Here is a 144,179-nt window from a genome sequence, read left to right on the forward strand (position 1 = left end):
CACTGCTCTAGACCGTCTAAGTTCTATTTACAACTCAATTTGGTTTGAAGCCAGTTAATAAATTTAGATTCAGATTTATAGTCCCATGAAATGATCCGAGGTAGGATGAGAGTTGTCATAAAATATTTTGCAGTTGCCAGTTTCTGAGTGGGACTCTGAAAAGAAGACAGCACATTTACCGCTGGATATTCAGCTGATGGCTCAGAAGATCTCTGTGGGCTACATTTTATACTCAATAGGCTGGCCAAATAAGAAGAAATTCGCAACTCTTGCAACACAGCAACACCTACTGCCCAAACTTGAGAAGCATATGTATCTAGTGAAGGCAGATTAGGGTCAGAAATGGTCCCTTCATTAAAGACAACCACTGGAAAAGCTGAACTAACCAGAAGGTAGGTTAACAATAGAAAGTATCTTGAATAGTTGTTAGCAAAGGCTCGTGACACCTACTAATGATTGGTTCTCAATGAGCTGGAAACCAATTAAAGTGAACAAGAGGAGACTTTTGCAGGTCCTCTCATGTCCAGTATTGTCTAGGAGTAGCCTAATGGTTAGAGCAGTGGGCTGAGAACCATTGGAACCAGGTTTGATTCCTTCTGTGGCTCCTTGTGACCCTGAGCAAATCACTTAATCCTCCACTGCCCCGTGTACAAAAGTTTAGATTGTGAGCTCACTAGGGACAGAGAAAGTACCTGGAGACAGACTGTGTCTGAGTTCATGAAAGCTTGGAGCAAGAATTTGGGGTCTCTTAGGGAGAGGAGATAGTGGATGCTGTAGATGGGCCATTTAGCCTGTATCTGCCTTCATGCTTCTGTATATATGTAAACCACTTTGGCTGTACCACAGAAAAGCATGCATCTTATATACTTAAGTCAAGACCCCCATATTTTCCCCCAAAAAGGAGGAAAAAATGGTTGAATCAAATACATCAGGTAGCTTAATATTCAAATGCCCTGCCCTGGCAGGATCTGCACCCAGCACCCCCTCCCTCCCATCAGGCTCTGCATCCAGCCCCCACCCTGCCAGGCTCTGCTCCCAGCCCCCTTCCCTGTCTCCCTGCCCAGTACCTCCTCTGCCACTGGAATTCCTGATGGCTCAGCGAGCTTTCCGTGCTCTTGCCCTGCTGCTAACTCGGTCAGTTGTTCACTGCTGCGAGTTCTGACTTCAGCTGCTGAGCAGTACCAAGCAGGAGCACGCTTTGGCACCCCCGCTGCTGCTCGGCACTAAGTGGCTTTCTGAATGGCTCCTGTGAATTCTCGCAAGAATTCACGGGAGTCATTCAGGAAACTGCTCAGCAGTGGCGGTACCAAAGCATGTTTCTGCTCAGTACCGTTCAGAGGCTGAAGCCCCCCTAGACCACCAGGGATTCAAGTGGCAGAGGAGGTACTATAGACAGGGCAAGGAGGGGGGACAGGGTGCAGAGCCTGGAGGCCCGGCAGAGGCCTGCAATAAGTTTGAGGGGGATGTGGACGCTGGCCTGAATATAAACCAGGACCCCCATTTTTGGTCCAATTTTTTGGCCCCAAAATCCAGGTTTATATTCAAGTAGATACACTTCTCCCTCCGTATTCGCTGTGATAAGTGATTAACAGAACAGCAAATACAGAAAAACCACAAATAACTTTTTCATATGTTATTCACTGTTTTCTATTAAGAACCATCGTGAATATGGTGAAACCGCAAATAACATGGTGGGAGACCTAGCCTGTTCCTGAAGGGGAGGCAAAGCACGGTGAAAGAAAGTGCTGGGAATCGGCGATTTTCTTTGTAAATGCTTGGAATCGGTGATTTCTCTGTGCAAGCTGACGTAATTTGGGGGGGGGGGGGAGGAGCCAGCAAGCTAAAAACCGTGAGTAATCGAAACCGCAAATGCTGAAACCGCAAATACGGAAGGAGAAGTGTACAGTATATTAAATACATGTCCTTTTACCCTTAGGAGAAAAACCTAAGATTCTTGAAGAAAACTGACTTCTTTTTGTTCTCACATGACAGCTTTATGCAACTATGTCCAGCTTAGGGAACTTCACCCAGGTGCTGGTAGAAACCTTTAAAAACATCTTCATTGACTACATGAATAAATGGCGAAGCAACATGACGAGAGAAAACGATGAGCTGCAAGGAAGGATGAACAGCGAGAACTTTGATTATGTAATCCTATACTTGATGGTGATGATTGGAATATTTTCTTTCATTATCGTGGCTATTCTAGTCAGTACGGTGAAATCCAAAAGGCAGGAGCACTCGGAGGACCCTTACCACAAGTATATTGTCAACGACTGGGCTGAAAAAGAGAATCAAATTCTGAACATGGAGGACATAAAATCTACGATCTATCAAAATACTTCAGCAAAAAACTTCAGAGGGTCTGCTTCACCTTAAGCTTTCTTATAGCCCATTAAAACACAAATCACAAAGAAATACACAAATCACAAAGAAATACAAAGTACCATAATATATTTATCATGCCTGTTTTATTAAACATCTTTATCATACACTCATGCAGTGGACCTTGTCTGTCTATTTTTCAATTAGTCTGTTGAGTTACTGATGTTGCTAAATATAAGTTACTGAGTGGGTTCAAGACAGCAGGACTAGAAGAGGCTTGGTTCCCGTTTTAGAAATGCAACCTAAAAGAAACAGAAGAAATATATATATATATATTTTTAAAAAGAACAATTTGGCATTATTGTCTGGGTTGTGGATTTTCTCTACCAAATGCAGGAGCTTCTTGCTAAGTGCACAGTTTTTCTATACTGAAGCAGGTAGAAGTGCTGGGCCTGTAGAGTGGCTGAGCTGCAAAGGCAGCATTCTTGGCTCCTGGGGGGAGGGGGAGTCTCAGCCATTGTTCAACAGTGGCACCTACTGGCAAAAGAAGGGGTGGCATGTATACTGGATTCTAGGAGGCGGCTAAATCTGTGGCCCTTGGCTGCAGACAACCATTGAAAAGACTTAGGGGGAGAGTCTTACTAAATATTAGCGCACGCTAAACGCTAATGCGTCCATAGAATATAATGGGCGTGCTAATATTTAGTGCACGCTATATCGCCTAGCACACTTTAGTAAAAGAGGGGGTTATTAGGAGAAAAGCCCTAATAAGGACTTATGGCACTGTACCCCAACAGAGGTCAACTTTAATAAAGCTGGAAGTTTGAAGGAACAGAATGAAACTGCTAGGCAAAAATCTCTTCCCCCACCCCCTTGCCATAAAAAAAAGAGGAAGTATGCTCCTTCAGTGCATGCAAATCTTTCTTATGAATATTCATTGTGGATATCCTGAAAGCCTGACTGGCTGGGGGCTCCCCCAGGACAGATTTGGGGACCACTGTCCTAGAGAGAAAATCTCCATCTTAGCTCTTAGCACAGCAAGCAAGATCACACAAGCTGTCTTCTCCCACTCCACCCCTTTCTAGTGGCTCAATATTCATTCAGGAGTTTTTGATTTGAAACAATTAATCCAGACAGACTCCCTCTGACACCCTCTTGTTTCAATTATTAAACAGCTGAAAAGTAAGAGATTGGGTCTCTTCTTTGTTTGCTAGACTGGCTTAATTAATTGCTAAATACACCACTGGAAAAACACAGTATGAGAACAGTAAAGATGTTATCAGTGACCCTGTTTTTCCCACATGTGATCCCCACATTTCAGTTTTTCCGATTTATGAAAATGCCGCCCTGCAATTTGCCTCTGCATAATGGCTAACAACCACCCACAGGCCACCCATGATTAATGAAACAAAAACTTGGGCAAACAATAGGCACTTCCTTGAACATTTGCTTATATGTAAGTCTATTTTGAGAGTATTAATTTGTATAATAGCACTGTATTGTTGAACTGTATCTCCCTAAACACATTTTCCCATGAGTTGCCAAAATTATAATTTATTTTTTTCCTATACCAATCAGTTGATGACATCTTTCTCAATGGAAAGAATGCCTTAAAGGCCTGAAATATGGAGCAGACTTGGTGAACGGAGCTGGTAGCATGTGAACTTATGGAAAAAAAATACACTTTCTGAGTGAATTCCACACTGCATATTTTTCTCCTTAAAGAAAGCAAAACCTATTGTGTTAAATTTTGAAGAGCCAGCCTCAGCATGTACTTCAAAATGATATGGCAATCACACCTGTCTGCCGGACCCTCCCCCTCACTGTTAAATGATCAGGAATTATCTTACAAAATTGTTCATATTACTTGCTAGATAAGGAAGGGGACCATAACGTGACCATTTATTTTTTTCATCAAAACGGGACAGGACACCCCCCCCAGGATATCTCAATTCCAATTTCTACATTTTTTCTAAAACCTGCCTTACTGTTTTCTAAACGAAAAAGGGATTCGACTTGTGTGATGCAATTGTATCAACCACGTAGATCCCCAAGATCAGAAGCAGTGATGCGTCTGTAGATGGGATACAAGAAGTGAAATATGTCAGTACAAGGTCAAGGGCCATTTCAATAGCAGGGATACGAATGTGGAATAACCTGCTTGGACAATTGATTACTGATGTACAGAAATTTTAAAGCTCAAAAAACATCTCTTTTCACAGAATTTTTTAGTTAAGACTGATTGAGCATTGAAAGTTGATGGGATGAAGTGTAATTGGGAGGCGTAATTAGTAGGAAGTCTTAAAGACAGGTATGTTTTGTTTTTTTTGTATATTTTACTTTTGTTATATGATACAGCATGCCAGACTTTAAGAATAAATGGGATACCCATGTGGGATCCCTACGAGGGTCAAGATAAGGAAATTGGGTCATTAGGGCATAGACAGGGGGTGGGTAAGCAGAGTGGGCAGACTTGATGGGCTGTAGCCCTTTTCTGCCGTCATCTTCTATGTTTCTATGTTTACTGTAATCTATATGTATATTGTAGCCCGCTTAGGTTTATGCGGCATATAAGTTTTTAAATTAAATAATACATTTTTTGAACAAGCAGTTGAAAACTGGGTTTGTTCCACAAAACAAAGCCAAGGTTTTGTTTCAGTCTAGGAAGGTGCTTTGTAACTCAGGAATAGTGAAGCAGTGACGTTCTGCAGCCATGTATGACTTTCACCTTTCCACTATCAGCACTCTTTTGGTTGTTTTCAAAGTAGCAAATGTCAAAGCGTATTAGAGAGGGGTGGAAGATTAACTCATATTTCTTTACCTTATCTACAGCGAGGAATACAAATATGAAATACCAGCTAGTTGTTTCCTAGTATATTATGTCATAACCTTGAACTCAAAAGAATAATTGTTTACATAATTTCTCAGATACAGTGTGGTCTCTTCAGAAGAAACAAAAACAATGTGGAGAAATTATGTTCCTGAGATGAACTTTATTAATATTAAAATAATATTAAAACTTGGCAAGCCACATAAAAACCTCTAGGACACAGTCCGCTGAAAAGCTTTTGGACCCTGGACCCAATACAGCTTTTACGGATCAGTTTATTTCCGACATATCTTTACCATAGGACTTCATAGGGACCCCTGAAGACATTCTGTCGAAACATGGACCGTGTTGGGTCCAGGGTCCAAAGCTTTTCAGCGGACTGTGTACTAGAGGTTTTTATGAGTTTTAATATTAATAAAGTCCATCTCAGGCACACCATTTCTTGTTTCTTCTTGAATTTGTCTGTGGAGATCATTGGGTCAATTCTCTTGTTTTCGTGTGGTCTCTTAAAGTAGTGGTGGTGAATTTTTCAACTGACCTGTTCTGTTTCCACTTTTGTGTTTCTTCCCAGATTGTCTTTCGTTTTGACCTAGATTGCATTAATTCCACTTTCACACCTTGGGGGCCATGTGTGGAGGGGCTCCGAACATGCACAGCACTCTATCAGGGACAGGATCCCAACATGCTATACTCACTACTCCTCCAAGAAAACGACACGTACAAACACTGTTGGTTGATCAAACTTGCCTCCAGAATACTGCACTCCCTCTGGAATTTCAGGCTTTATTATTACTATTATTTTCTTGGTGAGGAGGGAGCAAGGACTACAGGCTACATCTCAAATGAGGACCACCAGGGCCAGGTAGGGCATCCAGGAAGTCTAATCCTTGCGCTCAATTGAGTCAGCAAAGCGAAACCAGGAGCTACTTCTCGCAGGCCACGCTACAAAAGAGGAGAAAGCCCATCCACCCGACTGTGGACAGAGAAAATACTGGCTTAACCAGTGAACATACCATCCTATATATGACAGAGCTCAGCTTGGTGCTATCTCTGACTGCTTCTGGATGGACACAACTCACTCTTCTCTGGATTCATCTGCTGCTGACAAGAAAGAGAGAGACAGGAAATACAGAAATTCTCTGGATTAAGAACGGGTTACGTTTTTAAAGCTGTTCTTAAGTCAGATGTGTATGTAACTCAGAACTCAAAGATTTTAAGGTTCTTGCTGCTTACCTCTGCTCCCAGCTGACAAAAGGGCCAAGTGTCCTTACCAGTGTTCCCTCTAATGTACCTCAATACAAAAATATTCACAGAGTCCAGTAAAGAATTCACCCAATCAAGATGAATTATTAATGAGGTCCGGAAGGGGTATCAGACGGCCCAACAAACAGTGATGTTTGAAGGGAATAACTCTTCATTTGCCCCACGGTACCTCCTCCTCCGTATTAATTTTACTTTTATCAATAGTTACTGTCACTTTTAGTCATTTCTGGTGCTTAAGTCTTTTTATTTCATACAATTATTCATTAATCTTAATTCTGAATACTTAGCTTTCAGCCTTGAAAAACATTCCCCTGAACGCCAACGCGTTTCGAATTCTTTGTCAAGGCGACATGGGGAAAGCTGAAAATCCAAGAAACAGCATAATTAGCACTATAGACTTAGCAGTATACATATTTAACTGCGGAAAAGCTAAACCCTCCCACTACTTAAACATTACAGCTTACCTATTGTTGTGAACATACATTACATACCGCCGCACAACTTATCAAAGGACAAGCCGCAGCGTTCTGACTCTGGAATATTAAATACCCCCCCTGAATGACGACATATCCGGGGGGAGGGGAAAAAAACCTCATCTATTCTGACCAACAGAAAGAATATAAAAACCAGCATTAGATTAAAGGTCCGCTTGCGCTAACCAATCGAATGACTCATTAAGCCCCTTAGGCGACATAGTATCTAATATGAACATCCACCGGAGTTCGCAACGATTAAGCCTCCGGGCAGTGTTCCCTCCCTCCCACCCTACTATAATGCGGTCTAAAACTCGCCACTTCAGATCTTTTAAAGTATGACCACAGCTTATCCAATGGCGGACAAGCGGGGACGACTCGTTATGAGTGTGAACTCTAGATTTATGCTCCGTGAGACGGACCCGTATGGGGCGAGAAGTTCTGCCCACATACAGCTTTGGACAGGGGCATTGAATTACGTAAATAACGTTATCAGAATTGCATGTGGTATTATACTTAATCTTGAATATTTCCCCAGTGCTAGGATGGGTCCAAACTTCCCCAGGTATAGTAAAACTACACCATTGACATTGGCCACACGGAAGGTGACTCCCACTTTGGAACCGAACTCTCTCCTGGAATTTATTATGATTTAAATATTCACCCAGATTTCTTCTTCTCCTATAAGAACAAATAGGATGATTGTCCAAAGTGGGAATCGCCAACCTAGGGATATGCCAGTGTTTTGTTGTTGTTTTTTATGTTTAAATCATTTTTTTATTAAACATCACAAAGGTAATAATGCGTAAAACAGATCACATTTTCATAACATAACACAAGTCCAATCCCCACCCTCCCAACCAACCACCCTCCCACCCTCCCCCCCCACCCTGGCAGCAGCGGTAACAAAGGTCAAAATAAATTAAAGTAATATAGGAGTAGATCAATTAAGTTTTCCAAATTTGGTTTTGAACATAAGGAGTAAAAGTCAAACTAAAAAGGTACCAACATTGATAAAATAATCGTCCAGCTTTGGTTGTCATGTCCACAACTTCCCGTCGTTCCAACAGCATTTGGTGTAGCATTAATGCTCTCCATTGAGGGATGGTTGGAGGTTGTGGCGAAAGCCACTGTAACAAGATGCATTTCCGTCCCAGCAACACAGTTTTTCGGAGGAAGGCTGCACAGCCTGGTTTAGGCGGGTGAAATCGAATCTGCATAGTGAAGAGGAAACTGGGGTGCAGTCTCCAAGAGCAATTCCAAAGTCGTGCCATCAAGGACACCAATTGTATCCAAAAAGAAGATACCAGGGGGCAAGACCAGAACATGTGCCCGAACGATGCCATAGGACAAGCACACTTCCTGCAACAGTGTCCCGTACTGATCCCCATCACATGTGCCCTCTTCGGTGTGTAAAATGCTCGCAATAGGAACTTATAGTTTCGTTCCCTCTCCACCGAGGACATGGTAGTGGCCCTTCCCAAGCACATGCCTTTACGGATCGTGCCAGCTGAGATAAGCAGTTGGAGATCTATTGACCACCTCTGAGCCAGGGTGGAAAAGTCCAAATCACCAGCACGATCCTGCAGCCACCTGTGATAGAATCGTAGCGGTATGGACTCCTGAGCTATAAGGGAAATCACCTCCTGCAATCTGTCTTGAACATCCTCCTGTAGCCTCGTTGGGGTCAAGGTCTGTAGGTAATGTTTAAGTTGCTGGTATGCGAACCAATCTGTGGGCAATAGACGAAACTTCATTTGCAGGTCATTGAAAGAGGTTGGAGAACCAGTAGATTGCACGGTCTGTGACACATATTGAAGGCCCGCACGGGACCAACGTCGGAACACTGTGGATTCCAAGCCAGGTAAGAAGTCCCCATTGCCAATTATAGGAAGGCAAGGTGTATTGCGTGGAGAGATCTGCAACATCTTGCACAACAACTTCCATGCTTTGCGCATTGCTAGTAATAGTGGGTGAGACTGCAACTGAGGTAAGTCTGGCAACTGGGGAACATGTAGTAAATAGCTGAAATGGTAGGGCTGAAAAGGAAAACATTCAATCACTGGTAATGAAAAATCAGTAGTATTACAAAACCAATCATGAATGTGACGTAATTGACATGCAAGGTTAAACCTAGATATACATAATAATCCGAACCCCCCTTGAGTGATTGGAAGCATTAACTTGGCCAAAGAAATCCTCGCTCGTTTACCCTGCCACAGATACTTGGATAAATGGGACCTATGGAGTGATATATGTTGTGTAGTTAACATAATAGGGAGCATTTGTAATATATATATCCACTGGGGCAATATCATCATGTTATAGAGTGCTATACGGCCAGATAGAGATATAGGGAATTTCCGCCAGCCACTCAACAGACTTGAGGTTCGATGGAGCAGGGGCAGGATATTAGCTGTATAAAGTCTATTTAAATTTAGGGGGATAATCACTTCTAAATATGTCAAAGAAGATGGGGCCCACTGCAAAGGAAACTCACCCAGCCAAGTCTGTCGCACCTCTAATAATGTAGGAAGCGCCATTGACTTCTGCCTGTTTAAAACCAGACCTGAGTAAATGTGGAACTCATCCAGTATTTCCAATGCTCGCGGTAATGATCTATGAGGATTGCCTAATGCCAGCAAGAGATCATCTGCAAAGGCTAGCACCCTTAATTGTGATGCGCCCTCTGGTAAACCCATAAGCACATCATCTCTTTGTAAGGTGCGTAACAGGGGATCTAAATATAACAGGAAAAGTAAGGGAGATAGCGGGCAGCCCTGTCTGGTCCCCCTACCAATGGAAAAGGAGGGAGATCTCACTCCATTTACCAACACCGAAGCCATAGGTCCAGTGTATAATGCTTGCACCGATATCAAGAAACTGGCGGGAATCCCCACATATTGTAAAACCTGAAACAGGTAATGCCAATTAACCTTATCAAAGGCCTTCGCCGCGTCCAGCCCAACAAGCAATCCAGGGCATTGCTCTTGTTGCGCGCGAGAGAAAGCTAAAAGGATCCGCCTAACATTAATTGTTGATTGTCTGTTCCGAACAAAACCCACCTGCTCAGGTACAATGATAGAAGGCAAAATGAGTGCTAACCTATCGGCCAAAATTCTAGCAAATATTTTAACGTCAACATTCAATAAAGATATCGGTCGATATGATTCTATATCTTCTGGAGGCTTAGATGGTTTCGGGATTAATGTAATCAGGGCGCTGTTACAATGACGGGGGAAAACCCCTCGTTCCTGAATAGTCAAATAGTAATCCAAAAGAGAATCTCCTATAGAAAGGGACAAGATCTTATAAAACTCTGGTGAGTAACCATCTGGCCCCGGTGCAGTGCAAGGCCTCAATTTTTGTATTGCCTGCGTCACCTCTTGTACATGCAACGGCCTATCTAATATGGATATCTGAGTTGCCGTCAGGCAAGGTAATCCGGCATCTTCCAGGTAGTCACATACATCTGGACCCGTGTAAGGACCTGGTGATGCATAAAAGGCCTCAAAATATTTCTGAAAGCCAGCCGAGATATCCACCGACGATGTTAGAAACCTCCCTGAGCTCTCCTGTATCATAGGTATGTATCTAGATCCCTTCCAACTTTTAGTTATAGATGCTAGTAATTTCCCTGCTTTATTACCATATTTGTGCAAATGGAATTTACGGTAAAATAATAGTTTCTTAGTACGTTCGTGAATAAGGGAGTTTAGCGCCACCAACACAGCCCTATATGCCTCGCTATTAGCCTCCGATGGATCTCGCAATAGGTCCTGTTTCAACAATACTAACTGCCGTTCAAGTTGTACTATGCGATGTGCTATTCGACGGGTTCTAGTAGCGACATAAGCAATAATATCTCCACGCAATACTGCTTTGGCTGTGTCCCAAAACAGGGCTGGTTGGTCAACATGCTGGGCATTGTGTGTGGAATAGGCCTCCCACTTTTCAATTAAGAATTTCTGAAAATGGGTATCTTTATGTAAGTAGGAGGGAAATCTCCATCCAGATCCTAGACCTGTCTGACCACCTAGTGCTACATCAATCCAAATCATGTTGTGGTCCGATATTTCGAGGGGGCCTATCGTGGCCTCAGAGACCCGAGCAAACAATGTTTCCGAGATTAAAGCGTAATTGAGCCTAGAGAAGGAGCCATGTGCTCTAGACTGGTGGGTATAATCTCGTTTGGTAGGATGAAGCAGTCTCCAGGGATCCACCAATCCCAAAGCTCTACACAGATAAGGAATACCCCTAGTCTGCTTCACCGTTGTCACACCCGTCGACCCAGAGCGGTCCATATTGGGGTTCTGTACTTGATTCAGGTCGCCCACCAAGATTAGTGGGCAATCAGAATCTTGTATACAAATATTCACCAAATTCTGAAAAAATGAATGTTGATAACCATTGGGACCATATCCCACCAATAGTCTAAAAATCCCACCAGGTCCCACCACTCTCACCAAAAGGTACCGGCTCTGAGGATCGCGCCGCAGGACCTGTACTTTACCCAGGAAGCCTTTTCGAATCAATATGGCCACCCCTGCCCTCTTCCCCGGTGAGGATGCGTAATACAGTTCTCCAACCCAACCTCTCTGAAGTTTCTGATGTTCAAGATCAGTAAGCCTAGTCTCTTGTAAGCAAGCTATGTCTGCAGAATGATGTTTCAATTGTGATAGTATTTTTGTGCGCTTTACAGGGGATGTAATACCCGATACATTCCAGGAGAGTATACGTATCTTTCGGTCACCCATTAGAATCCTCACCCCCCATATGTGCGCAAGTAAACCACCCAAGAGTAAGTGTCCCAGGGCGCCCAGCCTCACCCCAAGACATCACATTTACAGTCCAATCAAACCATCCACTCCGCTGCACAGAAATCAACCTAAAACAATAAGCAAAATAGAACATAAAGTAGCAATACCACACCGCTGCTGCCCCCAAAAGTTCCCCTTCCCCTTTATATCCCCCAACAAACCCAAAGACCCCCATCCCGTGGGGGGATGTAGGTCACGAAAGATATCTCCCCCAGGGCCATCCCGACCATCAAATATAGTATTCTCTAAAGAGTCAATAGGCCACCCTTCCCTTGAATGACTGCAACAGCTAATGTATCATATAGTCAACATTCCCCTTTAAGAGTAGCTCAAATCAATCAGTCAATCCGCTCCGGTACCGGGGCTCGCTAGGTGTTTTATGTACTCATCTGCGGCCTCCGGGGTCTGAAAAGATTTCCAGACTCCATTGCTTTGAATCCGCAGTATGGCCGGGTAGTTGAATTGAAAGCGTTGTTTCAGCTCAGATAGTCGAGCACAAAGAGGGTAATAAGGCCTCCTCCACTCCTGCAGCGCTATGGAGAAATCCTGGCTCATGCGAATCGCGTGTCCATCATATTTCAAACTCTCCTTCTTGGCTCGATATTGTTGTAGTAGAGCCACCTTATGTCTAAAGTTCAGGAGCTTCAATATTACCACCCTAGGGCGCGTGTCTAGTCCAGGCCTGGGGCCCAAGCGCTGTGCCCGTTCCAAACGCAAAGGCCCCATGGAAGGTGGAAAGGTAAATTCATCCTGCAGCCATTTTTCCAAGATTTCCAACAAGAGACGTTCAGCAATAGTCTCAGGGACCCCCATCAACTGCAAATTAGAGCGTCTCGAACGATTCTCTAGATCCTCTAGCTTGTCAGACTGGGCTCGCAGTTGCCCCTGTAATGTCTCGACCTCTGTGGCACGCGTTGTAGAGGTATCCTCCAGGTCAGACACTCGTTGTTCTAATGCTGCGGTATGAGTTGCTGCCGCAGCAAGGAGTGTTTCTATATTAGAAATCTGGGCAGTCAAAGTTTCCATTTGGGGTCCCAGTACCTGTGCCAACGCTGTTTTTATATCGCTGAGCGCAGTCTCTGTGAGATGGGAGACCGCCGCCGCGGGGCTCGTCGCCATTTTGGATTCGGTCGGCCGCACTCGTTCGCGTTCCTTCCGAGCTGTTTTCGCCTGCATGGAATCGTGTGATCTCGTCAGGTATCTGTCCATGCAGGTGGGGTTCTCCGAGTGCGCTGCGATCGCGGAGGCCGGTAGAAATTGTCTCGATCTGATCGGTTATTGCAGGGCAGCCCCGGAGCAAACGAGGAGACGTCCTCACTCGTGCATGATACCACGTGACTCTCTATGCCAGTGTTTTTTAACGATTTGGGAGACCCGATGGGCAAGGGTGGAAAACTCCTGCACAAAGGCCACCGTATCCAGAGGATTTTCATCTTTGCTGGCATCATGTAACAGCCACTCTCTATGCGCATGCTTTGCTCTTTTATATGCATCTTGAACAGTAGCATAGGGATATCCACGTTGATAAAATCTCATTTTCATAGTTCTTGCTTGCACACGAAAATCATCTATAGAGTAACAAATTCTTCTCAGTCTCAAGAATTGACTAATAGGCAAGCTTTTCTTTAAGTTCTCAGGATGAAAACTATGAAAACGTAAGAGGCTGTTACGGTCTGTTTCTTTTCTATATAATGAAGTATAAAGATGGGTAGCCCCCTTCTTAACTAGAATGTCCAGATACGGAATCTCTTGATGTTTTATGGTAGCTGTAAATTTGATATTGTTATCCAGGACATTCAACGCTTCAATAAACTGAATCAAATCTTCTTCCGTTGAAGTCCAGATGCAAAAAATATCATCAAGGAACCTCCTCCAAATTTTCACATTTTTGTAACCCGGCATTTGATAAATCTGACCCTCCTCCAAATCAGCCATAAATAAGGCCGCCAAGGAGGGAGCCAGCGAGGCCCCCATAGCTATTCCGTGCTTCTGCAAATAAAACTCATTATGGAACCAAAAATAGCTTTGGGTTAAAACCAAAGTGGCCATTTCCATAAGAATATCCACAGATAAATGAGGCCGTATAGTTTGTTCCATACATATACGTTTTATTAGAGCTAAAGCCCTATCCACAGGTATCATAGTGTATAGAGCTGTCACGTCCAATGTGACTAGTATCCAATGGGGTTCACAGGCTTCCATGTCAGCGATGATTCTGAGCATGTGAGTAGTGTCCTTTATAAACGATCTAATAGAGGAGACTTTCTGCTTCAAAAAGATATCCAGAAATTTGGACAAAGGTTCCAATAGAGAGTTCCGCATGGACACTATAGGGCGCCCAGGGGGGTTAGACAGATTTTTATGTATTTTCGGAAGAAAGTATATAATAGGCATCACGTGAAAACTTGGATTGAGGAAGGCTGCTTCTCTAGACGTGATCATTTTCAACTTGTATGCTTTAGAGACCAAAACTGAAATTCAGTCGCAGGATCTTCTGGTAGATGTTGGTAAAAAGTCAAATCATCCAACTGCCGATGAGCCTCTCTTAGGTACTGCTCCTTGGACCATACCACAATGGCTCCTCCTTTATCAGCTCGGGAAATCATTAATGACATGTCATCTCGCAGTCCCTGTAAAGCACACCATTCAGTATATGACATATTGAACTGAGGTTGAATGTGGGCCATTTGTTTTTCCACTTGTTCAACCTCAGTCAAGACAAGGTCCCGAAAAGTAATCAGGTTGGGATGCAGAGGAGACGCAGGACACCAACTAGACTTATTAGATATCAACGTCCCATCATTCGTAGTTTGATGATCTTGGAAGAACATTTTCAAATGTAACTTGCGTAGAAGACTATATATAGAAAGTCGGGTATTGAACGCTTCATATTTAGCAGTTGGAACAAAACCCAGTCCCAAATTTAATACTTGCTCCTGTATCAAACTGAGCTCTGTCGTAGTCAAATTAACTACGGCTGATTGGTCCGATGTTGGGACCTCGTCTGGGGACCCTGGGCGTATCCCTGCTGACCCTGAAATCCCACTCTTCTCAACCCGCGACCTTTTTGTCTTCCTCGGGGGCCTCGTTGTTGAAAACCCCCCTGGCCACGTTGCCCCCTAATCACAGAGGAACATCCACCACTGCTGGTGGAGCTGGAATCAGTGGACAGCCGGTCTTCCTCAAAGGGTTGCTTCTGAATAACATTCCCCCTGAATAGCCATAGATATACTTGATTGGCAGCATAGTCTCTCTCATCCCTCCTGTATTTTTTGATTTTAGATTGTTTGATTGATTCCCTATAGTTGTCAATTTTACTGTTCTGATCACTCTGTAAAGTGATGAAATCTGATTCATTGGCACATAACTGGTGAATTAACGCTTTAGATTCCTCAATCGTTTTTTTCAGTTCAGACTCCAACAGAGTAATTTGCTCGATAATTAATAGCTACACTTCAAGTCAAAGCTACACTTATTAAGGATAGCTCACCATTTTTCTTGGAACTGAGGTTCATTAGAAAACAACGTGGGGCCTTTTTGTATTCTTAGCCCTCTTGGAATCATGGAAGTTGACACATATTGTGCCAAGGTGTTAGCGTGCAATTCTGCTCTCACCAGTTTCTTCTGCTGAATCTCCAATTCTAGCCATGAAGATGAGCTAGTGGTAGATATCCCTCCCTCAATCAGTATAGGCCTATTCAACAATTCAGTTCTTTTTTCTTCCGAAAATGAAAATACTACTGGATTGACTTGCATTTGAGCCATCTTACTACCATATATTCTCAATAATTGTTTGAAGATATCTCAATACAAAAATATTCACAGAGTCCAGTAAAGAATTCACCCAATCAAGATGAATTATTAATGAGGTCCAGAAGGGGTATCAGACGGCCCAACAAACACCGGATTAAGCCTCGTTGCGAACTCCGGTGGATGTTCATATTAGATACTATGTCGCCTAAGGGGCTTAATGAGTCATCCGATTGGTTAGCGCAAGCGGACCTTTAATCTAATGCTGGTTTTTGTATTCTTTCTGTTGGTCAGAATAGATGAGGTTTTTATCCCCTCCCCCCGGATATGTCGTCATTCAGGGGGGGTATTTAATATTCCAGAGTCAGAACGCTGCGGCTTGTCCTTTGATAAGTTGTGCGGCGGTATGTAATGTATGTTCACAACAATAGGTAAGCTGTAATGTTTAAGTAGTGGGAGGGTTTAGCTTTTCCGCAGTTAAATATGTATACTGCTAAGTCTATAGTGCTAATTATGCTGTTTCATGGATTTTCAGCTTTCCCCATGTCGCCTTGACAAAGAATTCGAAACGCGTTGGCGTTCAGGGGAATGTTTTTCAAGGCTGAAAGCTAAGTATTCAGAATTAAGATTAATGAATAATTGTATGAAATAAGAAGACTTAAGCACCAGAAATGACTAAAAGTGACAGTAACTATTGATAAAAGTAAAAAAAGTAAAATTAATACGGAGGAGGAGGTACCGTGGGGCAAATGAAGAGTTATTCCCTTCAAACATCACTGTTTGTTGGGCTGTCTGATACCCCTTCCGGACCTCATTAATAATTCATCTTGATTGGGTGAATTCTTTACTGGACTCTGTGAATATTTTTGTATTGAGATATCTTCAAACAATTATTGAGAATATATGGTAGTAAGATCCCTCTAATGTACAGCATGCACAACCACTCAATGTTCTTTTTTCATCGTAATCTCTTTTGGCCCCTTTTACCGCTTTATGGCACTTGCGTTGATACTGTTTGTGCTTTTTCCAGTTTTCATCTATTTTTGACCTTTTCCATTCCTTAAACAAAGTCTTCTTGTCTCCGATTGCTTCCTTCACTGCTACAGTGAGCCATGCCGGTTCTTTTTTCTCTTGGCTCCCTTGTTGATATGCAGTATATATAGATTTTGCACCTCGGTGACTGTGTCCTTAAAAAGGGATCATGCCTACTCTAGTGTTTTTACAGTACTTATCGTCTTCTTGATCTTTTTCCCCACCATGAGTCTCATCCCTTCGTAATTTCCTTTTTGGAAGTTCAGTGCTGTGGCTGTCGTTCTGGATCGATGTTTCGCCTGTGCATCTATGTCGAAGCCATATTACTGGTTCCCAGCATCCCCTCTACTTCTACATCTTGTGCCTGTCCTCGTAGTCCAATTAAAATTAAGTCCAGAATTGCATTTCCTCTCATGTTTTCCTTGACAAGTTGTTCCAGGAAGCAATCGCCTACAGCATCCAGGAACTTGGTCTCTCTACCGCAGCTGGAGGTGCCTAGATTTCAGTTTATTCCCCATTCAGTTGAAATCACCCATGATAACTGTGTTGCCTCCCTTGCAGTTGCGTTTGATCTCATCTATCATTTCTCCATCCATTTCTTCGGGCTGCCCCAGGGGTCGATAGTAGATGCCGATCTTCCATTTCCAATCCATTGGCTCCCAGAATTTTGACCCATAGAGACTCTAACTTATTCATACTTCCAGGCATGTCCTCTCCAGTAGATTCGATTCCCTCTGACATATAGGGCAACGCCCCCACCTTTGTGACCCATTCTGTCTCTGCGGTATAGTTTGTATCCAGTTCTTATGTGGCCAGACATCATTCCTGAATCTTCTGCAAAAGTGTAGGAGTCTTTGCCACTGAAAATACTGTTCAGTGAATCAAATGAAGCCGTGACTGCGTTCTTAAGTATGAGTCGTACTTAAGTTGGGTGTCTGTAAATTGGGGGACTGCCTGTAGAGGGGGAGATAGCGTTACCAGATTTCCTCTTAAAAAAAAAAAAAAGAGGATCCAACCCTATTCTGCCATCAGCCCCACCCCATTCCATCCCCAGCCCCACTTGTTCAGCCTCCCCCCAACATGAACCTTGTCTCCTTCTCTGAGCTCGAGCCGTATCTAGAGGGCCTCTGTGCATGTCAAAGAAATGACGTCATGCACATGCAAGCTTGGGGCCTTCCAAAACCTGTACAGACTACCAGGTAAATCCTTCCAGGCACCCAGACAGTCCTCTAAAAAGTAGACATGTCTGGGTTTTCAGGGACATCGGGTAACCCTGGGGCAGGGGTATCAAAGTCCCTCCTCGAGGGCCACAATCCAGTTGGGTTGTCAGGATTTCCCCAATGAATATGCATGAGATCTATTTGCATGCACTGCTTTCACTGTATGCTAATATATCTCATGCATATTCATTGAGGAAATCCTGAAAATGCGACTGGATTGCGGCCCTCGAGGAGAGACTTTGACACCCCTATCCCTAGGGGAAGACAAGCTGGGAGGAGAAAAAGAGAATTTCTGGGATGGAGGAGTTGAGCAGAGGGAAAGGAGAAAGATGGGATATGTTGGGATAGATTAGGAAAGACGCAGGAGCCAGGGAGAGAGATGCGGTACCATGAGTAGGGGTTGGGGGGGGGAGAGAGGATGAGATGCTGGCTCAAGGGTAGGAATGCATGAGAAAGGGAAGTGAGGAGCAGCTGGATAGGGAAGGAACATGAACAAAGGGAGAGGTATGATGACACAGAGGGCAGATAAGCTTGAGGAGCATAGGGAAAGGGACACAGGAGGTGCTGGCATGACAGACAGAGGGAAATGATGATTGATATGATGAGAGAAGAAATGTCAAATGGACAGGAGACACTGGAAAGCAGAAGACTGTCTCAATCCATCCTCCTTTTTCTAGAGCCATTTGGTAACCTTATGTTTGGGCGGGAGGTATACTAGGGGAATTCTGCACACAATATTTGACAATTCAGATTTGTAACTCTTTTGCACAGAATTCCTCCAGGAATAACATGCAGAGCTTCCTTATTCCATTCTACTCTGTAGTAACCAAAAGTGCAAAATTATTTAATCAAATTGAAATGCTTAATGTACGAATATTTTTAAGTATGCAGATAACAGTGTAATGACAGATTAAATTTCTAAGCAAATGTGCCTGTTCTCCCTCCTTTCCAAACCAGAAGGCTAAGTATGTGCATATGGAATTTTGTAAACCAGTGAATTATTCTGGTTACAGAATAGTTAGGCAGTGCTGACAACCTGCTCTTCATTTAAAATAAACTTCTAGAGCCTTCTTTTTTTTCTGTGTGCGCTGCCAGTGAGATCCAGATTACCATCCATCCCAGCGCAAAGCAGCAAGAGGTTTGCTTTGAAGAGATGGTGCCACTGCATAACCGGTCACACGGCAATTAGGAACAAAAATGTTAGTTCCCCTCTAAGGTGGGTGCTGGGAGGACACTTTTAAGAGAAACACAGAGGACAGAAAGAAGTTGTTGGTTTTTTTTATTTTTAAAAAAGGCAGCACGAGGGGAGGTAAAAACTCCAGAGAAAATTATTGGGGCAAGAAGATTGTCAGAAAGAGCAGAGCTGAAACAGGTACACAAAGAATCTATAGGGGGGGAAAAAAAGAATGATTCAAGTTTGCTCCCAACGAAATAGGAGACCTCTGGCAACCCTGCTTTAGAACCTTTCCAAACACGTCACTTCTCCCGAACGTTCTTACCTGCTGCAGTCAATCAAACCTAGCGCCCTATTCCGAACCTTCCAAGGCGAGGGGCCGGCTCGCTCCGCTTTCTTTTTATTGGTCAACTTTAGCAATACACGCGCCAGACCCGGAGAGGGCAGCGACAGCCCAGCTGATTGGTGGTTTTCCTGTTTCTATCTGGTGAGGTGGGGTGTAATTGTGACGCAATCTTAAAGAAACAGGATGGCATGGAATTGGAAGGTAAAGGTGATCGGCGGCGTGTTATGTCCGTGTTCACCCTTTCTGTTGACGTCAGGTGCTTGTAAAGGTGTCCTTGATGTGCTTTGATGAGGGATTGGGGTTGTAGGGTAGTGGACGCTGTGCACGTGGTTTAAGTCTATAAGGGGGCATTTTGCAGTGTTTGTTGTCCTTTGTGGTTTTGCTCAATGAATGGGAGTGTTTAAAAAAAAAAAAGTCTTTGTGCAGGTTTGGCTGATGGGTCTGGGAAGAAATAATGACGGGGAACCATAGACGAAAGTGTCAGAAGAATGCACACTTTAGTAAAAGGCCTCCTTTGTCTAATGCAGGACTATTTTTTTTTTAAGTTCAAATATTTTATTGAAAAGTTTGCTTTTAAGCAGAAACAAATAAAATAGAAAAAAAATTTGTCAAACAAAAATAATTATTATACAAGTAATTTTGTTTTGTTTCTCAGTAGGAAAAAAATGTGTTGGATAAATTCATTGGACACCAAATTGTGTAGATTATTTTTTTCCCAAGACCTTTAATTCGTTTAATTCACATTTGTGTATCTTTTCCAAAATCTTTAATTCACATTTGTATATCTGACACAGAGGGCCACCAGCACAGATCTGCTGACTAGCACTAACCCCTACTTTTAGGAAGCCATGTTAGGGTTTTTTAAAATCACTGGCTGCTCATAGAATTCCTATGAGTGTCGGAGCTTTAGCCGTGATAAAAACCCTAAGGCAGCTTCATAAACAGGAGTGTGTGTGTGTTTGTGTGTGTGTGTGTGTGGGGGGGGTTAAAGTTTACACCTGCTGAAACCTGGTGTAATGCCAGCAGCGAACTTAGGTGCATGTATGCATTATTCTATAACATTGCACCTAACTTCTGCGAACGTCCTTGATATGCCCATATTCCTCCCATAGCTATGCTCCTTCTGAGATGCAGGCCAGGAAAATTAGGTGCAGATTTTATAGACTGGTGACTAGGCTAGCTGTGCTTGCAACATTAATTGATGCCAGTTAATTCTGATTATTGATTACCTAATTTTACAGTTTGTGCATGCCCAAATTTGCCTACCAAACCTTGGGCAACTTATATGGAGTCTGGGGAATTAAGAAAGAAGAGTTTGTGGTAGCCATAGAAATCCTGCACTAAATTTGCTGTCAAATAGTTTTGCCTTTGGACCTCTCATCTGGCTCTTAACTCATGATTTAGGCTTTGGAGAACTTCCCACTCTTGCTGTACATCCTAGCAGCAAAGACATTGATTCTTTGCTTGGCCTTCGCTGGAGTCAAAATGTACCAAAGCAAAAAGCTCGAGGCAAAGCTGAAACAGGAACGTGAGGCGGCAAAGTTAAAGAAAGAGACAGAGAAAAAGGAGGAATAAGAGGCAGCTGGCAAGTTCATCTCTGGGTGAATTCTTACTTCTTTCTCCTGGTTTCTTGTGATTTTGATCACCTTGTTCTCTAGTGAAGGCCCAGACCATGGGTGGAATTTACACATGCAAATGATAGGTAACACTGCACTTTGTCAGAAAGGAAGAGGCCAATACTGGTCTTGGTTTTGTACAATTGTGCAGCTAGATACAATTTTCTGTTTCCTTAAGAAAATCAGGACTGTATCTTGACAGAGTTGTGTGGTTATCTCACAGCAATTGCTCACAAAATGGGACTCCAGCTAAGGATTGCAGTCAGTATCCCCTTTTGCTTTCACATGCACATGCTCAGACTGACTCAGCAGTTTTTCAAATAGCCCATTGACTCAGCTAATTGACTTCTGGGAAAAAAAGCCCCAAACCCTTGTAGTAATGTCCAATTTATTTTCATAGCCGTTTTGTGAGATGATCATGATTGCCAAAGCTAATTATCAAAATTAGTGAATGGGAGAGGGGTTAGGGCAGGGGTGGGCAACTCCGGTCCTCGAGGGCCAGAATCCAGTTGGGTTTTCAGGATTTCCCCAATGACTATGCATTGAAAGCAGTGCATGCAAATAGATCTCATGCATAGTCATTGGGGAAATCCTAAAAACCCGACTGGATTCCGGCCCTCGAGGACCGGAGTTCCCCACCCCTGGGTTAAGGCAGGCTTAGGGTCTGAAAGGTAACTGAGGCTGAGCATTTGCATAGGGCCTCCTTGTTCTTGTGCTGTCATTGCTGCAATGGTTTTAGTATCTAACTTACACCTGCTCCTCGTCTTCCTCTGTATTTCATTAGGACCACCAGCATGGATGACAGAAGATCAGATCTGAGCGCTGGGAGAGGTGGTGGTTAACTACTTAACTATAAATACTGTACATGTTTTGGATGCACATTTTTCTACAACCCTGAAGAAAACGTCTGTATTTATATAATAAACTGCTTTATTTAAGATTGTGGTTTAATTTTACCTGTATATACAGCTGAGAAATATGCTCCTAGTCCAGACCTCATTGTTTATAGAGGGTGGGTGTTTTAACTTTTGAAACTCATTTGTTTTTCCCTTAAACACATTGTCCCTCACGCTGGACTGGCTCCAACCAGCCTTACTCAAATGGTATGCTTTTGAACATCTGCCCCTTAACGTACAATAAGCGGGTCCTTGGTGATAAAGTATATCACCGGTACAATTTCTTAGGATCTTGAGCCAGTCACACACTTAGATTGTGACCCTTTGGGCCAGAAAGATACCTACTCTACCTGAATGCACACGACTTCATAGCTTTCAGGCTGGCAGGTGCTGTGTATTCAGCAATTCCTACAGCCACATCTGCCATTTGAAGGAATCTTGGCTGGAGAGTGTGGCAGAGTGGTTAGAACTACAGCCTCGGCCGCCCAGGTTGTGGGTTCAAACCATGCACTGCTTCTTGTGATCCTGGGCAAGTCACTTAATACTCTATTGTCCCAGGTACATTAGATAGGCTGTGAGCCCACTGGGCTAGATAGGGAAAATGCTTGAGTATCTGAATGCAAACCACTGAATACACCTTGTCCAAGCAGTATATCAAATCCCAATCCCTATTCAAGTACACAAGGAAGGTAAGAGCCAACCCATAATTTACGGTACTTTTTTTGTGGTTTCATGTTATACTTAGTTGATCTGCTGGTGTTCGTCTAGCATAGGGGTAGGCAATTCCGGTCCTCGAGAGCCACAGGCAGGTCAGGTTTTCAGGATATCCACAATGAACATGCGTGAGATGGATTTGCATGCACTGCCTCCTTGAAATGCAAATCTATTATCTCATGCATATTTATTAACTCAAATTCTTAAAACCAGCTATTAAATATTTAAATATTTGATACAAACAAGTATCTTAATTAAATTTTAATATTATCTCCCACAATTCATTTCATTACAGTACTTTTACAACTAATGAGCATGGATAATGAGACACAAGCGAACTCATAAAGCTGCAGTTGCCAATTAAGCTGCTAGCTTTCATTCAAAGTGTGCAAAATAACAAAAACATGGAAATGACGCATAACGCAAGGTTTATCAAAATAATTATTTATTGCTTTTATTTTTCCATCATGGAACTCAAAAGGCTAGTTGCGTTAGCGGGAGGTCGTTATAGTTGACAAAATGCTGGCCTTCTGATAACGATCTCAATACGATACTTCGAAGCTCCCCAATATATACCTTCAGTCCAGTTTGACATCATTGGCTGTCAGCCAGTCCACTAACAGAGGTTGTCCTTAAATTTAGACAAAATTCCTTTACATGTTTAAAAGTTTCAGAAATCATATTTGTTTGTTTACATTCATCCTTGAATATACATTAACATTTTATAACATATCCAATATTCTTTTTGTCCTTTTAAAAAAGTATATTAAGAGAACCTGCATTTGTTACAAAGTGCTGAGAAATTCTCGGTTCTCCTTGTCAGCACAGTAAAGGAGAAGGAGGGGCTGTTTCCCCCTCTCCCTGAAACCTAACAGCTTCATGTTACACTGACTCACAGATTCAGAAGCCTTCCTATGCTGGAAACTGCTACAGGTCTCTGATTCTAACTTAACCATTTCCAGATGTGGCTTTAGGATTTTTCCTTAGTATTCCTTATATAAAACATTTCACTTTAAGTACCCCTTCTTTCACAGATCATTCATATCACACATTCGGGGCCCCAAACATTCTTAGTTTCACACATTATATGTCATTCATATTTAATGCATGTTATATCTCAGTTTGGGATACATAATCTAATATTCTCTTCCTAAACAGCCTAAGGCACATCTGGTATCAATTAGAACCACGAGGCTAAAAGCGGGAAAAACCTGAACAAAGACTAGGGATATAGGCTGAACACAAAATGGAGTAAAGCCAAGCAGAAGACACAGAAAAACAGAGAACAAAAATGGAGTCCCTTCCTCAAGATGGAGTTCATGTATATCCTGATTTCCTCTATGATCTAGCTTAATAGCAAAGTACACAAAAAGAATATTATTATGCTTTTCCTTAATATTAATCTGTAGTGTGTTTTTCTGGCCTTGGCTACATCCATATTCAGATTTTTATTCACCAACTTTTTGTACGCTTCTATTGGACGTGGCCTTAACTAACACATATGCTTTTATCTAACTAGTTACCCAGAATCATAAGAAAAGCAGGCATTTTTGTAGAAAAACTTCACAAAATACTGAACTATCATGTCCTGACATCCATTCCATTACCGTCCCATAGACCAGTGTTTTTCAACCGCTGTTCCGCGGCACACTAGTGTGCCGCGAGATGTTGCCTGGTGTGCCGTACGGTCAGGGCCGCCATCAGGGCAGTACCACCAGTCTAGGAAGAGGGGCGGTTCGCCCCACGTGGACAGGAGAGAGCTGGACGGGGGACCCGCGGAATTCAATACATCTCCAGCCGTGAGGCTCGTCTTCTGTTCCTGCCTGCCCTGCAGCTAACATATAGCCGATCGCAAGCGTTCCCCGATGTCAGCGCTGACGTCGGAGGGAGGGCTTAAGCAAAGCCTGCCCTCCGACGTCAGCGCTGACGTCGGAGAATACTTCCGTTCGGCTATTTGTGCGCGGCAGGGCAGGCAGGAAGCAGAAGACAAGCCTCGCGGCTTGAGCTTCGTTTTGCTGAGAAAGTTGCAAAGATGGGCTGGGAGGCAAACACGGAACACAAAAGGGGGGAGGGAGTGCGTTTTGGACACAAGGCATGAACTTGGGAGAGAGGAAGGGAGGGAAAGAGATGCTGAGGTGGGGGAGGGAATGCGTTTTTGGACACAGAAGAAATGGACTTGGGAGAGAGGAAGGGAGGGAAAGAGATGCTGAGGGGGGGAGGGAATGCGTTTTTGGACACAGAAGAAATGGACTTGGGAGAGAGGAAGGGAGGGAAAGAGATGCTGAGGTGGGGGAGGGAATGCGTTTTTGGACACAGAAGGCATGGACTTGGGAGAGAGAAAGGGAGGGAAAGAGATGCTGAGGTGGGGGAGGGAGTGCGTTTTGGACACAAGGCATGAACTTGGGAGAGAGGAAGGGAGGGAAAGAGATGCTGAGGTGGGGGAGGGAATGCGTTTTTGGACACAGAAGAAATGGACTTGGGAGAGAGGAAGGGAGGGAAAGAGATGCTGAGGTGGGGGAGGGAATGCGTTTTTGGACACAGAAGAAATGGACTTGGGAGAGAGGAAGGGAGGGAAAGAGATGCTGAGGGGGGGGAGGGAATGCGTTTTTGGACACAGAAGAAATGGACTTGGGAGAGAGGAAGGGAGGGAAAGAGATGCTGAGGTGGGGGAGGGAATGCGTTTTTGGACACAGAAGGCATGGACTTGGGAGAGAGGAAGGGAGGGAAAGAGATGCTGAGGTGGGGGAGGGAGTGCGTTTTGGACACAAGGCATGAACTTGGGAGAGAGGAAGGGAGGGAAAGATGCTGAGGTGGGGGAGGGAATGCGTTTTTGGACACAAAAGAAATGGACTTGGGAGAGAGGAAGGGAGGGAAAGAGATGCTGAGGTGGGGGAGGGAATGCGTTTTTGGACACAGAAGAAATGGACTTGGGAGAGAGGAAGGGAGGGAAAGAGATGCTGAGGTGGGGGAGGGAATGAGTGTTTGGACACAGAAGGCATGGACTTTGGAGAGAGGAAGGGAGGGAAAGAGATGGTTGTGTACACGGGGAATAGAAGAAAGGAGAATTTTTGGTCATAAGAAGGGAGTGAGGTACAGATAGTGGCATACCAGGGTGGGGGGGGCGGTCTGCCCCACCCCGGGTTTACGTCCCAAGGGGGTGCACAGCTGGCCACCCTCCAGTGTTGTCCCTAGGCCGGCAAACTGCGGCTCTTTAGCCACTTGAGTGCCACCGCCGCCATCGGGAACAGGCCGGCGCCAAGTTCTCCCTGCTTTTCCCTGTGGGGCCGGCCAACTCTCGCCACTCGCGTCAATTCTGACGTCGGAGAGGACGTTCTGGGCCAGCCAATCGCTGCCTGGCTGGCCTAGAACGTCCTCTCCGACGTTAGAATTGACGACGGGTGGCGAGAGTTGGTCGGCCCTGCGGGGAAGAGAAGCAGGGAGAACTCGGTGCCGGCCTGTTCCCGATGGCGGCAGTGGCAGCCTATTCCCCAGTGGCGGTGGCAGCATTATAAAATACTTTCTTTGTGTTTATTTGATTCCTATATATTTATATATAGTCAATATAGGCACAGTTAAATTTTTTAACTTTTTCTAATGGTGGTGTGCCTCGTGATTTTTTTCATGAAACAAGTGTGCCTTTGCCCAAAAAAGGTTGAAAAACACTGCCATAGACATTGCCCCTACTGGCCACGAGCCACTATTCCTCACTTACCAATACTTAATTTATTAATAAATATCAGAATAATTTAGTCAGTGAACCTAATCCCCATCAACTCACACTCACTTCTGAACTTTCACACACATACTACAGTCATTGTGATTACTTTTATCCAAAACTGGATCTTAGTTAGTTCATTAGGCCATGATCATCTAGTCAGAGAGGCTTCAAACTGAGAGTTGCACAATAGTCTAGAACATAAGAATCACAGCTCTCTGTCCTCATGATAGTCCTCTTCTTCCATTCATAAAGCATTCAGCTCAACACAAGACTGTGTTTCGCCACCTGGCGTCTTCAGGAGCTGTATTTGCAAAGGCTCACCAACATGCAGTTTGATTTCCTGGTAGACGGTGGGTTTGCTGCTTGTCAGCTGATCCCGGCTTGTGCCGAACCCTGGGTCCCTGCTCAAGTCATACTTAGTTTACTGGTGAAGTTGTGATGTTGGTGAGCCTTGCAATCACAGCTCCTGAAGACGCCAGGTGGCGAAACACAGTCTTGTGTTGAGCTGAATGCTTTATGAATTGAAGAACAGGACCATCATGAGGACAGAGAGGCCTGTCAGTTGTGTTTAAGAAACTGTCCGGGTTTTGAAAAAAGTTTCCACTTCGGGACCACGTTGGGGGGAGGGGGGCATCTGCATGGATGCAATGCGGTGATGTCATGCACATGCATGTCAATCTAGAAAACCCAGCTGTAAGAACACTCCAAATGCAAAAGCCAATGAAAATTCTAGAGAACTAATGTGTAAGAGAAAATAAGTGATTGCTAATAAATAACATATATAAATGATTTTTTAATCATAATTTTTTGATTTTTTTATGGGAGACCTCAGTGTGGATTGATACCGTATATACTCGAATATAAACCAGGATTTTGGCCCAAAAATGGGGGTCCCAGTTTATATACGGGCCAACGGCCCCTCCCAGGATTTTTTTGGCCGCCGACACCACCAGGCTCTGCCCCCCTCCTCTTCCCTGCCCTATCTTACCTCTGCCAATCCCTGGTGGAGGTACAGCGGGTCCTCTGCTGATCCCTGGTGGAAGTACAGTGGGCAGGAGCAAGCTTTCTGAACTGCCCCGCTGCTAACCAGCTGCGTGGATCCAATTTCTTTGGCTGAGCGGCATGAGCAGCAGTACGATTTGGTGCTGCTTCTCGGCGCTGAGCAGCTTCCTTACTGGCTCCCGTGAATGTTAGACGTATCCAGGGACCTTGTAGGCCTCGGAATCTCACTGTGTGTCCAGAGCTGAAAGGGGCATTTTTGGAGGAGTGGTTAGGGCGGGATGTGGGCTGACCTAAACTTAGTCCTGCAGGGATTATCGGAGATTTAAAGACAATGTAAAGACATGTTTAAGTGCTGCAAAGGTACCCAAAGTGACCTGTAAACCACTGCAGGGACAAAGACCCCACACCCCGTGTTCACCGAATCCGTTGCACCCCCAACAAATTCAGAATAAAAATGTACATACCTGCCTTCGGAACATCAGCACCTGGCATAGGCAAGCCTAATAGAGCTGCACAGAGATGGCTTAAGTAGTCTAGGGCAGTGGTTTCCAACCCTGTCCTGGAGGATCATCAGGCCAATCGGGTTTTCAGGCTAGCCCTAATGAATATGCATGAGAGAGATTTGCATATAATGGAAGTGGCAGGCATGCAAATCTGCTCCATGCATATTCATTAGGGCTAGCCTGAAAACCCGATTGGCCTGATGGTCCTCCAGGACAGGGTTGGGAACCACCAGTCTAGGGGATGGGCTAGTGCAGTGATTCCCAACCCTGTCCTGGAGGAACACCAGCCCAATCGGGTTTTCAGGCTAGCCCTAATGAATATGCATGAGAGAGATTTGCATATGATGGAAGTGATAGGCATGCAAATTTGCTTCATGCATATTCATTAGGGCTAGCCTGAAAACCCAATTGGCCTGGTGTTCCTCCAGGACAGGGTTGGGAACCACTGGGCTAGTGAACCATAGATAGCAGGATCCAGGCCCATAAGCCACTCTAACCACTGCATTCATGGTGGAACAGGTGAGCCCACCCAAAAAAAAAAACCCAAACCCTACTGTACTGCCATATAGGTGCCACCTGCAGTCATAAGGGCTATTGAGGTTGTAGATAGGTAGGTGTAGTGGTTTTTTTGGGGCTCACTATAATCTATAAAGGAGTTCTGGTGAGATGTTTATGTGGCACCCTTTTTGTGAAGTTCACAGCAGTGCTCTGTTGCCATGTGTGGGTGGCCAGTCCATCACAAAGGACTTGTTCTGGACATTTCAGATTTGGGTGAATTTTTGGTTGAGAATGTGGTATAAAGATGGATGTAGTGGCAGTCTGGACGATCAAACACCTGGCGGTTTGGATGATCTAATGCCTCAATGTAGGCTTGGGGAGTCTAGGTGAATCTTTAGCGTTCTCTTTCCACCACTGAATTACCTTTCAGGACCCTAATCTGCTCCCAAATGAGGTCAGCTTCCAAAAGTCAATTACTCAGATAAACAAGTATATATAGATGGTTTATTTTTAGGATCTAGTTTTTTTTGACTGCAGCTGCATCCCAGAAGCTGCTGCCCTAGGCGACTGCCTGGTTTTGCCTAATGGGCTGGCCCTGAATGAAGCACCCACACCTGCACTAGAAATTTCAATGCATCTTTCCTATGGGGCTTCTGCAGTATAGGTGTCGCTGTGTTAGGATTTCGAGGCGTCTACAATATTGGGTCCTCAGTTTTCTCATGCTAAGTATAGTGGAAAGAATATGGGACATCCAAGGGGATTCAAAACCAAGATCTCTTTTTGCCACCAGAAAACAGCAATAGTCATGGTTTTCTGTGCTAGATCTTCTGCTAACCTAGTACTATTTACACATGTTCTTGGAGACCCCCCCCCCAATCTATCAGGCTTTCAGGACACCTTCCCATTGTGATGCATATCTTCAAAATGTGTGCAAATATATTAAGCATGTACAGTGGGGATATCCTGAAAATCTAGATGGCTCGGAGGCTTCCAAAAATCAGTCTGATCAACAATCCTAACTGGGCTTCTCAAATCCTGTCTTGGTGACACCATGGCCAATTTGAGATTACAGGGTATCCGTAATGAACATGAATGTGATAAATTTGAACACCCTTGGAGACCCAGGACATGCAAGTTATTTTTCATGCACATTCGTAGTGTTTTTTCCTGGCTGTGGCACTCCACAGTGGGTTTGGGAAGCCAGTCATAGCATCCCAGCAAATTAACTCTGATGTGGAGTTTTGGGTGCACTCATCAGAAATGTGTCTCAAAATGGCGTTGAACATAAGAAGTGCCTCTGCTGGGTCAGACCAGAGGTCCATCATGCCCAGCAGTCCGCTCGCACAGCGGCCCAACAGGTCCAGGACCTGTGTAGTAGTCCTCTATCTGTACCCCTCTATCCCCTTTTCCTTCAGAACCCTAATACCGTACTCTGTCCTATCACGCCCTCTGGAAGCACATTCCAGGTGTCCACCACCCGTTGGGTGAAGAAAAACTTCCTAGCATTGGTTTTGAATCTGTCCCCTTTCAGCTTTTCCGAATGCCCTCTTGTTCTTTTAGTTTTCGAAAGTTTGAAGAATCTGTCCCTCTCCACTTTCTCTATGCCCTTCATGATCTTGTAAGTCTCTATCATGTCCCCTCTAATTCTCTTCTCCAGGGAAAAGAGCCTCAGTTTCTCCAGTCTCTCAGTGTATGAAAGGTTTTCCATACCCTTTATCAAACGTGTCGCTCTCCTCTGAACCCTCTCGAGTATCGCCATGTCCTTCTTAAGGTTCGGCGACAAGTATTGGATGCAGTACTTCAGATGCGGATGCACCATCACTAGATACAACGGCAGGATAACTTCTTTTGTTCTGGTTGTAATAACCTTCTTGATTATACCCAGCGTTCTATTCGCTCTCTTAGCGGCCGCTGCGCACTGTGCCAACGGCTTCATTGTCTTGTCTACTATTACCCCCAAGTCCCGTTCTTGGGAACTCTCAGTCAATAACATCCCTCCCATCGTATAGCTCTACCTCGTGTTTCTGCTTCCCACATGCAATACTTTATATTTCTCTACATTGAACTTCATCTGCCATCTCGTCGCCCACTCCCCTAGCTTGTTCAGGTCCCTTTGTAATTCTTCGCAGTCCTCCTTAGTCTGAGCAGCACTAAATAGTTTGATGTCATCTGCAAATTTTATTATTTCGCACTTCGTCCCTGTTTCTATATCATTTATAAATATATTGAATAGCAGCGGTCCGAGCCCCGACCCCTGCGGAACACCACTCGTGACCCTCCTCCAGTCCGAGTAGTGGCCTTTCACTCCTACCCTCTGCTTCCTCCTCGCCAACCAATTTCTGATCCATCTGTGTACGTCTCCTTCCACCCCATGGTTCTTCAGTACGCAAACAGTGCTGTAAATGTGATTTTTACAAAGCAACCAGCTAGAGTACTCGTTTCTAGAAACTAAAATATGGTAACTAGCCAACAATACTTTATTAAGTAGTTTTAACTTATCTTGCAAGCAGCCTCTGCAAAAATTTCTATATGCCGTTCTCTCCTGCTCATTTGTTTCCAACTCAACCAGGACTAGATTTGCAATTGTTTGGGATTTTCCCTCTAATTTCTCTGAGCTTACAAGTATTCCTCATTTTGGGAGGGCACTCATACATCATAGCTTCTTTTGTAATTCCTCAATTAACCTTGATCTGGCCACAAGGTGTCACCATTGGATAATTATTTCCTGCCTCACACAGGACTATGAATCCTGCCTTTGCAGCAAAGTTATACAATCACTTTGCTCTCTACAGCTAAATCACAGCTTGAACACAAAGCAGTGTCTCATAACTAATGTAATATGCAGATCCTTTTTGACTAAGACCTTATGTAGAACGCAGAACATGCAGCTGGATACCTGGGGAAAACAGGCATGGATTTGCAGCTGAGGAGTGCTTTGTGGACTAATAATAATAATAATAACTTTATTTTTCTATACCGCCATAGTCTTACGACTTCTAGGCGGTTCACAATAAAGAGAGCTGTACAATCAGCGAATTACAATCTTAACAATCAGTGAACTACAATATAGTATTAACATGTTACAGTGAAGGGGCTGGATGGTCAACGAATTACAGAATACAAATGGAGAGGAAGACACTGAACAGACAGAGTACAGAATACAATTGGAGAGGGAGTGTAGAATCAGCATGAAGAGTAATAGATTTTGAAGGAGGGAGTATTTTGACTAGGAAATAAATCTAGGAGAACTCCGGCGATGTAAAAATCAATTTCTCTTTTACCGATGGTAAGTGACTTTGGGCAGGTCACTCTCTGGCGAGATGTACAGAATTTACTTAGGCAGAAATAACCATAGAACCCTGGAGGCCATCCCCTCCCTGTCATAAGAGCACTTTTGTTAAACAGACACCCAACAGAGTCATTTCCCCTGGGAAAGTCTGAGAATTCCACAGCCTTGTTTCTGGTCTGATTGAATACAGGTAGTCCCCAAGTTACAGACGCCCAACTTAAGTACGACTCGTACTTAAGCACACAGGTGCGGCTTCATTTGATTTTACTGAGCAGTATTTCCAGTGGCAAGGACTCCACTTCTCCTGCAGCAGATTCAGGAATGATGCCTGGCCACATTAAGAACAGTGTGTGGTTGTGCATGCTGTACCTTAGAAGGAACACTGGTAGGGACAGTTGGCCCTTTTGTCAGCTGGGAGCAGAGGTAAGCAGCAAGAACCTTAAAATCTACAAGCTCTGAGTTACATACAAACACAGTTTAAGAACTGTTTTGAAAATGTAACTCGTTCTTAACCCGGGGACCGTCTGTAGTCTTGTGCAAACTGCAGTTTTTGGATTTTAAAAATGGTTTACGGTGTTGTCTTCTCTACATAACAATTTCAAGTGTGACACTGGGGGGGTGGGGGGGTTTGATTTCATATCACTTTTCCCTGCAGGGCTCAGAGAAATTTAGCCAAAGTAGGTTTCATCCCACAAAGCTTAATACTTGGGATGGGCAAAGAGAGGTGCTAAGCTCAGCCAGTCTTGGCACTTATAGTGCCTGATCCTGCCCATTGAAATTAGTGCTGAAGGTCTCATATTGTAGCAGGAGGGAGTGGTCAGAAACAGTGGCATAGCGAGGGGCAGAGGCGCCCCTCTACCCCCACATGCTCCTTCCCCGCCCCTCCTGCCATGCACGCACTGCTTCCCTTCCCCATACCTCCGTAACATTCCTGACGCAAGCAGCGACCCCCAACCTGCTGTAACGCCAGCATCAGTTCTTCCTCTGATGTCACTTCCTAGGCGCGGGTCCAGGGCGTGATGTCAGAGGAAGAGCCGACACAGGTCGGGGGTTGCTGCTTGCGTCAGGAATGTTACAGAGGTAGGGGGAAGGGAAGCGGCATTCAGCAGCGGGGAGGGGGGGAGGGCAGGGAGGAGGATGGATGCCTGCGCCCTCACCAAAACAGCGCTCAAGGTGGACCCCTCTCCCCCTTACTATGCCACTGGTCAGAAATCCAGGACTGTCCCAAGATCTCCAGCCTAGAACTGGGTTACTTGGCATCTGTATAGGGAGGGTTGGAGGGGGCAACAAAGTACATCCTGGTGCTGAACTGTTCGCTGCATGGGCTGCTAGATTTCAGTGTCTGGCCTGTCAGTATTCCAAAGTGAAGTCAACCATTGAGGGGGGGGGATGGAATCACAACAAGACCCTTACAGGTTCAATGTAGTCATCCCCCTTCCCCCATAAGAACAGCTGTTGTGTGGTCGTTATGCCCCTATGGCCAGGTCTAATAGAACCACTAATCCCCGCTAGTGTCTATTCAGACTTTACCCTGCACCATCTATTGTCCTCTGTAACCCTCTCCTGCCTTGAAACATGGGCTTGTCACGCTACCGGGGCTTGCACGCATCCAAGAAGCTGAAAGCTAATGTCGGTATGAAGGGTATAGAGAGAGTAGAGAGGGACAGATTCTTCAAACTTTCGAATAATAAAAGATCAAGAGGGCATTCGGAAAAGTTGAAAGGGGACAGATTCAAGACGAATGCTAGGAAGTTCTTATTTACCCAACGTGTGGTGGACACCTGGAATGCGCTTCCAGAGAGCGTAATAGGGCAGAGTACGGTACTGAGGTTCAAGAAAGGATTGGACAATTTCCTGCTGGAAAAGGGGATAAAGGGGTATAGATAGAGGATTACTGCACAGGTCCTGGACCTGTTGGGCCGCCGCGTGAGCGGACTGCTGGGCATGATGGACTTCAGGTCTGACCCAGCGGAGGCATTGCTTATGTTCTTATGTTTCACTCCCAGCAGGGCCACCCAAGGCAGACAGGTATCAGCAGAGATATCAAACTAACGACATACCATCCCTCTGGGCAGCAGCGGATGGGCAGTGCCGGAGGCGGAGGATCACGTTTGATGCGACAACATCAAATGTATACTGCACAGGAGAAAGGCCCGGCCATCTACTTCTGTAACGAAAACTTGATGGCGTTCAAGTCACTAGGGCTCAAACACGAGTCGACGGCAGCCGATAACCCTCTTCTTAAATCATTGTTTTATTTATTGCCGACTTCACTCTACTGCTTTTAGCTGCCAAAGTAGGACAAAGCTGTGCAGTCTTAAAAAAGTCTATAAATAAAGGAACTACAAAATTAAAAGAAGCCATTCATTCCAACAATCCAAAGGAGAAAAGTTAAACAATAAACATATTAAAACAGGCAAATGTATTGGCTACTGACATGAGTCGGTAGCCTGAATTGCTTCTACTATTTGGGTTTTTGCCAGGTACTTGCGACTTGGATTGGCCTCCATGAAGGCGGGATACTGGGCTAGAAGGACCATAGGTCTGACTCAGTAAGGCTATTCTTGTGTTTTTTTGTGAGCCAAGTAAAGGACAATCGAGCCATTGTGACATCACTGATGACATCACAATCTCAGGTCTAGAATGCTGCTACCATTTGGGTTTTTGCCAGATACTTGTGACTTGGATTGGCCTCCATGAAGACGGGATATTGGGCTAGAAGGACCATAGGTCTGACTCAGTAAGACTATTCTTATGTTCTTATGTGAGCCAAGTATAGGACAATCGAGCCATTATGACATCACTGCTGACATCACAATCTCAGGTCTAGAATGCTACTACTATTTGGCTTTTTGCCAGGTACTTGCGACTTGGATTGGCCTCCGTGAAGACGGGATACTGGGCTAGATGGACCATTGGTCTGACCCAGTGAAGCTGTTCTTATGTTCTTACCTCCTTCCAGACAGTTCAAGCTTCTGTCTGACCACAAATTCCTTCACCCTGCATCCACACGTTTTCCTCTCATCTCCTCCAAAAACCCTCAAACTCAGTGCTGCACTTTGCTTCGCCTTCTCCGACAACATATGCCTGTCCTGTTTAGGTTGGTTTTACATTTTAAATCCTAGTTCTTCCTGATCATATCTTCGCTATCTAGTTTTGCTCCAATTACATTTCCAGGCACTTCTTAATTAGGTGGCTGATGTATTTGTTGAATAGTGTGAAGGCGACTCGTGTTTTGTAAGTTTGTGAAAGGTTTTCATACTTCGGAATACCAACCCCCACCCCCACCCCACCAACCTCACTGCATAGAAGTGAAATAACCAGCAGCGGCACTTATCGGCCAAATGTTTTCTGTCGCGATGCAAACCGCAGATGGATCCATGGGGGAGGGGAGACGACCGCAACAATCACCCTATATAATAATAAATAAATTGCACGGTGGTTTCATTGCACGCCTAAATGTAGAAAGGGGGGCTCGCCACTCAAAATACCTACCTGTTTTCCTTTCCCTCCCTGAAGGGCTGCCTTTACAAAAAATTCCTCGACCAATCCCTAGCTTTCCAAGCAGGCAAATGGAACAAATGCCTCTCTACTCTCATCTCCAAACATTCAAGAAATTAATCAAAACCTACCTTTTTGACAAATTCCTCTGATCTACCCTCCATCCTCCTTCCTCCTCCTTTGACCTCGACTCACCCCCAGACTCTTTACCTCCGTATGTAACACTGCCATTTGTAACACCGCTGTATGTAACTTATAGCGAATGTAACTACTCCGAATATATAACCTAGCTGTAAAAATAACTTCACCGTAAAGTTAACGTCTAAAACGTAAATGTAACATGACTGAAAATGTATAGTCTATTATGTAAATGTAACATTAACGAAATTGTAACTTCGCTGTAAATGTACAGTCTCTTCATCTGTTAACCGCATAGAACTTCCATGGTAATGCGGTATACAAGAATAAAGTTATTATTATTATTATTATATTTCACTTAACGCACTCTTGGCTCCTGAATCACAAGCATTTCAAAAAATTTACCTTCCAAGCGCTCACTTGCACTGCATTTGCTGTTATGATGCGAATCCTGCTCCGATACGACTCAGCCGCTAGTTTGCTCTTTAATAAGCGACGCGTCTTTTGCACAGAGGCTGCCATCGGCCCCGGCGATTCCGCTCTCGCTCTCTTATAGATGTGGCTCGGACTTTGCCCTTCCAGGGATCGAAGCGGGCTGCGCCTCTGCTCTTCCCAGGTGATTGCAGTTGCACTAGACGAGGCTCCAGTTGATGTGCTTATATTTTGTATTCAGGAGGGTCCATTAGAAAGCTGATCCGTGTATACAGTATTTAGCTGTAAGTCGCCTAGATTCTTTTAGGGTTTACCGTATGACTCCAGAAAAAAAAGGCCGAATTGAAAGCTGGGGTTTTATATAACAGGGATTTGAAAGTAAGTAGATTTAGTTTATATTGAATTCGATGCGCTACTGGAAGCCAGTGTGCTTTCTTAAGAAGAGGAGTGACGTGATCAAATTTCCTTGCTTTCATTATGAGTTTAATTGAGGTATTTTGAATGATCTGCAAACGTCTAATTTCTTTTTGAGCTATTCCCATAAGTAAAGCGTTACAATAATCAATTTTCGAAATAGTATAGTGTTAAGCGTTTTAGCGTGGATTTAGCGCTGAAGAGTGTAAAAGAGGGGGTTAGCGTCCTTAATAGATGGATTCTCGAGGGAGGGAGGGTTCTTGAGTGGGCAGACTTGTTGGGCCGTCGGCCCTTTTCTGCTGTCATACTCTATGTTTCTATGTAATTGAGACATCCGGGTTTTACTTCCATTGCTGTCAGTACAAGTAAAATCTGGATATCTTAATCCGTCCTTTTTGATTTTTTTTTATCTTCTGGAAGCCATATGGTAACCCTACTTAAGATAGGTTCTTGTAGGCTACATTGATAGCTTGCTCAGGTCAGGGAGGGTTCCTAGGAGAAATGCTTGCAGGGTGATTTTTGTGTGTGTGTGCATTCATGGGAGGGAGAAATGTGTAGGGGCGTGTGGGGTATAAGAATAAATGGGTTTGTGTGGGAGTGGAGGAGCGTGTGAAGGTGGGGAAGGGCTTTGAAAGCACATTTTGGTTCCACCTGTCACCAGTTGCTTCAGTTATTGTCTCTGCTTCTGTAGCTGCAGGCCAAACAACCGTTTTGGAAACAGCTCTGTTTCCAATTTCAAATACAGTAAAACTTTGGATTGCAAGTAACTTGGTTTGCAAGTGTTTTGCAAGACAAGCAAATATTTTATTAAATTTTAACTTGCTATACAAGCAAGGTCTTGCAATACAAGTGCATACAGCATACACATATCACAACTGAGCCGATGGTTCTTCTCTCTCCGACGCTGCGGGAGTGTAGTGACTGTCCTAAATGAGCGAGGTCTTGCAATATGAGTACATACAGTATTTTGTATTAAAGTTTTTGGGTTGTGGAACGAATCGTCTGAATTTCAATCATTTCTTATGGGGAAATTCACTTTGATATACAAGCATGGTTTTCGGAACGAATTAAGCTCGTAAACCAAGGTTTTACTGTATTTAGGAGGGGCTTTCTGAATTGTTACCAAGGCAGATTTTGCCCTGGTAAGAAAGCTGCTGGCAGAAAGAAGGGGGGGGGGGGGGAGGTAGGAGACCAAACCAGAACCACTGCTGCCCATGGAGATTTTCTTTCCACCTCCTTACATTGTTCTCCAGGTGGCAGGAGGATTTGGTGAGCAGCATTTCTTACCTGCTGTATCATCGGCTGAAGTGAGAACCAAGGAAGCTCCATTTCTGGGAATTTTCAAGTGCCTTGATGGGGGACCAGTGTGCATGGTTGCCTGGGACTTACCAGAGGGTTTATCCAGCCCTAGAGAAAGGTCAAGTCATGGAACGGGCTGTAATAGGAAGTTCTCCTTGATAACATTTATAAGAAATATCTTTAAGGAGTGGAATACTACAGGGTAATTTTATAAAACATTTCGTTAGGTGTTTTAAAGGCCTTTTTGTATGCGTGTAAAAAGGACTTTTATTTAATTACCCTGTGGGTTAAGCTCCTTTGCTTCACATCATGAGCTCTAGCACTGCACCAGGGGTATAAATCTATCACCCAATATCTCCATACCTTCTGATGTTTTTAAAGAGCATTAGTCTGAAAAGGCGAGATAGAAATCACAATGCAAGAAAAAGAGCAGAGTGTGCCTGGTCGTCAAAACCCTTCTTTCTTGGTAGCAAATATGTGCAAACAGTCTAAAAAAGTCACATAAATATGGTGGATAATCATTTCAAATCATGGACTTGACATGGCCCGTGTTTCGGCTATAGTACCTGCATCAGGAGTCCTAAGTAATAAAAACAAACCACTAGTGATATCCAAATTCCATCAAAAGATAAAAAACAACAACCGTGAATGAAATCCAGATGCAGAATGACAGCTGCAACCTCACACAGTGTCGAGTCCATGATTTGAAATGATTATCCACATAAGGAAGGGTTTTGAAGACCAGGCAAACTCTGCTCCTTTTCATGTATCTTGCTGCTGTGTGTGAAGCCAGTGGAAGGGACTGACCAGGTAATCAGTGATAACTGCTTTGCCCTGCCAGACTAGGCCTTCCACCCCCTCAGCTGGACAAGGGAATTCCCCAGAGGCAACATCTAGATTGTTTATGGAACGCTTCTATATCGTTACTAATGATTCAGAGCGGTTTACACGAACTTCTGTAATGGTGTTACAATACATGAGCTTCTGTAAAGGTGTTACAATACAGAGTTAGCGTTTTCTGAGATAGTTTTCAATATAGACACATTTGGACCATAATCAATCATCCTACATATATATAGGTATAGGTTTCAGGTTGTTTATTGTATACTGTTATTTTATAATGATTTGCCATGTTCTGTTTGTTGATGTGTTTTGTTTTAATTATGTCACAAAAATCCAAATACACAAGAAAGGATGTCCAAAAAATCAAAATTCACAAAAACACCCTCCAAAACACAGGGCTACGCATCAGAATTATAGCAAAAAAAAGGAGCAAAACTCCTCAAAGCTCTCTTATTTATAAAAATATTTGTAAAAATATTTATAAAAATAGATTTGTGAGACTCTGAATTTGCTAAGAGAGCTTTGAAGAGTTTTTTGATCAAGGATGTGTCTACCGGTCTCAAACTTTGTCTGAAACCGGCTTGTCTATGTGGGAAGCTTTTTTTAGAGCCCCTATTGGACACTGAGGTCTTTTCTCCTTTTTTTTTTTTTGCTATAATTCTGATGCGTAGCCCTGTGTTTTGGAGGGTGTTTTTGTGAATTTTGTTTTAATTATGTACATATTGTAGTTATCCAGATAGATGTCTGATATGTGGGCGATAAGTGTGATAAATAAAATCCTTTTCCATATGCAAGTTATGATACCTTTTATTAGAACGACATATGAATTATCTACAAATGGTGTTTCATGTGAACTTTCAAGACCATATATTGTCGTTTCAGGTGACAGGATGCAAAAACAGGCAGATACGAAGACCGAAGATGCTGCTGCCGGTGTCTCTTCAAACCAGTCTGCTATGTTGTGAATTAAAACTAGCACAAAGGATGTCTGACGCAGGGCTGGTACACTTTACAAATCGCACCGTTATGAAGGAAAAATTCTCAAAGTTTACTCTGGGAAAGGGTTCTTGGAGAACCTATCCAGGTAGTGATTTTCCCATCGCCACAATCTGTTGGTCAGGGCTTTCCATTTGCTTGGTGTAATCCTTTCCATTCCCTTTGCAATCATATCACTGCAGTATATGCACTGGTAAGAATACGTCTTCTCATGGGATAGTAAGGAGAACTGTTTCCGGTGGTTCACTATAAACCATTTGAGAGAGGACCAGACAGTGTCCATCGGGTGGAGATAGCTATAGTAGAAAGGCAGCGAAAGAACTTCATGACCATGGTCCTTGGCAACTTGGAGACAATAGGAAGTGTTATGGAGGTCAAGGACTGGTGAGAGATTGGAGAAGCAGATGTCGCTGTGATCTGCCACCAGCGGACTTGTCTGAACCTTTTCTTTCACCACAATGATGCACTTTCCGTAAGACATTCTCAGGGAAGCGCATAATACCTGAAAGATATTCTCTTGGTAGACCATCGGGAGTTCGTCTCTTAAGATCAATCTGTATTTCCAAGGTGCCCATCCTTTACTACTCCCCGCATGAATAACAGTCCACACGGGATGCTTCAGGTGGCTCGTTTGGGGAAATTTTTCTCCCGTCATCAGCCCTTCTGAAATGTTGGTTTCTCCAAAGAAGACGGTATGGAACCCGTCAAACTGGAAGGCTCTTAGTGTCCTCAGGTACTGGAGGCACTTGTTCTGCACGGCACTGTCATGCTGGGTTTTGTAAATGACATCTTTTAAAAGGGGATTTAGAAAGCGAGGCATGCTGGTTTCTCACAGCAGAATACTCATGAGGAATGAGTGGTCAGTGGGCGGCAGGGCTGGAATTTATGACCTCACAATGCTCCTCGTCATGGCAACCCTAGACATCATCAAATGCACATTCCAGCATTAAAACGACCCTGGCCACTATAAAAGTCCAGGTAACCCAAGTCACAAGAAAACAGCTTTATTTTCCCCAACATATTTATATCCTACTCTATCTTACAGTCTAGGAGGATTACAAAAGAATATAAGAACAGTGGAGGAGCATTCTCGATGGGATGTCCAAGTCCGAGTTTGGACATTTTGCCAAACACGCTCAAAAACCCAGTAGAGAAAATGACATTAAAATGTCTTATCTTTTATTTTCAAGAATGACCATTTCTAGTTATGCTCACCCTTTTCTGACCATTTCTGAAAAATGTCCAAAAGAAAACCGCGCAAAAACAGCCACTGGGATGTACAAAACAGCCAGCATTCTTAGCAAGCACACTGATCACACAGACACACTCTAGGGCAGTGTCCCGCAAACTTGTCCGGCCGGCGGCACACTAAATGCAGTGCCTTGGCCAGAAGGCATCCGGAAGTCGATGCGATGACATCATGTGCATGTGTGATATCATCGTGTCAACATCCGCGCATGCACGGAAGCCCGTCTTGCCGCAAACCCGCCGTTACAGGGATCCGGGAGGTGCAGGGAGAAAAGGAGAGTCGTCCATGCTGGCTGATTTCCTACAGGACATGCCTCTCGCCATGAGAGGCATGTCCTGTAGGCAGTTAGCCCGCGTGGATGACTCTCCTCTTCACCAGTGTGTCGCGGCACACCAGAAATCTCAGGAGGCAGACTGGTGCTCTAGGGAGTACTGTAGTGAATGTCACATTATGATATTTTTTTCCTAATCTGTATTCATTTTTACATCTTACAACAAGTGTATCAATAAATTGACAATTGAAATTAAGTACATCACATTAAAAAGTCCCAGGTACACGTTACCATAACCTGTTTCTATTGTATGGTAAGTCCTCCACCATAACAATATCCCTTTATCCTGCAGGTATCATCTTTATGTACAGTAGGTTTTGGTTGGGTTTTGTAGGGCTCACCATACAATATAAGCAGGTTATAGTGATGTGTACCTGGGACTTTTTAACGTGACGTTCACTGAAGTACCCTCTAGAGGGCCCCTCTGCTCTGCTGAGCTGTGTATGTGAGACCATATGAAGCTGCAATACAGGCTGCTATGTATTATTTTTTTTCTTTTTACATCTTTGGGTGGCGGGAGGGGGTCGTGACCACTGGGGGAGTACGGGGGGTGGGGTCATGCCTCAATTCGTCCCATGATCATCTGGTCAGTTTGGAAAACTTTTTGGCCCTTATTCCTTTTTAAAACAGGTCTAGTCCCCAATGACTAGCTGGTGCCCTGGACATTCTGTTAAATGTTCGATTAATTATCACTGTAAAATGCCCAAGTCCTAAGCCCGCCCAAAACACGCCTTCATCACACTCTCTTAGAATTTATGGTTAAACAATTTTTTATTGTCCACAACGTTACGGAACAAGAACAAAGCTTCAAAGTACACAATACAACTGAAAGAAGTGGGAAATCCACCAGAACAAAAGAATAAACTATACAAAATCATTTGTCGTTTTGATCAATATGGCCTCCCACCCCCCCCCACCCCCCGCAAAAAGCCCAGACAAAGACTAGGTAAGCCAGTGCTGCGGAAAGAAAAGGAATAAACCCCCTCCCCCCCAGTGTCTGGACTCTGATGACCCTAGGGCACCCACTAGAACTGGACCCGCCAACCAGGAATGAACCCCCCACCCCCACCCCCTTGGCAAAAAAGGCCCAAATATGTTATCCCGTGGGATGTTGAATGGCCTCCCTCGGGAGAGACAGTATATAATGCTTAGCCTGACAATAGGCGAACGTGTCCCTCCAAACAGTCCTGGAGAGCAGCCAAAGGCTGAAATCCCCCCCTCTGCAGGCATAAGATGTTCCACCAATGAGATACCCCGCTCCTTCCAGCGCCAAAAACTAACATTGTCCATCCCAGGCGCAAAATGTGGGTTTCCCGTAAGCGGCAACAAATTAGCCACCTTCGGGTCTCCCCCTAGTCACCTTCCCAGGCCACCCGCAAAGAAGCCAAAAGCAACACCCTCTTAGAATTTAGATGAACAGCGTAGAAAAAAAAAATGTCTTAAAATATGGGTTTTGAAAATAGCGATATGGACATTTTAGCAAGAAAAACAGCTATATGTCACTTTAGGCCATTTTTAAAAAAATATTTTTCTCTTTTGAAAATGAGCTCCATAGTCATAAAAATAAGAAAATATAAATGCTAAAAATATGCAATACAAGCATATATTAAACATCTGCCTAGTACAAAAAATAATAATAATAAGCATCACACAAAGAGTGTCTGAAGTGAGATTAGACCCGATACAAAGTTAATATTAGGTGGGTTCTAGAACTGTGGTCCCCAACCTTTTTCGCACGACTACTACTACTATCACTTATATAAGAACATAAGAATTGCCACTGCTGGGTCAGACTAGTGGTCCATCGTGCCCAGAAGTCCGCTTCCGCAGCGGCCCTTAGGTCAAAGACCAGTGCCCTAACTGAGACTAGCCCTACCTGCATACGTTCTGGTTCAGCAGAAACTTGTCTAACTTTGTCTTGAATCCCTGGAGGATGTTTTCCCCTATATCAGACTCTGGAAGAGCATTCCAGTTTTCTACCACTCTCTGGGTGAAGAAGAACTTCCTTACATTTGTACAGAATCTATCCCCCTTCAACTTTAGAGAGTGCCCTCGTTCTCTCTACCTTGGAGAGGGTGAACAACCTGTCTTTATCTACTAAGTCTATTCCCTTCATTATCTTGAATGTTTCAATCATGTCCCCTCTCAGTCTTCTCTTTTCAAGGGAGAAGAGGCCCAGTTTCTCTAACCTCTCGCTGTATGGCAACTCCTCCAGCCCCTTAACCATTTTGGTCGCTCTTCTCTGGACTCTTTTGAGTAGTATCGTGTCCTTCTTCATGTACGGCAACCAGTGCTGAATGCACTATTCCAAGTATGGGCGTACCATGGCCCGGCAGGGGGAATGCTCGATATGTTCGAGAGGGTGGGGGAGTTCAAGCAGGAGGGACTGGTCATCCCTTCTGCTGGCAATGTACGGGGGTGGGTGGGGGTGTTCCGGCAGGAGGGACTGGGCATCCTTCCTGCTGCTGTTGTATGGGGGAGGGGGGACAGGGGACGGGCAGCTGTTAAACTTGTTGCGGTAGGGAGATCTCTTACCGTGATAAGCTCAACGGCAACCTGATTCTCTAACATGGACGTCGGTTAGAGAATCGGGTTATTAGGTGAGCTTAGGCGCGATTCTCTAAAGGACGCCCATACGCGATTCTCAAAAGCTGCTTAGGTGGCTTCTGAGACTGAGCATCCTCTACAGCTGTGGTTCCCAAACCTGTCCTGGGGGACCCCCAGCCAGTCAGGTTTTCAAGATATCCCTAATGAATATGCATGAGAGAGATTTGCATACCTGTTACTTCCATTATATGCAAATCTCTCTCATGCATATTCATTAGGGATATCTTGAAAACCTGACTGGCTGGGGGTCTCCCAGGACAGGTTTGGGAACCACTGCTATACAGAATCCAAGCCTTAGTCACACTTAGGTGCATATATGCCAGTATGCTTCCTATCTTGCATAGGACCTATTTGCAAGAAGCAATATACATTGGTAGAACATGGGTAAGACATAGCTGGAGCTCCTACTTATATGCATAACTTACAAAATACTGTAAGTTACCTATGTCTGCACATTAACCGAAACATATTCACTTACCCAAAAATCACAGGCTGCAAATACAAATCCTTTCTGGACAGGACTTTCAAGTTCCAAGCAGTCCTGGCTGGACAACTACATAAGCAGAGCCAGTTTGACCTACGGCGCATTCCGAAAGTCAATTAAAACCATTCTGTTTGACAAATTCATCTCCTAAACAGAAGCCTCTAGTTCAAGTTTATTAGGTTTTTATATACCGCCTATCAAGGTTATCTAAGCAGTTTTTACAATCAGGTACTCAAGCATTTTCCCTAAATGATATATTCTCCCTCTCTCTTCCTCGATGTAATTTTGCTGTTTTTTGCTGTTCCTTTACCTATTTCTCATGTAACCCTCTCTTCTTACACCCTGTATTTCGCTGATTGTCCAGCCTTCTTAGAATGTGAACCGCCTAGAAGTCTTTCGACTATGGTGGTATAGAAGAATAAAGTTTATTATTATTTATTATTATTATTATTATTAGGCACCCACACTTAAACCAGCTATGTGGCATAGCTATGGATGCCTTAAATTTTAGGTGTATCAACACCAGGTCACACTAATCTATAATGGAATCTAGACACCTAGGATTCCGTTATAGGCTCCTACCGCCAGTCTAAATGGAGAAACCCAGTTATGGAACTGCCCCTATGGAACACATGTAACTGCTGGTTGAATATTGACCTCTTTTTGTTCTCCTCTGTTTCATATTGTCTGGGTTCATAGACAACCCCGCAAAAGACAAAGGCGCGCGCCGACAATTGAGCGCAAGACGGAGGTGCGCGCCAAAGAAAATTACAGTTTTTAGGGGCTCCGACGGGGGGTTTTGTTGGGGAGCCCCCCCAGTTTACTTAATAGAGATCACGCCGGCATTGTGGGGGGTTTGGGGGGGGGGTTGTAACCCTCCACATTTTACTGTAAACTTAACTTTTTCCCTAAAAACAGGGAAAAAGTGAAGTTTTCAGTAAAATGTGGGGGGTTACAACCCCCCAAACCCCCCACAACGCCCCCACAACGCGGCGCGATCTCTATTAAGTAAAGTGGGGGGGTTCCCCCCCACGCCCCCCCCGTCGGAGCCCTAAAAACAGTAATTTTCTGCGGCGCGCACCTCCGCGCTGCGCTCAATTGTCTGCGCGTGCCTTTGTCCCGGCGCGCTTTTGACCTGACACCGTCTGCTCCAATCCCACTTTTCTTAGTACAGACTGGACTTACAAGTCCATGGGAGCAATGATATAAGACCCACTAAGTTATTTTAGATTTATATACTGTACCACCTTCATTGAACAAAGTTCAACCCAGAACAGTTTACAACCAAGATAATATGATAGTTAAAACCCAGACCAGGCTTATAAACCCAAACGACCCAAAGTTATCTTGAAACCTTAGAATCTAAGGGCCTAGATAGTCAGGATTCACATCTCAGCAGGTAGCCAGACCTCTTCTAAGAGGTTACCAATGAAACATAAGGTCATATGTAGAAATAACCTTCAAAGAGATACCTTCGAAAGCTAATCAAAAAGATGTATTAAGATAGTCCAATAAAAAAATGATAATTTCCTCTATGTTTTATTTCTCGTATTACCTTTAAAAGTGAATTACCATACCATTTTACTCAATGAAACATATATATATATTTTTTTGTACAATATTGAGGAGGTGGAAGTCAGAAAGAAAATTGAACATCCTAAACTGTCACCTATGTGTGATTATATATTTGGTCGGAAGTGCTTAGAAACATGATGGCAGATAAAGGCCAAATGGCCCGTCCAGTCTGCCCATCTGCAGTAACCATTATCTCTTCCTCTCTCTAAGACAGGGGTGTCAAAGTCCCTCCTCGAGGGCCGCAATCCAGTTGGGTTTTCAGGATTTCCCCAATGAATATGCATGAGATCTATTTGCATGCACTGCTTTCATTGTATCGCATGCATATTCATTGAGGAAATCCTTAAAACTCGACTGGATTGCGGCCCTCAAGGAGGGACTTTGACACCCCTGCTCCAACAGATCCCATGTGCCTATCCTACGCTTTCTTGAATTCAGACACAGTCTGTGTCTTTCTGTGTTTCCAGAAGGTGACTAACCCCTGAGAGGATGTCATTCATTTGCAAACTTCGCTTTCATTGTAAACGTTCTGTTCCGGAGAAGAGTCACCGAGGGTCCTTCAAGATGTCACCCGCATGTAAGTAGGATGAGCAGGTGGACCCCACTCATTATGAAAGGCTGAGCCAGTCCTAATTCTGTCCCGCTATAAACAGGAACTTGCAGCCCTACTTTGTCTTTATATCTTGGGACAAACCAAGAATGGCTTCAGCTTGCGCCTGGAGTCCTGCGTAAGCGTGCTTGAACGCCGAGGTTTGAGGGACCAGAGACCAGTCGCATCTGGCTTTCAGCAGCTCAGCGTCCTTCTCCTGTCGGATCCCCCTTCCGCTGACTTTTCACGATGGGTCTCAATTTCCACTCTGTGCTCTTGCGTTGACGTATTGCCGTCATGCTTTCTTTGGATCTGCTCCCGACAGGCCCGGCTTTCGGACAGAGCAAGTTTGTTCTTAATGGTGAGTCCTTGAAGTTTGAGGAACACACTTGGAACTTCTTTCTTTTTACTCTGCTTCTCAATAAACTCCGAATAATAATTCTCCTTGCTCTGCTTGTCAAGTATGAGGTTACTGACCATCAGAGAAAACATAACAAATGCAAAGAACCCTACCACGGCAACGATGTAATAAATGGCTTCTATACTTCCCCTACTTGCCGCATGTGACGTTTTATTGAAGGTGGTCATGTATGTTTCTCCTCTGGAAGTCGCCCAGAAGAGAGGGCTTGCTTCCGTTACGTTGAAAGCCATCTTTCAGCTCCACTCTGGCAAAGAAAAAGAAAGCTGGTGAGATTTTGAATGTTATACATAAATGGACAGTGTTCTGAGCTTCGTTCCCCTCCCCCAGCGAGAAATGGTAATCAGATATTGGAAAATAAATGAATAAAGTCACATGAGTCATCTACCCACATGTGCTAGCACCATGGGAGCTAGGGGGTGTTCAAATACCCCAACATCTCAATTGCATCCCAACTCCAAAGTCATCTCTTCAGATTCTCATCTAGATTAATAATAATAATAACTTTATTTTTGTATACCGCCATACCCTGAAGAGTTCTAGGCAGTTCACATTAGTTAAACAGAGATTACAAGTGGTTACATATCAAATTGATCATAGAGTTGCAAACAGCAAGGAGAGAGTAGTTACAAGTGGTTACATATCAAATTGATCATAGAGTTGCGAACAGCAAGGAGAGAAGTAGGGGGAGAGGAGAGAGACAGGGGAGGGGAGTAGATCAGAAGGGGAGGGAGGAGGAGGATTGAAAAGGGGCATTAAGGGTCTTGGTCTTGGAATAGGTGAATGTTGAGTAATTTTCTAAAGTCGAGGTAGTTGTGGGCCTTGAGGACAATTTGGGCTAGCCAAGGGTTTAGTTTGGCAGCTTGGAAGGCGTAGGTTTTGTCAAGGAATTTTTTTGAGTGGCATAGTTTTAGGGAGGGGTGGATTTGAAGAGATGATATGAGGGGTGGATTTGATATCAGAGTTCCTCAAATAGCCACACAAGCCAAGAGGCTGGTGCCAATTCTTCCTGTGATCTCCAATGGCCTTTGCTTGTTGTCACTCAAGGGCAGAGTCTCAAAACTAAAATCTGCTTTTAACAGCCGGTTTAGCGTGCATGCATTTTAGCGGCAGATTATTAAAGCAGTTTACCGTGGCCTTTTCCGAGCTTTCTAGCAGTCTCCGATACTGCAATGCAAATGTAGTACAACGAGGTCATTAAGATGAGCACTCCGAGTGATTCTCCATAATCAATGGTTCCCTAAACTCGTTGTGCCACAAAATTTGCCGACAGATCTGAGCTGTCGTTGTCTTACTTTCTGATCAGTGCCTGAGCGCTGATTGGTTTAGGCACTGACAGGAAAGTAAAGCTTGACAGCTCAGACCTGTCAGAAAATTTTGCTGCCGTCAAGCAACCCCCCTCCCCCCCGACACCCCCTGACAGCAGAGAGATGCTCATTCCTTCCTGCCACCAAGCAACACCCCCCAATACCACCCCAGCAGCAGGAGAGATGCCTACTCCCTCCCACCCCAAGCAACTCCCCCCTCCCGACACCCCCGGCAGCGGGCGAGATGCCCACCAAGGGTATGAGCTGACGAGACAGGGAGGATGAAAGTGGAGTGGAAAGAGTAGATGTGAATTGCTTGTTCACTCTTTCCAAAAATACTAGGCCTAGGGGACATGCGATCAAGCTACTAAGTAGTAGATTTAAAACAAACCGGAGAAAATATTTCATCACACAACGTGTAATTAAACTCTGGAGTTCATTGCCGGAGAATGTGGTGAAATCAGTTAGCTTAGCAGGATTTAAAAATGGTTTGGATAATTTCCTAAAAGAGAAGTCCATAGGCCATTATTGAAATGACTTTGGGGAAATCCACTGCTTATTCCTAGGATAAGCAGCATAGAATCTGTTTTACTACTTGGGATCTAGCTAGGTACTTGGGACCTGGGTTGGCCACTGTTGGAAACAGGATCCTGGGTTTCTTATGTTCTTATATCTTTCTGAAGGTGCAGTCTCCAGAACTGTGCACAATAGTCTAACTGAAGTCTCACCAGTCTTATACAGGGGCATCAATACCTCCTTTTTCCTACTGGCCATTCTTCTTCTATGCATATGATTGTTAGAGAATGGACATTTTTGTATATAATACCATCAACAGATGAGTAATTCAGCCTTAATGTAATGTAATGTAATTTATTTCTTATATACCGCTACATCCGTTAGGTTCTAAACGGTTTACAGAAAATATACATTAAGATTAGAAATAAGAAAGGTACTTGAAAAATTCCCTTACTGTCCCGAAGGCTCACAATCTAACTAAAGTACCTGGAGGGTAATAGAGAAGTGAAAAGTAGAGTTAGAGGAAAAATAAAAATAAAATAAACATTTTAACAAGACAGCATTGATCTAAATACTTTGGAAGGTAGAAGAGAGGAGAGAAAGGAATAGAAGCAGAAGGGGGAGCCGTTGAACAGTAGAATTCTGGAGAAATTTAAATGATAGAAATAGAACAAAACAAAGACAAAAGGCAAAACAATAGATAAGATTAAAGATAAATCATAAGCTGGAAAGAAAAATAAAATAAAACTTTGTCTTCAATCCACGATTTCAGCGTCAGTGATGAAGTGGAGCAAGTAAGTTTAGGAGGTTTAACTGACCAGTTGAACAAAGACTTCCAATAGGAAGAAACTGACAGAATCAATGCGAGTGGCAAAGGTGCAGAACCATGAATAATACTGGATATTAACAAACGTAATTATCTATGAATGGTATGAACAGCAGTGTTAAACACCTGTAGACTGCGGTGTTTATTGGCTGGCATAATGAGTCTTTGCTGGACACGTACTAAGACCGTATTCTCTTCTCCCGGGAACATCTTGTCCACCTCTAGCGACCTTTTGAACTGACGATTGTAAACCCTGACTAAAAGTCAGCTCAGTGCTAATATCCTGCAATGTGTAGTCACATCTAGACAGAACTGGAATGGAGCTGTAATCTCAGCTGTCCCCATCATAGTACATTCATTCTCTTTAAGTCACGTTATGCAATCTGAGTGTAGAAATACCTTGACACACTCCTCGCCTCCTGAGTCACTCTAAGCTCTTCCTGCCCCTCCCCCCCCCCTCTGAACAGAACACCTTTTGGCTAGGCAGTGGGGAATGTCACCACATAAACCAGTCCACTACTATTTACCACTTCTATAGCGCTGAAGGGCGTACACAGACATAGACAGTCCCTGTTTGGAAGAGCATACAATCTAACTTGGACAGACAGACATGACATAGAAGGTTGGGGGGATGCAGAATCACTCTTGGAAAGCAGTCTCATAGAGGTGAGCTGTTAACTTGGACTTGAACACGGCCAGAGACGGAGCCCGCCGTAGGGATTCGGGCAAGTTTGTTCCAGGCATATGGCACAGCAAGACAGAAGGGACAGAGTCTGGAGGTGACAGAAGAAGAGAAGGGCACAGATAGGAGGGAGTTACCATTTGAGTGGAACTCACCAGGTGGGGGGAGACATAGGGGGAGAGAATTGAAGAGAGATAATCAGGGGCAGATGAGTGAATGCATTTGTAGGACAGAAAGAGGAGAATGAATTGTATTTGGAAATGGATGGGAAGCCAATGGAGAGGTTTCTAAGTTGCTAATGCTATGTGGGTAAAAAATTGATTAGGCCGGGTCTGTTGGCCCACTCCATTCCACCGCCTATGCTGTCTGGTGCAGAATCAGCGCTGTGTTCTCCCACACTGTGCCAGCTTCTTCCTCCTCCGATACCTACAAAACATTTTGCAACTAATCCAAAAACATGCATCTTTCTTATAAAGCTCCATGTGAACCCAAAACTCCCCTCACCCACAGGCACTGTCAAGAAGCGCTAATGAAAAACTTGCCAATACTTAGCATATCGTGGAGGCAGATCTGGTGAAAACCATTTGCCTGCATCAGGATGGGGTTTCTGCTGGTTGATTGTTGCAATTGATCGTTTCCATTAAGAAAGGGGTAGAAAAACTTTGAGGGTCATCATACTGCCTGTCTGCCTAAAGTTTGGGGCCTGATGTGGCTCTGGGTTCAACAGGAGTTTTTATGGCTACCAATGGCCTGATGAAAGACACTGTCGCTGCCATAGGACTGGACCCAGGAAGCAGATTTGGTTCACACCTTTTTCAGTTTTATTTCAAGGTGCATTATTTTCAGGTAAAATAGGTATTTCCCTTTCCTTGCAGGTTTACAATCTAAATTTATACCTATAGCCTCCTTAAATCTATAATAGGCCCAAAAATGTCTCACAATAAGAATCAAGCCAAAAAAAGACTGATATTGTGAAAAGTCAATGATAATACGAAAACACTTTCACAAGGAGAGCTTCAGCAGCAAATATCGTCTTATTCAACACCAGAAAATCCACCAACAAAAATCCTTAGGCCAAAACTAAGATTAATGTTTATCTTTAATCTTATCTATTGTTTTGCCTTTTGTCTTTGTTTTGTTCTATTTCTATCATTTAAATTTCTCCAGAATTCTACTGTTCAACGGCTCCCCCTTCTGCTTCTATTCCTTTCTCTCCTCTCTTCTACCTTCCAAAGTATTTAGATCAATGCTGTCTTGTTAAAATGTTTATTTTATTTTTATTTTTCCTCTAACTCTACTTTTCACTTCTCTATTACCCTCCAGGTACTTTAGTTAGATTGTGAGCCTTCGGGACAGTAAGGGAATTTTCCAAGTACCTTTCTTATTTCTAATCTTAATGTATATTTTCTGTAAACCGCTTAGAACCTAACGGATGTAGCGGTATATAAGAAATAAATTATATTACAATAAAAAATGCACATGTCAAGTGGTGGAATATCAGCACAGTACAGGCTTAATAACGATTTATAAAAGGAGGAAAAAGCCTCAGACAAAGGCCCTCCCGCCTCCACAAAAGTGGTTTCAAGGTGGTTAAGCGGTCACCTCATTGGGAAAAAACCTCCATCAAATGAAAAAAAAGCTCTGTGCTGTGCTTAAAGAAGACATTAAAGGATAGAAGAAAATGCTTTTCAACTTATCTTCTGTTGACCGGTACACCAATGGTGGCCAGCGTTTCACAAATCTTCTGCCTCAGGGTGTAACAACGTCTGATCAAGCTTTAAATGGGACGCCCAAAGCGTCTCCTGCATCCAACAAGAATCACCCATTTAAAACCCAGAAACTAACAGTGAAAGTGTAGACTCAGCTTGGGAGTGTGTGGTGCAGTGGTTAGCGCTTCTGCCGTGGCACCCTGAGGTTATGGGTTTAAATCCCACACTGCTCCTTGTGACCCTGGGCAAGTCACTTAATCCCCATTGCTCCAAGTACATTAGATAGAGTGGGAGCCCGCCAGGACAGTACCTGAATAATTTGTAATCCGCACAGAATTGTAGGATATGTGGAATATAAATTATTATTTTTTAAAAATATTCATTTTGAACAGGGCATTTCTAAAATAAACACATATTAAGATATTTGTGAAGCAAAAGGTAAGAAGACTGTTGTGTAATAAATAAGGTAGAGGGTTAAGTGGCTTGCCCAAGGTCGCAAGGAGGTGACGTGGGATTTAAACTGGGCTCAGTCCACCGCTAGCTACTCCTGTGCTCCATATGCCGTGGCCCTATGTTTCTGCCACCTAGAAATCCTGAGCCAGTTCAAGAATACTTACAAGACAGTCTGTGCACCGCGCCTCAGAAACCTGCACCTCGTAAAACAAACCGAATCCGCTTCTGTCCTAGCCCAGTTCCCCTGTCTGCTATTTAAAGGCAAGGAGAGGTGTGGCTTCTTGTTCCTCTTCTAGTGAGAATCAGGGGCAGTGCTTTAACAGAGTGTCACAGGAGCCGGAGTGGCTGCAGGCTGTGTACGTCCAGGCAGGTACACGCATGCTAGCTCGCATAAATCAAAGCCAGGGCCTCCCTGGTCTTACAAAGGGGCGTTTACTCTGAAAACTGGCCAAAACAACGCAGCTGCCTTTGAAAATGCTAAAGTGCGCACGTACCGGCCAATACCGTATTTTCACTCATATACCGCGCACCCGTGTAAAATGCGCACACAGGTATAGCGCGCGGGGAACAGAAATTTATGTAAGAGGCTTATGGACATTTTTCTGCCATAATCAAACATTTAAGAATACATCCAGGGCACAATTTAGACATTTGGGGCTAGACCTGTTTTAATAATGAACAGGTGCCAAAAAAACTGCCTTAAATGACTGGCATGCAAGCATGGCTGGCAACTGTTTCATTTTGTGGTTTCCTGGAGATGTTAAAGTGGAGTATTTTGCCTATGATAAAAACGTGGCAGCTATATTTAGTGTAAATATGAATTCAGAAAATTACTTGTTAAAAAATAGAGTAGCCATGAAAAAAAAATAAACATGGACATCCATTATATTTACAGGGTTGTCCGTCAGTTCTCGAGGGCGACAATCCAGTTGGGTTTTCAGGATTTCCCCAATGAATTTGCATGAGATCTATTTGCATGCATTGCTTCCATTATATTCAAATAGATCTCATGCATATTCAATTGGGGAAATCCTGAAAACCTAACCTGGTGAGGGCCACGGTTGGACACCCCTGCTTTTATAACGTACTGTATTTCATACTGTGTTTTTATTGTGACATAATTGTGCCTTTCTTCAGCAGGTCAGGCTTCTGAAAATGTATTTAACATACATTGGAAAAGTAAAATTTACAGACCCCCCCCCCCAAGATTTACTGTATAGTGACACACTGTGAAAGAAACTTCAGATTCTCACATATAGCATGGCTTATGGTATTCTGCATACTACCAGTATAATTTAACTATGGTGATAATGCCCTCTGGTGGCTTACTGATATAGTGCAGCTGAGAAGTTACTGTACCATGTGCTGTTCCGATAGCAGGACTAGCGCTCCCAAATAAATTCACTGGCTGGAAAATCATATTAAATTATTAAGGTTCCCCTTTATTCATTCAGCTTTTGTTTTAGTTCTAAGAAGAACTTAGGGTTAATATTTTCAGAACTTCCTTCCACTCTATATAGAAGTAAATTGTTCTGCTTCACTAGTCCTCAAGCCCAATTAGTCACGAGGACTTTCTCAAATTTGGCCAACATAGCTGCATCTGGCTGTAAACATATGTTTTTGGGTGCAATGGGCGGGGCTATAGGTATCTGGCCAATCTGAATCTTAGGCTCCTCCCAATGCATCCCAGAATGCACTGAGAAGGAGGCCTAAGACTCTGGTTGGCCCAGGTACCTAAGGCCCCTCCTATGGGAAGGGCCTTAGGCAGGATGCACCAGAAAGGGGAAAGCCTGCCATTTTCCAGTGGCAGACCTGCCGGCCAGAGGGTGTGTGCTTCCCTTTGGCCAGACTTTCTGTTTACAAATAGGGGTGTCCAACCTTTTGGCTTCCCTGGGCCGCATTGGCCGAAAAAAATGTTTCTGGAGCTGCCCAAACGTGCAAACGCTGAAGCAAGACAGAGGAGGGAGCAGGCAAGACGATAAACACCCGGGGGCAGCAGAGGAAAACACTGCATAGCTCTCGACCGAGGCCGCACAAAATACTTCATGGGGCCGCAGGTTGGACACCCCTGGTCACTTTACAAGGTACGGGGGGGGAGTTGAAGGGATGGTGGTCTCACCTTTAGGGGGATTGCCGGGTGGGTGGGTAGGTTGGTGGGTGGAGGGGTCAGTCAGCCACCAGGTGGGGGGAGTAGGCATCCCTCCTGCCTCTTGCTGTTGGGTGGGGGGTGTTCTGGTAGGAGGGAGTGATCATCCCTCCTGCCTATCGTGGTTGGGGGGTGTTTCCGAGGGGGGGCTGTTCTGGTAGGAGGGAGTGGGCATCCCTCCTACAGGGGTTGGTCCGGGGGTTCCGGCAGGAGGAACTGGTAGGAGGAGTGCCCAGTTCCTCCTGCCTGGGGATGCTTGGGGGGAGGTGGCAGGAGAGAGCGGGCATCCCTCCTGCTGCCTGACTTCGCAGGGGGGGGGGGGTGAGTTCCCTGCCACGGCCGCTCAGCTGATCATGGCAGTGAGATTTCTTTGCCACAAACAGCATAGCGGCCGCATCTATTTGAAATGCAGACCAGCTTTTTGTTGGACCACATTTCAGGTGCTTATTGCGGCCCTACCGAGACGTGTAGGGATGCCTAAGCTCGCCGAACGCCACTTCTGGGCGAAACTATGCTCACACCTATCCTTGAGCGAGCTTAAACGTCCCTACGCATCTCCCTTAAGAATGACAGATACCTACAGTGTAGGCAGCCTGACACGGGGTGTGGGGTTTAAAAAAAAAAAAAAAAAGCTTTGTCCCGATTGGTTAGACAGCGGTAGGACGGCTACCGCTGCCTACAATCGGGACGCCGTTTATAGAATATGCCCCTGTCTATAGAATATGCTGTTTGGTTTCTCTTCACACTCAGAAAAGCACTAAACCATGTGCTATTGGTTTGCTTTTAAGCTCGGAAAAAAGCACTAAATTATTTGTGTGTGATATTCCGAGGGCTGTTCTTGATATGTTTGCAATTGTGTCTGTTTTGCTCACCATAAAAAATAATTCTCTTCTTGCTTTATTTGTTGCGATTTTGTGAACTGAATAAGAACTAACATTTTTGGGAGGGGCTGGACTAAAATATCACTAGAGCTGGACTGAGGTTTGGTTTTCTGTGCGCAATGCAGAATCCAGTATGCATCACGCGTTGTACTTTTATTGACGATGTTTCAATCAAAATAAAAGTTTGAACCCCTCCCCCCAACACACACGCACTATATAGTAGGGATGTCCAACCTTAGCCCTTGCCAGGTCAGTTTTCAGGATTTCCCCAATGAATATGCATGAGATCTATTTGCATACAATAGAAGCAGTGCATGCAAATTCATTGGGGAAAATCTGAAAACCCGACTGGATTGCGGCTCTCCAGGACTGACATTGAATAACTCTGCTCTAGGGCAGGGGTGTCCAACCTGCGGCCCCGTGAAGTATTTTGTGCGGCCCTGGTCGAGGGCGATGCAGTGTTTTTCTCTGCTGCCCCTGGGTGTTTACCGTCTTGCCGGCTCCCTCCTCTGTCTTGCTGCAGTGTTTGCGCATTTGTGCGGCCCCCAGAAACATTTTTTTTGGCCAACGCGGCCCAGGGAAGCCAAAAGGTTGGACACCCCTGCTCTAGGGTGTTAACTTTTTTGCCCCACCCTGCTTTATTGTTAATGTGAATTAAACTCTGTTATGTATAGATGCTTATTCGGTGGATTTGCCATATATATTCTCTTTTTTTTATTTGCCTTGGTAAATTTCCAATTATTATTATGTTAACAAATTTGTAACATAGTAACATAGTAGATGACGGCAGATAAAGACCCGAATGGTCCATCCAGTCTGCCCAACCTGATTCAATTTAAATTTTTTTTTTTTTTCTTCTTAGCTATTTCTGGGCGAGAATCCAAAGCTTTACCCGGTACTGTGCTTGGGTTCCAACTGCCGAAATCTCTGTTAAGACTTACTCCAGCCCATCTACACCCTCCCAGCCATTGAAGCCCTCCCCTGCCCATCCTCCTCCAAACGGCCATGCACAGACACAGACCGTACAAGTCTGCCCAGTAACTGGCCTAGTTCAATCTTTAATATTATTTTCTGATTCTAAATCTTCTGTGTTCATCCCACGCTTCTTTGAACTCAGTCACAGTTTTACTCTCCACCACCTCTCTCGGGAGCGCATTCCAGGCATCCACCACCCTCTCCGTAAAGTAGAATTTCCTAACATTGCCCCTGAATCTACCACCCCTCAACCTCAAATTATGTCCTCTGGTTTTACCATTTTCCTTTCTCTGGAAAAGATTTTGTTCTACGTTAATACCCTTTAAGTATTTGAACGTCTGAATCATATCTCCCCTGTCTCTCCTTTCCTCTAGGGTATACATATTCAGGGCTTCCAGTCTCTCCTCATACGTCTTCTGGCGCAAGCCTCCTATCATTTTCGTCGCCCTCCTCTGGACCGCCTCAAGTCTTCTTACGTCTTTCGCCAGATACGGTCTCCAAAACTGAACACAATACTCCAAGTGGGGCCTCACCAATGACCTGTACAGGGGCATCAACACCTTCTTCCTTCTACTGACTATGCCTCTCTTTATACAGGCCAGAATCCTTCTGGCAGCAGCCAGTCTGTTTCTTCATCCTGTCCAGGTTAAGAGTAGTATAATCCCACAAATAGGCTCCTCCCTATTACATACGGACTATCAATCCAAATAAATAAATCCGTAAATACTCTGTCATTTCAGGGGGAGAGTGTGGCACAGTGGTTAAAGCTACAGCCTCAGCACCCTGGGGTTGTAGGTTCAAGCCCATGCTGTTCCTTGTGACCCTGGGCAAGTCACATAATTCCCCCCATTACCCCAGGTACATTAGATATATTGTGAGCCCACCAGGACAGACAGGGAAAAATACTTGAGTACCTGAGTAATTTATGTAAAACCATTCTGAGCTCCCTTGGGAGAACAGGATAGGGGGGTAGGGTAGGGAAAGGTATTGGGAAAATGGATATTAAAGTTGTTTAGTATTGCTAATATTAATAATTGATGGAAGGGGGTTGGGTATAGTTATGATTTTATATATTATTTGTTTGAAATAGTGTATTCTTTATAATATTTTGCTATTTTCAATTAAATGTATTACACTATTGTAATTTAATAAAATAATAAAAATGTTTAAAAAAAAAAAAAGAAAATTGAATAAATAAATAGTGTGAAAAGTTTCTGTCTCTGATAACCAGAGCTGGTATTGTGACATCATAATGCCTCATTCCACCAATGCCTGGGAGCCAACCTCATCAGTGATGTCACAATGGCTTGATTGTCCAAGACTTGGCTCACTTTTACTACATTATGATTTCTAGAGTGGTGCAGTGGTTAAAGCCACAGCCTTAGCACCATGAGGTTGTGGGTTCAAACCCTGTACTGCTCCTTGTGACCCTGTGCAAGTCACTTAATCCTGTGCAAGTCACTTAATCCTCCAGGTGCATTAGATAGATTGTGAACCCACCAGGATAGACAGGGGGAAATGCTTGAGTACCTGAATAAATTCATGTAAACCGTTTTGAGCTCCCCTGGGAGAACAGTATAGAAAATTGAAAAAATATATATCATTTGTACTCCTGTATCATGGTGTCTCATTGGTTCTCCTCCTTGTGCCAAATCTCTGAGGTGCCCAATTAGTTTTTAACTCTTAATTTATTGCCAATCTAAGGGCTTCTTTTACAAAGCCACACTAGCAGCTGCCAGGCGGCAAACACTCTGATGTCCATTAATTCCCTATGGACATCGGAGTGATTACCGCGACCGCAGCAGCTAGCGTGGTAAATCTCCCATCTTTGTTTTAAGAACTCTGCCATTTGCTATATAATTATTTGTGACCTGCTGAGCCAAAAGTGGGGTCACAAACACCAGAGATAAAGGCTATGAAATTTTGGAGGAGTAAATTTGGGCAATTTCTTTTTTGAAAGTTTTTGTGCTCTAGAATGGGACTATGCAATTTTTTCCATGTTCTACAGCCTGAAAATGGCAAAGGCATGTGACTTCTAGGGATAATAACTTTTTAATGATAAATATTTTTCATTTTTTAAAGACTTACCTCCTTTTTTACTAAGCTGCGGTAGAGATTTCTACCGGAGCCCGGGGCGCTATATGTTTTTATGCTGCTCCGGCATTCATAGAATTCCTATGAGCGTTGGAGCAGCGTCGGAGCATTTAACACTGTGGGCCGTGGTGGAAACCTCTATCGTGACTTAGTAAAAGAGAGGGGGGGGGAGTTAATTAGTCCATACCTGAGGCTGAAAATTTTGCAGGATTAATCAGGATTATCCCTCTATCTTGAGGTATAAAGAAAGTCAAATTACTCCACTTTTGGTACCTTTTAGCTCAGTGGGGGTCACATTTACAGCATTTGTAGCAGATGATGGGGGTCCTCTGGAATCATTTATCTCTGTCTGTTTTTGCAAATACTCCTGGGTTTCTTCACCTTTTATCGTAACCTTGCTATCAAGATAGTCTAACTTCCACATTTGGCCAATATCTCTTGAAGATACTCTACTCTAAACCAGACGTTCTCAAGCCAGTCCTCAGGACATATCTAGCCAATCAGGTTTTCAGGACATCCACAATGAATAAGCATGGTTGCTTTGCATACAGTGGATGCAAATATCTTTCATGCATATTCATCTTGGATATCCTAAAATCTAGACCGGCTTGGTATGTCCCAAGGACTGCTGTAAACTATTCACTTCTGAATGGCACAGCTACATGTGGACTTGGGTGGACACAGGCCCCCCAATGATGTTCAGTGGCAGCCACCTCACTGTTCTGTCTTCCACCCCTGGATCTAGCAGCATTCCCCCCCTGTGGCCAGGCAGCTTCCCTTTCCCTCTCTGATCTGCCTCAGTATCTTCACTGGCACAGCAGCATTACACCTCCACTGCTTGCATTGGCCCTGCAGGCTTTTCTCTGCTGTGTCCTGCCCTCACTGATGTCACTTCCTGTTTCCTGGATGTAGCAGAAGGAAGCCTGAATGGCCAGTGCAGGCAACAGAGGTGTGTCACTGTTGCCCCAGAGAAGATGCTGAGGTAGACGGAAGGGGTGCTAATTCTTATCCAGTCAGAAGAGCGGGTGAGAAATGCAAGATAAAGGGGAGGGGATAAGATGTTTTGGAAGGCCCAATCATCCTAACTGTGGGCCCATTCAGAATGATAAGTCTGGTTACACTGCTGGACTGTCAGCTTTCCCTTAGGTTCTAGTTTAAAAGCTGCTCTGTTTTGGGGTTTTTCTTTTAATGTTAGTGCCAGCAGTCTGGGTCCACCCTGGTTAAGGTGTAGCCCATCCTTTCAGAACAGGCTTCCCCTTCAGCAGAATGTTACCCAGTTCCTAACACCATTGTCTCAACCATGCATTGGCCTAAATTTGACTTCAGAATCTCCCTCCTACACTTTCCTATATTCATTTTCATTTAATTTATTAGAACTTTATAAACGGCTTTATTCCAAGGCAGTGTACATAAAAATATACATAATAATTAAGAGAAAACACATATGTCTGAAAAGTATTCATATGTACTAAGACAGCTGTCTCCTCTCCAGTACTATAAAAAAAATTATATCTATGTGATATGTAAGGTCCACTCTCTTTTGCAGCAAGCAGAAAAGTGACTAAGTGATCCTCCAGCTCACAACCGTCTCAGCTATTTACATGTCTAACAAATGAATTGCCAACCTAACCTTCCCTATTGGGTGCACGTCCCTTAGTGTGTGAGAGGATATTGCATCATCTGGGGGGGGGAATCCGGGTTTTGAAAAGCTTTCTCTTCAGATTGCGTCGGGAGGCTTAGGGGGGGCGGGGTGTGGGCATAATGGGGCGTGTCTATGAGTCCAGTGTAACCCTAGGGAGGTCTGAATACAGGATCATTGCTGTCAAACCAGGAAGATGTTCTTCCTTCCAGATGACCTTTCAACTTCAAAGCAATCATGTGGGCCAGGTTCCAAGACCACCAAAATAAGGTGAGAGCCCTTGCTCTGATTCATCAAACAGGAAGTTTTCTGCATCTTCAAACCTCCAGAGAACAAACTTTGTAAGAAACCTGAGATCAAAGGATCTCAGATAATCCGGCTATTACTTCCTTATTATTATATGAGCATGTGAAAACAAGAGCATGTATTATTTTGTGTATAAAGCTGGGTAGAGAAAAGTCCAACACTCTGTGGTTTCCATTTTCTAAGGTGGACAATAGCAGGGGGGATGGCAAATCAAGCAGAGATTAGCTTCTTCAGTGAGGGTGGGTGGTTTCTCTTTACCTTGGCATGTATAAAGTTACTTGGTTCCCATCGTTTGATTCAGTTGTGAGCACAATTCAGTAGAGTGTTTCAGTTGATTCCAAGAAAAGGACTTACTGTATATGGAAGACAAGACAATAATAAAACTTAAATTATCTTTCCCCTCGTTAAAAGGCGTTATCTATATTGGAAAATTAGGGAAATCTCTCTACTTTAAAATGACTGAGCTTTGGAATCACTTTCCTGTCCAGCTGTGTAATTTGGGCTGTTTCTAACTATTTAGAGCAGTGGTTCCCAACCCTGTCCTGGAGGAACACCAGGCCAATTGGGTTTTCAGGCTAGCCCTAATGAATATGCATGAAGCAAATTTGCATGCCTATCACTTCCATCATATGCAAATCTCTCTCATGCATATTCATTAGGGCTAGCCTGAAAACCCGATTGGCCTGGTGTTCCTCCAGGACAGGGTTGGAAATCACTGATTTAGAGAACATCTGAAAACGTGGCTATTTTCAAAAATGTAAATTCCGCTGCTCTCTATATAACCACTAATTCCTATTATATTTTCCTTTCTTAAACTCTTGTAAACCGTGTCGAGCTCTATCCTTATGGAGAAGATGCGGTATATAAGCGTAAGGTTTAGTTTAGTTTAAATCAGTGATTCCCAACCCTGTCCTGGAGGAACACCAGGCCAATCGGGTTTTCAGGCTAGCCCTAATGAATATGCATGAGAGAGATTTGCATATGATGGAAGTGATAGGCATGCAAATTTGCTTCATGCATATTCATTAGGGCTAGCCTGAAAACCCAATTGGCCTGGTGTTCCTCCAGGACAGGGTTGGGAACCACTGGTTTAAATTGTGTATGGACACGCCTCATGAAAAAGTAGCCACTCTGAGCATTTGAGATTTGAGATTCCGGTCACTTTTTTCCCCAGAGACTGTTACAAAATATAGTGCTTCTTTTACAAAGATGCGCTAGGGCCTTAACGCGCGGAATAGCGTGCGCTAAATTTCTTTGCACGCTAGCCGCTTCCTCCTCCTTTTGAGTAGGCGGTAGATTTTCAGCTCGCGTGCGCTAAGAACGCTAGTGCACCTTCGTAAAAGGAGCCCATAGCCTCTTTCAAACCACCCTCACAAAACATTACAGTTGCTCTGGGGCAGGGGTAGCTTTGTGCATTTATGTGTAGAAATTGGCTGGAAGGGGGAGGGGCTATGATTGAGGTCTACAAAATCCTGAGTGGTGTAGAATGGTTAAAAGCAGGGATCTCAAAGTCCCTCCTTGAGGGCCGCAATCCAGTCGGGTTTTCAGGATTTCCCCAGTGAATATGCATGAGATCTATTTGCATGCACTGCTTTCAATGCATATTCATTAGGGAAATCCTGAAAACCCGACTGGAATACGGCTCTCGAGGACCGGAGTTCCCTACCCCTGCTCCAATGCTTCTATTCTTGATGGATTTGGGAGATGATCTTATCCGCCTATATCAGGGATCTCAAAGTCCCTCCTTGAGGGCCGCAATCCAGTCGGGTTTTCAGGATTTCCCCAGTGAATATGCACTGAAAGCAGTGCATGCACATAGATCTCATGCATATTCATTGGGGAAATCCTGAAAACCCGACTGGATTGCGGCCCTCGAGGAGGGACTTTGAGACCCCTGGTTAAAAGGGAATCAATTTTTTTATTCTTTCAAAAACCAGAAGGACAACATAGAAATACTTTAAAACAAATTGGGAGGAAATATTTTATCCCCTCAATGAATAGCTAAGCTCTGGAACTTGTTGCCAGAGGAATGTGGTAACAGCAGTTAATTATCTTGGTTAAAAAAAAAAAGGTTTGAACTCTGGTCCTCGAGAGCCGTATTCCGGTCGGGTTTTCAGGATTTCCCCAATGAATATGCATGAGATCTATTTGCATGCACTGCTTTCAACGCATATTCATTGGGGAAATCTTGAAAACCCAACTGGAATACGGCTCTCGAGGACCGGAGTTTCCTACCCCTGTCCTAGAGGAAATGTGCTTGGTCTCTTATTGAGACATGGAGGATGCCACTACTTGCCCTGGGATTGGTAGCATGGAACACTGCAACTATCTGGGTTTCTGCCAAGTACTTGTGATCTGGATTTACCATTGTTAGAAACAGGATACTGGGCTAGATGGTCTGACCCAGTACGGTTATTCTTATGTCAATTTCACCCTCCTCCACCTCCTGGAAAGCTACGTTTTGTTCCCTGAGCTCTTTCTTTTACATGTACTGTATATACCTATGGGCAGCTCTACAAGGGTCTACTTACTCAAATTGAAACAGGAGCAGTATGAACACAGCACACGATACTACACTTCTCCCTCCGTATTCGCTGTGATAGGGGGATTAACAGAACCGCAAATACAGAAAAACCGCAAATAACTTTTTCATATGTTATTCGCTGTTTTCTATTGAAAACCATCGTGAATGTGGCGAAACCGCGAATAACATGGTGGGAGACCTGGCCTTTTTCTGAAGGAGAAGCAAAACACGGTGAAGAAAGTGCTGGGAATCGGCGATTTTTCTCTGTAAACGCTTGGAATCAGCGATTTCTCAATGCAAGCTGATGTAATTTGGGGGGAGGAGCCAGCAAGCTAAAAAACGTGAATAATCGAAACCGCGAATGCTGAAACTGCGAATATGGAGGGAGAAGTGTAATTCATTCATTGATCATTTCAAAACGGGATTATTGTAATTCACTGTATAAAGGAATTATACAAAAAGAAACAAGAAGATTTCAACTGATACAAAATATGGCAATAAAAATCATTACAGGTAAAAGAAAATCTGACCATGTAACACCATTATTAAAGAACGCACATTGGCTTCCTATCAACCACCGAGTAACCTATAAACAGGCGCTCATTACATTTAGGGCTACTTTTATTAAGCTGCAATAGCGTTTTTAGCGCATGCAGCATTTTAGTGCGCGCTAAACCCATGCTACACGGCTAGAACAAATGCATAGAAACATAGAAAATGACGGCAGAAAAGGGCCACGGCCCATCCAGTTTGCCCACACCAAAGACCCACCCCCTATCTACCTCCATGAAGAGACCCGACATGCCAATCCCATCTTTTCTTAAAATCTGGCACGCTGCTGGCCTCAATTACCTGTTGCGGAAGATTATTCCAGCGATCAACCACCCTTTCGGTGAAGATATATTTTCTGGTGTCGCCATGAAATTTCCCACCCTTGATTTTCAACGGATGCCCTCTTGTCGCCGTGGGTCCTTTAAGAAAAAAGAGATCTTCTTCCACCTCGATACGGCCCGTGACATATTTGAACATCTCGATCATGTCTCCCCTCTTTCTGCGTTCTTCGAGTGAGTATAGCTGCAACTTATCCAGCCGTTCCTCATACGGAAGATCCTTGAGTCCTGAAACCATTCTGGTGGCCAACCGACTCAGCTCTCCGCACATCCTTTTGATAATGCGGCCTTCAGAATTGTACACAGTATTCCAGATGGGGTCTCACCATGGATCTGTACAATGGCATAATAACCTGGGGCTTACGGCTGACGAAACTTCTACGGATACAACCCATGATTTGCCTAGCCCTGGAGGAAGCTTTCTCCACTTGATTGGCAGTCTTCATGTCTTCGCTAATGATCACGCCCAAGTCGCGTTCTGCTACAGTCCTTGCTAGGATCTCGCCATTTAGGGTGTAAGTCCTGCAAGGATTTTTGCCACCAAGGTGCATGACCTTGCATTTTTGCTCAATGCTGGCGTTAGCGTCTAGCGCGCACAGCAATTTAGCGTGCGATATTCCGCGCGTTAATGCCCTAACCTGGCTTAGTAAAAGGAGCCCTTAAAATTCTACAAGTTAACACACCGCTATTCCTAGATCGAGTTATCATTCCTTATTCTCCTCTCCGCTCCTTATGATCTGAGGATAAATACCTACTCACTGTTCCATCCTTACGAACCATAAATACGAGACGTACTACACTCTTCTCTGTCACCGCCCCCCAAACGTGGAACTTATTACCTGCTCAGATATGAGAAGAAAAGAACCTTGATAAATTTAAATAAAAACTAAAGAGTTTCCTATATAGAGATGCCTTTAACTGATTAGTGAGTCCCTTAAACTAAGTTAACATTCCCAATTGAAGTAGGCAATAACTGATCTAATATATTATAACCCCCTATTGCTCTATCCTTATTTGTTCTCTTTACTATATCAAATTGTAGTTCTTCCCCGATTTCCCTTTGAAGTGTAAATTTGTCTATCCCTACATAGCATGTTCCCCTCATTTGAAAATTATTTATTGTACATCGCTTTGTAATCCTTGAAAAAAGCGATTTTATCAAATATGAAATAAACTTGAAACTTGATAAGAAGGTATATATAATATATTTTTTATAGGTATGTATAAGCAGATAGATTGATTATATATTATAGGCAGAAATAAGAAAGAGGATTGATTATGGTTTTATGGTTTAAGAGGGCTGCATTGAGAACCAGCTCAGAAAACGTTTACTCGGTATTGTAACACCTTTACAAAAGCACAGGTATTGATTAAGGTTTAATAATGCATTGATTATGGTTTAATAATGCCTGTATTGAAACCATACCAGGAAACGCAAACTCTGCATTGTAACACCTTTACAGAAGCTCATGTATTGTAACATCATTACAGAAGCTCATATAAACCGCTCTGAATTGACTCCCCCAGTCATTAGCAGCGGTAAAGAAGCTTTCAACAAACAGTAAGCAAATCACATACAAAATTAGCCACAAAGAGAATAGTCTGATCAATTTTCATTTTATTGACGACCCATGCCATGTCAACGGTGTCAGGTCAAAAGCACGCCGGGACAAAGGCGCGCGCAGACAATTGAGCGCAGCACGGAGGCGCGTGCCGCACTATATTACTGTTTTTACGGCTCTGACGGGGGGGGGGGCGTGGGGGGAGAACCCCCAACTTTACTTAATAGAGATCGCGCCACGTTGTGGGGGGTGTGGGGGGGTTGTAACCTCCCACATTTTACTGAAAACTTCACTTTTTCCCTGTTTTTAGGGAAAAAGTTAAGTTTACAATAAAATGTGGAGGGTTACAACCCCCCAAACCCCCCCCAACGCCGGCTCGATCTCTATTAAGTAAAGTGGGGGGGGGGGCTCCCCAACAAAACCCCCCGTCGGAGCCCCTAAAAACGGTAATTTTCTTCTGCGCGCGCCTCCATCTTGCGCTCAGTTGTCGACGCGCGCCTTTGTCTTTCGCCGACTTGTCTATGAACCCATGTCAACATATTCCAGCAGATTCAAACTGTCTTACAGGAAAAGGGCTTCTGTTAGTATAGCAGATGCTGTTGCAATTGTGAAAAATCAAGTATTTTCCCATTTGATAACACATCATTGCACTTTATGTTTGTTTTTGAAACTAATAAAGATTAAAAAAAAAAAAAAGTATAGCGATGCTATCTCGATGGACATATCACCTTATGGCAAATCATTATTTCCAAGTACCGAGTAAATGCATAAAAAAGATTCTATCATTTTATCTCAACAAGGAGTCGCTGTTGAACTGATATTTGCCAGGTCGAAATATTCAAGACAAAAGAATAATTTCTTTCTGTGGTTCAAAACTTTGCAAACAAAAATCCTTAATAGAATGTAAGTCCTCTCCAAACTGCACCTTCCTAATGCCGTTCCCTGCAGGCATTTTTCAAAATCAGTGGTTTGTCTTATTAAATGACAGCATGTCAGAAACCATTCTAATCTCTGCTTTGGGAAGTTCCATTTAAATCTTGTGCTATGATGCAACTAATTACTCCCTGCTCGTGATTTCTGATGCAGCTTTATGAAAGAAATCCCTTATACTCTGTAACACTGAGCTGTCAACGTGGGCTTTGGCCCATGTCTTTGAGACGGACTTTGGTAGCTGATTGTATCTGACTTTGTGATTATTATGATGATTTTTCTAATAACTGGATAAGATCCACAGACTGGGCAAAGTCAAGTTAAGGCAGTCTAAAAGGGTTTGATATGTACAGTCCAAATAATATGGTCAGGAGACAGGGGAGCTTATAAATCAGTCAGGTCAATATTCAATGAGGGCAGTGACTGTATATATATATAAAATAATATCTATATACTGTAAATACATAAAGGACTCAATTCTGTATATGGCACAAAAAAAATCAGCGCTGATAAAAATACTACAACATTACATTACATTACTGACTTCTATTCCGCCTGTACCTTGCAGTTCTAGGTGGATTACATCAGAAGATAACTGGACATTTCCAGGAAAAATGACAATTTAGGGAGCTGGTTACATAACTGAGTCTTGGGGAGAAATTACAAGATAGGTAGAAAGTTGAGGATGACATCAGAAGAAAACTGGACATTTACAGGGAAATTACAGTTTAGGAGGCTGGTTACATAGTTGAGTCTTAGGGGGGAAATTACAGGAGGAGTAGAGATTTGAGGGGGAATATTACAGGGAAGGGGGAAGAACAAGGGGGGGAGTTAAGATATCTGGGTCAATTTTTTGAATAGCAGGGTTTTGATTTCTTTTCGGAATGATTTGAAGTCGATTGTTGCTGTCAGCAGGTTGGAGATGAAGGGGTCTAATTTTGCTGCCTTCTATTAATTATTTCTATTACGCTACCAGACGCACGCAGCGCTGTACAGAGTCACAAAGAAGAAGAAAACAGTCCCTGCTTGAAAGAGCTTACAATCTAAAGAGCCGAGCCAGACAAACAGGATGTCATGGATACAGTTAAGGGGAACAATTAATCAGCTGGCTGGGTTGGAGGGCAGAGGAGTAGGGTTATTTTATAAACAGCGCTCAGAGTTCGGGCCATTTACAGAACAGTGTTTGGTGCTAGGATCCGCGCCCAAGGATTTATGCCAACTGAAACCTAGTGCAGAAGCAGTAAAGACTTTGAACAGCTTCAAAATATATTGATGTGGGATAAAACCTGGATTGATAACTTAGCACTGCTAAAATTTCTGTGAAGAAGCCCACCAGCTTAGGATGAAATGGGCCCCGTTGGATGGTTGTTATTTTTTGCTGATATTTATGTATGCTGTGGACCACCAGAAGATCTAACAAATCGATTCTGGAAGAGAGATCAAACCGGCTATGTCACTAGAAGCCCAAATGATGAAGTTATTTTGGTCACGCTGTCAGAAGAGAAAGATCATTGGAGATGGCCATCTTGTTTGGGAAGATCGAAGGAACCAGGCCAAGAGGGAGACCTGCAATCAGATGGCTGGACATGTTGAAAACAACCATGGGGAAGATGCTGGAGGAACTTATCAGCCTAGCACAAAACCGATCTCATTTTAGATCTGTAATTCATCAAGTCACTAGGACTCGAGCATGAGTCGATGGCACCTAAGAAGACACTTTAGGTTTCTTATCCATTTGGATATATGATCTTTGAGCTGTGAAGTTTTATTGTCACTTTTGTCATTCCTCCTTCCTTTCATGCAATCTAACAGCATATACAGGCAGTCCCCGAGTTACAGACGCCTGACCTAAATACAACTTTTACTTAAGAACGCAGGTGCAGCTTCACTTGATTTCACTGAGCAGCATTTCCAGTGACATAGACTCCTACACTTCTCCTGCAGCAGATTCAGGAATGATGCCTGGCCACTTTAAGAACAGTGTGTGGTTGTGCATGTTGTACCTTAGAGAGAACACGGGTAGGGACAGTTGGCCCTTTTGTCAGCTGGGAGCAGAGGTAAGCAGCAAGAACCTTAAAATCTACAAGTTCCGAGTTACATACAAATCTGACTTAAGAACAGCTTTAAAAACCTAACTCATTCTTAACCTAGGTACTTCCTGTTTAGAAATAACCAAGCTATTGTGACATCACTGATAAGGTTGGCTCTAAGGCATTGATGGAATGAGGCTTTATGACATCACAATATCAGCTCTAGAATGTTGCTACTCCTTGGGATCTTGCCAGGCACTTGTGACCTGGGTTGGCCCCTGATGGAAACAGGATGCTGGGCTTGAGGGGCCTATGGCAACGCTTATGTTCTTATGCGAGTCAAGTACAGGCCGTCCCCAAGTTTTAGATGCCTGACTTATGTACGACTCGCACTTAAGAACGCAGTTGAGGCTTCATTTGATTTCACTGAGCAGCATTTCCAGTGGCATAGACTCCTACACAGATTCAGGAATGATGCCTGGCCACATTAAGAACAGTGTGTGGTTGTGTATGCTGTACCTTAGAGGGAACACGGGTAGGGACAGTTGGCCCTTTTGTCAGCTGGGAGCAGAGGTAAGCAGCAAAATCTTAAAATCTACAAGTTCTGAGTTACATACAAATCCGACTTAGGAACAGCTTTAAAAACGTAACTCGTTCTTAACCTGAGGACTGCCTGTATAGACAATTTCATGCTTACATGACCTTGTACTATTTAAAATAAGTGCAACTGCACTGACTTGACTTGCCATTGCCCCAATAAATGGAAACCATCTTCTTCCTTAACTTTTATCAACAAATGATCTTGATATCCTTTATATCTGTCTTTAGAAACCAAAGGCCTGTTTTACAAAGCCGCGTTAGAGGCTGCTGCGCGGTAACGTCCCCGAAGCCCATAGAGATTTAAAGGGCTTCAGGGCTGTTGCTGCGCGGCTTTGTAAAACAGGCCCCAAATGTGTGGTGCAGTGGTTGGAGCTACGGCCTCAGCACCCTGAGGTTATGGGTTCAAATCCCTCGCTGCTCCCTGTGACCCTGGGCAAGTCACTTAATCTCCTCATTGCCCCAGGTACACTAGATAGAGTTTGAGCCCACCAGGACAGATAGGGAAATATGATAAAAGTACCTGTATGTAAACCACTCAGGATATAAATGGTATATAAATAAAAAAATTCCACTGGATTAGTTCTTCTCTACCTTTTTAATCATCGTTACTTGTTTTCAACATCCCACTTATCTTCCACTGTACTATATATATCTTATCAGGATCTGTCAGTAACCCTCAATATTCCGACTACCCTCCACTAGGATATTTTGACTCTTATGCATTCCTGTTCGCATTGTGTTTAATGAACTTTTTCTTTAGCTTCTGTGGGTGGTGGTGTTATTCTTTCACTGAAGACATTTATTTTTTTCCTTTCTTCATCATTCCTTTGTTACTTTTCCACTACTTTCCTCTTGTTCTTATGGCAGTTGAGGCCCTGCAAGTTCCCCTTTTCTGGCAATTACGTATTCTTAAACTAAAGCTCTCCATTTACCTGAATCTTCTCATATTCCTCTTTAATTTTCTTCACCTTTCGACTCTGCTAAACGGTTTAGCCACGACTATTCTCAGGGTTAGCTTTACATCTGATACAGAATTAGGCACAGAAACAGGTTGAAAGAAATACTATGTAGAGAATGACACGGGGACAAATTTTTCCCCGTCCCCGCGGCAAGTTCTTTTCCTGTTCCTGCCCCATTCCTGCAAGCTCTGTCCTCATCTGCACTCAAACACTTAAAAATCATAAGTAGCAACATTCTAGAGCTCAGATTATAATGTCATAATGCCTCATTCCACCAATGCCTGAGCTCCGTCCTCATCTGCACAAGCCTCAAACCCTTTAAAATTATAAGTTGCAACATTCTAGAGCTCAGATTGTGATGTCATGCCTCATTTCACCAATGCCTAAGCTCTGTCCTCATCTGCACAAGCCTCAAACACTTTAAAATCATAAGTTGCAACATTCTAGAGCTCAGATTATAATGTCATAATGCCTCATTCCACCAATGCCTGAGCTCCGTCCTCATCTGCACAAGCCTCAAACCCTTTAAAATTATAAGTTGCAACATTCTAGAGCTCAGATTGTGATGTCATGCCTCATTTCACCAATGCCTAAGCTCTGTCCTCATCTGCACAAGCCTCAAACACTTTAAAATCATAAATAGCAACATTCTAGAGCTCAGATTGTGATGTCATAATGCCTCATTCCACCAATGCCTAAGCTCCGTCTTCATCTGCACAAGGCTCAAACCCTTTGAAATCATAAGCGTTTGAGGCTTGTGTAGTTAAGGCAGAGTTTTTGGGAATGGAGCAGGAACAGCGACAAAACTCACGGGGACGGGGAAAAATTTGTCCCCGTGTCATGATGAAACTGTGTGAGTAGGGTGGAGGCTGCTCTCAGAATATGTAGTGCCAGGGTCCTAAAGCAGGACACAACCCTCTCTCATCTTGGACACACTCCCTTAAAAGTGCAGAGTTCTCCGACTGCAAAGCATTCTCCTGTACAAGCCTACTCTACTCAATGCAAAGTCAAACCCCGATTGTACCCCGCTTTAATTTGTGACTCTTGGGGAAAAAAAGGCTGCGGTGATGGCCAAGAGGAGGAATGGAGAGCAACTCAGGAGTCCAACCAGGATTCAAAGATTTATTGTAACGTCACGAAAAGTAAAAGCATTCACAATAAATCTTTGAATCCTGATGGGACTCCTGAGTTGCTTTCCATTCCTCCTCTTGGCCATCACCGCAGCCTTTTTTTTCATATCTTCCTCTTTGTCATTTTGTGACCGTCACATATAAATTTATCCGGAGCCATATTCCCTCTTGCCTCTCTGCTCTTCTCTATCTCCTTTTCCTCACTCACAATCACACAGACCCTTTTCTCATCTTTGTACCTCATACTTCAAGCTGTTTCTTTTTCGGCACCTGTTCTATGGATCTAACTTCCCTTTCATGGCTTATATGCTCCAGGGACTTTTCCCCCCCCTGCTGATTATACCCTTCCCTGTGCAGCCAAACATCCTTCTGGTTTTGGCCACCACATTATTTCACTACCTTGAAATCCTCAGACACCATCATTTCCTAGTCTCTTTCCTAAGTTGATTTGGGGACTGGACCCTACCTATCTTTTGTCTCATTTTGTGCTATACAACCCTACGAGGAGAACCAGAAATTGTAATTTATTCGCCTATCCAAAGATTACTGGTTGTAGATACAGGTCATTTTTGGATAGGACTTTTATGTTTCAAGCAAGTAAACAGCAGTCCTGGTTTGGTAATTAGGTTAGTGGAGCCAGGTTGACCTATGGCGCTTCTCGGAAAGAAATTAAAACTGTACTATTTGATAGATTCATTTCCTAAATAGAAATTACATTAATTGCAATAATTCTTTAACAATTACAATAATTCTACTCTGATTATCCTTAAGAAATATATTGTACTTTTGTTAATTGCATTTTGTACTTCGCTGATTGTCCAGCTCTCTTCGACGTAGACCGCCGAGAAGTCGTTAGATTGTGGCGATATAGAAGAATAAAGTTATTATTATTATTATTAGTCTCTGCACATCAGCCTCTCACCTATCATATACAGCTCCTTATGATTTCTGCTTCCCTAATACAGTGTTCTTCAACCACCGGTCCATGGACCGGTGCCGGTCCACAGAAATTTCCTGCCGGTCCACAGGGCCCCAGACAGTGATTTTCAGCTGCCGGTCCACGGTACAATCGATGCAGTGTTGTCTTCGGGCCGGCTCCCTCTTCCCCAGTGCTACAGTGCACAAAGCCGTGGGCAGAGGCTCCTATGCGTATCCTGCGCCTGAATAGGAAACCTTCTCTCTGACGTCACAACATCAGAAGGGAAGGCTTCCAGATGAGGCACGAGACGCTGCCCATGGCTTTGTGCACTGCAGCACTGAGGAAGAGGGAGCCGGCCCAAAGATAACACCGGGGGGGCAGGCCAGAAGGCAAGGCACAGCATGGAGGGAGGGAGACAACAACGGTAGGGGGAATAATTTTATTTTTTAGTTTAGTGATTGATTTACATCTGCTGTCTGTTCAGGAAGAAATGCATTTGTTTCTTTTCCTCTGGGGTTGTACTGCATGCAGTCTTGCATCTTAGGGTTTATTTTAGTTTTTGGTCCCGTATTTGCATGGGGCTATCTGTGTTCTGGTAGAAATGAATATTGAGAAGCATATAGTGTGCTCTGTGTAGTTAAATTTTGTGGTTAACCATTTTGTGTTGTTAATCTATATATATAAAATCGGAGGTATGTATGTGTGTATGTGTGTGTGTATGTGCCGCGATCACGCAAAAACGGCTTGACCGATTTGAACGAAACTTGGTATGCAGATCCCTCACTACCCGGGATGATATGTTCTGGGGGTCTCGCGGCCCACCTGCACACGTGGGCGGAGCTACAAACAGATAATCGGATTTCACCCATTCATGTCAATGGAAAAAATGTAAAAAGCTGCCATTCTCACAGTAATTCAAAAACGGCTTGACCGATTTGAACGAAACTTGGTATGCAGATCCCTCACTACCTGGGGTGATATGTTCTGAGGGTCTCTTCACCCAATAATTTATATGTTCTTGCTCCTGGAGGTGAAACTAAAATTGTTGTTTATAATCACGTTTTGCGTTAGTTGTATTGTATTCATTTTGTCAAATATTTCACATTATAATTTGAATATTGTACTTTTTATAAAGCTGTAAAAAAATAATTTCATTCACCACTATAAAGTATCTTTATTTGAATCCATTTACAGTGTTATTGCTATAATTAAATACCCATGCAACGCCGGGTCATCAGCTAGTATTATTATATTGTGTGTGTGTATATATGAAAAATGAATGAGAAAAATGGTATTACAATTAGTACAATTATGGGGGTAGGGCGGAGATTAGGTGGCAATGGGCGGGGTCTGGCCCATGACTTAGCCCAGTGTTCTTCAACTGCCAGTCTGCGGACCGGTGCCGGTCCACAAAATAATTATTTTATTTCCGCCGGTCCTTAGGTGTCAAAAGGTTGAAGAGCATTGCCCTAATACATAACGTGACCATTTTTTTCCCCACTCAAAACGGGACAGGGCCCCCAGATCAGCGGTAAACAGCCGAACAAACTATGAGAGCTCCTACGTAGTTTAGCTGTTTACCGCTGATTCCAGTTGCTATCCATCAGGTTTCCTGCATATGATACCATTTAGGACCCCTGAGGAAGGAGTGTTTCTTCGAAACACAGATTGTGTCAGGTCCGGGTTCATCAATCCTTTTGGACACAAACTATATTTATCTTTTTACGATTGCTCATTAAAGGCTTGGTATCTTGTACATCGCCACTGCAGTTTTTGCCTTTGGGCTCCTTTTATCAAGACGTTTCATCACGCGTTAACCCAAAAATTACCACCTGCTCAAGGGGAGGGGGTAGCGGCTAGTGCGGCCGGGGGTTTAATGCGTGTTAAACTGCTAGCGTGGCTTGATAAAAGGAGCCCTTTGTCTTTCGACTCGATATTTTACTGCCGTTTCGTTGGATCCTTTGTTTGTTGTCAGTAACATAAGTAGAATGATGGATTATGGCATAATGTAATGTAACGTAATGTAATTTATTTCTTATATACCGCTACATCCGTTAGGTTCTAAGCGGTTTACAGAAAATATACATTAAGATTAGAAATAAGAAAGGTACTTGAAAAATTCCCTTACTGTCCCGAAGGCTCACAATCTAACTAAAGTACCTGGAGGGTAATAGAGAAGTGAAAAGTAGAGTTAGAGGAAAAATAAAAATAAAATAAACATTTTAACAAGACAGCATTGATCTAAATACTTTGGAAGGTAGAAGAGAGGAGAGAAAGGAATAGAAGCAGAAGGGGGAAATTTAAATGATAGAAATAGAAGAAAACAAAGACAAAAGGCAAAACAATAGATAAGATTAAAGATAAATCATAAGCTGGAAAGAAAAATAAAATAAAACTTTGTCTTCAATCCACGGTTTCAGCATCAGTGATGATCTTGCCTGTATTGTACCATCACCACAGAGCTGCGTGTATTGCAGTATGAAGCCCATGTATTGTAGAACCTTTGCAGAGGCTCATTTAAGCCGCTCTGAATCAACTCCCCAGTAGAGGTCTGCACGGGAATGGGGATCGCGGGAATCCCGCGGGTCCCCCCCATAACCACGGGACTCCCACGGGGATCCCCCTCTGGCTCACGGGACTCCCACGGGGACCTCCCTCTAGCCAACGGGACTCCCACGGGGATGGAAGGCTTCGGAAGCAGGATTCGTCCATATAATATAATGGACACGTCAGCCTTAGCAAAACAGGGGGGTTTATAAGTTAATTACCTGAACAGAAAACAAAAAAAGGGTTCCACCAAAGAGATTCCACAAGGAAAATAGCAGTGCAAACACAAAAGAAACTGTGGAATTGATGATCCTGTCAGAAGTAATTGCTGCTTTTTATGGGGACGGGCGGGGACAGAGGTAATTCCTTGCGGGGATGGGTGGGGACGGAGAGGATCCTGGTGGGGACAGAGAGGATCCTGGCGGGGATGGGTGGGATTTCTATCCCCGTGCAACTCTCTACTCCCCAGTCATTAATAGGGGGATAGAAGTTCTCAATACACAATATTAAAACTGAACTCCCATTATTTATATTCGGTATTCATATTTGACCAAATATTTTTCATTATCCGTATTCATTCAAATAGCAAAATTATGGTTTTTGGTGTAGCTCTAATCGCAATACTGCAGGGTGTCGACTCACGTGGCCAAGAACAACACTCCTCGCATGCAGAATTATTCCGTGGGCCTGGGAACATGTTAAAAGGGCCGGTGTCCATCAGTAAGAGCCCTTCTTGGGCTCTCCAAATCAAACCCCCGATGTTGGCACTCTAACCAGAACCCCCCTCCCAATCTGAAGGGCCCTCCCTAGTGGCCAACCACCTCCCTGAAGTTGCCCCTTTCTAACCAAAGACCCTCCCCATCCCCAAGACAGAATACTGTAAAAGTTATGCCTCATTTACATAACTGCAGTTACACCCAGTCTCTAGCTGGTGTTATTATGGTCACACACAAGTAGGCACGCCAATATCAGGTTATGGAGTCCAGGTGCCCAGATGCCATTATAAAACAAGCTCTCACTAAAAGGAGGCATCCACTTATCAAATTACCCCCATACTGGGCAATATTGTGTCCACCATAGGCATTTTATACTTGAATATTCTGCACCAGGTTATCCCTGGATCTCACTGCTAAATATTTAGGGACTGCTACTACTACTAATAATCATTTCCATAGTGCTACGGGACATACGTAGCACTGTACACATTATATGCAAGTACTTTCTCAGTCCTTAGTGGACAATGGAGGGTTAAGTAACTTGCCCAAGGTCACAAAGAGTTGCAGTAGGAATTGAACCCACTTCATCAGGATGAAAGCCTGCTACACTAACTATTAGGCTACTGGTGATATTCAGACCAGTACCCAGATACAGTTACTTTCAAGTTTATTAAAATTTGTTAACCCACTTAAGAAAGGTTTGGACAAGTTCCTGGAGGAAAAGTCCATAGTCTGTTATTGAGAAAGACATGGGAGAAGCCACTTCTTGCTCTGGATCGGTAGCATGGAATGTTGCTACTCTTTGGGGTTCCAGAATCTTTTGTTACTCTTTGGGATTCCGGAATCTTGCTATTCTTTAGGATTCTGGATGAAGAGGATCCTGACGGGGACGGGTGGGGACGGAGAGGATCCTGACGGGGATGGGGGGATTTCTGTCCCCGTGCAACTCTCTAGTAAGAACAAGGCCAGTGATCGCCAACCTTTTTCATGTAAAGGGCCACAATGCACACATGAGAGAGCTCCAAAGGCAAGCAAAGATTTCTGCCTACACAGTTACGCCGATACAAGTTTAAAACATCATTGAAAATTCTCTTTTTATATCAAGCACTCTCTTGCGTTTTAGCAAAACGTTGGCATGGTTTCCACAGTTTCTCTGAACGCAAGTGTTTCATGGCTTCTCTAGCTTTGTCATATCACTGCTGCATCTAAATATAAATCCTGACCTTTGACCTGACCTGCAGCCATATGTACATATGATGCAGGCATAGTAGGTCCTATACCTGGCCTACGGCAATCCTTTTTTCAGACATTGAATGCACTATCCAAGTGGGTAAGATTAAAACTTAAATGAGTTTGCTGGACTTGAAGAACATTTCGGCCAACTGTTTAAGGGCCAAAATGAAGGACTTTGGGAACCACAACTGGGAGATCACTCAACTAGGCGATCAATATATGGATGATAGAATAGACAATATACATCTCATCTAGTGAATTGCAGAACAGTATCAATACAACAGTAAAATATAAGACATCAAGCATGGTTTATTGCACAAATATGGATTTTCTCAGCATCTTACGAAGAAACAAATCTAGCATCTTCCATGCTACAGAACTCCTGGCCTAGTTGTAATCTGTTATTCATCTTCAAATCATTTCTAAAAAAGAAATGTACATGTGTTATGAACCCTGTTATTGACAGATTAAGGCATTATCACAAGAGCTGGGCACTGGGGGGGCACTTTTCCTACAGCTGTGATGGGTGCTCTGAAGATACTGCCAGAAACGGTGCCAAGGGCATCAACTGGATCATACAAGCCATTTCAGAGAGATCAAGAAACGGGGCACATTTTTTTTTAATGCTCTGTTCAGAGCAGACTAAGCAGATTTTTATGCTCAGGAACACTGCAAAACCACAAGTGGGGATTAAAATTTTAAGAGTTGCCTCACCTAGATTTTGCAGTAGATAAATTTAATATCTGCGCACACGAGTCATGATCTGTTGAGATCAGAGTCCTTAATATCAATATTTCTAAAAGTAAACTGTTTAAGACCATTCATTTGTTTAAATAGTAAATTTCCATCCTATTAGCTAGGAGCATTGGGAAGGAAGCGCTTCTAGTCCCTTCTAGAGAGGGAGCCTTGGGCACGGCTGTTGGCTTTTAAACTTTGCTTGGACAGTTTGCGACAAAGTTCAGTCTGAGCCTCAGAAGCCTTGAGGAAGGAATGCGACAGGTATAGGGGCAGGTGGAAACCCTTGTGTTTTTCTATTTTGCAGTTGCTCTACAGGTTTCGTGCTCTGTTCATATGCAATGTATGTTTGTTATTTTAGAAACAAATCTTTTCCAGAGAAAAGAAAATGGTAAAGCTAGAGGGCATGAATTTAGGTTGTGGGGTGGCAGACCTAGCAGTAACTTTAGGAAATTATTTTTCATGGAGAGGGTGGTGGATGCTTGGAATGCCCTCCCGAGGGAGGTGGTGGAGATGAAAACGGTGCTGGAATTCAAAAAAGCATGGGATGAACACAGAGGATCTCTAATTAGAAATGAATGGCATAAAACAAACTAAGACCGGTACTGGGCAATCCTGCACAATTTGTGTCCCATATATGGAGATTTGGTTAGGATGAGCCGAGGAGGGCTTTGATAGAAACTCCAGTGACAGGACGATTAGGACAGGATAGAGTGGGTTTCGATGGCAACTCCAGCAGTAGGAACCTAAAGACAGTACTGGGCGGACATCTACGGTCTATTGCTGAGAACTATTACAGAAAAGACTATTTAACCATGAATGCAAAAGGAGTGTGACTACTGGGCAGACTGGATGGACCATTTAGGTCTTTATCTACTGTCATTTTACTATGGGGATTCACCATAGCACGATAGGATTTAAAGGATTTAAGAGTGGTGAACTGGGAAGAGTAACCCAAAAAATAGATACCAGTAAAGAAATAAAAATCAGAAAGAGAGAGAGAGTTCACATTAGTTGCTGACCAAACTAGCTAAAGACTTTTCCTAACAATATTGTTTTAATGCAGAAGAAATGCAGCTGATAAGAGCGAGAAAAGAGAAATCTTTCTGTACAAACCTCCAAAAGATTAAAGGAAAAACTAAAAAAAAAAAAAAAAAAAGAGACAAATACTGCAGTTGGGGAGATGGGGTCCTGGTAGTTGAAGCTGTATAGGAGGCGGATCGCTGAGTTTTGGACTCGTTGGAGGCGTTTGAGTTCTTTAGTGGTAATTCCATTAAATATGGAGTTACAGTAGTCCATCCTAGAGAGTACAGAAAAAGACAGACAGAATAAGAAATTTATATTCACTGAGAACAATCACTCCATCTCAGCATTACGTCAGGTCGGTCCCCTCCTTATTCTGTCATTTTCACACATAGAGCTCCTTTTATTAAGATGCGCTAGCGGTTTTACAATGCCGCGCACGCTAACACCTCCATAGAGCTTGCGTTAGTATTTTTCATTTAGCGAATGGTTTGCGTGCGCTAAAAGGAGCCCATAGTAAAAGGAGCCCATAGTGAGTAACTTGAATCCCCTGTGCCAGATTAATCCTCACTTCAGCAATCCCTTCCTTTACAAGGGGTTTAATTAGACTGGAATTTATCAATGAAATCACAAGTGGATTTGGTAGTTCGAAAAGGATTTGTAATGCTATGGAAGTTAAAGTCCAGTCATTCTTATTTTGAACTTTATCCGTTTCAACTATTAGTAGCAATCTCTATTATTAAGTATCCAAAATTATTGCAATATAATTTACTTAACGGGCTCCTATAAAAATTTCCAAAATTAACAAATTCTCCAAAATTCTGCAGTGCGTCTAATATTTAATCTGAATAAATGGGATCGTCTTTCTGGGGTTTGTTTGTTGTTGGGTTGTTTTGTTTTTTTTTTTAACCAGAAATTACATTGGCTTCCAATACAGGCCAGGGTATTATTCAAATTAGGATGTGTTTGTTATGAGATCATGTTTGGTTTAGTTCCTTCTTACTTATATGATCATCTTTCTTTTTCTTTACCAGAACGATCTTTGCAAAATATTACTTATTTCACTTTTCCTTCAGTAAAGGTATGCAAGTATAAAAGATATGTAGCCAATCTACGTTCCAACCAAGTGGCCACAAGGGAGTCTATAATTCAACAGTTAATATCACTAACATTCTCTTACATGCATTTTAGAAGATTAATGAAAACTTATTTGTTTAGTAAATTCTGAAAATGATTATTGTATGTTTTTAATTGATTGTAAGTTCAACAGTTTTATCTTTTATAAAGCTCACATGAGCCCGAGGTTATCTGTGATTCATAAAGTTTTATTTATTTATTTATTTGCTTCGATTTCTATTCCATCCTCCCTTGCGCTCCAAACGGGGTACAAAAGGACACTCACAATAAATTATAATACATCACAAAGACATTTTCGAGATCATCACAAGTATATGGATGGATGCAGAAGAAAAAGCACAGTACATTAAAAGAAGTCACAGTAAATTAAGAAAAGGCAGGATGCAGAACAAGTGTTCTTAGGAAGAAGGGAAAGGAGGAGTCTGTTTGTTGGTGGCTGTTCAGTTGAAGAGGAAAATCTTTATTGCTTTTCGGAAGGCCAGCAACGAGTTCTGAGATCTTATTTATGCAGGCAGTTGGTTCCAAAGCCGAGAGATGACGTGACTGTCCAAGCGCTTACGTGCAGTTTCCATTTGGAGAGATCTTCCTGGGGGGGGGGGAAACATAGTCGCCTTTCTGCTTCAGAGCGGAAGGGGCGGGTGGGGGTGTACTGGTGTAACTTGGATGTGATGTAAGAAGGGGTGACGACGTGGAATCTTTTGTACGCTATTACCAAAGCTTTGAACATGCAGTGTTTGTTGACAGGTAGCCAGTTTTCTGAGTGGAGAGCTGGGGACCTGGTAGTTGAGGCTGTAAAGGAGGCGGATCACTGTGTTTTGGACTCGTTGGAGGCGATTGAGTTCTTTAGTGGTAATTCTATTAAATATGGAGTTACAGTGGTCCATCCTAGAGAGTACATAGGCTTAGAGGAGCTGGGACACGTCAGGTTTAGAGATGGATGGCTTGATCCTTCTTAGTTGGCACAGATAGTAAAAGGAAGTGGAGACCACCTGCAAGATGTAGGCTGAGAGGGACAGGTGGCCATTCAGTATCACTCAGAGGCTGCGCACCTAATCATTTACTGTTAAGAGGGTGGCATCCCAAGATATGCTGGGCAGGTGGAGCTGGTGTTTTTTTCTGATCCATAGGAGTTCTGTCTTAGCGACATTCAGCTGGAGTTTCTTGTTTGTCATTCAGTTCTTCATTTCAGAAAGGCAGTGTTGGAGTTTGGTGAGTTGGGCAGATCGTTTTTCACCTAGCGGGAGGAGTAGTGGTATGTCATCTGCATAGGAGTGAATTTTGATGCTGTATTTTTGGGCAATGTCAATGACTGGCCTTATGTACAGGTTGAATAGAAGTGGGGATAGCAGGGCACCTTGGGGGGACTCCATATTTGATGAGTTTGGGTTCTGATGTGTTAGGGTCTAAAATTACTGCTTGCGTTCTCTGCTGTAGGAATGAGGTGAACCATTGAAGGGCAAAGCCTATGATTCCAAGGTCGGTGAATCTGCACAGTAAAAGCTGGTGATCAATGGTGTCAAAGGCATCGCTTAGGTCTAGAAGTACTAGTAGGGCATTGCTTCCTTTGTCTAGTATTGACCAACTGTCAACAATGATGTCTAGAAGGACTGCCTCCATGCTGTGGCCTGCTTGGAACCCGGATTGGAAGGAGGATAGGGCTCCTTGTTCTTCTATGAATGGGATTAGTCGGTGGAGTACTATTCATTCAAAGAGTTTGGATACAAACGGGAGGTTGGAGACTGGTCAGTAGTTGCTTGGGTTGAGGGTGGGCTTAAAAATGACTGTTTTCAAGCTGAGTGGAACCTTCCCAGTTGATAGGGAGCTGTTTATGATGGGGAGGATGGATTTTGCCAACGCGTCTCCGCTGGATAGGAGGAGGCTGGATGGGCAAGGTCAATGATCATGTTAGAGGGTTTGAGCGCTTTCAATGTTTCAAAAAGCTTGTTGTTTGTGACTAGATGAAGTTAGGTTGGGGATCCAGCTATTGGGATTGCAGGGTGGTTTAAGGGATGTGCCTGGTGGAGGGGGCATTGCTGAGTGTGGTGTCAAGTTTATTACGGATGTTGTCAATTTTGTTCTGGAAGAAGTCAGAGAGGGCCTCACTGTCTAGGTCTGTGGAGTTGTTGTGCTCGGTTCCTTGGGCAGCAGAGATGAGCTGGTTTTTCAGAGCGAAGAGGTGTTTGGATCGGTTAAGAGTTCTCTGTAGTAGTTGTGAGTAGTGAGCTTTTTTTTGGCTCCAGAATGGCAGATTTGTAGGTGGCTGATAGATTTCTTCAGTGTGATTTAGTCTCCTCGCTCAGGTGCTTGACCCATCTCCTCTCTGCTTACTTCAGTGTTCTCTTTAGGGATCGATGGTCACTGGTAAACCACAGAGCAGGAGGTTTGTTATTGGATAGTCATGTAGCTTTTTTCTGAGCAAAGCCGTCATAGAGGGATTGGATTCCTGAATGCCAGGTACAAGCAGTCAGGTCGATGGAGTGGAGGTGATGCTGAGGTCTTAGATGCCAGCAGCCATGTCTAGTAGGTCAACTGAGTCCATGATCTGGGTTTGAGTGGTCCGAGTGAGGCCTTTTGGTTGGGCTGGGGAGGCTTTGTGAGAGAGCTGTAATTCGATGATATGGTGGTCTGACCATGGGACTGGAGTAGCGGTGCAGTTCACTTGTTGGGGTTCTGTAGTTAGGTCCTTGTGTATGAACACTAAGTCTAGGGTGTTGCCTGCTGAGTGTGTGGGGGTGGATAATGCCTGGTGGAATCCTAAGTCAGTTAAGGCAGATAGGAAGTCATCGCTCATTCCAGATGTGTTGGGGTAATCAGGGAAGTTGAAGTCACCTAGGATGGTCACAAGTTTGGAGGAGATGAATAGTTTGGCGATGAAGTCAAGGAGGGTTTCCAGGGCTTCAGCTGGAGAGTGTGGCGCCTTGTATAGCAGGATGAAGGTGATTTCACTTTTGGGGCCTATGGTGAAGGTTAGGGCTTCTAATGTGGGGAGAGTGATGGAATGTATTAGCTTAGAAGAGGTGGTGGTCAATGACGATAGCTGCTACTCTGGCTAGGGCCTGGTAGCCTGGGGGGCATAGTTCGCCCAGCACTACCCCATCATTATCACGGAGCCAGGTTTCTGTAATCATAAGGGCATCCCAGCCCTTGTCAAGGATAAGATCATGGAAAGTGATGATTTTGTTGGAGGCTGATCTGGTGTTGATAAGAGCCAGTGTGAGTGGGTTGTCATTTGTGGGAGGAAGGGAGGGAAGGATGGGGATGAGGTTTAGGGGGTTCCTGGGTCAGTGGCTCTTCTACTGAGAGCTTAAGTTACCGTATTTGCCCTGTCCTGTGATGACTGGTATGGTGAAGCATATTGTAGCAAGTAGTGTTGGGGTTGCAAGAGTGTGGGGGGTAATTGTGCAGCGGTTGTCATTGTGTGGGTCTAGCCCAAGCTGGGTTGGCAAGGAAGAAGAGGGAGTGGGTGGCTGGGGGCATAATGGTCTGGTGGGTTGTAGGTGAATGTTTGGATAAGGGGGTGGGGAGCAGTAATAGAAGGGGAATGAAGTATAGTTGGCTGAGGTATGAGCAGTGATTGCTGTTGTAGGAGAAAGGAGGGGGGGGGGGGTAGCTTGGAAGCAGCTTTGCCAGGCTGGAAGGTGGTATTGACTGTGACTGGTATAGCTCCCTAACTTGGTCCCCTTGGTATTATTCATCCAAAACAAGACAACGGAGACAAGGCTGTTGTTGTCCAACTGAACATGAGGTTGATTGGAGGAAGCAATTCTCAGATCCCATGCACGAATCCCTTGCCTGAACTACTGAATAGTACACACGTCAGCCTCCGTCCACCCCCATGACCCAAGAAGGCACAAACACCTTGAAGTACAGTTACTGCTACAGAGGAGGCAGATCACGGTGAAGTCAGCTACCGATACCAGTATGGTTTGTAGCTCATGATCAGGCTTGCAATATTTTGTTTTCAAAAATATTGCTTAAGGAAGGATTGTTGCAAAAAGATGCCTTGAAAAACCGATGCATGGAGGCGGTTGACGATTGTCTGAGGATCTTCCGAAGAATTTGTCCAGGAACCTGGAGCCACAGTTAATTAGGCTTCACCTCTGGAATGAAGCTGCTGGGCTGTTCAACAGCAAACTGGTTTTCAATCATAAAGCAGGCAGAACTACTCTTTGCTGTTGAAGTGGTAACAAGCTTCCGGAGACTTATATCCCAGTCCTTTGCGATGTACGTGTTGTAGGGGTCATTGGAATGCTCTTGCTTCTTGGAACGAATGTAGCTAAGCATCACTCCGAATGTCAGGAATCCAAAGAAGCCTAAGAGCAAGAGGACATAAACTATTTCCAACTGGTCTTGGCGTTTGTGCAGTGCCAGGACTGTGCTGTTCTTTTCTTTCACCACATACTGATATAAACTGAAAAGGAGTGACGTTAGCTCCGTGACATTGGCGTCACCCATTTTCTTGTGCCACACCTTCCCTTCTTAATGATGTTTTCTAAAAGAAAGTAAACAAACATGCATTAAATCTTTCAAGAAACACCACTCTTAGTTTTCAGAACACCTGATGGATAATGCCTCCACCCCAAGTCATTTCTAGGTGAGACTTGTCTGGTGGAACCACTATAAAATTCTAGATTAGCAATAATTAATGTTGCCACCTGACCCAGATCAACACTAAAAAGCTGAATCTATCCTTGTCCAATTTCTCTAGGAAAGCCAGGACATCCCTCTGTGTCCATAGCCCTATGCTCCCTCCATGCTTGCCATCTATTATATGTGTCCCCATGTCCAGCTTCTGCCCTTTCTAGTCTCGTCTTCCTGCCTTCCCCATCCTCTCTGTAGGTCCAGCATCCCCCACTCTCTTTCTGTCTTCCCACCCCATCTAGTTTCTCTCTTACTTTCGCACCTCCATTTTCCCCCAGATCGAGCATTTCTCCCCTCCCCCAGCATTTCTCCCCTCTCTCCCTCTCTCACCTCTGATCAACTTGGAAGGGGAGGGAGGAGGGAAACAGAACTAACCTGCATGGAGCAGCAACTACAATCCTGACAAATTCACCAAGCAGACTGGAAGGACAGTGTTGGTCTTTATCTGCCATCATTTATTGCCCTCACATGGAGTACTGCGTCTAGCACTGGTCGCCGTACATGAAGAAGGACACGGTACTACTCGAAAGGGTCCAGAGAAGAGCAACTAAAATGGTTAAGGGGCTGGAGGAGTTGCCGTCAATGAGAGATTGGAGAAACTGGGCCTCTTCTCCCTTGAAAAGAGGAGACAGAGGGGACATGATCGAAACATTCAAAATACTGAAGGGAATAGACTTAGCAGATAAAGACAGATTGTTCACTCTCTCTAAGGTAGGGAGAATGAGAGGGCACTCTCTAAAATTGAAAGGGGATAGATTCCGTACGAACGTAAGGAAGTTATTCTTCACCCAGAGAGTGGTGGAGAGCTGGAACGCTCTTCCGGAGTCTGTTATAGGGGAAAACACCCTCCAGGGATTCAAGACAAAGTTAGACAAGTTCCTGCTGAACAAGGACGTACGCTGGTAGGGCTAGTCTCAGTCTCAGCTAGGGCGCTGGTCTTTGACCAGAGGGCCGCCGCATGAGTGGACTGCTGGGCAGGATGGACCACTGGTCTGACCCAGCAGCGGCAATTCTTATGTTACTATGCACCACCTCCAGAATTCTGCCACACACCTCATTACTGATTCTCCGAACACTGCTGGCACAGCACTTTCAGCCCCTGTAAGGACAAGGAAAATGTAAGCTGGGTCTCTACCACCCTGCAATGCAAAGCATTGCTTCTCAGTCACTAGAACCCAGCGATTCTCAAACTGGGTTCCACGGAACCCTAATTGTCTTCAGGTGTTCCATGTCAGTAAGTAGCTCCTGCCCTGTTGACAAAATGGCTGCCGGGAAACTGCCAAAGGGAGGTCCAGACAGTCGATTTGCTAGTGGCGTGGCAAGGGTAAGAATAACTAGGGATTGCTCCTACCCCTCTAGACCAGGGAACTCAAAGTCCCTCCTTGAGGGCCGCAATCCAGTCGGGTTTTCAGGATTTCCTCAATGAATATACATGAGATCTATTAGCATACAATGAAAGCAGTGCATGCAAATAGATCTCATGCATATTCATTGGGGAAATCCTGAAAACCTGACTGGATTGTGGCCCTCGAGGAGGGACTTTGAGACCCCTGCTCTAGACCAACAGCAATATGGTAGGCTTCGTGGAGGGAGAAGGACTACATGTGGTCCCTTGTAAAGGGAGAGAAGGCTGGGAACATGCTGGGCCATGAGGACTATCCAGAGCCTTGGCACCAGGCCGTGAGAAGGGAAGTTCCCGGACTATGACTCCTAGGCCGGGAACACCCCCTCATGGCTGGCACCTGGGGGGAACATTGCTAAAAATATTTTTTTACATTGGGGGGGGGGGGGTGTCAAAAAACAATGGGCCCCGGGTGTCACATACCCTAGGTACGCCTCTGGGGGAGGATGAGGTGGGGAAGGGAATGGGGGTTCCTCGGAGTATGAAAAATATTTTAGGAGTTCTACTATAGAAAAAAGTTTGGGAATCACTGCTATAATCCTTTTCTTAGTTACTTATAGAAGGGCTGAACTGGAGCAAACATATTGCCCAGGTCATTCATTCTGAAACGTTATTGGCAAGCAAGAAACTTTTGATTGACAGGGTCTTGCACAAGATCCTGTGCTCTCGTCTCGATTCTTCCCCTCTGATCTGAGCTTTTTACATTTTTAATATATTAAATTCCCCCCTATGGAGGACAATAAAACCAGCATTTCAGTGCTGAACCCTTTTATCGCCTGTCAATGTTCCTCCATTTTCACTATACAATATACTCATTATTTCAGCATGTCTTTGTGCATAAAACCGAAAAACATTTCACAATCATTGTTCCTCTCAGTTTTGGCACTTTCAGCGACAGCCTCAGGTCTCTTCCTCAAGGTCATGAAACAAACATCCCATTGACATGCCTGCTTGTGTGTAGGCATTATCTCTCCTCCTTCCAGTATCTGGGGCCAAATGGACTTTTCGTACAATTACAAGATAAACATTTACATTGTAGGAAAGAATACATTAACACTGACAACACTAACAGTAGGAATAAGTCCAGTAAACAATTCAGATCGATGTTTTTTAACTGCACATATTCCATATAGAAGAGGTTTATAATTGATTCTTTTGGGTTTTTTTAAAAGTTGCTTTGGCCGCTTTTCCAACTTCTGTACGTGGGGGGATTTACTAGCTTGGCAGCAAGGATTCAATGGACCAAGACAACTGTGCTTTAAATAAAAACACAAAAACAGAACCCACGCACAAAATGTAACAGAGCAGCACACATTAGCGGGGCTGGTTGAAAAGTACAGCCCTAGGTTTCAGCCATTTCCAGCACACTCACCAGGGCTGCCAATTTACTCCATCCAGGTTTGGCAGTCCTGGCTTTATTTATTTAGGGCAGTGGTCTCAAACCTGCAGCCTACCAGGTACAATTTTGAGGCCCTCGGTATATTTATCATAATCATAAAAGTAAAATAAAACAGTTTCTTGATCATATGTCTCTTTAGCTATAAATAACAATATTATTATTAAGACTTAGCCAAAAGGAAAGATTTATAAACTATAAAGAGTTTTACCTCATGCAAAATTGTCATTTCTTTAATAAGACATGAACTATTTTTTTTTTTTTTCTGAGGCCCTCCAAGTACCTACAAATCCAAAATTTGGCCCTGCAAAGGGTTTGAGTTGGAGACCACTGGCTTAACTGTAACCATGACATCCTGTTTGTCTTTGGGAAGCAGAGCTGAGATTGTGATGTCATAATGCTTCATTCCACCAATAAGAGCCAGCCTCATCAGTGATGTCACAATGGCTTGATTGTCCTGTTTTCCCCTCTGCCCTCCAACCCAGCCAGCAGATTAACTGTTCCCCTTAACTCAGTGGTCTCAAACTCACAGCCCGCCAGGTCCTATTTTGAGGCCCTCGGTATGTTTATCATAATCACAAAAGTAAACTAAAACAGTTTCTTGATCATATGTCTCTTTAGCTATAAATGACAATATTATTATTAAGACTTAGCCAAAAGGAAAGATTTATAAACTATAAAGAGTTTTACCTCATGCAAAATTGTCATTTCTTTAATAAGACATGAACTATTTTTTATTTTTTCTGAGGCCCTCCAAGTACCTACAAATCCAAAATGTGGCCCTGCATTTTGGCCAGTCCGTTTTGCAAAATCTATTCTCCTAAATTGCCAACTCTCCCTCCATCCCATTCTGGTTAGCTTGGAGGTCTCCCATATGTTGAGAATATGCTGCCTGCTTGTCCTGGGATAAAGCACAGTTACTTACCGTAACAGGTGTTATCCATGGACAGCAGGCAGATATTCTTGCAACCCGCCCACCTCCCCATGGTTGGCTTCTTTGCTAGCTATCTGAACTGAGGCCACGCTGAGGAGACACATGCCCTAGGTTGGGCGGGAGGGGCACGCACGCATGCGCGAGCCAATTGCAAGCTTGAAGGTCTTCAAGCAAGTCTGCTTGCGAAAACGTCCGCCAGGGGGCTCTGTCGGTGATGTCACCCACATGTTGAGAATATCTGCCTAGATAACACCTGTTACGGTAAGTAACTGTGCTTTACCAAATGTGCCAATCATGCTCTACAGATTGTACAAAACTCTGCAGTATGGCTACTATTATTTATTTAATTAAAAAATTTCTTACCCGCTTAAACCTAAGCAGCTTACAAAATACAATCACAATTATAAAAACATACATACATACAAAATGTAAAACAGTTCCAGTATCCTCATAAAATATCACTGCTCATTCAGCTAAAAGCCTCCATAAACAAAGTAGTTTTCAGTGTTGTTATAAATTTCTGAAGATCCGTAAGTGCTCTTAGTATGGCTTGGCTAGGCATAATCATGCTTTCTCTTAGCTTAAGAAATTATAATGGTTGCCAGTAAGTGAACATATTAGATTTAAACTGTTAACGTTGGGACACCAAAGTTTGTATCAAGAATCATCTTGGAATTTGATTGACCAGCTAAACTGGTATGTTCAATGGCGATCTCTCAGATCGGAAGTTGCATGCGTGTTGATTGTACCTTCTTTCTGGCACACTTGATTGAAATGGGCATGAAGGAGATGTTGTTCCAATGTGGGCCCACTTGAACAGAACAAGCTGTCAGTGGAAATCACTTTTAAGCCTTTACTTCTACAGTCAGATTTGGGACCATAAATGCATCGCAGTAGTCTTTGCTCCATTGTACGCTGTTTATGTGTTTGAAGTATATTTTTGCTTGATTTTAATTACTGTACTCTGCCTTGGAAAAAGGCAGATTATAAGCTGTATGAAGTGACATTAAGTGCCAGTAATATTTGCGGGTTTGGCATTTGTGACTTTGGTTATTCGCGGTGGAGGCCGGTGGAGTGAGGCCGGTTATTTCTCTCATGGGGTAGGGCAACCGCAGAGAGGCAGTGGAGGCACATTAGGAGTTCCAACAAGGGCTGAAAGACAGGACAAAAACTGCTTCTTTTTACAGTGGGGGATGGGGGGTGGCAAGGACGAAGGAAGAAGAAAAAGATGCCTGCTTTACCCACTTCACAGCTCAACAAACACACTGAAGAGGCACATTTTCAGAGCATGCTGCTCCTTTGCACGCACCCCCTTCTTTCTTCTGCACCTGCTCTGGCTTTGACAGAGATCGTAGGAGGGAGGGAGAGATTCGAAATACTGCTGCTAAAATGGAGGGAAAGTTATTCGTGAATTTATGGTGTTCGCAAGGGGGGGCTGCGCACATAACCCCCACGAATATGGAGGGAGACCTGTATATCTAAATATGTGGTGTTGGTAAGCATACTGATAGTGCAGTCACCATGCCAATATGGAGAAAGTATCCAGACAGTAGTGAGAGGTAAACGTATGAACCGAGGACCAAGTGGTAGCCTTACAGATTTCCTCAAGCGGAGTTGAGCGGAGGAAAGCAATAGACGCTGCCATCGCTCTAACCTTGTGGCCCGTGACTCGACCCGGCAGGGAGAGACCAGCCTGAGCATAACAGAAAGAGATACAAGCGGCCAACCAGTTAAAAATGGTCCACTTAGAAACAGAGCGACCCAAGCGATTTGGATCGAAAGAGAGGAACAGCTGGGGAGCAGAATGATGAGGAGCAGTGTGCTTCAAGTAGAAGGCCAGCACACGCTTACAATCAAGAGAATGCAGAGCCACTTCTCCAGGGTGAGAATGGGGCTTCGGAAAAACACAGGAAGAACAATGGATTGGTTGATGTGAAACTCAGAGACAACCTTAGGCAAGAACTTAGGATAGGTACGGAGAACCATCTTATCATGATGGAAGACAGTGAAAGGTGGGTCCGCTACCAAGGCTTGAAGCTCACTGACCCAACGGGCAGAAGTGAGAGCAATCAGAAACACAACCTTCCAGGTAAGATACTTCAAGTGAGCCTGTGCTAGCGGCTCAAACAGGGGTTTCATCAAGCGAGCAAGGACCACGTTAAGATCCCAAAATAAGGGGCGGATGAACGTGGAAAAGGCCTTTCATGAAGCGGGAAACCACAGAGATAGGCTTCCCGTCAATTGGCTGATGAAAAGCAGCAATGGCACTAAGGTGGACTCGAACCGAAGAGGACTTGAGTCCAGCGCCAGACAAGTGTAACAGATAATCCAGGACAGCAGATAAGGAGGTAGATAGCGGCTCCTGCTGCCGAGTAGCACACCAGGAAGAAAAGCGGGTCCACTTCTGATGGTAACATTGGCGAGTGGACTCCTTCTGAGATGCCTCCAGAATGTCCGACACAGGCTGGGAGAACTGGAACGAGGGCATTAAGTCTCGAGGAACCAAGCCGTCAAGTGCAGAGACTGTAGGTTGGGATGAAGTAGAGAACCTCGACTCTGCGAAAGCAGAGAAGGAAAAACAGGCAGAAGAAGAGGTTCCCTGGAACTGAGTTGCAACAGAAGGGAGAACCAGGGCTGTCGGGGCCACTGAGGAGCTATCAGAATCAAGGTGGCACTTGTGGACTTGAGCCTGACGAGAGTCTTCAGAATCAGAGGGAATGGAGGGAATGCATACAGAAACAGGTTCGTCCAATCCAGCAGAAAAGCATCCGCCTTGAGCCTGAGAGGGGTGTAAACCCTGGAGCAGAAGCGGGACAACTTGTGATTGAGAGGGGACGCAAACAGATCGACATTGGGAGTCCCACAAAGAGCAAACATCTGATGCAGGGTCAAGGAATGGATGGACCACTCGTGAGCCTGCAGAAGACAACTCAACCTGTCCGCCAGACAATTGTGCTGGCCCTGAATGTAGACCGCTCGAAGAAATATGTGGCGGCAGATGGCCCAATCCCAGAGCTGCATTGCCTCCTGGCACAGGGACAGGGACCCTGTGCCCCCCTGTTTGTTGATATAATACATGGCGACCTAGTTGTCCGTGCGGACCAGCACCACTCGGTCGCGAAGCAGGTGACAAAAAGCTTTCAGGGTGAGGAAAATCGCTCAAAGCTCCAGCAGATTGATGTGACAAAGGCGGTGGGCACTGGACCAAAGACCCTGAGTGCGAAGACCGTCCAGATGAGCCCCCCAAGCATAGGCCGACAAGTCTGTCATCAGGACCTTCTGCGGAGGAGGAGCATGAAACAGAAAACCTCTGAAAAGATTGGAAGAGAGCATCCACCAACAGAGAGACTGCTTCAACAAAGGAGTCACGACAATGAGTCGAGAGACAGGGTCCCGATCCTGGTTCCATTGGGACACTAGAGTCCATTGAGGAATACGGAGGAGAAGTCTGGTAAAAGGAGTCACGTGAACTGTGGAGGCCATGTGCCCTAGGAGGACCATCAGGAGCCGAGCCAGGGCCGAAGACAGATGGGCCACCCTCTGACATAAACGAACAAGGGCCTCTTGACGAGGCCGAGGCAAGAAAGAGCAGAGACGAACCTTGTCCAGGACCGCTCCGATGAATTCCAGAGACTGGGACGGACAGAGGTGGGACTTGGGGAAGTTCACCTCGAAGCCAAGACTCTGAAGGAGCAAGATGGTCTGATTCATCGCTCGCAGAACTTCGTGGCGCGAGGACGCTTTGATCAACCAGTTGTCGAGGTAGGGAAACACCTGCAGGCTGCGGAGACGCAGGGCCGCAGCTACCACAACTAGACACTTCGTGAAAACCCTCGGAGAGGCCGCCAGGCCGAAGGGAAGAACACGGTATTGGAGGTAGAAATCCCTCACCCGGAATCTCAGATACCGGCGAGAGGCCGGGTGTATCTGAATGTGCGTGTATGCCTCCTTGAGGTCCAGTGAGCCTCGTCCAAGAGGGGGTACAAGGTAGGAAGGGTGAGCATTCTGAACCGTTCCCTGACCAGAAACTTGTTCAGAGCATGGAGGTCCAGGATTGGACGCAGATCCCCTGTCTTCTTGGGTACCAGAAAGTACCGGGAATAAAATCCGGTATTCCACTGGTCCGGAGGAACCTCCTTGACGGCCCAAAGGCGAAGAAGGGCCTGAGCTTCCTGCAGAAGGAGAGGCAGCTGAGACCGGGCAGAAGGAAACTCTCTTGGAGGAAGGTCCAGGGACATGTGACTGAAGTGAAGGGAGTACCCCTCCCGGATGATGGAAAGTATCCAACTATCGATGGTAAGACTTTCCCACTGGGTATAGAAATGATGGAGACGACCCCCGATGGGGATGGAGGAAGGCTCCAGGAGGAAGGGAGCCCGAAGGCTCAGACTGGAATTGTCATAAAGACGGCCCAGGCTTCGCCGGAGCCGGCGGCTGGGCCTTAGCTTGTCGCTGCTGCTGCTGTTGCAGCCACTTCGAAGGAGGCCGAGAGAATGCAGGAATAGATTTCTGCGGATACCTCCAGAGAGGAATTTTGTATTGCCGAGCCGGAGGGGTCTTCGGCTTAAGTCTCACCAGAGAAGCGAAGGACCGTTCGTGTTTCGAGAGGCGCTTGGTGGCTGCCTCTATGGAATCATCAAATAGTTCATTATCCACGTAAGAGAGATTGGCAAGATGATCCTGGAGATTCGGATCCATGTCCACAATCCTGAGCCAAGCGAGGCGACGCATGGCGATTGCAAACGCTGTGACCCTCGGGGACAACTAGAAGGTGTCATAGGCCGCCTGAAACATATAGAGGCAGAGCTGGGAGAGGGTCTCTTCGAGGAGATGAAATTCCTGATGCCGAGAATCCGGTACCTCCTCCCGGAACGAGCAGAGGGCGTCCACACAGAACTTGATGTATGACGTGAAGATAAAGTTATAGTTGAGGACACGGTTGGCCATCATTGAGTTTTGATAAAGACAGTGACCAAATTTGTCCATCGTACAGCCCTCCCTGCCTGGAGGGATGGCAGCGTAAACCTTCGAGGGGTTGGATTTCTTCAAGGAAGACTCAACCACCAAGGATTGGTGAGAAAGCTGAGAACTCTCAAACCCCTTAACCGGGATCGTCCGGTAATGGGACTCCAACTTGGAGGGAATGGCCGTGACCGCATAGGGGGTCTCCAGGTTCCAGAGAAATGTTTGCCGGAGAACCTGGTGCAATGGCAAGTGCAGCGCCTCACGGGGCTGATGATTAACACCCATTTCAGCCAGGAATTCCTGGGTATAACGGGACTCAGACTGGAGGTCCAGGTTCAAGGTCCTACCCATGTCAGAGATGAAACGAGTAAAGGAGGAGTTTTGAGAAGAAGACTCATCCCCCTGAGGAGACCCCGAGCGAGATCTGGGGGCAGCCGAGAAAGAGGGAGAAATTTCCCTCAAATAGTAAGCTGGGGGCCTCGGAGTCCCGCGAATGGGAGATCGAAGAGGCTTGACTAAAGTGTCTGGGGGGCATCGAGGAATGACCCCATGTAAGGTGGACTGGGGAGGACCCCAGAGTCCGAGGAATCAGCTGGCGGAGCCTCGGAGAAGACGGGGCAAAGGGAAATTCCTCCACTGGTTTCGAAGACCTCTTAGAGGCTGGCATCTGCCTCAATGGGGAACACAAACTAGAGTCCAACTCGAGGACAAGGGTGTGCCTGGAAGGCTTTGCGGTCAGAGACCTGCCACGAAGGAGCGGTGAAGACCGGAGCTTTTTAGGAGGGGCGGGCGAAAAGCGGGTGACTTGGGGGATAAAGAATCGCTCGAGGGAACCCGACAAGTCTTGCGGGCACGGCCCCGAGACACGAGAGAAGGACGCTCAGGCTGGTCAGACCGAGGCTGGGTCGAGACCGAGGTCAGAGGTGTCAAGGTTGGGATCAGTTGGCTCACCACCGAGGAAAGCTGCGTGGTAAGTATAGCCTTAAGCATGTCCTCGAACATAGGCACCGAGAGCAAAGGCTATTGGATCGTAGGTGCAGCAGTGCGCTCCTTCGGGGGCGACCTCAAGGAAGAATATTCCCTACTTGAGGAGGCACGCTTAGAATGATGTCTCCAAGACTCCGACGAGGCAGCACTGACATGAGACTCTGAGGCAGGCTTCTTTGCCGGCACACCTGAGGAGGAAAGAGGAGACTTACCCGAGACAGGAGTAGCAGGAGGAACCGAGGCCGGAGCCTTTGAGGCCAAGTGGGACTTTGAGGCCGAGGACTTCGAGGCCGAGGCACCCAATGAGGGTGCCAAGGCCGAACTCAAGGCCTGTCCCGCAGGATCCATGGGGCCAAATAGTTGGAGAATCTTGGCCACCCTCCGACGAAGACCCCGCGGTTGCAAAGTCACCTAACATGGACACAAATCAGTGCGGTGCTCCGCACCAAGGCACTCCACACACCAACGATGAGGGTCGGTGATGGAGATAACCCGGTTGCACTGAGTACAGTTTTTAAACCCGGAACAAGGCTGGGACATAAGAAAAATGATGGCCGCGGCCCCGCGAGGCCAGGCAGCCAGAACAAGACTGGTGAACCCGGATTAAAAATATATGAAAGGAAAAAAAAAAAGAAGAAAAATAAAGACACAGCCACAGCGACTTAACTGAAAGTAACCAAATAAGCTGTGGTGCAAGAGGGACAACGAGATCGCGCGAAGCAAGGGAGCAGTGCTTTTGGCTCCACGGAAAACATAGAACTGAGGCCATGCTGAGGAGACGCATGCCCTAGGTCGGGCGGGAGGGGCATGCGTGCTTGTGCGGGCCAATCGCAAGCTTGAAGGTCTTCAAGCAAGTCTGCTTGCGAAAATGTCCACTAGGGGGCTCTGTCGGTGACGTCACCCACATGTTGAGAATATGCTGCCTGCTTGTCCTGGGATAATCCTGGATATCCCACTCTCAAATACCCTCTTTACAATAATCAAGTCCATTTAGTATCATACTTTGTAGGACTTGTAAATAGAGAATGACACGGGGGCAAATTTGTCTCCATCCCCACAGGAACTCGATTTCCCCATCCCATCCCTGTGAGTTTTGTCGCTGTCCCTGCCCCATTCCTGTAAGTGCTGCCTTAACCACACAAGCCTCGAGCACTTATGATTCTAAAGTGTTTGAGGCTTGTGCAGATGAGGACGGAGCTTAGGCATTGGTGGAATGAGGCATTATGACATCACAATCTGAGCTCTAGAATGTTGCTACTTATGATTTTAAAGTGTTTGAGGCTTGTGCAGATGAGGACGGAGCTTAGGCATTGGTGGAATGAGGCATTATGACATCACAATCTGAGCTCTAGAATGTTGCTACTTAGGATTTTAAAGTGTTTGAGGCTTGTGCAGATGTGGACGGAGCTTGCAGGAATGGGGCAGGGGCAGGAAAAGAACTCTCTGGGATGGGACGGGAAAATGAGTTCTCACGGGAACATGGAAAAATTTGTCCTCGTGTCATTCTCTACTTGTAAACACCCAAATATTTAATTTTACTGGCCACTCATTTAAAACTGAAAGATTGCTGAAAAACCTGTTTAAAAGTACTATCCAAATTAACATTAAAAGCTCATGTTAACTTGAATCCTGAGACAGCCTAGTACCTATGCAAGAGAGACAATAGGTTTAGAAATGAGACAAGGAGATTAGTAAGCGATAGAAGTATGTTATCCGCCAACAGCACAATTTTGTATTCAATATCACCCGCATGAAGTCCACAAACATCCAGACTTGTGTGAACAACGCTTGTCAATGGTTCCATCAGTAGTGCAAAAAACAGGGAAGTCAGAAGGCAACCCTGTCAAGACCTCTGCTCAACTCAAACTGTTGAGAATTACCCCCCTTAATTCACACACAGGCCCATGGCTTAGCAGTGAATGCCAAGATCCAGGCCCAAAAATGGGAGCAGAGACCAAATTTGGATATAGCGGCACTAGAAAAGGTTCAAAGAAGAGCGACCAAGATGATAAAGGGTATTGAACTCCTCTCGTATGAGGAGAGACAAAAAGGCTAGGCCTCTTCAGCTTGGAAAAAAGACGGCTGAAGAGAGATATGATTGAAGTCTACAAAATCCTGAGAGGAGTAGAACGGGTACAAGTGGATCGATTTTTCACTCTGTCAAAAATTACCAAGACTAGGGGCTCCTTTTATCAAGGTGCGGTAGGGGGTTTAACGCGCGGAATACTGTGCGTTAAACCGCCTGCCGCGCTAGTCGCTAACGCCTCCATTGACGAGGCGTTTGTTTTTTTGGCTTGCCACGGGGGTTAGCGCGTGATGAAACGTCCGACGCGCTAACCTCCGTAGCGCACCTTGATAAAAGGAGCCCTAGGGGACACTCGAAGTTACAGGGAAATATTTTTAAAACCAACAGGAGGAAATTTTTTTCACTCAGAGAATAGTTAAGCTCTGGAACGCATTGCCAGAGGTTGCGGTGAGAGAGGATAGCGTAGCTGGTTTTAAGAAGGGTTTGGACAATTTCCTGGAGGAAAAGTTCATAGCCACTGCTTGCCCTGGATCGGTAGCATGGAATGTTGCTACTCTTTGGGTTTTGGCCAGGTACTAGTGACCTGGATTGGCCACCGTGAGAACAGGCTACTGGGCTGGATGGACCTTTGGCCTGACCCAGTAAGGCTATCGTTATGTTCTTATGTTCATAAAAGGCTAGTGGATGTGGTTGAAGGTCTTTTCGGCAATCAGTACTGAGAAGGAACATCGACATCCGAGTGGAACGGGCAATTGTGAGCCTACCTGATCAGAATGGACCACTAAGGTAGGGTTGCGGCAAGCCTCTTGCCCCAAATCTTTGCAAAAATTTTTACATCTGTGTTCGACACCGAGATAAGATTGACAGGCTGTCAAATCTTTCTGTGGCTTAGGGATTGCTGCAATTCAAGCTTCAATCACAGACAGTGGAAAAGGGGAACAGTATTCAAGAGAGAGTAACAGAGCAAGATGAGAAGCAAAAATTTTATAGAAGTCCCCTCCCCCCCAAAAAAAAAACTTGGAGACTTAGATTAGGCAGAGTTTTAATAGCTTGTAGCATGTATTTAATTGTGGTCTCCCTATCCAGAGAAACACATTGTGCCAGTGTTAAAGTTGGTAAAGCAAGCTCCGACAAATAAGAATCAATGGCCGCCAAGTCAATCCCAGAGTCTGCAGTACACTTCTGACTTCTCCCTCCGTATTCGCTGTGATAGGGGATTAACCCTTTCAGGACCAAGGGACATATTTGTCCCATAACTTTAAAATCCTATAAATTTTGATTGGGATAGTCCACAGTTCTAAATTTGATATGTACGGATTCCATATGATACTGCCTTTATGTAAACAAACTGGTTCCGACATTCATTCATTAGCGTCGTTGCTAGATTGACGAGAAGATTCACTTGCCACACTGTCCATAAGCCAGAAGTGTGATTTTTTTAAATAAAAATAATGATATTTCACAAAAAAAATCAATTTTTTGGCATCTGCAAGCCCTTTTTACCATAAAAATGTCGTCAAAACCACAAAAATTGGCCTACGATCCTTATGGTCCTGAAAGGGTTAACAGATCCGCGAATACAGAAAAACCGCGAATAACTTTTTCATATGTTATTCGCTGTTTTCTATTATAAACCATCGTGAATATGGTGAAACTGCAAATAACATGGTGGGAGGCCTGGCCTGTTCCTGAAGGAGAGGCAAAACACGGTGAAGAAAGTACTGGGAATCGGCGATTTTCTCTGGAAACGCTTGGAATCAGCAATTTCTCTATGCAAGCTGACGTAATTTGGGGGGAGGAGCCAGCAAGCTAAAAACCGTGAATAATCAAAACCGCAAATGCTGAAACTACAAATACGGAGGGCAAAGTGTACGGAAAAACAAAAAATAACTTTTTCATATGTTATTCGCTGTTTTCTATTATAAACCATCGTGAATATGGTGAAACTGCGAATAACATGGTGGGAGGCCTGGCCTGTTCCTGAAGGAGAGGCAACACATGATGAAGAAAGTGCCGGGAATCGGCGATTTTTCTTTGTATTCGCTTGGAATCGGTGATTTCTCTATGCAAGCTGACGTCATGGGGGGGAAGGAGCCAGCAAGCTAAAAACTGCGAATAATCAAAACCGCGATTGCTTAAACCGTGAATATGGAGGGAGAAGTGTATATACTGTATATCACTGTAATATTGTTTATTGAAAGCTTCTATATTGCTACTAACTGGGGAGTCAATTCAGAGCGGTTTACATGAGCTTCCGTAATGATGTTACAATTCTTGAGCTTCTGTAATGGTGTTACAGTACAGAGTTAAGAGTGTTTCTGTGATGGTTTTCCATACATGAGCTGCTGTAGTGTTGTTATATTTACATATCTTTTACATTATTTTACAATATTCCCCAAACCGCTCCCTTATCTGAAGTATGGGTCAATAAAATGCCACATCTATTTTTGATTTTATATAGGCTTCTATCAGCCTGCTGTCTACACAGGTTTCCAAGTTGCAAGTTTCCAAGTTTATTAGTTTTTAATATCCCGACCATCAAGCAAATATCTGGCCGGTTAACAATGTTTTATAAAGGCTAAAAATTTTATAACATAAAGTGAACGTATATGACATAGACTAGACAAACTGGAAGGTGAGGAAAATAGGGGAAGGAGGGGAGAAATTACATAATTTAGTAAAGAAGGAGAAAGTGGGGAGAGGATAGAACGAGAGGAATGGGGTAGCATTGTTGAGGCAAGCACTTACTCGCGGTAAGAGGCAGGAAAAAAGAAAGAGAAAGAAAAAATAAAAGAGGAAGACATGAGAAATGAGAAATGATGATTTAGGTTCAATCGAAAGCGTCTTGAAATAAGAAAGTCTTTAAGCCGGTCTTGAATTTAATTAAATTTTGTTCGTCCCGTAGATATTGTGGGAGAGAGTTCCATAGTGTGGGTGCAGTTACTGCAAAATTGGTTTTTCGGGTGCAATAGAATTCTTTTAGAGAAGGAATAAAAAGGAGTTTTTGGTCAGTGGATCTTAACGTACAAGGGGAACATTGTGGAATTAATAGTTTATCAAGGAATAGTGGTTGGTGGAAAAGTTTAATTTGGCTGGTGCAAGGTCAACATATGGCTTATCTTGTTGTTTTTCTCATAAGCTTGATTTTTAGCCTGGCACAGGCATGGGCCACTTTTTCTGTGTAGTAGATATCTAATTGCAATCTGGCAGCCTTTAGCTGCTGAAAAACAGATTCAGAGCCTGTAAATTTATGTTGCTGCTCTAAGCTGGATCTCCAATAACACTACTGGGTAAGATTTAAACAAAAAATGTCCCCAAAGGCCTTAAGCAAACAAAACAAAAAAAAATCTAATCCTTTTTAACCGAGAAGGTGCTCAGAACCAATGAATGGTAAGAAAATCACAAAACCGGGGACAAGCAAGTGTTTTCAGAAAAGTCTATCATTGCACCATCTTCAGTCGGTAGAAAAGTTTCAACTGTGTCTGAATAAATATATTATTTTAAAGTGTCCATGTCTTTATAAAGCAGCTATCTCCAATAAGTTAAAGTGCAAATATTTTGAAGAACTTAGCTTGGCCATAAAGGTGAGGTGGTTAAGAAGTTGTCTCACTCCAGCGTCAGGACCCATTGGAGTGAGACAACTTCTTAACCACCTCACCTTTATAAAGACATGGACACTTTAAAATAATATTTTTTACCCAGAGGGGGGTGGACACATGGAACGCGCTTCCGGAGGTTGTGATAGTCCAGAGCACATTGCAGGGTTTCAAGGAAGGTTTAGACAAGTTCCTAAAAGATAAGGGGATTGAGGGTTACAGATAAAAAGAAGAGGTAGGTTACAGAAAGGGACAGGAACCACATTACAGGTCATAGACCTGACGGGCCGCCGCGGGAGCGGACCGCTGGGCGCGATGGACCAATGGTCTGACCCAGTGGTGGCAACTTCTTATGTTCTTATATATTTATTCAGACACAGTTGAAACTTTTCTACTTGGTTTTAAATTCTTTATTCATTTTTGCACATTACAACAATTGTAGCAGATAAACTCATATGAACTTATAAATACACACTTGATTAACTCTCATATAACACTTTAAGTATAACATTTCATTACAAATTAATATTCTATAATATTTTGAATATTATGTAATAAACCTAATATTTAAACTATTCTTATTAAATAGAAAATCCTCCCTTCCCATCCCTCCCATCACAATATTACATACTTGACTACTTGACTGCTGTAACATCGCCTATTTAGCAATTTCCCAAAAGAACACGCAGGGTTTACAATTGATGCAAAATGCAGCGGTCAAACTGATCTTTGGGCTGAGGAAGTTTGACCACGTGACACCCTACTACCGGCAGCTGCATTGGCTGCCAATGGAGGCGCGCGTAAAGTTTAAATTTGCCTGCTTCTGCTTCAAAGCAGAAGCAGGACTTGCCCCTAAATATATAACTGACCTTTTCGTCTTCTCAGCCAACAGAAACAAGAGAAGCTCACATTCCGACTTCGTTTCCCTCCCAGTGAGAGGTTGTAAACTGAAAAAACACCATGAACATCTTCTCTCGCACCAAGCAGCATCATGGGGTAAAGACCTAGAACAATTGCTTTCGCCCACTACTTATGAGGAATTTAGGAAACGTCTGAAAACACACCTGTTCCTAAAGTATCTAGACAACTGATCCTCTCTTCTCTCTCCCCTCTATAGCGATTAACTTGTTCTATTGATCACTCTCTCCTCAAAAATGGATTTCCTGTCCTATTAACCCTCTTTCTTCCTCCCCTCTTAAAGTCAATCAATTTGTACCTTTGCTTAATCTTTGTAAACCGCATAGAACTTCACGGTATTGCGGTATATAAGCTGTTATTATTATTATTATTACAAGTACCATTACAAACTTTTCTACCGATTGAAGATGGTGCAATGATAGACTTTTTTGAAAACACTTGCAGGGGCTTGTCCCCGGTTTTGTGATTTTCTTACCATCCATTGGTTCTGAGCACCTTCTCGGTTAAAAAGGATTAGATTTTTTTGTCCCTTTGTTTTGTTTGCTTTTGGCTGCTCTAAGCTGCTCATACGAGAAATACAGTACAGTCTAGTATCAATGTAGTCTTCTGCTGCTTACGTTGGGAAGTAACTTTAATGAACCCCTCCCCCCCTAGAAACTGCCTTTAAGGGCATTCCAAACAACATCTAAAGGTGGGTCAGAGTCCAGGTTATGCTCAAGGTAATCCTTCATCAAAGCTCTGAAAGCCTGAACCAGAGATTCAACTCCCAACATAGCATTACGTTTTAAGGGACCAGTATCTAGTCTTAGGTTGTCCCCTAACATTTAATAATTCAACCCAAGTAGGAGCGTGACTGGAAAGCAAATAAACTTACTTGTAGCAGGTGTTCTCCGAGGACAGCTGGCATATATTCTCATTTGTGGGTGACATAATCCGGAGCCGGTATGAACACAACCAAGTACACTGTCATTTTAAATCTTTAGGCAGTGCCCATACCACAGACTTGCTGGTGCCTTCCTGCCCAACGTCGTCTCACATGACCATCAGTTCAGTGGAAGGAAAACTCGGATGTCTCAATCCGTCCCCCTTACTTCCATTGGTTTCAGTGGAAGTAAAACCCGGATGTCTCAATCCATCCCCCTTACTTCCATTGGTTTCAGTGGAAGTAAAACCGTTCTCCTTTTTCTGGAGCCATATGGTAACCCTATATATAACACCTCTTGGGATCATGCTTAGCTCGTTCAATCTGGACAAATAATTATAAAAGAAATGCTATTCTCCTCTTTTTTTGGCTTCAGAAACAAACAGCTTAGAAAACTGAACATCGCAAAACATGCTCCTCTTTAAAACGTGAAAATGCTTGTATGGTGGGTCTTAAATGTATTTTGCAATATTGGTTGCAAACAGAACCTCCTAGTTTTTGGCATTGGAGGAACCAATTACATCGTATACTTTTATTTGAGGTTTGGGAGGTTTGTCGATTTCCTAGACGAACTCGTCTTTTTATGCAAATTTGGGACCCCTATATTCACGCTCCTCTTTAAAATGTGCCTCTTGCAGCATCACAACCTGGGGTTGATTTGATCCAATTTCTTGCAAAACTAAATGTCTCTTCCTAGGAGAGTTAAGTCTCTTTACATTCCAAGTTTAAAATCTTAAGATCAACCCCCATGTTCAATTAACAACAAAACAAAAGCAAAGAAATTATAGTCAGTAGAAAATTCCTCTCACTTCTCAGAAGAAAATAAACATTCCACTCAGAGTACAAAAAGAATCCCTTTCCAGCAGGAAAGAACCAGTCAAACTATTCCCTTCCCCAACAACAACAACAAAAAACCTGCTTCAACTGACTAAAATAAAAACCCAGCTGCCTAGAACCCCTCCCAGCCTCAAAATAAAACAAAATGCCACCTACTTGAAGCCTAAGCCCACATTGCAAAGAAATGAAGATCCTCCTGGTTCCACAACCCAAGTCCCCAACCAACCCCGGTCCTTCTACCCACAATGAAAGAAGAAAACCAAAGCAAAATAAATTCCTTGCATACAACACAGCAATTCACATAGCTACATATGCTTCTGAACGGTGTATATACAGTAACTGAATCCCTGAAGCTAGATCTCAAACCCATTTTTGCAGACAGTAAGGCCCATATTCTATAAACGGTGCCTTAACAAATGCCCTCACTCAGCTGCCCCTCGCTGTCTCTCTTCATTTATCTCCCCCTCTTCCATGAGCTCCGCTCAGCTGGTAAATCCCTCCTATCTGCGCCCTTCTCTTCAACTGCCAGCTCCAGACTCCGTCCATTCTGCCTTGCCGCACCGTATGCTTGGAACAAGCTGCCCGAATCCCTATGGCAATGTTCAAGGCCCAGTTAAAAGCCCACCTCTTTAACCCTTTCAGGACCAAGGGACATATTTGTCCCATAACTTTAAAATCCTATAAATTTTGATTGGGATAGTCTACAGTTCTAAATTTGATATGTACGGATTCCATATGATACTGCCTTTATGTAAACAAACTGGTTCCGACATTCATTCATTAGCGTCGTTGCTAGATTGACGAGAAGATTCACTTGTCACACTGTCCATAAGCCAGAAGTGTGATTTTTTAAAATAAAAATAATGATATTTCACAAAAAAAATCAATTTTTTGGCATCTGCAAGCCCTTTTTACCATAAAAATGTCGTCAAAACCACAAAAATTGGCCTACGATCCTTATGGTCCTGAAAGGGTTAAGGGTGCTTTCGACTCCTAACTCCTCTTACCTTGGGTTCTGCATCCCCAACCCTCTATGTCATGTCTATCTGTCCAAATTAGATTGTAAGCGCTTCTGAGCAGGGACCGTCTATAAATTTAAAAAATGTACAGCGCTGCCTACACCTTTCAGCGCTATATAAATGATAAGTAGTAGTAGGCGCCAGTAAGCACCCTACTGGCATCTAAGTTAAGTCCAAAACGCAGTTTAAAAGCTGACTTGAATGAAAATTGAAGGTGCCTATTGGCGCCTACAAAAATAGAACCGGAATCACGCCTCTGCCGAAGCTTTACTGCGCCTAATGCCACTGTTGGCGTGGCTAACGCTAGAAGTGGTGTTTGGTGCGATTCACATCAAAGATAAGCGCCGGAAATGTAGGCCTTTTCCAGCGCCCACCTTTGCCGGAGGTGCGATTCTCTAAACGATGCCGTCGCATGACTGACACGCAATCGGCAGCCGCTAGACAATGGCACCGTTTAGAGGATCTGGGCCTAAAAGTACACCCCAACAAAGAAGGATGCCACCTCAAAGATGAGGAGCAGCATCTCCAAATTTAAGAAATGATAAGTATCAAGATGTACTGACACTAAAGACAAGTCCTCAGCAGACTCCCCCACAGCGAACAGCCACATTTTCTGCACTTTATCCGGGACTCGCTTCCACCGCTGAAGTTTAGTGCGAGTAGATAGAGCCACCATCGATAAAGACGATGCACAAGAAGGAAAAATTCCCTCCAACCCCTGCAGCATCCGCCAAGCCTCAGAGGCTTTCACTCAGCGAGTCGGGCCCACAAACACAAAAGACTAGGCAAAGGGGAAGCTCCAACAGTATGAAATCTTTTCCTTTTGTAAAATCTCCCAAATCAGTTTCAAATCCTTCCATTTACCGTAAGCAAAGTTTTTTTATTTTTTTAATAATATATGGATTAGAATTTTAACAATTGTGAATTATTTATTATTTGTTAAGAATATCTTTTTGTATAATTTATATGTATTTTTACTCTATTTCTTTAATAAAATGTTTGAACATAAATAAGGGGGATAGGGAAGGGGTAGGGGGGTAGGGAAGGGGGAAGGGGGGAATTTATAGAGCAGTGGTCTCAAACTCAAACCCTTTGCAGGGCCACATTTTGGATTTGTAGGTACTTGGAGGGCCTCAGCAAAAATAGTTAATGTCTTATTAAAGAAATGACAATTTTGCATGAAGTAACTCTTTATAGTTTATAAATCTTATCTCCCCCTCCGAAGGCCTGCATGTTCCCCCCTTCTCTGCAGCGTCCTCCAGCTTCCCCCCCTGGTTTCCCGGTCTTAGTTTCAGCTAATTACCGCAGCCTACAGAGAGGATTACCGGTGCTGTAGCGTTCCTTGCAGGCTGCCATCGGCCTCCACAGCACGTTCCCTCTGGCATGGTCCCGCCCCTCCTCTGATGTCAGGGGCAGGATCGCAGCAGAGGGAACGTGCTGCTGAGGATGATAGCAGCCTGAAAGGATCGCTACAGCACCGGCAATCCTCTCTGCAGACTGCGGTAATTATCTGAAGGTAAGAGTAGGATTCCAGGGGGGAAGCCGGAGGACGCTGCAAAGAGCGGGCAGCACTAGTACAGACTGCAGGCCGCATGTGGCCCCCGGGCCACGAGTTTGAGACCACTGGTATGGAGGTATGAGATAGGTAATATGGAAATATATTTTGGAGGAATGATAGAAATATGTATGAAATTAGTATTGTGAATATAATTGTATTGAACATTTTATTGTATTATATTATTGTATACTTATTTGATTCCTTCAATAAAATTGTTATAAATTAAGCAAAGTGAGCATTGAAAGATCCTGGAACACTTGGTTGGGAACATCCTGATAATGTAAAGTGCCCTTTTGATGAGTTTGCTGATAGATGTGTTCCTTCACAACATACTGGGTGATACGGGTGGGGGAGGCAGAACCAGCACACAATGTGTGCACTCAAGCTCAACCGGGGCTGCATCCCTATAATCGCCAAGACGCCGAGTGCAAAGCAGCCTTCAAACTTTTCATTGGGGATACTGTCAAGGAAACAATTGTTTCCAAAGTCATTCTCTTTTATTGAGAAACGCCTTGTCTTTCAAGCATGTGGCACATCCCCCTTTCTTTCAAAAAATTGGTAGAAAAATTAAGAATAAGGATGGAGGCCCTCCCCAGAGGCTACAAGGGCTGTCACGGGCCTCCAGTCCTTGCGCTGAAGAACACTGATCTAGGGTATATGCGATAAGAGTGTGTGTTGTTTCCGTATACTGTACTGTGTGTTATGTGGTTCAGAGAAATGCGCATTAATAAAGCTTAATACCATGATAAAGCTTAACCCCCCTCTTACCATCCCCTCCCTAACCCCAGATCCTACTTTTCCCTCTCTTGGAAACCTTCTCTGATCTAACGTTGTAACCCTTCTTCCATAACTCTTTTTGTAATCCGCTTTGAACCGAAAGGTAATGGCGGAATAGAAATCTGTAATGTAATGCAATGTAATTATTCTCAGGTCTGCTAGTCAAGAAAGGAGAAAAGTTTGGAGGCTCATTTTCAAAGCATTTAGACATACAAAGTACCGCAGGTTTCTATGGTACTTTGAAAATGAGCCCCTATGGCTCTGCAGAGAGAGCTAATGGAAGATAGCTCTGTCTTGAAGAATGCCCTATAAGGACAGTCTCAGTATTATAGGTCTTCCTGAAGCCAGTTTGATGACGATGTAGTGCAGTGTAGTTTTCTAGGTAATAGTCAAGTGTTCCAGGACAAAGTGTTCAGCAAGTTTGGAAACAAAAGGAAGTTGAGCAATAGGGTAGTATTCGAAATAAGGGTGTGTTTTGTACTTGTATCTTTTAAGGTAGATGCAAGCAGATTTACAACTTAAGGCCAGTAAAGATCATGGAATGCAAGGTTCAAATTTCTTGACAATCCTCCCTCCCTCAAGCCCCCAAGCAGCTACAAATCCCCCCTCCCGCCCCTTAGCACCAGCATGACAGCAGTCCCGAGCCGCAAAGCCCTCCTAATCTAATCTAATCCTTAGGTTTGTATACCGCATCATCTCCACGTTCGTAGAGCTCGACACGGTTTACAGTAGGAGAAATAGGAAGGAACTGCAACAGAGGGTTAGAGGTAGAAGTGTGAAGAAAATTTAGAGGACTTGGGATGCCAAGATATAAGAGTTTCCTTGATTCCTAAGTTGGAGGAAGACTTACATTTTTTGAGAAAAGCCAGGTTTTCAGATGTTTGCGGAAAACTTGGAGAGAGCTCAAGTTCTGAAGAGGGGAGGTAAGGTTGTTCCAGAGCTCAGTGATTTTGAAGTGGAGGGAGGTCCCTAGCTTTCCTGTGTGGGAAATGCCTTTTAGCGAGGGGAAGGATAGTTTTAATTTGTGGGAGGATCTGGTGGTATTAGGGTAGAAAGTGGCAAAAACAGACGGCGGTCCTGAACTGCGAACTCCCTTCTCGCTCCCTCTCTCTTCCTTACCTGAAGTGCGGTGGTCAGCAGGAGGCAGAGGCTGCTTGTAGCCAGCCCCGGCAGGGCTTTTCTTCTGACGCATCAGAGGAAAGGCCCTGCCAAGGCTGGCTGCATGCAGCCGTTTTTGAAGCTTCCTCCTGCTGACCGCTGCGCTTTGGGTAAAGAAGAGAGAAAGGTGTCTGGTAATCTTGCCTTCCAAGGACAACTCTGGGTTTATATGATCAAGAACATCTTTGTTGGTGATCCCAGCTGTCCATGGGATTCGTAAAAGTCTTCTCCGGCACCCTAGCTCGAAGGCATCAATTTTTCATCTAATCTGTTTTCGTGAGTGTCCATGTCTCTGAGCCATATGTCCCATGCTTGGGAACACAATGGCAGTGATCAGTCTCTGATGGTGACTGAGACGTCCTTACGCTTCCACATTAGGCTCAAGCTAACCAAGGCTGCACCCATATTTATATTTATTTATTTTTAAAATTTCTATACCCTTTATAACTAAATGGTTCACAGTGTTACATACATAGTTTAAGAACAAAATCAATATCTTATTGTATTATATTATTTTATATTTATTTGATTCCTTCAATAAAATATTATAAATTAAAATGATTAAAAAAAAACAAAAGAACAAAATCATCAGGACATACAAATAATTCTAAAAAAAAAAAAATCATGTTAAAACATTATTAAAAACTAAAACCATAATAAAAACTAAAACCATAATAAAAATGATCATGAACAGTTCATCAACTTTGCCAGAAAGGCAATTATTAACTAGAAGAAAGCATCTACAAATAGCTGTGTCTTGAGTAATTTTCTGAACATGCCTTTTACACGGCAGTTTCGTATCTGGCCCACAAGGGAGTTCCATTTTTTGACTCCCGCACAGCAAAAAGTCATTTTGCCAGTCTCAACAAGCCTTGGGCTTACATTCGTCTTCAGTAAAGCTAAGTTTTCAGAACGTAATGATCTGTTTGGTGTGTAACTAGACATATTAATTTTAAACAATTCCGGGATGTTTCCAAACAAGAATTGATGACAGATCATTACTGTTTTATATTGTATTCGGAAGGTGACTGGAAGCCAATGCAATTGTTGTAGATATGGCGTAATATGATCATTTTGGACAATCCAATAATCAATCTTGCCGCTGCATTTTGTACAACTTGCAATGCCCTGCCCTTTGCTTTGTTATTCCAAGGTACAATAATCAAGTCTTGACAAGACTATAGCCTGATCTACCGAGCGAAAATCAAATGGCGCAAGCACTGGTTTGAATCGATGTAACAAATAAATTTGTGCAAAGCATGCTTTAATTATAGGGTAAACCGATAATACCAGTATGGTCACCAGTCAGTCTGGACATCCAACACTACTACCTATATGGACAGCAACACTGAATTACGATATTAAGTTAAACACCATGACTTAAATAAACCGGTGACCAAGCTAGCTCAAAATCCAGCCCATAGTGCCTTTTTATAACAGTTACGAGGCTCATTTTCAAAAATGAAAAACATTCAAAAAGTGGCTATTTTCAAAACCTATATTCTAGATCAGGGAGGGGTAGGCAATTTCGGTCTTCAAGAGCCCCAGGCAGATCAGGTTTTCAGGATATCCACAAAGACAATTGCAGCTAAACTTATCTTCGGTAAGAGTAAATTTGATCATGTAACCCCTCTGCTCAAGGAATTACATTGGCTTCCAGGGTGTCAGGTCAAAAGCGCGCCGGGACAAAGGCGCGCGCAGACAATTGAGCGCAGCGCGGAGGCGTGCGCCGCAGAAAATGACTGTTTTTAGGGCTCCGACAGGGGGGGCGTGGAGGGGGAACCCCCCCACTTTACTTAATAGAGATCGCGCCGCGTTGTGGGGGCGTTGTGGGGGGTTTGGGGGGTTGTAACCCCCCACATTTTACTGAAAACTTCACTTTTTCCCTGTTTTTAGGGAAAAACGCCGGCGCGATCTCTATTAAGTAAACTGGGGGGGCTCCCCAACAAAACCCCCCATCGGAGCCCCTAAAAACTGTAATTTTCTTCGGCACGCGCCTCCGTCTTGCGCTCAGTTGTCGGCGCGCGCCTTTGTCTTTCGCGGGGTTGTCTATGAACCGGCTTCCAGTGTATCTCAGAATTCAATTGAAGTGCATTTGTGTTGCATTTAAGATCCTATTTGGCATTTTTGCCACTTGGATTCCTTTGGACTGGAATGTTCATAGATCTCATCTTGCCAGAAGTTCTCAAAAATTAAAACTTACATTTCCCTCTCTCAGTGGTAAAAACAGAACCCTTAAGAACATAAGAAATGCCTTCACCGGATCAGACCGAGGTCCATCTTGTCCGGCGATCCGAGCATGCAGCGGTCCTTTTAAGTACACCTTTTAGGAGATTTAGTTATTCTTTTGCTTTTAAATTAACCGAATTCTGGAATGCTTTACCGCTTACATTAAGAAGTTTAGGTTCTTTTGCTTTATTCCGGAAAGTTCAGAAAATTTTTTTGCTTGCTAAACATTTTGGGAAATTAACTATTTCAGTCTACTTTTTCTTGTCAGATTTATGTATTATGTTTTACATTATTGTAAACCGAGTCGAGCTCCTCTTGGTTGATGACTCGATCTATAAAACTAAGTTTTAGTTTAGTTTAATACCTGCATGCTAATGCTCCCCAATTCAGGCAAAAATGTTTGGATTCGATTTGGCCTGTTGAATCAACTTTTCGATTCCATTCAATTTGCTTTTCCCTCCCAATTGGGCGTTTTTTTTTTCAAACATCCAGGCAGGCTTCCTGTTGGAGGTCGAAACACGGACCGTGTCGGGTCATACAAGTAAAGGACGTTGAGTTCATGTATTTAGTTTATATCTGTGTTTATAATCAATAAAGCTTATTGTTACCAAGGCTGTCGTGTACAGTCTCTTTCCCCACTTGGTTCTTGTTCCGGTTTGTTTGACGTGGCGTTGTTTGACCTTGTTTTTGTGCTTTGAGTTTATTTTGTAGCCTCTTCACCCACCCCACCCACCTTTGCCCTCTCCAACCTCACACCAGCACTGTGGTGTAAACAAAATAAACAAACAAAAAAGACTTTTCCTTTCTCTGTTAGGTCCTAGTTCACGCTCGCTGTCAACATCAGCTCTGGCAGAATACACATTTCAAATCTGACATATTGTGATCACAAAATAGAAAATAAAATTATTTTTTCTACCTTTTGTTGAATGGTCATTTTATTATTCAAATCATGTTGATCTCAGGCTCTGGTTTCTATTTGTTTTCTGTTAACTCACTCGCCAGGGTCTCCTGTCCATTAGACTTTGTTTTCTTTCTCCATGCTCACCATTAGTGCTGCCCGATTCAGGGAAAAAGTTTTTGATTCGATTTGGCCTATTGAATCAATTTTTCAATTCAATTCAATTTTCCCGCCCAATTGAGCGTTAAAAAATTTTTTTTTTTAATGTCTTGGCGGGTTTATTTGTAGCCTTTTTACTCACCCCACCGACTTCTGCCCTCTCCAGGATGCAGCCACCAGCTGCTGAGCTAAGCACAGCATTTGTGGCACCTTCGGAAAGATCTTCAGCTGGCGAGGCCTGGGGGATCCCTGTCAGCTATATGCCGCTGTTGGGTGGGCCTATAAACTAAATATAAGCTAAATACTCAGGCCTACCTGTGGCTAAGCAACTGTCTTGCATAGTGCATAATTTGCAAGTAGGCCTATCCATAGGCAGAGTCCGAGTGGGATACATGCATGTGGAGCGCACACAACAGGGGAAAAAACAAAACCACGAATGAAATGTCAGAAAACAGAACAGTGGAATTGTCCAAAGAAGAAAGATGTGCACTAAAAAAGTGTCCACAGGTTAATCTGTAGATGTAGAAATCTTTATTCTTCCAACATCATCATGGTACAATCAATGATTCAGTGACTCAACATGTACATGTTTCGGCCAACCGGACTGCCTCAGGAGTCTTAAGAATCACAAAGCAAAAAATCAACTTGCTGGCAGAACACAAGGACGCTGCCAATATTCAAACTGAAATGTGGTAGTAGCGCAGTGGATAATCCTTGTGTTCTGCCAGTAAGTTGATTTTTTGCTTTGTGATTCTTAAGACTCCTGAGGCAGTCCGGTTGGCCGAAACATGTACATGTCGAGTCACTGAATCATTGATTGTACCATGATGATGTTGGAAGAATAAAGATTTCTACATCTACAGATTAACCTGTGGACACTTTTTTAGTGCACATTTTTCTTCTATGGACAATTTCACTGTTCTGTTTTCATACATGCATGTGGAACATATCTCCAACCTTTAGATGCGAACACTTAATGCTAACTTTTAAGTCTGTATTTTATCCGTCACACCAGAATTCTATAAAGGAAAATAGTCACTTCCATTTCTTTAAAGCAGTGGTTCTCAACCCAGTAGTGAATTTTTACCCTTCCCCGCAGGAACTCATTTTCCCGTCCCTGCAAGTTCTTTTCCTGCAAGCTCCATCCTCATCTGCGCAAGCCTCAAACACTTTAAAACATAAGTAGCAACATTCTAGAGCTCAGATTGTGATGTCATAATGCCTCATTCCACCAATGCCTACACTCCGTCCTCATCTGCGCAAGCCTCAAACACTTTAAAACATAAGTAGCAACATTCTAGAGCTCAGATTGTGATGTCATAATGCCTCATTCCACCAATGCCTAAGCTCCATCCTCATCTGCACAAGCCTTAAACACTTTAAAATCATAAGTGCTCGAGGCTTGTGTGGTTAAGGCATGGGGCAGGGGCAGGGACAGCGATACAACTCATGTGGACGGGATGGGGCAATGGAGTTCCTGCGGGGACGGGGACAAACCTGTCCCCGTGTCCTTCTCTATAACCCAATCTGTGGAACAAAGACGCCAATCAGATTTTCAGGATACCCACAATGAATATGCATGAGATAAATTTGCATACAACCGAAGTAAGGCATGCAAATTTATTTCATGAATATTCATTGTGGGTGTCCTAGAAGCCTGACTGGCTAGGTGCAGGGCCGGATTTAGATGAAACGAGGCCCTAGGCTATTCCACTTATGAGGCCCTTTCACCTCCCATTTTTAAGTTTGTAAATTACATGAGAGATAATAAAATACATCATTACTGTGATATATTTCAATATGTTAAATGAAACATGTTGTTATTGGTACTAACCTTTATAAAAAATGTGACATGGATCTTGAGGCCCTAGGCTGAAGCCTAGTTAGCCTATAGGAAAATCCGACCCTGGCTAGGTGTCTCCTGAGGACTGGGTTAAGAATCTCTGCTTTATAGGCTGTGCTCCTGCTAGGTGACCTTTGGGTGTCTATACAATTTCCTGCCTGGTACAAAAGGAGATGGCAAAGAGGACATGGTGGTACGTGATAGAGAAAGATTAGCCAAGTCCAAGAAGTGGAGTGGAGGAGGAGCCTCATGGTTAATGCAGCGGACTGAGATCCTAGAGAACTGGGTTTAAGTCACAGTGCAGCTCTTTGTGACCAAGGGCAAGTCACTTAACCCCAAGTCCCAAAAAATCTTAGACTGTGAGCCCATTAGGAGCAGAGAAGGTAACTGTATATACATGTGGACCGCGCTGCATGCTTCTAGTACTGCTATAGAAGTAAGGAGTAGAAATAAGAATGATTATAACCGAGGGGAAGATTCTCAAATGTTCACGGTAAAATCCAACAGGCCACTGTTGCGCTCGCTACTCTAACGATTTTAAAAGTGTGCATCTTTCTCTAAAAAAACCATGCTTGCAAATGAGGTTTGCAGAGGGTTGCTAAATTTGCACGTGCCCAGTGCTGGTGATCGCGATCGGCACATGACCAGAATAAATGCACAAGAAAAACCACCCCAAAGATCAGTAGGAGGGATGCCTATTCCCTTCTGCTGCAAAAGTCAAGCAACCCCCCTCCTCCCACCCGACGGCAGCAGGAGAGAAGCTCACTCACTCCCACCAGCAAGCAACCCCCCCCCCCAACACTCCTTACCCGGCAGCAGGAGAGACGCCCACTCCCTCCAGCCGCCAAGCAATACCCCTGACACACCCTCTAACAGCGAGAGATATGCCCACTCCCTCCCGCTGCCACTGTCGTCCCTCCAATGACCCTCCCGCCCCACCCTTATCTTGTTTACGAAGGTTGGCCGGAGGAATGCCTACTCCCTCCGGCCAGCAGGCCTTCCCCTCCCCGGTGCATCCTGAGATGCGTTGGGGAGGGGCCCAAAGCTCAGATTAATCCAGAAGCCTAAGGCCCCTGACCAGAAAGTAAGGCTACAACAGCTCAGACCTGCTGGAAAATTTTGCTCACAAATGTAGGACAGCGAGGTTAGAGTGCTAATTATTAATGATCTCGTTGTAATACATTTGCATGGCAGAGTCAGAGACTGCTAGGAAGCTCGGAAAAGACCACGGTAAGCTGTTTTGATAATCTCCCACTAAAATACATGGACGCTGAATTGGCTGGAACCGGTTTAGCGACCATGTTAAAATTTTGAGAATCTTTCCCTCAGTTCCCAGAGCAACAATAATCCACAGTGGTTTTCTTGAAATTAAAAAAAAAAAAAAAAATGGTACCAAGCTGGGGCCGGTGGCAGTGTTCTCTTTCCACTCCAGCTGCAGTGGGAGAGAAAGGAAGCAACGTCTCCCAGTTCAAAATGTACCGGGTCAGTGCCTTGGCATAAAATCAGCCCTGGTAATCTTTTCTACAAAGGCAGCCAACAACTCTCTCTGCTAAAGGGACATATCAGTAAGAAAGTTAAGCTAAGATGAATGGACGAGGGTGCTCACAAGAACTCTGTTTTAGATCCTGAAGGAGAAATCCTTAAAGTGCTAAAAAAGCAAGGCAATTTCCCTCCCTTCTTCTGGAATACGGAATAATCTCAAGGAGTTTGGAAAACTCTAGTTCTGGCAGCAGCTGCATTAGAAATAGTTCAAAAATACAGCAGAAATCCCCGAGAGGTTGGCATCTGAACCTGGGACATGCACTGCTTGTTCATCCTCCCTATACCAGATAGCATCAACTAACTCGTAAAACAAATACTGTACAATAAAAACACCAAGAGGTTCCTCTTCATCCCTCGGACTATACTTCATACTCACAGACAGAGAACGACATGGAGACAATGTTTTCGCTGTCCCCGCGGGAACTCATTTTCCCGTCCTGTCCCGGATAGTTCTTTTCCTGTTCCTGCCCCATTCCTGCAAGCTCTGTCCTCATCTGCACAAGACTCAAACACTTAAAAATCATAAGTGTTTGAGGCTTGTGTAGTTAAGGCAGAGCTTACAGGAATGGGGCAGGGACAGTGACAAAACTCGTGGGGACGGGGTGGGAAAATTGAGTTCCTGCAGGGATGGGGAAAAATTTGTCCCAGTCATTCTCTACACTGCACCACTCTAGAAATTAAAATGTAGTCAAAGTGAGCCAAGTAAAGGACAATCAAGCCATTGTGACATCACTGATGAGGTTGGCTCTTAGGCATTGGTGGAATGAGGCATTATGATGTCACAATACCAGCTCTGGAGGCTGAAACTCTTCACACTGTTTATGTATTCAATTTTCTATGCTGATCTCTCAAGTAGAGAATGACACGGGGGCAAATTTTTTCCCATCCCCACGAGAACTCATTTTCCTGCCCCATTCCTGCAAGCTCTGTCCTCATCTGCACAAGCCTCAAACACTTAAAAATCATTAGTTTGAGGCAGAGCTTACAGGAATGGGACAGGGACAGTGACAAAACTCGTGGGGACGGGGTGGGAAAATTGAGTTCCTGCGGGGATGGGGAAAAATTTGTCCCAGTCATTCTCTACTCACAGAAGCAAATTAAAAAAAAAAAAAAAAAATCAGGGGGGAGGGGTTGCATATCTAAGCAGGGTTCTCTTGATTTCACTGGTCTTAAGTCTTTATTTTAAAAAATACAGTTATTTATATGCCACCAATCAATTTCTTATTTCATAGGTAAACTTTTGATCCCTTACTCATCACCAGGGCCTTCCGAGCAAATAATCAAAATTTACTCTCTATACCGTCAATATGGGGATTGTTTTACGACACTACTCGCTAATCCATCTTTTCAGTTGCCGCCCCCTCTCTGTGGAATGCCCTCCCACTAGACATTCGATTAGAGAATTCACTCGGAAAATTTAAAACCAAACTTAAAACTTTCCTCTTTAAAGATGCTTTCACTCTTTAGCATCAGCCTCTGCCTTTTAATTCCCTGACTCTTGTGTAGCTTTGAAACATCTAATACTTTTCTTGAAATGATTCCCCCCTAATGTCTTTACCGCTCCTCACTTACCACCCTTTTTTATTAATTTTACTTCGATGTATTTTAAACAACCTCTCCCTCCCCTACTTTCCTTCCGTTTCATGTATGTTAATCTGAATTTGTCCAGTATTTTTAATCTATATATATAAAATCGGATGTATGTATGTATGTGCCGCGATCACGCAAAAACGGCTTGACCGATTTGAACGAAACTTGGTATGCAGATCCCTCACTACCCGGGATGATATGTTCTGGGGGTCTCGCGGCCCACCTGCACACGTGGGCGGAGCTACAAACAGATAATCGTATTTCACCCATTCATGTCAATGGAAAAAATGTAAAGAGCTGCCAACGCAAAAACGGCTTGCCCGATTTGAACGAAACTTGGTATGCCGATCCCTCACTACCTGGGGTGATATGTTCTGGGGGTATCGCGGCCAACCTGCACACCTGGGCAGAGCTACAAACAGAAAATCAGATTTCACCCATTCATGTCAATGGAAAAAATGTAAAAACTGCCTCCGCAAAACCGGCTTGCCCGATTTGAACGAAACTTGGTATGCGGATCCCTCACTACCTGGGGTGATATGTTCTGGGGGTCTCACGGCCCACCTGCACATGTGGGCGGAGCTACAAACATAAAATCAGATTTCACCCATTCATGTCAATGGAAAAAATGTAAAACAGCTGCCAACGCAAAAACAGCTTGCCCGATTTGAACGAAACTTGGTATGCAGATCCTGTGTCATTCTTTAGTGTCTCTCTCAACCTCAGTCCTTCTATACCAGCATTCTTCAATGCAAGGCTTGAGGGTCAGTGGCTGAGCCCATTCATACTCTGATTCTTATCTGAGCCAAGTATAGGATAATGAAGCTATTGTGTCATCACTGATGAGATTGTCCTTTAGGCAGTGGTGGAATGAGGCATTATGACATCACAATCTCAGCTCTGGAATGTTGCTACTCTTTGGGTTTCTGTCAGGTACTTGGGACCTGAGTTGGCCTCAGCTGGAAACAGGATCCTGGGCTTGATGGACCTCAATACTTATGGTCTTATGTTCTAACTAACCATCCTGTATCATTCTTTTGTGTCTCTCTCAACCTCAGTCCTTCTATACCAGCATTCTTCAATGCAAGGCTTGAGGGTCAGTGGCTGAGCCCATTCATACTCTGATTCTTATCTGAGCCAAGTATAGGATAATGAAGCTATTGTGACATCACTGATGAGGTTGGCCTTTAGGCAGTGGTGGAATGAGACATTATGACATCTCAATCTCAGCTTTGGAATGTTGCTACTCTTTGGGTTTCTGTCAGGAACTTGGGACCTGGGTTGACCTCAGCTGGAAACAGGATCCTAGGCTTGATGGACCTCAACGCTTATGGTCTTATGTTCTAACCATCCTGTAACATTCTTTAGTGTCTTTCTTAACCTCAGTCCTTCTACACTAGCATTCTTCAATGCAAGACTTGAGGGTCAGTGGCTGGGCCCATTCATGCTCTGATTCTTATGTGAGCCAAGTATAGGATAATGAAGCCATTGTGACATCACTGATAAGGCTGGCTTTTAGGCATTGGTGGAATGAGGCATTATGACATCACAATCTCAGCTACGCTTTGGGTTTCTGCCAGGTACTTGAGACCTGAATTGGCCACAGCTGGAACCAGGATCCTGGGCTTGATGGGCCTTTGGTCTGTCCCAGTATGGCAACACTTGTGGTCTTATGTTCTAACCATCCCGTATCATTCTTTAGTGTCTCTCTCAATCTCAATCCTCCTACACCAGTATTCTTCAATGCAAGGCTTGAGGGTCAGTGGCTGGGCCCATTCATACTCTGATTCTTCCCTCTCTCCTTAAAGAATGACATGGAGATGGTTTCCTGCGGTTTTCCACGGGGACGGGAACAGTGATGAATTTTATCACCGTGTCATTTTCAAATCCTGGGGATCCGAGTTCAGTTTCCAGCATGGCTCCATGTGATCTTGGGCAAGTCACCTAAGCTCCATCGCCCCAGGTACAAAACTTTAGATTGTGAGCCCACTAGGGACAGAAGAAGTACCTGCAAAAAATGTGGACAGTGCTGTGTATGTCTAGTAGCGCTATAGAAATGATTATTAGTAGTAGTAGACCCTTGAAGTGGAGCACAAAGATCTAGATGGGCAACAATTTTACGACACCCAGAGTAAGCCAGTGCAAGACCATGTGGAAAGCGTGGTGCAGTGGTTAAAACTACAGCCTCAGCACCTTGAGGTTGCGGGTTCAAATCCACACTATTCCTTGTGACTCTGGTCAAGCCATCTAATCCTCCCATTACCCCAGGTACATTAGATAGATTGTGAGCCTACTGGGACAGACAGAGAAAAGTGCTCCCCTGGAAGAACGGTATAAGAACATAGGAACATAAGAAGTTGCCTCCACTGGGTCAGACCAGAGGTCCATCATGCCCAGCAGTCCGCTCCCACGGCGGCCCATCAGGTCCATGACCTGTAAGGTGACCAGTGTCTAAGCCCTTTTAATCCCCTTGTCCTTCCCTGTAAGCCCTTTCATAACTTATCTCTACCTCTATCTGTATCCCTCAACCCCCATGTCCTCCAGGAATTCAGGTATAGGAAATTGAATAAATAAATTAAAAAAAGCACATGAGCATCAGAGCGTTTACCTTGCCAGCCAGTTTTGTAAAAGCCAGCATATGTTATCAGAATGTTCTAATGCATGCTTATTTGGTGTTTCATAAATATTATGCTGACATCATATTATATCTCTGTTATTAGCGTGCACTAACTGATTTAGTGCATGCTAACTGTAATAGCGCATGCTAATCAATTTAGCATGCACTAATGATTATAATGGGCGCCTTGGCATTTAGCGTGTGCTAATCGTTAGCATGCGCTAAGTCAGTTAGTGCGCCTTAGAAAAGGGACCCCCTCGGTCCCTTAAATAGGTGTATTTTTGATACTGTTTCATGGGAGTCTTGTTATTAAGTTTCAAGTTGCTGATTTCACGTTTACCTCGTTTAGGGGTCCTTTTATTAAGGTGCGCTAACCCAGTGGTTCCCAACCCTGTCCTGGAGGACCACCAGGCCAATTGGGTTTTCAGGCTAGCCCTAATGAATATGCATGAGAGAGATTTGCATATAATGGAAGTGACAGATATGCAAATCTGCTCCATGCATATTCATTAGGGCGATCCTGAAAACCCGATTGGCCTGGTGGTCCTCCAGGACAGGGTTTGGAACCACTGCGCTAACCGATGTAGACATACATTATATTCTTAAGACATACATTATATTCCTATGGGCATCTTAGCATTTAGCACGCAGTAATTGGTCACCGCTCCTTAATAAAAGGACCCCTTATTGTATTTATGTTTATAATTGGTCATTTTTTGTTTTGCTGTTAACAAAATTGTAAGTTTTATGTTGAACTGCTGTACACCAGCTTGGGAGATCTCTTCAAAAAGGTGGTTAGCAAGTAAATAAATTTTTAAAAAAATGTACTGGTAATATGTAAGCTCTCTGAGGCAGGGACCTACCAACTGGATGTATGTTGAAATTTTGAATTTAAAAAATGTATATAAGAACCTCAGAGGAGAGTACCACAAAATGAATATAATACATGAATTTTAACCCCCTGAGCTTGGACCTGGAAAGGTGAACATTTAAATCCAAATGCATACCTTTGTATATTGTGCTTCCACAGCACTGTTCAATAATCAGCACTGAGTTCTTTTGTTTATCTCACAAAGTTAAACACAAAACACCAAACAGAGGGGTTAATTTAATGATGGCAATGCTTCATAACCCAGTAAATGACAGCAAAGACCAAAACAATCCATCCACTTTGCCTTGCAAAGTGTTTAGAGTTCAAAATGCTGCTCCATACATGTTACCCTTCTACATTCTGGTTAGCTCAAGCCTCTGTTTATTGGCTAATATGGAACCCTGATATTTAAGCCCTTTTGCCACCCAGATCACTGCAAACTCACTCACTGGTCACTGAAACAACAGAAGTCCCACTGTACTCACATTTTTCAGGATATTGGGGATCTAGGGCTTTCAGAATAGAGACTCCAATACAGGATATTTGTCATTCCCCTCCCTGGTGCTTAAGCTTGCTCTACTGTATAGAGAGCTGGATCCTCTTGCTGATATCATTAGGAGCTGCCACCACACACCCAACTCCTTCCACTCTCAACGGAGAAGTCTTTAACAGACTGCATCCTTTCTCCTACATATACACACACATACATACAGGAAAACCACTGCCATCTACTGGCACCTCCCCAGAACACACCTGGATCAGTCATCATTGCTTTCTGTACAAGATGACTGGAATGTACCAGTGCAATTAGTAATAGCGATTACTGCTTTCATAACTTTGTTCTCATTCATGGGGAGGAAGTGGCACTGTGCATTACCAATCCAGGTATAAGGAGTCAGAGGAATAACTGGATAATCCATCTCATCAAGGGAAAACCTTTTATCTGTATTAATCCAATCAGACCAATTTCCACTAGTCACCAGTCTGAAATCAGATACTGTTCAATAGACCCATGGCAAAAGCAGAGATCCTTGTGCTATGCACTTTTAAAATAGGTCTGCTAACAGGGCTTAATTTGTAGAAAAAAGGAAGTGGAACTTAGAGTGGGGCTGGTGTAAACTGTTTTTCTCCAAGAAAAACATGCACTCTTGTCCACATACACGAACACTGAGGAACCAGAAATGATTTATTCATACCATCAATTCTGTTTTGTTTCCATGGGGAAACCAGAAATGACATCAAGGCTGGTCTAGCCACTGTACAGCCTAGGAATCCACCTAGGGCAGGTGGGGGGGGGGGGGGGGGAGTAAACATAAGAACAAAAGAGCTGCCAAATTGGGACCAATCGAAGGTCCATCAAACCCAGTATCCTGTTTCCAACAATGACCGATCCAGGCAAGATTCCAAAAGAGCAAAACAGATTTTATGCTGCTTAGGAGCATTAGATTTTCCCATCTTAATAATGGCATATGGACGTCTCTTTTAGGAAATTAGCCAAACCTTTTTTTTTTTTTTTTACCCTGCTAAGCTAACTGTTTTCACCACATTCTCAGACAACTAATTCCAGAGTTTAATTTCACGTTGAGTGAAGAAATAATTTCTCCAATTTGTTTTGAATTTACTACTTAATAGCTTCATTGTATGCCCCCTAGTCCTAGCATTTTTGGAAAAAGAGTAAACAAGTGATTCATGTCTAATCATTCCGCCCAACTCAGTATTTTACATACCTCAAGTAAGCCATCTCTTATCCAAGCTGAAGATCCCTAGCCACTTTAGCTTTTCCTCGTAGGGAAGCCGTCTCTTCCCCTTTATTGTTTTCATTGCCCTTCTCTGTAACTTTTCTAATTCCACTATATCTTTGGGATGCAGTGACCAGAACTGCACACTGTATTCGAGGTGCAGTCACACCATGGCTGCACTTTTCAAGGCTGTATTGTTTGTTCCCCTGATGAGCCATTGGTGAAACAAGGTCGCTTGTTGGGAAGATTGGAGAAGACGTGACAGTGTTGGAGCTCAAGTCGTCTTTTGTCAGCTAAATCCTTGAATGTGCCTCCGGGTGACTTTGCCCTTTTCTAAACCTGAGCTGTTCTGTGAGGGAATTTTTTGCCAGTGAAAGTATCAAAAGCAGTTTTGATTTGTACCTTTTGGTTCTATACTGCTACATTAGTCTGAGGCTTTTTCTCCCTCTTTTTGGGTGCATACTGGGGTACTTCGGTGCCACGATCACACATTTTGAATCAATATATGAACATATTATATGTTGTGTGTCCTTGTATAATTTGTTAATGATTATAACATTTTCATTTTTAAGAACATAAGAAGTGCCTCTGCTGGGTCAGACCAGAGGTCCATCATGCCCAGCAGTCCGCTCACGCGGGGGCCCACCAGGTCCAGGACCTGTACAGTAACCCTTTATCTATACCCCTCTATCCCCTTGTCCTTCAGAAAATTGTCCAAATCCTTCTTGTTTTCCATTCCTTTCCTAATAATTCCTAGTACCTTGGTTTGCGAGCATAATTCGTTCCAGAAGCATGTTTGTAATCCAAAGCACTCATATATCAAAGCAGATTTCCCCATAGGAAATAATGGAAATTCAGACGATTCGTTCCACAACCCATAAACTTTAATACAAAATACTATACGTACTTGAATTGCAAGACCTCGCTCATTTAGAACAGTCTCTACACTCCCACAGCATCAGAGAAGAACCATCGGCTCAGTTGTGATGATGTGACGCGTGTATACTGTATGTACTTGTATTGCAAGACCTCGCTTGTTTAGAACCGTCACTACACTCCCTCAGCATCAGAGAAAGAAGAACCATCGGCTCAGTTGTGATGATGTGATGCGTGTATACCTTATGTACTTGTATTGCAAGACTTTGCTTGTTTAGAACAATCATTACACTCCCGCAGCGTCAGAGAGAGAACCATCGGCTCAGTTGTGATGATGTGACACGTGTATACTGTACGTACTTGTATTGTAAGACCTCGCTTGTTTAGAACAGTCACCACACTCTCGCAGCGTCGGAGAGAGAAGAACCATCGGCTCAGATGTGATGATGTGACGCATGTATACTGTATGTACTTGTATTGCAAGACCTCGCTTGTTTAGAACCGTCACTACACTCCCGCAGCATCAGAGAGAGAAGAACCATCAGCTTAGTTGTGATGATGTGACACGTGTATACTGTATGTACTCATATTGCAAGACCTTGCTTATATATCAAGTTAAAATTTAATCAAATGTTTTGCTTATCTTGCAAAACACTTGCAAACCAAGTTACTTGCAATCCAAGGTTTTACTGTATTTATATTTGCTTTTTTTTAACTGCTGCTGCTGCATACTGAGCAGAGGATTTCAAAAACACCTAGATCCTTTTCTTGGGTGGTGACTCCTAATGTGGAACCTTGGGTTTAATAGCCAGTGATGTAGCAAGGGAAGGAGGTGCCTGGGGCAGTGGCGTCTGACTTCGCCACACCATAGACCCTCTCCCGCATTCTTTCCCACCTTGCACCCCCCCAACACACACACATCGGTATACTGACAAATCCGCGGAGGACAATTCCTAATTGCGCACACGGACAATTGCAGGCAGGACAATTGCGGCCCATGAAAGAAATCTGGAAGGCCCTGATTTGCTGAGACTCCTCAAGCCCCTCCCAAGGGACAGGGCCTGAAGAATCTCAGCAAATCAGGGCCTTCGAGATATCCAGTACAAGGGTTCCCATAATCACACTGTAAACCTAACCTTAACAATAGATAGGAAGTGAATATGTTAAGTGTAGAGGGAGGGGGCAGTCTTCCCCCCGGGCCCCACCCCAAAAACAGAGGGTTATTTTGTAACCCTCAAAAAGACAAAATAGTATCCTGTAGGGGCGGACCTCCCGTTCAGTGCACACATTTGGTGTGCATCCAAATGGGGCGCAATTGTCGGGGCACGTTTGTCCTGCCCGCATTTGATGGGTAACCTTTCAAATCTCCTACTAGGTGCTCATGCCAGCCACTGACATGACTTCCTGAGAAGGCGAGCTGAGGCCGGTGCTAGCAGCAGGTAGGAGATGCCACCAGAGATTTGAAGAGGTTGGTGAGCAAAGAGGAGAGATGCTGCTGCCACCCATGTCAAGAGTAAAATCTAGTACCCTATCTAATGTGTTTCCACAAAAATAAGACCTATTGCCTTTTTTGGGCCCAAAATTAATATAAGACAGTGTCTTATTTTTGGGGATGTCTTATTTTTGGGGATGTCTTATTTTCCTCTCCTCCACCCCAAATCTTCCTATTTCCTTTCTCTCTCCCACAGCATCTTTCCTCCCCTCTCACCCATCCCCTTGTACAGTATTTTTCTATCCCCCCCTCCCATCCCTTGTGCAGCAGAACCCTTGCAGCTTCTATCCCTCCCTTCCTACCATCTCCCCGTGCAGCATCTTTCTATCCTCCCCCCTGACGCTGCGCACCCTCCCCCCTGCCAACCCATCTCTCCCTCCAACCGCACAACAGAAAGAAATGTAACTTATAACAAACCAGCAGGGTCAGCAGCAAGCAACACGGCAGAGGAATGTCCCAGGCTGCAAAGGAGCTTGTCTAGCTTGCTGCCCACGCTGCTGCTTTGTTTAAAGTACATTTCTTTCTGTCTCGTGGTTGGAGGGAGAGATGGGTCAGTGAGGGGGGGGGGGGGTTAGCACTGCTGCTGCTGCCGCCAGCAACTAGGGCTTATTTTTGGGGGTAGGGCTTGTATTAATTCCTACCCCAAAAATCATGCTAGGGCTTATTTTCAGGGTAGGTCTTATTTTTGGGGAAACATACTATAAGCCTCTCAGAGAACTCCATTCCTCAGGTAAGCCGCTCTTAGCTGTACTCTCCTCCTCCACTGCCAATTCCAGACTTCTTTTCTTTCATCTAGCTGCTCCTTATGCGTGGAATAAACTACCAGAGTTCGTCCATCACGCCCTTCCCTTACCTTGTTTAAAAGCAGACTGAAAACCCACCTTTTTGACATAGCCTTCAATCCATAACCCTACTCCCCATTGTTCAGCAGGTTAACCATCCCCCCTAGCTGTATCCCCCACCCTGGCATCCTGCTTGTCTGTCTTGTCTGTTTAGATTGTAAACTCTTTCGTCATTCTATACAGCGCTGCATACGTCTGGCAGCGCCCTAGAAATAATTATATTTGTATATTTATATTATATGTCTAATTATGTATATTGGTATTAGAGCCCTAGTATGTGTCGAGGATAAAAACTTGTACTGGAAGAAACTTGTATTGTAACTATGGCAAATTGTAACCCAGTGGCGTACCAAGGGGAGCCGGGGGGGGGGGGGAGGGAGGACCGCCCCAAGCGGGTGCACAGCTGGCCACCCACCGGGGAATAGGCTGCCTCCGGGGAAAGGCTGCCACTGCCGCCATCGGAAACAGGCCAGTGCCGAATTCTCCCTCCCTGCTTTTCTTTCCCGTGGGGCCGACCAACTCTTGCCACCCGACGTCAATTCTGACATCGGAGAGGACGTTCTGGTTCAGCCAATCGCTGCCTGAAGAAAAGCAGGGAGGGAGAACTCGGCGCCGGCCTGTTCCCAATGGCGGCAGTGGCAGCCTTTCCCCGGCGGCGGTGGCAGCAGCAGCATGTTAGATAAGATCCTGGATGAGGAGAATCTAAGGGATCCCCGACAACATGGATTTACTAAGGGGAGATCCTGCCAATCCAACCTGATCAGCTTCTTTGACTGGGTGACGGGGAAGCTGGATATTGGGGAGTCCCTGGACATCGTGTACCTGGACTTTAGCAAAGCATTCGATAGCGTACCGCACCGCAGGTTACTGAGCAAGATGAGTTCTATAGGATTAGGTAACACATTGACGAAATGGGTTGGGAGCTGGCTTGGAGGTAGGCTCCAAAGGGTGGTGGTGAATGGCACCCCCTCCGAAATGACGGAGGTGATTAGTGGAGTACCACAGGGCTCAGTCTTGGGCCCAATCCTATTCAACATCTTTATAAGAGACTTGGCAGAAGGGCTACGAGGTAAAATAACATTATTCGCCGATGACGCCAAACTGAGTAATGTAGTGGGCAAATGCACAACAGACGAAGATTCAGTGCCCGACAACATGATGCACGACCTACTCCTACTGGAGCGATGGTCTAGGACATGGCAACTCAACTTCAATGCCAAAAAATGCAAAGTTATGCACCTGGGCAGCCAGAATCCATGCAAGTCTTATACCCTTAATGGCGAGATCCTAGCAAAAACGGTAGCAGAACGAGACTTGGGGGTAATCGTCAGTGAGGACATGAAGTCTGCCAATCAAGTGGAGCAGGCTTCGTCCAAGGCAAGACAAATCATGGGCTGCATACGAAGGGGTTTCGTCAGTCGTAAGGCGGACGTCATTATGCCATTGTATAGATCCATGGTGAGGCCCCACCTGGAATACTGTGTGCAATTCTGGAGGCCGCATTATCGCAAAGATGTGCTGAGACTGGAGTCGGTGCAAAGAATGGCCACCCGGATGGTCTCGGGACTCAAGGATCTACCATACGAAAAACGGCTTGACAAATTACAGCTATACTCGCTCGAGGAGCGCAGAGAGAGGGGGGACATGATCGAGACGTTCAAGTATCTTACGGGCCGCATCGAGGCGGAGGAAGATATCTTCTTTTTCAAGGGTCCCACGACAACAAGAGGGCATCCGTTGAAAATCAGGGGCGGGAAACTACGAGGTGATACCAGGAAATTCTTTTTCACTGAAAGAGTGGTTGATCGCTGGAATAGTCTGCCACTACAGGTGATTGAGGCCAGCAGCGTGCCTGATTTTAAGGCAAAATGGGATCGGCACATGGGATCTATTCACAGGGCAAAGGTAGGGGAGGGACATTAAGGTGGGCAGACTGGATGGGCCGTGGGCCCTTATCTGCCGTCTATTTCTATGTTTCTATGTTTCTATGTTTCCCAATGGCAGTGGCATGGGCAGGGAGAAAGAAAGAAAGAAAAGGGGGGGGGACAGGGAGCCAGAAAGAAAGAAAGGGGACAGGGTGAAACAAAAAAAGAAAGAAAAAAATGGGGCATGGAGAGAGAAAGAAAGAAGGGGGCAGGGTGAAAGAAAGAAAGAAAGAAATGGGGCACGGAGAGAGAAAGAAAGAAGAGGACAGGGTGAAACAAAGAAAGAAATGGGACATGGAGAGAGAGAGAGAAAGACAGACATACAGAAAGAAAGGGGGCATGGAGAGAGAAAGAAAGAAGGGGGCAGGGTGAAATAAAGAAAGAAAGAAATGGGGCACGGAGAAAGAGAAAGACAGACATACAGAAAGAAAAGGGGCATGGAGAAAGAAAGAAGGGGGCAGGGTGTAACAAAAAAAGAAAGAAATGGGGCACAAAGAGAGAGAGAGAGAGAGAGAAAGACAGACATACAGACAGAAAGGGGGGCATGGAGAGAGGAAGAAAGAAGGGGACAGGATGAAACAAAGAAAAAGTTGGGGGAGGGAATGAGGTCTGGAGGAGAGGAAACATACAGGAGGCTGAAAGGGAAGAAATATTGAATGCACAGTCAGAAGAATAAAGTGCAACCAGAGACTGATGAAATTACCAAACAAAGGTAGGAAAAATGATTTTATTTTTAATTTATTGATCAAAATGTGTCCGTTTTGAGAATTTATATATGCTGTCTATATTTTGCACTATAGCCCCCTTTTACTAAACCGCAATAGCGGTTTTTAGCGCAGGGAGCCTATGAGCGTCAAGAGCAGCGTGGGGCATTCAGCGTAGCTCCCTGCACTAAAAACAGCTATCGCGGATTAGTAAAAAGGAAGGGGGTTTATTTGTCTATTTTTGTATAGTTGTTACTGAGGTGACATTGAATAAAGTCATCTGCCTTAACCTCTTTGAAAACCCGCGGAATATAAATGATAATTAACATTTTCTCTGCATACAGTGTGCTTTGTGTTTTTAAAATTTTATTGTTGGTAGATCATTTTGACTTGGCTACAAAGGTAAGGAGGAGGGAGGGAGGGGAGCTGCTGAAAGACATCTAGTAATCCATGCAGGCTTGACTATGCAGGGAATTATTTTTGTAAAATCATGTTTTATGTGACTGGCATTATTTAGACTTTAATTTCTATGAATGAATAGAATGAAAATGATATAAAATTATTTGCTTGTTTTTATGTGCGTGCGCTGAAGGAAAGTGGAGAGAGAGTGGGCTGAGGACGCTGAAGGGAAATGGGGAAGAGAGAGTGGGGAGAAGACGCCGATTTATAAATTGACAATTGTACAGAATATTGTTTCTTTTTATACTTTAATATAATAAGTTAAATATAAAACAATTCAAGGCTTGAGTGGATGGAATCAGGTGGTTTGCAGGGATGGGGTCCGAGCTTACGGGGATTAGTCCAATAAAATGGTATTTTCTTATTTCTCATTATTTATTTTATTTTTATTTGTAAAGTGGTGATTGTTATGTATCAGTTTTTTCAAATTTACATCTACTGTTTTTATATTTTGCACAGTATTAGAGGACATGTATTACTGTTTTTGTGGTGTTATGGTGTTGCTTTGTATGCAGAGTCTGGTTTCTTGGCGGTTCAGTTTAACTTTTGTCTACATATTTCTATTTTTAGTTTGTGATTATTCCATATTGGGCGAGAGTGTATCTGTCTGTGTATGAAAGGGACATGGCTTTCTGATAGCATCATAGAAACATAGAAAATGACGGCAGAAAAGGGCCACGGCCCATCTAGTCTGCCCATTATTGACCCACCCCCTAACTACCTCCATGAAGAGATTCCACATGCCAATCCCATCTTTTCTTAAAATCTGGCACACTGCTGGCTTCAATTACCTGTTGTGGAAGATTATTCCAGCGATCAACTACCCTTTCGGTGAAGAAATATTTTCTGGTGTCGCCATGAAATTTCACACCCCTGATTTTCAACGGATGCCCTCTTGTTGCCGTGGGTCCTTTAAGAAAAAAGAGATCTTCTTCCACCTCGATACGGCCCTTGATATATTTGAAAGTCTCTATCATGTCTCCCCTCTCTCTGCATTCCTCGAGTGAGTATAGCTGCAACTTACCCAGCTGTTCCTCATACGGGAGATCTTTGAGACCTGAAACCATCCTGGTGGCCAACCAACTCAACTCTCCGCACATCTTTTTGATAATGCGGCCTCCAGAATTGTACACAGTAGTCCAGATGGGGTCTCACCATGGATCTGTACAACGGCATTATGACCTCGGACTTATGGCTGACGAAACTTCTACAGATACAGCTCATGATTTGTCTAGCCCTGGATGAAGCTTTCTCCACTTGATTGGCAGTCTTCATGTCTTCGCTAATGATCACCCTCAAGTCACATTCTGCTACAGTCCTTGCAAGGATCTCACCATTTAGGGTATAAGTCCTGCATGGGTTTTTGCTGCCAAGGTGCATGACCTTGAATTTATTAGCATTGAAACTTAGTTGCCAAGTCTTTGACCAATGCTCCAGCAGGAGTAGGTCCTGCGTCATACTGTCAGGCATTGAGCTTTTGGCGGGCACTGTGCTTTCATCTGTTGTGCTGTTGCCTACTATGTTGCATAGTTTGGCGTCATCGGCGAATAATGTAATTTTACCTTGAAGCCCCTCAGTCAAGTCTCTTACGAATATGTTAAATAGGATCGGGCCCAAGACCGAGCCCTGCGGCACTCCACTGATCACCTCCGTCGTATCGGAGAGGGTACCGTTTACCACTACCCTCTGAAGTTTACTTCTAAGCCAGTCTCTAACCCATGCGGTTAATGTTTCACCCAGTCCCATCGAACCCATCTTGCTCAATAACCTGCGGTGTGGGACGCTATCAAACACTTTGCTGAAGTCCAAGTACACAACATAGAAACATAGAAACATAGAAATAGACGGCAGATAAGGGCCCACGGCCCATCCAGTCTGCCCACCTTAATGTCCCTCCCCTACCTTTGCCCTGTGAATAGATCCCATGTGCCGATCCCATTTTGCCTTAAAATCAGGCACGCTGCTGGCCTCAATCACCTGTAGTGGCAGACTATTCCAGCGATCAACCACTCTTTCAGTGAAAAAGAATTTCCTGGTATCACCTCGTAGTTTCCCGCCCCTGATTTTCAACGGATGCCCTCTTGTTGTCGTGGGACCCTTGAAAAAGAAGATATCTTCCTCCGCCTCGATGCGGCCCGTAAGATACTTGAACGTCTCGATCATGTCCCCCCTCTCTCTGCGCTCCTCGAGCGAGTATAGCTGTAATTTGTCAAGCCGTTTTTCGTATGGTAGATCCTTGAGTCCCGAGACCATCCGGGTGGCCATTCTTTGCACCGACTCCAGTCTCAGCACATCTTTGCGATAATGCGGCCTCCAGAATTGCACACAGTATTCCAGGTGGGGCCTCACCATGGATCTATACAATGGCATAATGACGTCCGCCTTACGACTGACGAAACCCCTTCGTATGCAGCCCATGATTTGTCTTGCCTTGGACGAAGCCTGCTCCACTTGATTGGCAGACTTCATGTCCTCACTGACGATTACCCCCAAGTCTCGTTCTGCTACCGTTTTTGCTAGGATCTCGCCATTAAGGGTATAAGACTTGCATGGATTCTGGCTGCCCAGGTGCATAACTTTGCATTTTTTGGCATTGAAGTTGAGTTGCCATGTCCTAGACCATCGCTCCAGTAGGAGTAGGTCGTGCATCATGTTGTCGGGCACTGAATCTTCGTCTGTTGTGCATTTGCCCACTACATTACTCAGTTTGGCGTCATCGGCGAATAATGTTATTTTACCTCGTAGCCCTTCTGCCAAGTCTCTTATAAAGATGTTGAATAGGACTCCCCTATATCCAGCTTTCTTGTTATTCAGTCAAAGAAGCTGATCAGATTTGATTGGCAGGACCTTCCCTTCGTAAAACCATGTTGATGAGGATCTCGCAGATTCTCCTCGTTCAGGATCGTATCCAATTGGGTTTGATTAGTGTTTCCATAAGTTTACTCACTATCGATGTGAGACTCACTGGTCTATAATTCGCAGCCTCCTTCCTGCATCCCTTTTTGTGGAGTGGAATGACGTTAGCCGTCACATATGCCCCGGGTGTCACATATGCTATATATATTATGTTTGTTAGCCAGTAACCCATTCTGAACTCTTTGGGAAGGACAGGATAATTAATTAATTGTAGTAGTAGTATCAGTTAATCAAGGTCAAGGTTGCAGTTGCATACCCACTAAACTGAAGTCCAGCTATTTGGTGGGCAGTTCAGGAGGAGGGTCCACTCCATACTCATTCTGTTATGTGCAAATATTCAGCACTCAACAATTGGACTGTATAACACAGTTCGTTCTTTAGCTGAGGGCTGAATATCACACTTAACCACAAATCTGGACATCCAGTACTGGTGTCCGGACATGGCCGGCCAGTGAATATCAAGACATAAAACCAGCAGCTAAATATTTACTCCTTGGGCCCTAGGCACATGCCTACCTCACTTCGAATTCTATTCCCCCATTAGATCTACCATAAACCACAACTTGTTTGCATACCCGAAAATCACTGGCTGCAGATATCGAACCTTCCTGGACAGAACTTTCAAGTTTCAAGCTGGTAGACAGCAATCATGGCTAGGCTATCTCATCGATACCGCTAGGTTGACCTACAGCATCTTCCGGAAAGAACTAAAGACCACTTTGTTTAAGAAATTATTGTCCTAGCCAGACCCTCTCCCGTGAACATAACTTCCACACCTTATCTTGAATTTCTTCCTCACGCCAGTTATCCAACATTCCCTGCCTGCTAAAATTCCCTCTTCATAATTGTATCCTGATATTCGCTGGTGTCCGCCTATTTTCAATTGTAAGTTGTAAAATAGTTAATTTCTTATAATTCAACCTATGTATAATTTTCCTTTCAACCTCCTTGTATTCATCTATTGTAATTCGCTGATAGTACAGCTCTTCTTCTTTGTGAACCGCCTAGAAGTCGCAAAATTGTGGCAGTATAGAAAAATAAAGTTATTATTATTATTATTTTGCATACACTTTAATCCTGCCCTGATCAGGGTTTACCAGATGTCCAGATTTCCTCCTGGGTTTGAAAAGCTTCCTGACACAATCGTGTCGGGAAGGGGCGTCCGCGCATGATGTCATTGCGTCGTGTCCGTGCATGAACAGATGCTGTCTGGGGGTGGGGCTGGGGGAAGGCAGGGCTCAGTGCTTGGACCTGTGCTCTTCAACATCTTTATAAATGATCTGGACACTGGTACGACGAGTGAGGTGATTAAATTTACGGACGATACGAAGTTATTCAGAATAGTGAAGACGCAGCAGGACTGTGAAGATCTGCAACGTGACATAATCAGGCTCGAGGAATGGGCATCGACATGGTAGATGAGGTTCAACGTGGACAAGTGTAAATTGATGCATGTCGGTAACAAAAATCTCACGCACGAATACAGGATGTCCGGGGCGGTACTTGGAGAGACCTCCCAGGAAAGAGACTTGGGAGTTCTGATCAATAAATAGATGAAGCCGTCCACGCAATGTACGGCGGTGGCGAAAAGGGCGAACAGAATGCTAGGAATGATAAAGAAGGGGATCACAAACAGATCAGAGAAGCAGGAGCCCGATCCTGCAGGCGAGCAAGTTGATCCGCCCCTCCCCCGAACCAGCGGGGGCTACTTTAAAATCAGCACCGATACCAGCGGGCATGCAGAGAGAAGCAGGAGCCTGATCCTGCAGGCGAGCAAGTTGATCCACCTCTCCCCCGAACCAGCGGGGGCTACTTTAAAATCAGCGGCGCCAACGGCACGCAACCGTTCGGCGCACTGGCTATGGCACACGACAAAGGCGTGTGTGCCTTTGTGAAGCGACCTGGTGAAGCGACAGATCTGTAGCGCCCACAAGATCTTAAACTTGGCCTAGACCTTCTGATTTATTGGCAGCAACCTACCATTCACCGCTGGATTAGTCCTTACAGATCTAACCTCGGCAGATCTAACAAGGCAGGTACACGACTTTGTGAAGAAACTAAGCGGAGAGACGGAAAGACTGATACCAAAACCACCTGATAAGTATAACAACTTGTTATAGCTCTAAAAAATAAAAAAAAAATTTAAAAGCTTAAAAAATTTAAAAGTCTGTTAAATGTTTGTTGAATTTAAAAGTTTAATGCTAATGTTAGTTGAATTTAAAAGTCTGACTAATGCGAACTATCACCATTAGATGACAGATTTATATTAGATTAGAAACTCAATATATTAGAATTGACTAAAGTTTTAGAATTGATTAACTCCTCAAACCCACACCATACACAATATATTAAGTACAATGATGACCACACTTAGCACCACCATGAGAACCACATCACCATATTTTCCTCAAACAATCCCACTGATATTCCTGCTCCTAACTAACTGGAAAGCAACTGCAAACAATATATATCCAATACCAATCATAGCAAATTCCAAGGGAATTACCCAACCAATCTGGCACCTCACAATTTACAGAAACTCAAACCATCAGCCTTACACATACCAACCCGCCCCAAAATCAACAAGTAGAAAACCAACAAACCTATACAAGACCAAAAAACAACCCCACCAATAATAATAATAATAATAACTTTGTTTTTCTATACCGCCATAAGACTTCTAGGCAGTTCACATCGAAAGAAGACTGGACATTCAGCGAATTACAAATGCATGAGGGGGAATGTTACAGAAGAAAAGGGTAGTAAGGGGAGGAAAAGTAAGAGGGGTTGTAAGGGGAGGGAAGTGAGAGGGGTTGCCTGAGAGATTGCTTCGGGTTTGTAGTGGGAAAAGCGAGGTGAGCGAAGTTCGGTCTGTTTAGGAGATGAATTTGTCACTCATATACCCAAAACCAACTCACAACATACCAATAGAATACACCACTCTCAAGTGTGCATATGTGAACATGAGAGCCATAGGCCCTAAAACAGAACGCATAAAAAACTGGATAGAAGAAGATAACCTAGACTGCCTTTTCCTCACAGAAACATGGCTTACCTCTGACTAGGACCCCAGAATAACTGAAGTTTGCCCAAAGAGCCACAAAATAACATTCGTTTGCAGAGAAAATAAAAGAGGAGGAGGAATTGCCATTATAGCCAGAAACACCATAAACCTAAAAATACAAGACAAAACAACCAACCAATACATGGATTTACTAGCCTGTCAACTTTCAAGCACATCACTTAAAGGAACGCTACAAGTGCATTCTATGCTACATAACCCCAAGTAACTGGAACACAGCTAAACCAATATTTGAAGAATTTATTTATCGAAATTCTCTAACGACAACCTACAACCTACTTCTAGGAGACCTTAACCTTCACCTCGAAAACCAATCCTGCAAAAATGTAGAAACCTTACTACCATATCTCAAGGCCTTAACATATAAAATCTTAGATCCTCAAACCACACACGAAAAAGGACACCAATTAGATATCGCAGCCTACATGTCCTAACAGCCCACACAACCAGAGATCCAAACATCAGACGGAAATTGGAACCGTTCCCTTTGGTCTGATCAATACACATACTCCTTCGAAATCAATTGGACCAGTAACAAAAGCATTCCAATTACTCAACAAACAACTTACAACTCACGCAAACATATGTTCTTATCCCACCACATTCTGGACAAAAACAGACACCATAATAAAATACTACACACCCAAAGACTTCATCTCACAATGGAACCACCTAAGTACTGAAACCCTGGACGAACTAGCCCCCAAAAAAACCAAAACCAAAATCCACAGAAAATCAGACAAGTGGTTCAACAACGAACTACTCCAACTCAAAGACAATGCAGACAAATAGAAAGAAAATGGAGAAAAAGCAGCCAAGAGTCCACAAAAACAGCATGGATACTAACAAACCGAAAATATAAACAAAAACTGAAAGAAAAAAGAGACATACTACTTAAAATAAATAGGAGAAGGACCCCAAGACACAAAAAAGCTATTCCAGCTACTAAAAGTTCTCACAGACACCACACCCTACATAGCCAATAGCAACTCCACCCCTCCTTCAGCCACCCTCTTAGCCACATACTTCAAAAACAAGATTGCAAACATCAGAGCCACGTTCAACGGAACCCCCTCACACATTGAGACCTCATTTCCCCCCACAGAAAAAGAACAAGTTGCAGCAGTTAGAACTTGGTCCCATTTCTCACCCATACAATGGTCAGACAGCCATGCAGCCTGTGACCTCAACCATTGCCCCCATGCCTACTGAAAACCTCAAGTACATTATTCCGTTCCCTGCTTCTACAATGGATACAATCTTTACTATTAGAGGGTCATTTCCCACAAGAACTCAGCGAAATCATCATAACCCCGATATTAAAAGACCCCAAAGGACCAACGGACCAACCATCCAACTACAGACCCATAGCTTCAATCCCACTGTAAGTCAAGCTGATGGAAGGCCTCGTAGCCAAAACATTAACCACATACCTAGATAAACACAACTTACTCCACCCCACACAGTCTGGCTTCAGAGCTAACCACAGCACGGAGACCCTACTAGAAACACTAATGGACACTGCCAGACAATACCTCTGTACAGGCAAGAAAATCCTGCTCATACAATTAGACCTCCCTGCAGCCTTCGACCTGGTTGATCACGACATTCTCATACAAACTCTAGACTCCATTGTACATAAGAACATAAGAAACGCCTTCACCGGATCAGACCTTGGTCCATCTAGTCTAGCGACCCGCACACACGGAGGCCCAGTTAGGTGCTCCCTGTTGGAGACTCGGATTTCCCGTATCCCTCGATATGATTTGCAAGGAGGTGTGCATCCAACTTGCGCTTAAAACCCAAAACAGTAGTCTCTGTCACAACCAGTGTTCCCGCTAAGCTGCGTTGGCCTGCGCTCGCGCACAAAATATTACATCGCAGCGCAAAGTTTCTCTTCACAGCGCACACACGCGTCGGTAAGGTAAGGGGACGCATTGGGGGGATTGCACTTCCCCACAATTGCCATGCTTCGGTTCCTCTTCTTCCTTCCTTCCTCCCCCCCCCCCCCGCGGGACCCTGCGGCACCATCAACTCTTACTCCCTCTAATGTCGGCCCTGCAGCTCCAGACTTCCTCGCACCTTCTCCCCTCCCCCTTTGGATCGCTATTATTTTAAATGTTATAGCCGCGGAGCTGTATCCATCAGTGGAGATGTCTAACCTCGGCCTGCCCCGGAACTCTTACTGCAACAGTGACTTCCTGTTCCTGCCTAGACGGGCGTCTGCTGCAGTAAGAGTTCCGGGGCAGGCCGAGGTTAGACATCTCCACTGATGGATACAGCTCCGCGGCTATAACATTTAAAATAATAGCGATCCAAAGGGGGAGGGGAGAAGGTGCGAGGAAGTCTGGAGCTGCAGGGCCGACATTAGAGGGAGTAAGAGTTGATGGTGCCGCAGGGTCCCGCGGGGGGGGGGGGGGGAGGAAGGAAGGAAGAAGAGGAACCGAAGCATGGCAATTGTGGGGAAGTGCAGAGCTGCAGGGAAGAGTGTTGCGGTACCCAGCTGGAGGGAGAAGGAAGATGAGGGAGGGAATTAAAGGAGATGCCAGGGCTTGGAGCGTAGGAGGAAGGTATGCCAGTCTAAGGGAAAAGGAAGGGGGAGATGTGAGAGCATGGAGGGGGAGCGAAAGATGGAAGAAAAGGAAAGGAGAGAGATGCCAGAGAATCAGGGAAGGGGAGATACCAGACTATGAGGAGAGGTGTGGGAGAGGGAAGGCGAGGAGAGAGATGCCAGACCAATGGGGTGAAAGGAGAGATGGAAGGGGGAGGCATACAGTTTCTGGAAGGGGCATAGAAGGAGAGAAGATGCCAAATAGGGGAAGAGAGACGGCAGACAGTGGATGGAAGGAAGAGAGTTACAAGAAGATGAGGAAAGGAGAAACCACAGAAGACAAAGGTAGAAAAAAATTTCTATTTATTTATTGCTTTAGGAGACATGTGTCACTGTTTCTGTGAAGCATTGTATGCAGAGTCCAGCTTCTTGCTGGTTCAATTTAACCTTTGTCTATGTATTTTTATTTTATCCCCCCTTTTACAAAACTGTGAAGCGTTTTTAGCACCAGCCTTGGTGGTAGCAGCTCTGATGCTCAGAATTTTATGAGCATCAGAGCTGTTACCTCCGTAGCTAAAATCCACACTACAGTTTTGTAAAAGAGGGAGGGGTTAGTTTGTGATTACATATTCCTTACTAGGCGAAGGTGTTTTCTGTGTTCTGTGTGTTCGAAAGACATGGTTTTCTGTTAGGATTGACGGTGTAGGATTGATCTGTGCTGGTCTGGCTTGTTTAGTTTTACAATGGGTGTATTGATGTACTGCTCACTGCAATATGTAAGATGCTGCCTTTTCCTAGGTACTCATGTGTGACGTGTGGTTTGTTACTAAAAATCATGTTTTTCTTACAGATGGGGGGGGGGGGGGTGCCAAAAAATGATGGGCCCCGGATGTTACATATGCTAGGTACGCCACTGTATGTAAAGATACCAGAAAGCTGGCGTAGCAAAAACTTCTAAGTTTTGAGTATTTAACCCTCCCACAATCTCACGGGCACTCGTTTCAAGTTTATTGAGATTTTGATTTAAACGCAATATCAAATATTTTCAATGCGTATAACAAAAATAAATTTGGGGAAATAAATAAAACCATTTGAACCAGTGTTCCCGCTAAGCTGCGCTGGCGTGCGCTGGCGCACAAAATATTACATCGCAGCGCACACGTTTCTCGTCACAGCGCACGATCGGAAGAGGCGTACGGCAGATGGCAGGGCGGCGAGAGGAGAATCGGGCGAGTTGGCTCATAACTTGCTGGCGCCCGATATTTTTGGCTCACGGTGAAAAAAGTTTGCTCACAACACCCGCCCGCTTAGAGGGAACACTGGTCACAACCTCCTCCGGAAGAGCATTCCAAGCGTCCACCACTCTCTGTGCGAAACAGAACTTCCTGACATTTGTCCTAAACCTGCTGCCACTCAGTTTCAGGCTATGACCTCTTGTCCGTGTCACATCTGAAGTTCTGCTTCCTGGCCTATTTTGTCAAATCCTTTTAATATTTTAAAAGTTTCAATCATATCCCCTCGCAGTCTTCTCTTTTCGAGAGTGAACAGTCCCAGTTTTCTGAGGCGTTCTTTGTAGCTCAAATTCTCCATACCTTTGACTAGTTTCGTGGCTCGCCTCTGCACCCTCTCCAGCAGAGTTATATCCTTCTTGAGGTATGGAGACCAGTGTTGGACACAGTATTCTAGGTGTGGTCTGACCATTGTTTTGTAAATTGGCATTATGACGTCCTCCGATCTACTCGTGATCCCCTTCTTAATCATGCCCAACATCCTGTTTTCTTTTTTAGCCGCCGCCACGCATTGAGCCGATGGCTTTAGGGTCCTGCCTAGAAGTACCCCCAAGTCCCTTTCTTGTTTGCATTTTCCTAATGTCACACCCAATATCCTATATTCATGTTCCTTGTTTTTCTTACCCAGATGCATCACCTTGCATTTGTCTATGTTAAAGTTCATCTGCCATTTTTTCGCCCACTTCTCCAGCTGGTTCAGATCCCTCTGAAGATCCTCGCAGTCCCTTTGAGAGCCAACTGCCCGACATAGTTTTGTATTATCTGCAAACTTAATTATATTGCTTGTTGTTTTCTCCTCCATGTCATTTATAAAAACATTGAACAAGATGGGCCCATGAATAGAGCCCTGGGGCACGCCGCTAGTCACTTTCTCCCAGTCCGAGAATTTCCCATTTATGCTCACCCTCTGCATTCTGTTCTCAAGCCAATTGCCGATCCATCTGTGTACGTCACCTCCTATTCCATGACTTAGTAGTTTCCTCATAAGCCTTGTGTGCGGGACCTTGTCAAACGCTTTCTGAAAGTCCAAGTAAATTATGTCCACTGGATCTCCATTATCAATTTGTTTATTCACCTTCTCAAAGAACTGAAGTAAATTTGTCAAACATGATTTCCCTTTCCTGAAGCCGTGTTGACTAGCTCTTATTAGGTTGTGATTTTCCAGGTGTTTCACAATGGTATCTTTAATTAGTGCTTTAACCATCTTCCCAGGAACTGATGTGAGACTCACAGGTCTGTAGTTGCCTGGTTCTCCTCTTGATCCTTTTTTGAAAATTGGGATGACATTTGCTATCTTCCAGTCATCTGGTATTTGCCCGGTTCTAATTGACATGTTAGCTAAGGTTTGTAATAGTTCTCCAATTTCTACCTTAAGCTCCTTTAATACTCTCGGGTGAATTCCATCCGGTCCAGGGGATTTGTCACTTTTTAGTTTGTCAATCTGAAAGTATATCATGTCCAACTCCACATTTACTGTTGCGAGACTTTCCTCTATGTCCCCATTGTATATCCTCCCTATTTCTGGCATTGTTGTAGTGTCCTCAATTGTGAAGACAGAGGCAAAGAACAAATTTAACCTATCAGCAATCTGTTTATCTTCTTTAATGCACCCTTTTCTTCCTTGGTCATCGAGAGGGCCCACTGCCTCTCTTGCTGGTTTTTTTCCTTTTATATATCTTAAAAAGGGCTTGAAATTTTTGGCTTCCTGTGCTATCTTTTCCTCATAGACTTTTTTGGCGTCTCTTACTGCTTTGTGACACTTTTTCTGGTTGATTTTGTGACAGTTCCAGGCCTCTGTTGTTTTTTCCCGTTTCCATTTTTTAAACAAGTTCCTCTTTTCCCTCACTGCATCCTTCACCTCTTTAGATAGCCAAGCTGGTTCTCCTTTGATCTTTTTTTCGCCTTGCTTTGGATATCTGCGGTATATAAAGATTTTGTGCTTCCGTGATGGTGTTTTTCAGTAGGGACCATGCTTGATCAACCGTTTGAATTTCTGCTTTCCCCTTCTTGAGCTGTTTACTAACCATGGTTCTCATGCTGTCATAATTCCCTTTTTTGAAGTTAAAGGCTATGGCTTGAGTCTTGATTGGTTTCCCCTTTCCGATGCCAATGGTAAAATTGATCATATTGTGATCACTTGTCCCCAGCGGAGCTGTAACTTCTACATCTGCTGTCCTTCCAGTTATGCCATTTATGACCAAGTCCAGGATTGCGGTTCCTCTTGTTGGTTTTCCCACCATTTGTTCAAGGAAGCAATCTCCAATCATTTCCAGAAATTTTAACTCCCTGCCGCAGTTGGCTTCCTCTAAGGTACTTTCATGGTTCAAAGGCTTCCTACAAGCCAGAACATACAGGGTTAAAACAAAGCAAGAAAAATCAGAACCATGGTTCAACCCCTGCGGAGTTCCCCAGGGATCACCCCTATCACCCACACTATTCAATATATACATAGCCTCTCTCAGCTTCTACCTAGATAAACAAGGCATAACCTCATACAGCTATGCAGATGACATCACTATTCCCCTACCCTTCGACCACCCAGAACCCACCATGACAAGCACAATACACAGAACACTTGAAACAGTAGCAACATGGATGACAGAGCACAAATTAAAACTTAACCCTGACAAAACAAATTTCATCCTCCTAGAAAACAATAAAACTCCTACCTTAACAAATCTAGTAATAAACTCGATCTCATACCTTATTCAACCCACACTAAAACTTCTGGGAGTACTAATTGACAGAGGCTGTACCATGCAACCACAAATCAACAAAGTAATAAAAGCATCATTCCTGACCATGAGAAATCTAAGACAAATCCGAAAATTCTTCGACAGGAAACAATTCCTACTTTTGGTACAATCCCTTATCCTTGGACTAACAGACTACTGCAACATACTATACCTCCCATGTACAGCGACCATGATAAAACAATTACAAACTATACAAAATACAGCCCTAAGACTCATCTACTCATTGAAAAAATATGACATCACAGAAGCATACATTGACTCTCACTGGCTCCCAATACAAGCAAGAGTACACTTCAAATTCTACTGCCTACTATTCAAAGCTATTAATGGAGAAAGCCCAACCTACTGGAATAACTGACTTACTCAATCCTCCTCATCCAGGCACAGGAGAACCCATTCATTTTTCACACACCCACCATTCAAAAATGTCAAACGAAAAAAACTATATGACAACCTAATAGCCACCAAAGCAGCTAAACTGGACAGACAAATCACCATTCTGTTGTCATCGACAACAGACTACAAAATCTTCAAGAAATACACTAAAACCCTACTCTTCAAAAAATACATAAAACCCATCTAACACGACCAGTTCCTACCCAAACCCCACCTACCCACTCTATACCCTTAATATACTCTAATATGCTTCTAACTATCCAACTAATGCTAAAATGCCTCTATTTACCCAGCACTTACCACCTTAAGATCTCGACAACTCTCTGGTAATTCTTATTACCCAACATTTATCACCTTAAGATCTCGACAACTCTTTGGTAATTCTTAGGTAACTCTTATGACATCTCTTATGCTATTCCTGTATACTTTTATGTAATCTCGGAAAACTTTTATGTAATCTGCCTTGAATCGCAAGGTATTGGCGGAATAGAAATCACTATTGTAATGTTATCATGCCGCTGTACTGGGCCATGGTGCGCCCTCACCTAGAGTACTGCATCCAGCACTGGTCCCCGTACATGAAAAAGGACACGGTACTACTCGAAAGGGTCCAGAGAAGAGCGACTAAATTGGTTCAGGGTTGGAGAAACTGCCGTACAGCAAAAGATTAGAGAGGAGATTGAGAGGAGACATGATCGAAATATTCAAGGTACTGAATGGGATAGATGTAGTAGATAAGAACAGGTTGTTCACCCTCTCCAAGGTAGGGAGAACGAGAGGGCACTCTTTAAAGTTCAAAGGGGATAGATTCCGTACAAACATAAGGAAGTTCTTCTTCACCCAGAGAGTGGTAGAAAACAGGAACGCTCTTCTGGAGTCTGTCATAGGGGAAAACACCCTCCAGGGATTCAAGACAAAGTTAGACAAGTTCCTGCTGAACAAGGACGTATGCTGATATGGCTAGTCTCGGTTAGGGCGTTGGTCTTTGACCGGAGGGCTGCCGCGTAAGCAGACTGCTGGGCATGATGGACCACAGGTCTGACCCAGTGGCGGCAATTCTTATGTTCTTATGGAACAGGGCGGGAAGGAGGTGGAACTGGGCTGTCCTGGGGGTGTGGCCATAGGTCCAGATTTCCCCGAAGGAAAATCTGGTAACCCTAGCCCTGACCCACCCCACCCCTTCTGTGCTGGCCCCTGCAGAATAGGAAGTGACTGCCTGATGTAGGAGCAAAATATCTGTTCTCCATTTGGCTGCCTCAGTTCACCCCATTTTCTGAGAGAGGTTGAACCTGAAGAGCCCTGCTGCTCTCTGCTTCTGAAAAGTAGGGGCAGGACTGCGTTCCAGACAATTCCTGCAGAAATTAAGCTCAAAGTTAGCCTGTAATTAAAATCCTATCTTTCCAAGAATTCAGACATCCTTCTATGCTTCCTCACTTCAAGGTGGCTGTTCTAAATGATTTGTAACTCTAGAAAGTGCTTATGGTGAGGGCAGCAAAGCTTACCCCCCTGCTGCCCCCACATACAGTGGGCATCACTGCCAGTGATAGACACGCAGAAGCCAAGGGCACGAAATTAAGCAGTGGGAAACACTCTGCCAAGGGGGTGCTTTAGGGTACTGGAGCCTGGACAATTGCCCTCCCCAAACAGTCACAAATGTATATATCTCTGGGGCAGTTCTACAGAACTGAACTCTTCTAGAAACACTTGGTTGAAGTATGGAAGGCAGTGAGGGACTGAAAAAACGCAAAGTTTTACTTGCTGGCTCGAAATACACTTCTGCCCTCAAACACCCCCAGGAAAGTCTGCTCTTATATAAGTTGCTTAAACAGAACCAAAAGAGATGAAAGTCAAAGGGCCGGCTTACCTGGGAGTTGCGTGGGTGCAAGTAATCTGTCCTTTGTCACTCTGGATTCTGTAGACTTCAATCGTATCTCCCCTCAGCTGTCTCTTTTCCAAGCTCAAGAGCCCTAAACTCTTTAGTCTCTTCATGTGAGAGGAGTTCCATCCCTTTTATCATCTTGGTCGCTCGTCTTTGAACCTTTACTAGTGCCACTATATCTTTTTTGAGGTAAGGAGACAGGAACTGAACACAGTATTCAAGGTGAGGTTGCACCATTGAGCGATGCAGGGGCATTATAACATTCGTAGTCTTGTTTACCATCCCTTTTTAAATAATTCCTAGCATTTTGTTTGCTTTCTTGGCCGCCATCACACACTGGGAAGAAGGTTTCATTGTATTATCCATGATGACACCCAGATCTTTTTCTTGAACGCTGACCCCCCAAAGTGGACCCTAGAATCCAGTAACTATTATTTGGATTATTCTTCCCAAAGTCCATCACTTTGCATTTGTCCACATTAAATTTCGTCTGCCATTTGGACGCGTGGGCCCATCTCCTAACATTTCCCTCCTGTCTCTCCTTTGTAAGTGCTCCAAATGTTTTTTTTCTTCTTCCTGTTACAAATACACTTACCACACCATTTCTTTTATAATTTAATCAGATTAGTTTCAAGTTTATTAAAATTTTTGATATATCGCAATAAGCTTTCCTAAGGTCTTCTTGCAGTTATTCACAGTCCGCATGCGTTTTAACAACTTTGAACAGTTTAGTGTCATCTAGATGGGCCATGTTTCTATGTTTCTTTCTATCTGCAAATTTACTCACCTCACTTGTAGTTCCAATTTCCAGATCATTTATAAATAAGTTTAACAGCACCGGTTCCAATACAGGTCCCCGTGGCACACCAGTATTTATCCTCCATTGAAAAAAATGGCCTTTAACTCTACCCTTTGTTTTCTGTCCGATAACCAATTCTTAATCCACAATTGAACATTGCCCTCCTATCCCATGATTCTTTAATATTCTCAGGAGCCTCTCATGAGGAACTTTGTCGAAAAGTTTCTGGAACTCTAGATACACTACTGGGTGAATCTCTTCATGAAAGGCAGTTAATAAATCAAAAATAATAAATAAAATTGCAATGAACGGGTGAGATATCTGGGGGAGTAAGATAGCAGAAAAGCAGAGAAAACATTCAGTCTAAATTATCTGCCATTAGCACAAAGACTGCTTAAAGATGTAAGCAACTAGTCACAAACTGAATGGGTCATAAAAAGAGTGCTAAAGCATTTCAGAGTGGGCGGGGGAGGGGCACCATTCACCCTCACTATGCCACGGATCCTTGGTCTTATTTACCATCTAGCATCCCGTTTCCATTTTTGGCTGCCTCTACACACTGAGCAGAAGATTTCAGCAGATTTAGGACTTATGGGGCACATAATAATAATAAAAAATAATGTTTAAAAACCTCCCAGAGGGGGGTGGCCTATGGGATCTGGCCAATCGGAGTCTTAGGCCACTCCCAGTGCATCCCAGCATGCACTGGGAGAGAGGCCTACGGGAAGGGGCTTTAAGTGCCTGGGCCAATTAGGACTTTAGGTCTCTCCCTGATGCATCCTACGATGAACCAGGAAGTGGCAGGTTCGCCATTCATTGGAGGCAGGCTGCTGGCCGGAGGGAGAAAGCATCCCTCTGGCCGGTCAACTTAAAAAAAATATTGTGGGGTCTGTGTGGGCTTGGGGGGGTGGGGTCTGTGTGGGCTTGGGGGAGTGGGATGCCCAGTCCCTCCTGCCAGTACCCCCCTTCCCAATGAAGGGGGTACTGGCAGGAGGGACTGGGCATCCCTCCTACCGATGCTCTTAAGGGTGGGTGGGGATTCCAGGAGGGTCTGGGCATCTCTCCTGCCGATGGATGTCTCAGTGAGGTGGCAGCAGGAGGAATTGGGTACTCCTTCTGCTGCAGACATTCGGGGGTAGGGGTGGGCGGCTTCGAGGGCTCCGGCAGGAGGGACTGAGCATCCCACATCTAAAAGGTCTTGTTCTGGGCATTTGGATAAATTTCTGGTCGAGAACGCGGTATAAAGATAGAAGTAGTGGTGGCCTGAACGTACAGGTAGACGATTTTTTTTTTTTTTTAAACACACCACATTTGGCCGCTGCCGCCTTTGAGTGACTAACGCCCTACGTGCAAATCAGACTTAGACGTTTCTTTTGATTATGCCCCTCCATGTATTCTAAAACAGAAAATAAAGAGCACATTTCATTGGCACTTTTTTTTTCATTTGGCCTGAAATAACTGAAAAGACAGCCAGTTTTGTTGCATTTTTCAAGTTGTTTCAAAATGAGTGCACATCTTTAGATTGTATTATCAGAAGTGAGACATCACAAGCTTTATACTCCGAAATGCTTAATCACTCTTTCTATAACCCATTCAGTTTGGGACTAGTTGCTTACATCTTTGCATAAGGCCAAGAATCAGTGGCGTAGCGAGGGTGAGTGGCACCCCCCCCCAACTCCTTCCCGACCCCTCCTGGCACACATGCGTCCCCCCTTCCCTTCCCCCGTACCTCTTTAATTTTCCCAGAGCGAGCAGCATCATGAACTTGCTGCTCGCATCATGTCGGCTCTCCTCTGACATCACTTCCTAGGTGCGGGGACCGGAAGTGACATTAGAGAGAGCCGACACTGACGCAGGCAGCAAGTTTCTTGATGCTGCTCGCTCTGGGAAAATTAAAGAGGTACGGGGGAAGGGAAGGAGCGCACATGCATGGCAGGGTTGATTGGAGAGGAGCGGGGGACAGAGAGGAAGATGGGTGCTGGAGCCCCTACCATGACAGCGCCTGTGGCGAACCACACCTCTACCCCCCCTTACTATGCCACTGCCAAGAAAATTATAATGTGAATTGATGTTTTACTCTTCAAAAATTACAAAGACTAGGGGGACACTGAATGAAGTTGCATGGAAATATTACATATTAAAGCAAATAGGAGGAAATATTTTTTCACTCACAGAATGGTTATGCTCTGGAACTCATTGCCAGAGGATGTGGTTACAGAGGTTAGCACAGATGGGTTTAAGAAAGGTTTGGACAAGTTCCTGGAGGAAAAGTCCATAGTCTGGTATTGAGACAGCCACTACTTACCCTGGGATTAGTAGCGTGGAATGTTGCTACTGGCTGGAGGAAGGAGTGGCCTAGTGGTTAGAGCTATAGCCTCAGCACCCTGAGATTGTGGGTTCAAATCCAGCACTGCTCCTTGTGACCCTGGGCTAGTTACGCAAACCTCCATTGCCCCAGCTACATTAGATAGATTATGAGCCCACCAGGACAGACAGGGACAAATGAATGTAAACCACTTAGAGTAGGGGTGTCCAACCTGCGGCCCAAGGGCTGCCTGCGGCCCCATGAAATATTTTGTGCGGCTCCAGTCGAGGGCGATGCAGTGTTTTCCTCAGCTGCCCCCGGGTGTTTACCGTCTTGCCAGCTCCCTCCTCTGTGTTGCTGCAGCATTTGCGCGTTTGTGTGGCCCCTGAAACATTTTTTTCAGCCAATGCGGCCCAGGGAAGCAAAAAGGTTGGACACCCCTGACTTAGACAATTAATAGGCTGTATATA

At 44.2% G+C, this 144,179-nt stretch overlaps 5 protein-coding genes across 14 annotated transcripts; 2 read left to right on the forward strand and 3 right to left on the reverse strand.

Moving 5' to 3' along the window:
• Positions 1-210: 210 nt before the first annotated feature.
• Positions 211-2,594, forward strand: KCNE2 (potassium voltage-gated channel subfamily E regulatory subunit 2). Its single transcript, XM_033950408.1, has 2 exons — positions 211-392; positions 1,993-2,594. Exon 2 carries the CDS (start codon positions 2,005-2,007, stop codon positions 2,377-2,379), a length of 375 nt encoding a protein of 124 aa, XP_033806299.1. The 5' UTR covers positions 211-392; positions 1,993-2,004; the 3' UTR covers positions 2,380-2,594.
• LOC117363106 lies at positions 2,475-19,349 on the reverse strand. Of its 6 annotated transcripts, none has more exons than XR_004539973.1 (5): positions 19,213-19,297; positions 7,901-8,930; positions 6,389-6,778; positions 6,169-6,253; positions 2,475-2,627 (listed from the first exon to the last, which is right to left on the reverse strand). XR_004539973.1 is itself a non-coding variant. In XM_033950407.1 (3 exons), the coding sequence occupies exons 2-3, from the start codon at positions 8,847-8,849 to the stop codon at positions 6,759-6,761; spliced, it is 969 nt and encodes a 322-aa protein (XP_033806298.1). In that variant the 5' UTR covers positions 8,850-8,930; positions 19,213-19,297; the 3' UTR covers positions 5,514-6,758. The 6 variants fall into 6 exon arrangements, 2 of the variants coding, with proteins under 2 accessions (XP_033806298.1, XP_033806297.1); XR_004539974.1 differs by having other exon boundaries at positions 6,169-6,256; XR_004539972.1 differs by having other exon boundaries at positions 6,169-6,778.
• Positions 19,289-22,255, forward strand: SMIM11A (small integral membrane protein 11A). 3 transcript variants are annotated; one of them, XM_033950410.1, is made up of 3 exons: positions 19,289-19,434; positions 20,638-20,818; positions 21,634-22,255. In XM_033950410.1, exons 1-2 carry the CDS (start codon positions 19,417-19,419, stop codon positions 20,806-20,808), a joined length of 189 nt encoding a protein of 62 aa, XP_033806301.1. In that variant the 5' UTR covers positions 19,289-19,416; the 3' UTR covers positions 20,809-20,818; positions 21,634-22,255. The 3 variants fall into 3 exon arrangements, with proteins under 3 accessions (XP_033806301.1, XP_033806300.1, XP_033806302.1); XM_033950409.1 differs by having other exon boundaries at positions 19,290-19,434; positions 20,638-20,834; positions 21,634-21,787; XM_033950411.1 differs by lacking the exon at positions 19,289-19,434 and adding an exon at positions 19,680-19,733 and having other exon boundaries at positions 20,638-20,834; positions 21,634-21,787.
• Positions 22,256-39,144: 16,889 nt separating this feature from the next.
• On the reverse strand, positions 39,145-39,912 carry FAM243A (family with sequence similarity 243 member A). Its single transcript, XM_033950050.1, has one exon. The coding sequence runs from the start codon at positions 39,910-39,912 to the stop codon at positions 39,145-39,147; it is 768 nt and encodes a 255-aa protein (XP_033805941.1).
• A 20,147-nt stretch (positions 39,913-60,059) lies between these two features.
• Positions 60,060-118,346, reverse strand: LOC117363206 (potassium voltage-gated channel subfamily E member 1-like). Of its 3 annotated transcripts, none has more exons than XR_004539993.1 (2): positions 118,185-118,346; positions 60,060-60,232 (listed from the first exon to the last, which is right to left on the reverse strand). XR_004539993.1 is itself a non-coding variant. In XM_033950617.1 (2 exons), exon 2 carries the CDS (start codon positions 83,267-83,269, stop codon positions 82,898-82,900), a length of 372 nt encoding a protein of 123 aa, XP_033806508.1. In that variant the 5' UTR covers positions 83,270-83,306; positions 118,185-118,339; the 3' UTR covers positions 78,531-82,897. The 3 variants fall into 3 exon arrangements, 2 of the variants coding, with proteins under 2 accessions (XP_033806508.1, XP_033806509.1); XM_033950617.1 differs by lacking the exon at positions 60,060-60,232 and adding an exon at positions 78,531-83,306 and having other exon boundaries at positions 118,185-118,339; XM_033950618.1 differs by lacking the exons at positions 60,060-60,232; positions 118,185-118,346 and adding exons at positions 78,531-83,306; positions 100,554-100,687.
• Positions 118,347-144,179: the final 25,833 nt, after the last annotated feature.

The sequence above is a fragment of the Geotrypetes seraphini genome, chromosome 6 (assembly GCF_902459505.1).
Source record: "Geotrypetes seraphini chromosome 6, aGeoSer1.1, whole genome shotgun sequence".
Taxonomy (NCBI): Eukaryota; Metazoa; Chordata; class Amphibia; order Gymnophiona; family Dermophiidae; genus Geotrypetes; species Geotrypetes seraphini.

Excerpts from the sequence above, each read along its gene's own strand:
- LOC117363206 (XM_033950617.1), bottom strand. The coding sequence starts at position 83,269 with ATGGGTGACGCCAATGTCACGGAGCTAACGTCACTCCTTTTCAGTTTA.
- FAM243A (XM_033950050.1), bottom strand. The coding sequence starts at position 39,912 with ATGCCTCGCTTTCTAAATCCCCTTTTAAAAGATGTCATTTACAAAACC.
- KCNE2 (XM_033950408.1), top strand. The coding sequence starts at position 2,005 with ATGTCCAGCTTAGGGAACTTCACCCAGGTGCTGGTAGAAACCTTTAAA.
- LOC117363106 (XM_033950406.1), bottom strand. The coding sequence starts at position 8,849 with ATGCGCAAAGCATGGAAGTTGTTGTGCAAGATGTTGCAGATCTCTCCA.